The sequence below is a fragment of the Megalops cyprinoides genome, chromosome 19 (assembly GCF_013368585.1).
Source record: "Megalops cyprinoides isolate fMegCyp1 chromosome 19, fMegCyp1.pri, whole genome shotgun sequence".
In the NCBI taxonomy this organism is placed as follows: domain Eukaryota; kingdom Metazoa; phylum Chordata; class Actinopteri; order Elopiformes; family Megalopidae; genus Megalops; species Megalops cyprinoides.
In genome coordinates, this window is record NC_050601.1 from 16,695,694 (window position 1) to 16,817,084 (window position 121,391).

General features: G+C 40.0%; 1 protein-coding gene across 1 annotated transcript; it reads left to right on the forward strand.

The window, feature by feature from the left end:
• The first annotated feature begins 3,208 nt into the window (after positions 1-3,208).
• crhr1 (corticotropin releasing hormone receptor 1) lies at positions 3,209-98,746 on the forward strand. The gene is made up of 14 exons (XM_036552160.1): positions 3,209-4,653; positions 26,798-26,885; positions 37,543-37,593; positions 40,490-40,609; positions 53,987-54,072; positions 67,572-67,678; positions 79,353-79,473; positions 83,243-83,396; positions 84,032-84,092; positions 86,022-86,094; positions 86,625-86,710; positions 87,270-87,405; positions 89,052-89,093; positions 92,913-98,746. Exons 1-14 carry the CDS (start codon positions 4,630-4,632, stop codon positions 93,051-93,053), a joined length of 1,290 nt encoding a protein of 429 aa, XP_036408053.1. The 5' UTR covers positions 3,209-4,629; the 3' UTR covers positions 93,054-98,746.
• The last annotated feature ends 22,645 nt before the right edge of the window (positions 98,747-121,391 follow it).

The following is a 121,391-nucleotide window of genomic DNA, read 5'->3' on the forward strand; positions in this document are numbered from 1 at the left end:
GTGAATTGTTTGTAATATGTCTATTACTCTGTGTTTAAAGTTGCTCCACACATGCTGTGTTCATTGTCCTTATCAGACATTTATGCAAAATACGTCAGGATATGTAATACCATTTATCTTACATTTTGATTTATGTTTTTATTTAGATAAAGGGGACTGAAATAAGATAGCATATTAATATTTTAGTCATCCTTTGATACAACTCTTGTCATTGAATGTCAGTTTAATTGAACCTTGTACACAAAGTTACTGTACCCCTATACAAAAAATGAAGTGTTTCAAATGTTTAATTAAATAACTAAAATGTTCTGTAATCAGAAAGGAATATCATAAATAATATAATGTTTGTGTGTGGCTGGATGAAGAGATAGAGGTGCATTAGTAGGAACATATGTTATATGTTTATATGTGCTAGAGTATTTAACTCAATTTCTTATGAATTAAATTCAAAAGCAATCACCTGTATTCTCAGATATTGCTTCAGCTTCTCTTTTCTTCGGTATTACAAACCACTGCATGTTCTGCATATAGTCAGTTTTGTCAATAAATGTTATTTATGCTAATGAATTCTGTTGTTTAATTATTCTAACAAATTGAGCTCTACACATTTAAACAAACAAATCAAATTACATTTAGGATTGCCTCCAATTCATATTCATAATTAATGCTAATTAATTAACTGGTGCCTTTAATTAGAGAAACATCCGAATACCAAAATGCCCATACTACATCACTGAGATCACTATTCTATCTTTTAATTTTTTTCCACTGAATAATTCTTTTGGTTATCATTATAACCAATTACAATTGTTTCTTATAAATTCAGTCAACAGCAAACTGTCCAATATGCTTACTACTAGTACCCAGTAGCCATCTGACCATCTATTTTTTGTATTACAGTCATTACCACAAAAAGAAAGGATTCCATTTCAATAATAAGTATGTGACAACCAGGTGACATCTTATACAAAATGCCAGTAAGTGGCCTAAACCAGAGAACAAGTACTACATTTTGGTGATCACAAAGATATACCATTAGAGCAACATTTAGAGAAAGACTTCACGTGAATGTTTCTTTTGGTACTGACCATAAAACAACCCAAATTAAATCAAGGAAAAAAAAGTTTTCTTACAACTTCCCAGCTGTGCATCTGTGTCATTGCACCTAATGACAATATGGCAGGAGCAACTTGTCTTGGGATGAAGTGTAGTGCTACAGTATTGAAATATTAGAAAAGTTGACATTGTTTGATATTTTCACAGTCAGGTTTGTATGCTGTGAACAGGAAATAGCTAACTGGCTAAGGGCAATAGCAGGAAAATGAACATGCTTTGCTACACTCTCTCTGTGCCCTGCACTGTACTGTCACTATTAGCTTCCCTGGGGATAGCCAAGAAATGGCTGGATCTCAGGGTAAAACCCAGTTAGCCCCTATATGAAAATGCACAGTCAATGATATTGTGTGCACTGGCCTAAAACATGCATTCACTTTTCTTATATCATCACAGGTCAAATATGACTGGAATAAAAAGAATTTAATACTGCCACAAATGTTTGAAATAAGGCCAAAAACTAAAAGAAAAAACGATTACAGACAGTTTCACATGTTTGTAAAACTGATTTAGAATACTTGCTCAAAGGTTTGATGACATGGCCTCTGACCTTTCATCAGAAGATAGGATAGCATAGCATCTTACTGTAAGAGCGATTGAGACGCTTCATTTTCTGAAATTTACAACAAAGCAGGTTTTTTTCTTCCTCGATTGGCACATCCTCACATTTGTGTGTCTTCCCAGAGCACAAAAGTTCTAAAAAATGTCAGCCGCCTATCATCCGTCAAGTCCTAAATATTCTGTTTTATGCAATGCAAGACACTGAATATCGACCACTTCCTTAGCTCACACCCAAACAAAGCATGTGAAACATTGGGATCAGGTGGGGGCATGAAGTAGGTGAAAATCTCCCATAGATGCTCCATACTGAAGATATTATACACCTATTTCAGCGTTAATTTGTGTAAGAAAGCCCATGCAACTTATAAAACTTCACAAAAAAATCAGTAATAAGGCTGTGTGTTCAACTGCAAGCATAGGCACAATGTCTCTGTAAAATATAGCTTTGCTATATTCTTTGGTTAAGAATATACGTTAAAGCGGGACTGTGCTGATTAAACTGATTTTGTAGACCAGTATTCCAGTTCCCCAATATTTCTGGCGATTAAGCAGAAAAATGACATGGTAACAATTGCATTGATTAGCGTTACCTCAGAGGTAAGTGGAAGACTAAGAGTGTAAACCTCATTTCTAATTAGGTGTTTCTTATTAGAATAAGGCTTGTCCTCTTCACATCTGAAGCACCGCCTGTGTTTAACATGAGAGTTAAACATTAAGCTGTGCAGAAAACTAAACGTAAATGCATTATTATTATCATCATCATCACGGAAGTATTGTGCTAAATGGAAGCGACATCCAAATCCTAAACTATGTATAGAGGTATTAGTCACATCAAGGAGGTCTACAGTCCTGGCTGGAAGTTTAACGCTCAACATTAATGCTCAAAGCCTTCAGTTTTCAACCGTTATGTCCCCGACCCCGACCATCACAATACGTTATTTTGAAGCTCTGACACTACTACGTTTAAGACCCAAAACGTTTTGATAATAATTAGACAGGTCAGATCGTTGAAGACTATTCAAGGTACAGATACTTAATCTTACCTCGAAATGTACATTTCTCGTTAAAATCATGTGTATATTTGTGTATACCATTTATTCATGCAGACAGAAAATGACCATTTAAATGCATTATAAAAACTCATTTACATTTTCCACCCTTTGGAATAAATAAATAGATATTTCAAAGAAACAAATGCGATTCTGAATTCAATTAAGTGATCACCTAGACTAAATGCATTATGCGCCACTCGTGCGATATGCTTGATAACGTGTTATTGATGTGGAGGAGCATTTGCAACCTCGATGTAATCCTCTGCAGTCCCGACTAGCGTTTGGCTCTGAAGTATTTAGTAACACTGTCGGTAGCCCAGATTTTGTTTAAAATGTGCTGTGCAAAGTTACGGCAGAGTCATGGATTCACACCCAAGGCTTTGCGTAACTGCAGATAAATCAGCCGAAGAAGCATTGGCATGAGGCTGAACTAATCGACACGGGGGCGGAGACAGCAAACATGAAGTGGGAGGCTACTGTATAGCGAGGAGGGAAGTTAACGCTGCCAACAACGCCAGGACACGGCTTTTCTCCAAACCAAATAAACTAGTGAAGGCGAGGGTAAGAATACATGCCGCTGCGAATCACGAAATATATCTTTCTTTGAGCGGAAGTGTCTGGAATTGGACTAAGTAAGAAGACTACAGTGGACTGTAAGAACAACAAGCTGCGGTGACACTCGCCCGAGCGACCGCATTTGAAAAGACGCACAGGCAACCACAACGAGACTCTGAATTTGTGCGGAAAGGTGCACCCGGTGAAAAAAGACCTCACTTTGGCGCGTTGGCATCTGAATTGCAAGTTCTCTAATGCCATGTAGAAGCCGTGTCAGTGGAAAGCCGGGGTTTTTGGGTCAAGAGATGAGCAAAAAGATATAAGCATACAGTATCAGTCTGAGTCCACAGTTAGTGGTGAGTTACGGAGGCATTTTAATTACTCATCGCTGGACTCTTATTAATCTGAGTTTAGAAGTTTTATTGAAGGCAAAGACGGGCAGCTCATAGTTACGCTACTCAGAATTTCTTGTTTTCCGTGGATGTATGCATGTGAATCTTATGTGGGATGCTGTCTTGAGCAGATCAGAGGGCAGGGACAAAACAGAATGCCACCAGAGCTATAAACGGCACAGTGAAGAACCGACACATCGTGCTAGACCAGAAGTGTGAAGAAAAGAAAATTGGTGTCAGCAGAGGAAAGCTGAATTGCTTTAGGTTTATAAGCATAATTCGAAGTCCAGAGTGAGGAGGAACTGCGGTTCAAAGTCCCTCGTTGATTTTATTCCGTGTTCCATTAATTTCCGAAAGCATCCTGGGATCAGCGTCTCTTGACTGTATGCGCCTTGCATGCGCTCAGACAATCAGCGACTGAAAAACTGTTCTCTCAACATATGTGTATATGCATATACAATAACAAAACATTGAAAACTGGACTGCACCGGCATTTTTCTCATGTCTCCGAGGCTGGAAAACAAAGATCATTAGTGTCGCGCATCGGAGTGGCTTAGCATTACGCAGTGGAGTTTTCCATCGCGTTAAAAATGAACCAACCTCAATGAAGTTCTCAGGATGTAGTGATTTAAATATAGGTTTTGACGAGCACACATTTGGAACATTATTTTATTTCGGTGGGTTAGTAGGAAAATTGTTTCGGTCAAATTAGTGCGCATCATGTGAAAAGAAAACACTAGAATGACTTTTCAAAGCTGAAAACACGCGACAACGCCGAACAAGGGTTTATATCTTTTTGGAATCGATGTGTTAATCAACATTTACACCAGAAGTCTGATATCGCATCCTGTTGGGGCGAGGGCGGAGCATCTAATCATTCTGCCTTTTGGCTGGACTGCAACCACAGGGACTGGTCGAGGTTTTGACAGAGATCTGCAAGTAAAAGTTACCGGAAAATGTATTGCATCCGTCACCTGCAGGTGAGTTATTTGTAAGTCTAAGGAGGACTGCCTTTGCAGTATTACTTGACGCCTCAGAGGAAACTGATGACAGTCAGTGTTTTTTCCCCTGTTTATTTATTTATTTATTTTTAATCTTTTGAGGATTCCTCACAAATTGCAGACTTTTATTTAAAAAAATTAAGTACAATATGTCGAAAAGTGAAATACAACGTTGCAGGGGTTGTGTTAAGAACGGAACAAAATGCCGTAGGAAGTTGAGAAAATTATTTTATTTTTATTATTTTATTTTCATATATCAAAATGTATGAGTTTTCGCACTCGCAGAAGCTCACGGAAAATGCTCAAAGACGGCTCCCCCTGTCAGGCAGGCAGGTGCAGCCCATACTGTGATTGGCCAAATTTTAACCTTTTGGGACTGGGTCATTTCCGAGAAGAGACAGTAGTCTTACAACTTCAGAAAATGGTACTTCATTTAAGAAGTATGCATTGCATCAAATCCGAGAGTTTTAATATTTAATCATAACTGTTCACATGGAGAGCAATCACACCCCCCCCCCCCCCCCCCCAACTACAGTAAAATGAAAAGTGTTACAAGTAAAATAAATATGGTCAACCTATAGTAGTAGGATAGCTAGCATCTGCTCTGAAAATGACAGTGACCTTCCTGCACAAGTGTCACAGAGATACCTATATATAATGTGAAGTTGTTTGAATGCTTCCTGGAGTGAAACACATTTATCTGGCATGGAATAAATGTGAGGTGTTTAGTTCACCTCTCTAGTAGGTCATGATGAACTAGATCAACATCACTGCATAGTGTCTGGTGGCTCCTTATTCCTGATAGATAAAATAAGCCATATGCAATGCTGTGAATGTCACAACAATTCCCCCTTTGTCCAACTTTGTGACCATAGCATACATCCACACTTGTTTAAAAGAACTTGACTTGATGGCGTAATTGGAAGTTTCATCATTATGCCACAGTTATTAAACTGGGACCCATCTCATGGCTTATGTGATAGTCTGAGATGAATTCCCAAAGTTATATGTATACTAATTATTCAACTGACGTGCCTAGTCATAACTGTCTGTTACATACCATTTATGCTGTTTTGAAGCCAATAATCTTAATTAGCCATGTGCAGCACATTTTATTGACTGATTATTATGATGTGATTTTGCATCTGTTTTCCTCAGTTCTGTCATCCTTCCAAACCTGTTTGCCTCAAACCCATCACAATATGTACCAGCCATATCCAGTATAAATTCATACTTACTTTGAGTGTGTCACTTTTGAGTGTGTCATAATTTCTCAGCCTGAAGGTTGACAAAAACTACATATATATATATATATATATATATATATATATATATATATATATATATATATATATATATATCATACAAAGTAATAAATAAGTAATTAAACAATTATTACAACTAATACAATAAATAAAGGAATAAATAATTAGTCCCACCTGTCATATTTACCTAATGTCTAACTATAAATACCTGGCTTACTTAAAATGGTTTCAAATCTCAATAATAATCATACAACATAAATCACAATTGACATCACAGTCCTGTGTGATGCTGTTGTTTGCTCAAACTCCACCACTTCTGAAATCCCAGCATAACCCCAGAATGTATATATGAATGGAGTTTTGATTTTGACTGATGTATTAGTCATTAGTCAAAGGAAATAGTGTGCCACCATCCCCAGCATGTCATAATTGATTTTGTTAGACATATTGATACTGTATGTCATTATGTGTGGAGGAATTTACTATGCCCACTGACTTTTGCATCACGAAGGTAGAGTTCCTTCATTAATTTTTGCAATGGTTGTATTTATGTCTTGTGTGTCTCACTACCTACGCAGTTGTATTTCTGAATAGTGACATTATGTGGAACAAAAGGCAGATATGATTTAAAGACAAATACATCAGTGCAAGAGAACATTGCTGACACATCGGAAGACATCAACTTGAGGGAACAGTGCAACTAATCACTGTATGAAGGTTGTTTTGGGAATGAAATCCCAAAAAGGTTATTACTCAGCAATTATGATGAGAAATGAAAAGCTACAGATGTTCTATTTTTTATTCACAAGAGATGATTGATTTAGTTTATCTCTCCTCTAAAGTCAAAAGTTCTTTTTCACCTTGTTCAACAGCAAACTAAAGATTATTACACAAACTAACCCTAACCCTCATTTAAACTCTACAGTGATAAACAAGCACATGTCTATCCTATACCTTCTCTTGCTAGATGATCCACATCACTGGCACTCAGAGTGTGACAAGTCAAACAAACCAACACAGCATCCTGAAACAAACACAAGTGCAAGTAATGTAAATAATGTGAAGTACAATGAAATATTTGTGGTCAAAGAAGTCGGGGTTGTGTGTCACAGTGCACATAACTGAAAGTAAATGGCAATCGCATCATGTGACGCATACACTTAAAAGCCTGTCAACCAACATACCATCTGAGGCGAAGTCCGTAACAACAAAGAGAGGCACGTTGCCAGGAGATGTATTTCTGATAAGTGGACAACCAGTAGAACTGGAAAACAGACTAATTAAAAGCACAGCAAAAACCGCTGCCTAACATTAGCTATCCAAGTTCAGCTAGTTCCTTACAGTACAGCGCTGAGAACTTATAGCAGAAAAGCAAAATAATTGGCCATCAGTAGCCTCTCTGAAAAATTAATTGTACAGAAGTTGATTCAAGATTGTGAATGTAAAATGTGGGCTTATGTAGCTGGCTTGCCAGATTTATGTTATGTAAGCCATTGAGATATTATAAGTTACAACAAGCCAATTCAGGCACATTCTACTGGTTTATAGTATATCGCCATGTGGGTTTATTTTTTATTGTATTGGTATTCATCAGTTTATCAACACCTGCTATCCTCTGATTCTGTAAGAGCAAAAGGTTTTGGGTTCTAAGGCTGAAATGTTGAAAGGTATATTTTTGGTGTTATACATTTAACAAGACAACATTATTTAGATGTTCATTCACTATTCATTTAAATTCATTATTTAGATGTTACAGTCAACTACAACATGGAGCAGGTTGTTAGTGGAGACCACCATCATTCTGATCATTAAAAAATCTATTTTGAACTAAGGTAGGCTGATAGCAGGAGTTAAATTACTTGGAAGCTTGGAAAGTAGTTTTCCACTTAACCGCAAATCTCAGTTTATTTTTCTAAATATAATTGCACAGTAATTAAAGTTCATGTCCTGTTGCAAGCTGTGCACGGACCAAATTAATTGTCCCAGGCAATCAGGTGGAAAGGGCCATTCCGTGGTGCAGACCTCTAGAACATTTTGTGCAATTTATTACAACTTTGCATCGCTAACAGATGGGCAGTTTAGGACCATTTAGAAGATACTGTACTGCTCTCAAAGTTGGGCCAGTATACTGCTGGCAACATTTGCTCCTAAATATTTCACTGATTATGAATATATAATTAAACACATTTGTTTTCTCACTCTAAGTCCTCCGTTAGCTGCTTAGGTACCAGCACTGAAATTACAAAAATCAAACTTTTATGAGCGCTACGGAGCGTCAGCATATGTTGTTAAAACATCATAACATAAATGAAACCATGACAGCACAACATATGTGGCTACAAGGAACTTGGGAAACAAGACTGTATAATGAAAAACAATTATCCCTTGCTGTTAGGTCAGCATTATAGGTTTACATATGTCAAACCTTAAACGTGTCACCATAGATTGCATAGGATTGTTTGGTATAGCCTGGTATGGTTTATTAATTTACTGCTGTTGGTGCTACATATAGAAGTATGTGCACTAAGTGTGATACAGTTTGAGATTCTTGCATGGAAAGTACTCTATAAATGTATTATTCCATTCTTAAAAATCTGTAAGAAATTTGCTCTAGCACACTCCACTTATAAGAACGACTAATATAAGAATATGGCAGGAAAGAGAAAGATACTTTCTACAGATAAAAACTTCTTTCTTGAGTCTCACGATAATCTTAAAACCAATGAAAGAAATGCAGCTCAGATATTGGGCATTCCACAGCCTACACTGTGTAAGATTCTATGAAGCAGTAAGGAGGTGTCACATCAAAATGAATGGGAACCACTAAGGCACTGCAGCACCAAGTATAATGGAGACAGTGAAAAATAATGGATGTGAGTCAGATAATTTATGTTTTAATTTAGTTAGTTTACTGCTTTGGCACTTAAGCATAGGATGACATTGAAATATTTAATGTGAGTGATGTGAGTTTTCTTCTTTTTTTAATGAAGATAATGTAAAAATATTGAAAACCTAAAACATATTTTGAACAGCTTAGCTAAGGACATTGTTTAAAACTGAAACATCCATTTTACACCTTCATTTGGAACTCTTCTTTTAAGGATTGACCACTCATAACTTTCCTGTAGTCCTGGACAGATGTGATTCTCATAAGGGGAGTCCACTGCATTATAATATTCCAGCAATAGACCAGTGTCCTATCCAGTTTGTACAAGTTGCTTTACACCACAGAAATGGGCAGTCAGTTCACCCTTGTGGACCATTCTGGCTCAGACACAGTCTCAGTGTCAGATAAACACTTTAATAGGATCTTTGACTTGTACGCATATGGATTCAAAAGATATGGATGCAGCCACAGTCCCTTTAATAATCTCTTAAATTGTATCTTGACATATGGTAATTATATGATGTCATGCAATCCTCGTGGAGGGATTCTTACTAGTACATTATGTTTACGTTTTCATGAGATAAGCTTCGGGACCATGGGAGAGCAGGACTGCTTTCAAGACAGTCTTAATTAATAATAGTTATAATGATAAAAGAAAAAGAATCTCATCTCTCACTGACATACTAAAATGGTGAGTTCCATAATCTTTATCCATTCGCAACTCTTAATTTAGGAGCGTCATTGTGATTTGACATTGTAATAGTTGATTTGACATTATAAATGTAATGTAGAGTAATGTAATGTAATGCTCGCTGCATGTGTTCTGATGCCTGTTTCTTGCAAGTGTTTGCCATGCATGGCTATAACTTGGCCCTTCGTCTGAAACTTCAAGAACGGGCCCTATGGTCCAACCTGTTGTAACCGGCATTTGGTGTTTCTTCTCTTACTGGCTTATTACGTATGGAGTCATGCCATTTCCATCATCATCATTGCCATGTTCTGATTGGTCTGTCCTGTTTGAACACAGCTGTGGAAAGGCTTACTCTCATAGTGTCATCGTGTGATGGGTGATGACCTCTGAGTTCACTGACCTTTGCACTCAAGACTAAACATTCCTAAAACAAATATATACTGAATTTACATGGACAGTGGAGTGCTTATTTTTGCTTCATATGTCAATTTGACCACAGGGTTAGGAGAGGCCTCTCTCTTTTTTATGGAATAATTTGTTTTTACTAGTAGACTTCTTTGAAGACATGTGTAGTGCAGACATAAAGAATTTTTTGCTAAAAGCCAGCTAGATTTACAGGATACTGCTAAGATAGCACCAGTCACAACCTGGCTGACCTGCTTCTCACATGAGATAACACCCAATGCTTGGAACATGGGCAGCTGTAACCCGGATAAAACAGGTTGTCAGCTATTAGTTGTATAATTTTTTTTTAACTTGCTCATGCGGTTCTCTGTGAACTGTGCAACTGAGAACCCACGTGTATAATGGCTGTTCATCATTTCGTAAGCTTCAGTTACATGCATGCCATATAAATGCCTCTTGATACTTGAAATTGTCCCAGAGTTACATATTGTGAAGAAAATGTTTGCAATTTAGGCTGAGCTGTAACCACTCAGTAACATAATACATTGTGAAAATAAGAATGTGCGAGAGAAAGATACAGATAATGCATAATAAATACAGATAACTATCCATGCTGTCTGACATAAGTGACCTGAAATACATGTGTATTTCAAATTAAGACGAAGGGCTGTCAGGTCTGTCATATTCTGGGCAGAGCGGCAGGAATATGTGCTGAGAAAACTCATGCTGGCCTTTGCAAGCTCTGTTTGTGTAGCTGAAAGTGGGATGCAGTGGGTGGCGTATTTTGTGGATTCCATTGTAGATGTTTGTCACAGCTGATCTGCTATTGTAATTACTCCATTAATTGAATTACACAGTCTGCTGTTATTCAAGAGTAGGTGGTATCAAACAGCTCAGGCACAACAAACGGAACGCGACAAGAACTGACTGTGCTGAATATTAAGAAGTAATGATTTTTTTCTGCTGCTAGGGTGTTATTTACAGGGGGGGGGGGGGGGGGGGGGTGATGGGGTTAAAAAGATAACTCTTCAAACGGTCTGTTCAAAGTTCCCACAAGGATGGGAGTTTTTGTATTGTTTGATCAGATGACTAACTGTAGTTTGGTAAAAATTAGAGATGTTTGTTTTTGTTGCAGGATTTCTGTGAGGCAAAAAATTCAAAGCATATTTTAAATGAGCTCATTAGTGAAAGCAAATGAACTTTTTCTCAAGGATATCAAACAAGTCAACACTGAGTAATGGCTGTTTCATTTAACAATTTTTTTTGTGCACAATGGGCTTAGTGGATCACGTTTCTTCTTGATTTAGCCATTTGGAATCCAGCTGACCTTGTTATTTGTTATATGTCTTCAGCATCAGATTTGTAGTGTTTTTGATCACAAATGAATGTCTCATGAAACAAATAAGTAGAAAGTAAATAAGTAAGACCGTGTGAACATTGTGAGAAGGAAGCCCTGAATTTCCTATGCATTACACAGTGTGGAACAGACAGTTCTATTTTTATCTCTGTCTACCATATCCTATTGCACGTGGACTCTTTGTCTTTATGTGATCCTTCATTGTCCATGGAAACCCCCAAGGGGAGATTCAGAAGCCATTTTAGGTGATAGCATTTTATCTGAAAGCTACCTATGTAAGCTTGTGATGGTTGCTCCGACCATGCTCAGCAAGGATGCAGTCAGTTCCACTTATGATGTAATGAAATGGTGACTAGCAACAGCCTCCCTGCTTTCAAGCATTTGTTTTTTTTTTCTTCAACAAACTGGACATGTACTCATTCCTGCATTCCTATCAGTCTCTTTCAGTGAGATTGGAGGAATGCAATCAATAAGGAAGCATTTCACTCATTTAGTGAAATGCTTCCTTATAGGACCGGGACCATGTATGCCTTTTTAGTTATTGTAGCATCAAATTATATGACAAATATTTGGGCCATTTTGCATGTTTGTATAACTGGTCAGAAGTGCGCCAATTAATTAGCAAATTACCAGATTTTATCAGCTGATGGTTTACAGATTCTGCACACATTCTCAGTTTTCTCATTTGCAGCCCTGTATTTGATATATGGTGGAAAGCCATGGTCAGGAAGTCTGAAAGCCCTAAAACCTGGCTATCTCCAAGGCACTGGAATGTTTCCAGTCTCACTCATGCTTGTCTCATTTGTTGGCTGTGTGTCTGTATTTTGTCCTCATATTGAAGACAATTGGGAGTCCTTAAAACCCATTATGTAACATTTTCATTTGATTCTTGGACTGTGTGCCAGTCCTTCAGATGAATTCACCCGGTCGCTGAGTCATTGCTACTACTCAGTTTGCTTGATAAAGTTAATTGGGCCCCTGTCCATCTCCTAAAATAATTATGATTTGAAATGAGGAAATTTTTAAAGAATCAGTTGTAGTAGTGTGCTAAGCATTTACTGTATTTAGCTATTTAGCACATAATAAAACAGTGATACTTGTGAAGGCAGAGGTTGGAATGTTCAAGCCAGTCTTGTACCTGGAATGTTGCAGTTTTTAATCTTGGATTGCATTTAGCTGTTTTACAAGGCACTTATCCTGAGCTGTTAAACTGAATATGAGTGAAAATATGGGCTGTTAAAGTTTGTCATATTAGATGCATCTGTTAGCCACAATACAGTATATAAGTAATGGATTGAGGTGCTAAACTTGTAACCTGAAGGTTACATGTTGAATTTCCAGTTAGGGAACTGCCATTGCACCCTTGACCAAAGCGCTTAACCTAAATTGCATCACTGTATATTCATGCATAAATAGATGCAATGTAAAAAAATATATATAAGCTTTGCAAGTCACCCTGAAAAAGGGTGTCTGCTGAGCAAATAGAATTGTTATGAGACTTAAATGAAGTCCCACTGGGAGAGGAACAGAGACCCAGTGAAACCCCTGTGCTATTTATTCCTTTAAGTAGCACAGTCTCAGAGGAAATCATGGTCTTTTTGCCCAAGTTTTCCCAGAGGTTACCTACACATACACATACAGTACACACACCAAAAAGGACTCATGAAGGTTACATTAGAGTAATGGAGTGGAAGGTGAAATCAAAAGAGCTGCATTGCACCTCATTACTGCTGTTTCAATATAACAAGCTTCAGCATCCTGGATTAATTACCCACACAGACAGGAGGGATCTGCAAGTGCAGGCATAAAGAATATTGACTTCCGCGCAAACACCGGGCCTGTGGCACGTTTATTTGTCATAATTAACACCCTGCAGCAAAGCCACCAGGATCATCATTGCTGAAGGTCAGGAGCAAAGTCAGAGGTACACTTTAACGGAGAGAGCAAAAAGGAATGCAGCCATGCATAGCTGTTAGCTGCAGTGTGGTGTAGCGCTAACCAGCAGGGATCATAATGCATTGGTTGCCGGTTTGATCCCCAGATGGGCTGATGTGGTTGTACCCTTGGGTAGGGTGGTCTACCTGAATAGCCTCAATAAATTTTCGGCACTAAAAATAGGTACACTGTAAAAATGGTAAGCTGTGGAAGTCATTATGCGCAAGAGAGTCTGCTGAGCAAATATAGTGTGAGCTGTGGATAGATGTAGTGGTGCTGAACTTGAGCAATGTGTTTTTTCAGCCTTTCTAGTTCCTCTAGGAGTCAGTGCTACATGCTTCCTGATTACAGTTTGTGGTTTTGGTCATTCGCTACTTATGTAGTCAATGGGGAGACATCGGGGAAGTTGTTTCTAGAATATGACATATCACTTAAAGCAAGTCACATGCTTTAAAGTATTTTTTTGTGGGCATTGGGGGAGTTAATATGCAGTTCATATGAGTTTCATACATATAAGTTTCATAAATATAACTATACCAAGGCTCTGCTCCTGTCAAGTACATGAGTAGAGACACTCCCACAGACCCCATGCATGCAAATTTACATAAGAAAAATTCTGCCTGAGATTCTGTCTGTGTAGTTCGTAGATGCCAGCATTGTATCTAGAGAACATGGGGCATGCCAGCTGAAGATAAATGAGGTGGCGAAGGTGGGGCGTGCCGTTAGTACCTCATCAATCTCCCTCACGAAGCTCCACCCAATCAATGGCACCCACGCCATCTACATTTATTATTTACTGTTGCCATGGTATCCCAACCCCTCTCCACTCCTCACTTCAGAAAGGGCTGTGTAGATAAAAAATGTTGCTGGGTGCCCTGATTTGGTCCGACGGATTCCCTTGTCTCCTCTAGAAAGCTGATCCTGGGAGTTTTTTGCAGTATCTCATCTCCAAGTCATTTGATCCCCTGCGTCTGTGGCAGTACACAGATACACCGCATCATTTAAACCGTGGCAGTGTAAAAGAATAAAAACACCCGCCAGCGATGCTCCGCACTCATTTAGATTGATTTGAGGCCTGCGTTTGCATTGCAGCTGCTTATAGGTTTATGCCTGCTTGAAAAGACTGGGAAGGCCTCGGATCTGTCAGGTACCAATGCCGCAGAGAGGGCAGCATGGTATGAGGTGCTGGAATTCCTTTCTGGATGGCAATAGCCAGCTCAAACATACAGGAACAACTTATTTCTGGAAGTCTATGGGGGTTGTAAAACAGGCATCCGGATTTTTGTCCACATGGGCCTGTGGAACAAAATCACTAAAAGGCATTTTCCCAGTGTGGGAGACTATTTTTTCCTTTGTGTGCAAGCAAGGCATACATTGAAATTTTCAGTCATAAATATGTGGAGGGCTGGATATATAAAATAACCTAGGAGCAGACAGACTTGCCATTTGTCACTGTCAGATTTTAAAGCATTTAAAGATACAATTCTTATTTCCAGTAAGCTTCACATATATTACTTTCCTCCAGTGAAGCATAGAAAGAAGCTAAACAAATTTAGAGTCTCATCCCTCATGCTAAAAACTCAGTGTAAATAGTCTTGCATTGTGTTTTTCTGTTCCATGTATGTCTTGCCATTTTTCTTCATTTCAGCCATATTTTTTCTATTTATTCACAATTTATATATTGTCAGGCTTACTGTGTGAGGCAACATGAAATGTGCCCTACTTTTTTTCTGCAAACAATTACAGAAGTGCCAGAATTACTTCAGTCTCCAGAAAACAACACCTGAGAGTGCTGGAACAAGTAGATTGATGTTCTTGGCTGTTTGGCTCACTTCCCTGACAATGGATTTGTCTTCGGTTTGTTATCTTAAAGTTTGAATCCTTGCACGCTACTTATGCAACTTTGTGTATATTCAGTTCTGTCAGATGTGGGTGATTTATATGTTAAACCATGCTGTGCATGCTGCTGCTGCTATAACAAGGCTGTAGATAATTTGGCAATACTAGGTCACGTGAATGTTGAGGTTCCATCTCGCAAACTGTGACAGAGGCTGTTTGATGGTGATACTATTTTTTCGCATTGTGGAGATGCTAGTATAAGAGTGGCAAGTTCCAGGTATTTAATCAATGAGCTCTGCTCAATTTCTTGGGTCAGAAAAAAGACTATCCTCAGTTTTTAACAGTCATCTCACTAAGGCAATGTTTTAGATGAAATTAACTGGGGTGATAAGTTCCTATCCTGCTGGAAGGTCACTGCCAGACATTTCTTTCCAGGATGCTGGAAAACATCCAGTCAAAGCTAGACCTCTGATCTGAGCCGTGACCTTCTGGAAACATAGGATTTGTTATGAGCATGTCAAAAGCTCTAGCGTAGTGAATTTTTGTGGTAACAGCTGTTGTGTGTTGAATGACCTCTTTTTTCATGCAGGAGTTTGTATTTCCATTCCTAGTATATGAAAACATGACATGCTGTCTGTGAACAAGATAATTGCCTCTTCAAAAGTGTGAGCGCTGCAGCTTCTCAGAAGCAAATGGGTACCAGGGGAACACATTTATGTATATAATAAGTATCAACAAAAACATATCCTTTGATTTAAGTATGTACGTTTTATAGAAAATAAAATACTGTGTATTGATTTTGAATGTTGAGTAAATGTTTTTTAGAGTCAGTTGAATAAATTGATCAGTCATGGCTGAGTGTGACGGAGTGACTAAGTCAGCCTGCTGTAGCTCACCATCTGGGGTGTTCATAGCTAGCGATTTCTACCCTGGCAGAACTGTACAGCCAAAAACAGCCCATCAATGTTAGGCTATACAAGGTCGCAGCAGCCCACGCATCAGCAGTCCAGTGCTCATAGATGTTTGTCCATGCCACAGCATGAGATGGTGTTAGCGACAACTCAGGCGGGCTCCCCAACAATGCAGCCCAGTCGTCAATAGTGGCTATTCAAAATTTTGGGGAAACCTCCCTGAAGCGCATGAGTGTGAGTGTGGACAGGGCACAGACATGTAGCATTATACGCTAATTGCTGTGTGTTAGCAGACCAAGTGTCACGGTGTGGGTAGTGTTTCATTCAACAGGGGTTGATGAGAACTTGACTGTACGGCACTGCACCGACGGAGTGCCAGAGCCTCAATTGTTACCCTTCCTATGGACTCATACTGGAGTGACAAATTTCCAACAAAATAATGCACCACCTCATGCTATTGGTATAAACAGTGGCTCCCCTGCAAGATGATAATGTAACAGTAGTGTCCTGGATGTGCCAGGGATGAGCTGGGATGACATATGGCACTCTGAGGCCAGCGAACTGGTACATGCCTCTGCAGACTACATAAGAGTAGTGGCACAGAATGCCACGGGATCGAGCGTCTGCAACATGGTGCAAATCATCCATCGCACATGTACAGCTGGCACTGCTTCCAGCGGGGACTGCACAGCCCGTTCTGTGGCTTATGCTATACACCCCCTGTAGACGAAGCCTGCTGATGTCCAATGCTTATCTGCGTAATGACATTACCTATTTCCTGTCAATTTAATGAAATCTCCTGCTACAGGAGATTTTGTAATATTTTCTAGATAATAATTTTGCAAATTTGCTGTGAATATAATTTAAGTTGTTGGCTTTGAACAGATGATGGTGATGATGACATTGCACAAACTTTAACAAAGTCCAAATTCTATTCCGTGTGTACTTCTTCTTATGTTACATTACATTATTGGCATTTAGCAGGCAAGCTTATCCAGAGCAACTTACATCAGTTACAGCTTTTTTTTACAATGTTATCTATTTATACAGCTGGATATTTACTGAGGTAATGGTAGGTTAAGAACCATGTATCCAAAAGTACAGCGGCAGTGCCCCAGCAGGGAAACAAACCAGCAACCATTCAATTAGGAGCCCTGCTCCTTGACCATTATGCTACACTGCTGCCCTGTATATTAGTTCCTTTCTGTTTTATTTTCTTGATTTTAACAGTTTAAATCTTATCACCTGTGCCTGTGACGAAGTTATGTCATGCTTAATCACAAGCCTAAATTGCTTCATGGTGTCACACTCATTCAATAGTAAAATGATTTCTGAAGCTATGTGCAAAATATATTTGTAGTGACAATACTGTATGTTTTGAAATATACTCAATACTAGCTGAGTGACTTTTTCTTAAAGGAATCTTTCACCTGTTATCACCCAGTTAATGGCCATGCTGACATCCCCTTTAAAAGAGCAAACAACACAGTAACCACTTCATTCTCCACAGACTCAGGCTGAGCTGATTTGGGTTCACCACTCAGCCACAAGCAGATCAAAAACACAGAAATGTGACACCAGCGTGAACTGGAAACGTGTGGCAGAGGATGTTTTACCAATTTACCGCTCTCAGTTCACTCAGCTCCTGTCGATGTAGCTCGGCACGTCTTTCTCAGTGTCTCCATTGCAAAGCAGAGGCTTCAGGCAGCCACCACTTAACACGCCCTTTGTATCTGGTGCTATGGCATCAAGTGCATGTTTAATTAAATGTGATTTCATGATTCAGTGCCATTTAAACTCTGTGACACTGAGGGCTTTTTTTTTGTTTCTTTGTTTGTTTTTGGTCATTTTAACGCCAAAGTTAAGAAATGCCAGCAGTGCAGAGATTGCATTTTTTTGTCCCAATAGCTCTCCTGCTTTTGCAGGGTGGTAGATTGATGGGAAGTTGTACAATTGTTGTTGTACAATTTAGGGTGTGGTTGTGAATATTTGGGGCAATGCGGTATTTTGGCTATATCACAGTAGGAATTTTTGCACTTACTTTTACTTCAATACTCAATACTCCCTTGTGGCACTTTTGTAACTGGGCAAACATTTGGAATGCATTACCATGTCTAGCTTTTCCAGCTAGAGCTTAAATTGTTAGTGCTGTTCTTATTCTTGTTAACAGGTAAAAAGATAATGCAGAAAAATACTTAAAACACTAACTAAATACTAGATAAAATAATGAAATTGTCAACATTGTAAATGGATTGTTTTTTTCTCTTTTTCTTGGTAAATAATTAATGTAATGCACCATAAAAAAAGAAAAGAAAATCCATAACTGGGGGAAAAGTCCTTTTGTTTTATTTTTACACTGTTCCAAGATTGACTTTGCATGAAGGTGCTTTAGCAGCTTGGCTCCTGTACCAGAAAAGCAACTACTTTATAGTAAAAGTGGAAATAATACTGACCCACTGACACAGCAGCGGTCCACCATGATTGCCAGTCTGGGTTCAGCATTATAGCCAGAAACCTATCTTTGCAAATTCAACAGTGGAACATGTGCTCTACTGTAACAAAATATGTGCTATGGTGCTTCTAAGGTACTGTGTTTAAGATATGATAAAAACAGTGTCTCGCTGGTTATCACACAGTAATCATTAATCAGATTGATCTATCTAATGTTTGTGAAGATGTGAAGAAGATAGTCAAACACTGGGTAATAAATCAATATTCTCTGACATCTCCCATAATTCTGTCCTACATAATGTTTCATGGCCATGAATTATATGTATAAACAAAGGAAGAGCTCAACCATTTGTCTTCCTCAGTAACCTTTGCATAGCAGAAAGGAATGCTAATTATCTCCACAACATTTATGCAATAGCATACATATTATCACATGATACTAAAAACTATATTAGCTAAATGAAAATAAATTTGGACCACTTTTTCATTGACAAAGTTTCAACGTAGTGCCAGTGTGATTCAGGACAAGTTGTAGTTGACACAATAAATGCAAATCCTCCTATGAAGTTAATTTCTCCATACAAAGTACTATAATCTTAAAATCACCATTCAAGCTAGCATGTTGTATATCACATCAAGCCATATCAGATGTGATACATCCTCCGACCTGAGCTTAATAATACAAATACAGGTCAGCTTTCAGTGAACCTAATGCAAATTATTTGGACAGTTTACAGCTACTTTGAAATAAGACAAATTTTTGTTCACAGCGTGACATACAAAGTCAGATCTGTTTGCTTAAGGAAAGTGACATAATCCGTACTGAACAATATGTATCTTGTGCTCTCATTTATATGTATCTCACAACCAGGCCAAACTGTATTTGAAAAATGTATGTACTGTTGAGAACTTGAAATAAACTGAAGCTGAGGAATGCTATCCATCTTTTATACCTCTGCATAAAACTGTTACAATCCCCCCTGGATCAAGCTTAATGTGTTGGAAGTAATTTATGCCTCCGTTGCTTTGAGTCATATACCATATTAATTAATGTCAATTCAATTAAAAGGAGTTTTTCTACACCCTCTTAACATTGGTCGACAGCTGTGAAGCTGCTTCGGGAATTTGAGCCTGGTGGCGTAACTGCATAGCAAGTGGCCATCTTAGAAAGATTATATGAATGCCTGTCAATAATGACTTGATTCAGACACATTTTACTATTATGTATCTAAAGCAATTCTGTCATTGTCTATATAGTCGCAGGAATAACTCAGTGATCAAAAACATAAACTGATGACGAGTAGGACATCTTGAGTGACAGATGTAATGGCACAATGTTAGAGTCAGTCGTGAAACACATTGTCCACCTACTTTCTTCTTAATTTCAGTCTTGGCAGTCAACCAGCAGAATTAATTTTCGGTATACTAATAGTGTGTTGCATGAAGCCCGTGGAGGCAGTCATCAAGTACTGCAGCTGAGTCCCCTGGCTAATTAATTCATTGTGTGAGAAAGGTGCAGAGTGTCTGGTTTTGGACTGGACCATGTAGTTGAAATTCATCATTTTCCCAACAACAAAAAAAAAACCACCACAAAGCATTAGTAAGTACAGACCAAATTCAGCTTTTTAAGTTGTAGTACTATTACCAATGACTCACCAATGCTTGTTTAAGAAGAGCTTTGAAAATGATCTTGCACAATTCAGACTGTAACCTCTCATTTTTGCTCTGAGGCCTGAGATAAAGAGAAGAAGGCCAGTCCTGAAAGGCTTAGTTTAGCGGGAAAATAGATACGGGTCACCAGATGCATAGTCAATAGACTTTCACCAAGGACTTCTTTTTAATATAATATAAACTTAAACTTTCTAATATAATATAAACTTAGCCTGATGTCAAATAAAAATAAAAGATGAATGGATGAAAAGCAAGGCTTTTAAACATATTTGCTACAAGCAATAAACAGTTTTTTTTTTTTTAATTTAATTTGCGTGATCCGGTACTTAAGTGTCACATTTTATTCTGCTGGTTTTGGACCAAGATGAGCCAATAGATAAAGGCATGCCTATACGAATATTTCTGCATCATCCACTAAGAGATTCTAACTACGACGAGGAGATCTACAGTATCCATGCAAAATACATGGGTATGTCTCTCAGTTCTAAAACAAGCATATGGTACAACCTGATATTTGGGTTTTTTTTATTAGAAATCACAGATTCCTACTGTATCGTTTCCTACCGTATTCTGTTACTGGATGTTGTCTTAAACAGACAAGCTCCTGTGAGCTCGAAGCATTTGCCTTATTAACATGTAACACCATCAGCACAAAGGACATTGTTATGCTTCATTAGGAGAGAACAAGCTTTTTTGCTTTGGAAGTTACAGAGAGTTTACCTCGAGTCAACTGTAGAGATGTATCATTGAGACACTCCAAGCGCCCGAGCTTTGGATCAGTACCGGGTACTCATGGGCCTATTTTATCCAAGTGATTTGTGACATGGGCCACAGTTAAACTGTAATTACTCACCCACGGACAAGAGCTGCCAAATACCCAGCAGAATCCACTGGCTCTGAAATGACTCTCCTATTACTCTTCATTCAGTTCTGTCAGTTTAGAGCTCTGGAATTAAGAACCAAAATTTGAAAGCAGCGTGTGTGTGTGTGTGTGTGTGTGTGTGTGTGTGTGTGTGTGTGTGTGTGTGTGTTTTCCATATTATTGAGATTTGAGAAATGAGATTCACTCCTGTTTGTTTGAATATGGAACTTTTTTATAGAGAACGTTGGGAATGTTTGCATAGAAAGGGATACGTTCATATTTCGTATATCCTGATGTTAAAGACACAGATTCATTGAGGTGGTCTGCCCAATTGCAGCAGATGCTGGCATGGAACTGTTGGCATAGATGGCCTCTGGTCCATAACCAACACAGTCCATGGAGACTGACTGTCCAGTACAATATTCATCCTTTCTGTACAGACAGCCAAATGGATCAGGTTGACACACTGTACCATGAACACTGGGAGACCTATAATCCAAGGATTTGTGTCAGGTTATTGGGGGATTTTGCTAGCTGAGAACTAAACAACCGTATAAACAGCAGAAGGTCTTTGTTGTTATGCAGGACAGGATCATTACTGAGATATATACGTTCCAGATATAAATATATTATATACAGAGTGGTTCAAACTTGTCTGTGCCTATCCTATGTCAATGTGCTACCTCAGTAGTTTACTGTATCTATCATCTGAGGAACAGGAAAACATTTCAAGGAGACCTGAACCACTATCAGAAATAAAGGAACATTTCATGAATCATATGCATGAATATTACATGTAGTGTAAGGACCTGTTGTGAGATGTGGATTAGCAATTTTACTATTGACACAGCTGCAGCTGGTTCATGACATTTGGTAAATTCACCTCTTCCAAGGGGAATTTAGGAAATGTAACAGATACAAAAGGGATTGATGAAGAAACTGCTGTTTTGGGCTGTCTGGACATACCCCTGGTTGTAGCCACACACAGGCATAATACCTAGGCTTAAAGGTCTTGAGCAGCTGTCTGACAATATGGGTGGCATTAACCATGCAATTAACTGCACCCTTATTTTTACAGTAATTTTCACATTGCATCCCAGTGTCTCATTGGAATTTCTCAAAATAAAGAGGACCTGAAACCATGCTGTTCAAATAAATTTGACTAAAGACCAAGGTCAAGCCAATATGCTCTTGAGGTCCTGACTTTTTGCCCCAGCGATAGCCCGAGCAGCTTTCCGCTTTGATATGCTGCCCAGTCAGGCTTTGTAAAGCTTATGGTTCCCAGTGATTTTGTGCAGTCCATGGTGCCACACAATCTGCAGCTGTCTGCCTCGGTTTAAGAAATTGGAGGGAATTAGGCCAGGATACAAAGATGTGATTTTCTCAAGGGTGACCAAGGACTTAGCTTGTGAGGTGTGGCTGGCTATACGATATTATAATCTTTCATCACAGAGCATGTTTCCATTGTGCAATTCATATTTCATTTGCATCTTGAAAATAGCTGCAATGTGCTGTCCAGACTTTATGTCCTAGCTCATTGAACTGTAGGGCTCGCTGTTTCTCTCAATATTTTAATCATTTTAATCACACTTGTATAATTAAAGTTATAATTATACAAGGTTATAACTTTGAGGCAATAACTTGTGCAGTTCTGAAATTTGTGTCGAATGAATGTGGTCATGCCACAATGATAACTATAAAAATGACCTTGAATGATAAAGATGACTATCATTAGGATCACTTTCAAATTGATTTCCTACATGTGGCTCTAGCAATCAAATTCCATGAACCAATCACAGCTGTGTAAAAAATTGATGCACTTCCATTATTGTGATCAGTCAGTGAGGCATAAGGCATAAAATGAAAGATGAAATTCTGAAAAAAAGTGTAAGTTTAAAGTAACCCTATGATATATGGCAAAAATTAGACACTTTCTCAGGGATGCCTTGACGAAAGGGAAAGCCTGTGGAGCAATCAAGGGAATCAGGGAATTTCCTGGGAATAAGTAAGAGCTGGCTAAGTGAATAAACAGCTAATCGTTTTTGTTACATGACGGCATGTAGCACTCTACTTGCTTCTCTTTTTGAGCCAGATTGGGTAGACGGGCTGAAACATTCTTTGGTGTGACCACAAGGCAACAATATATAGTTACTGTTATTTTTATGCTAACCATTCTCATGACCAAGTCTTTACACATATCCATGTCAGAAAACTGGAAGAAGGGGGAAGTAGATATAGAAACCTGGGGTATGGCATGTGTTGCAAGTTCAGATTCTATAAATTCTATAAGGTTATTTTTCAGTCAGAGCCAAACCAGTATATTGAATAAATAGGAGAGATGGATAATGTTCAAGGAAAATCAAATTCTATGTAAAACAGGAGGGCGGAAGAATGTGTGAGAGATCCATTAAAGCAGGGGTAGGGTAAAGCTTTTAAATACATTGTGTGAAGCAAAAAAGAACAACAGTTAGGCTTCCATTAACATGTTGATCTCATTTTTTGCAAACTGATAACAATTTTAAGCCCTTTATCTTTTCTATATGGATTCTCTTTCATATGAGCCATGATTAGATACATCTATAATATGGGTGGAAGCTTCCTGTTTGTGATATTGCTCAATATAAGACCAGATAGGGGACAGGTTGTCCCATAAACCTTACATGGTCCTTGCCTTTCTCTGATCTTTGTTGAATCTTAATATGTATTCATCTCAAAGAGGAAATTGTATGAAAGTGGAATAAAAATGTGAAGAAACAGAAAAAGGTGTGACCTTATTGCAGAGAGATGAAATGTCAGATAGGCGTGCTTAGGGGGAATCCATGCATCATCCTTTTATCAATATCTTCTGCAATCTCCAAAAACTTTTTGTAGCTAATTTACATTACGTTCCTTTTTTTAAGGAAACCTGTATTACATACATAAGGGAGTGTCTCTTTGTGAATCTGGAACTGCAGAACTTAATTACACAACTAGAGACCCTTTGTATTTTTACATGATATGGCATTGTATTTACATCATACATTAAATGTCCCCTGTGTTTTTCATGAGCATCACAACTGGGTAAATACAGGCCAAACTGTATATAAAGAAAAATAGCTTGTGGGTCACTGTTGCTGTATTTAGAACCACTATACCAAGGACATAGCTGTGTAACATTCTGTTTCAACAGTTTTCCTTCCCTGAGCTCCAGTTAGATAGAAGGCTCTTATCCAATACCATAACATATGGAATGACTTAATAGGAGCAAAGGATGATAGGGACTTGTGCAAGTGTTAGACAAATCATACTGACAGAGACTGAAATGCTTCCATTGTTTTGGGTTATCTTAGAAAATACCATGGGAATAATAGTGATTAAGCTGATAAATTGAATTTATAGCTCTGTATGTAGCTTGTTTCATCTCTTGTCATGGATCTGAAAGTGCTTTATGCTGGATATGTGGTTAGCAATGTATACCTTGTAATAGAGTTAGTCATTGCAAAAGATGTTTTCACAGGTATCAGTGCAGGAGAAGAATTGCACAGATCCACTGATCTACTGATTTTTAATATCATCTGGATTTCCTTCTATTGGATATGGATGTTAAGACTAACGCACGGTCTCCATAAAAAGATTAGTGATTGATCTGTTCAAATGCCTTTGATATTTCGGTGTAAATGCTGAGCAGGTAACATTGACCAAAAGATACAGGCTAGAAAGTGCTGAAGTGATCGACTTTACGATGGTACTTTTTTTGGAATGGAACTTTTTTTATACCGCAATATCTCGTGATTTCATTACTGCAAGTGCTACAGATGAGCAAGTTGGGATTCCATTGTCACGCAACAAGGTGTGCATTCTCAGTCTCAGCGGATGTGGGGGGTAGTCTTCTAATTGCCTTTACTCTTCTGAGCTGTGGTACCCAAATCAGAACAAACTCCCACGCCGCCCCTCAGCGCGTTTGATGTTCTGGAAAGCGCCTTATACTTCAAAAGGAAAAAAGACACTACAGAGGGGGGCTTTTCTCAGAGCTAAGAGAACAGCGTTTGGTTTCTAGCCACCAAAACACAAGAGGCGCACAGGGAAACGATAAATCTGTTGATCACACAGGCTAAACTCCTGCTGGCCAGGGAGATATGGGAGATTAAATCTGATGAGTCATTAGCAAGCCTCTGAAAATACCACACCGACAATATGATTGGGTGGGGAGGGGTGGGGGGGCATTAGGGAGATTTGTTTCACCATTCGGCTGTGGTCCCCCTTGAGTAGATTACGATCCCTGCCGGCCGTAAATAAGAAAATGGCAGTTCTCCACTGCATTGTAAAGCTCTGGGATGAAACAGGGTAGCTGTCAGCTTGTACTCTCGAAGCCTGGCTACTCGACTGCTGTCTGCCAAGGGGCATGAGAGGAAAACATTGAGGGCAAATATAATGGCAACCTGCAGTGACATGATACTGTCATCTCCAAAGAACGTAAACGTCTAAACAGGCTAAAAAGAGAAAACCAGCCTCTCCACATGGGGCAGATACTTATTTTATCACGCTGGCATTTCAGCAGCAACATGCAATGTCAATCACAAACACATTATTCCAAATGTTATTTAAAAGGAACATCAGTGATAGTATATGGATGTTCTTGTGTAGGGAGAAATATTTGTACTTTGTACTGAAATATTCTTACTCATCAGCTGGTCAGTCAGACATAAGGTTGAGTACTATATGTGTGTATTTAAATGTTTCTTCACTGTAGAATGTTCTTTAGAGTCTCCCATTTACACAGCAGTTCAAGCTGTTCCTGTTTTTTATTGCTGTCTGTCTTAGTTCAGATGGCTGTTAAGGGGAGGAGCAGCATTTTGTAAAACCTGTCATGGATCAAACGACGAGGTTGCGGAACGTGTCAGTAAACATGTGAGAAATCTTTCTCACATTTCTATAATGTCCTGTGTTGGTTTTTGTCCCTCACAGTAACCTGTGTATGAATTACATGAGACTGAACCTATCTGGTTCATTCAGGTCCTTTCATTATTGTTCTCGCTGGGCTTACATTATATGACGTCCATCATCATAGTGAAACCCCTCGGCGCTTTACTGGATAAGCAGTCGTACCTAATTCTGTATCCTCTGAACTCTGAACAAATAAATCATTATGCACAAACCCTGACATATTTGTGTAGAGGAGACTAATTTCTACTGTAAGATGCTGGATATATCCCAAAAGATGGATGCTGACCATATACTGCTGTTGACAGAAAACAGCCATGGCACAGCAGTGGTGTCCGACTTTATGGGGGGAGAAAACAATGCTGTTACACCTTTCTGCCACACATAACATAAGGAAACGATTGTGACCATCTTCATCTTTAAACCAAGTGTGCCAAGTGGAATCAGAGGCTATATCAGTTCGTTAGATTTGTCTTCTGTTGTTGGTTTGTTTTCGTCTTTTTGTTGGTAAATTGTAGACACATCTTCCTATTTCTTTCCAGTTTCCGTACGTGGTGAATTATGGGGCATAAATCGATTTAGAATAACTTGTGAATGAACCGAAGGGGAATGGGGTAAGATCTGTGTGCCATTTTCTGTCAACGTGTGGTTAAATGTAAATCTTTCCCCTCCATAAATGTAGAGGAAATGTAAATCTGTGTGCCCTTGACAGTTTTGTTAGTGTCCTGCCAAGATTTAGTGACTTCCAACTGTAGCGCTAGCGTCCACGTCAAAATGCAGGGAATGCTTGTGTTGTGGACGTTAGCTGTATAGGCAGCACTGTTTTTTGTCATTAGTTGGGGAAATTCAGTGATGTCCATATCCATAATAGAGTTAGTTGTTCCAGGTCTTTAATGCGCTGGATATTTTCTTCCTTCCCTCATGTCCAGGTGCTGACACTCTGGATTATCTGCATCTCTGGGGCTGGTGCAGATCTGACCTGTGACGCTTTGCTCCTGCTGGCGGGAAACTTGACGTGTAAGTCAGATACTTTTCAGATACCTCCATGTCGAGCGTGCAGCTGGGTATTTGTGCTGTGCAGCAGGACTGTTCCGTACGGTAACCCTAACAAGCGGTAGGTTATAGGATAGGGGGAGACAGAGTTTGCGCTCTCTTCTGGAGAGCAAACTTCCTATTAGTTTTAGAGGTGCCTTTCAGTCTACTGTTGATGAATGCCTGGGATAACGGTCCGCGACTCAGATGAAGACCAGGAGTGGAACTAAAAGCATCATTCCAGCCCATAAAGTGTGCATTTAGGTTGGACTCTTTTCAGGGAGGATCAGTTTGCCAGCCTTTGATGAAAACATGCCAGAAATATCCTGAAGAATGCCTGGGCTGAGATGCCGTTTTACTACACTGTAATAGGAATGTGGGTAGTTGGTAAAAGGCTCTGATTTTATGACACAGTTACACAGTATATCAGCATGCCCCGGTGCATAGGGATGTGAGCAGAGCTGGCCGTGACCATACACTGTCACATAATTGCACTCAAAATGCCTTCAAAACTGTCTGTTCTTGAGGTTTCAAGGACTGCCGCTTTTGATTAACACAGCTTAATGACACATTACTTGCATGGAGTGGAGAGAAAGCAAACATTCACAGTATTCCCTGTCACCCATTTTCACATTGACAGGATTCTTGCCTTTTGTGAAACAAAAAAATGAACACGAGTATGAATAGCTCCACTCGGATTTCTGTGCAAGATGTTTTCACATTCTTTTCCTCTAGAGCGCACAGCTAAATGTGCTGTTGGTTTGTAATGATTGGATTACCTCTGTGTTTAAATATCAAATCTGAGACCTGAAGAGCTGGCCAAGCTCCTATTGGCCTCTTTCGCTACATGCTGTTAACACACCTTGGAAAAGAGCCCCATTGTAGGAAAGGCTTGAATTTCAAACTATAAATTAAATTCCCGGTCTCATGAGTTGCTAATGCGATCCTGGTCGACAGAGTCTTTCCCAGAAAATTCAAGGAGCTTAAATTCCAGGTGTTGAGCACAATTCAACAAGCCACTTCTATGCGGAAAGGTGTTTAATCTAATGATCAGGGGCAGAAGGTTTTTTAAGAAGTTGCACCCAGCTATTAGTTGTTGACTCTTTTTTTTTTTTTTTGAAAAAGAAAAATAGAATCCAATATTAGACATCAGGTGAGAGTCACCCCTGTGCTTATTGGACTTGTCGAGACGGGAAGCCTTGATGGCTTAGAGTGCCTGGATGTGTGCTGTGTAGAGTTACGGGGGTGTAGAGGGAGCGCACCTCGGCTGGCTGGACCTGCGGCGGGGATCACAGCGCTCCGCTCAGCTGCCGCCCTGTCCCACGCTTTGTCATGTCCTGCCAGCACAGCCACACTCCAGCTGCCCCTGCGCTGGGTCCCGCTGCCTCCGCTGCTGGGGGGCTTGGCCCTGCTAGACCGACGCTATTTGTTCTCCTGTCGCTAGGAGTGCGATGCCTCTCTTGGCAACCACCGCAGCTCTCTCTCGAAGCAGCTGCAGATCTGCAGGGAGCCCAGCGGTGTGCATACGCTGCATGGCTATTGTGCACTGCATGGTTAGCAAACAGATATGGTAATGAAAGGTAATAAAATGTCAGCAAACACTGAAAAAAACTACACAAGCATCTGTTCACTCTGTGCTTCTCAAATAACAGTTTACTGAAATGGGATTGCTTAGCTGTTTGTCAGTTTTGGCAGTTATTGTAAGTAAGCATGGAAATTAAAGAATGCATCTGAAAAAAAATGCATGTAAATATTAATGTAAATACAGAAAGCTAGATAGATGAACAGTATACTGTATAGATATAAACAGAATGCATACATATACTGAATATACAAAATACAGATAAATGTATAAAGGCTTATAGTAGTTTAACTGTATATTCCCCAGGTATTCTGTTATAGTCATGCTTTTGACATCTGACACATATATCCACCGCAAACAAATATGTATCATCATATATGACACAAAAATAATCAACCCCTTAAAAATTTCACAACTTTCTTCACACTTTTCCATGTGACTGCACGTTTGTGAGATGCTAACACAAAAAGGCTGTTTAATTAAAAGGTTATTTGCTTTTTTGGACATTTTCAGCTTATTGTCAGGTACTCAAATTGTGCACTACACTTTTTGCTTTCCCGTTTAAAGACTGCTTTGATGCATGCTTTATTTGTGTTGTTGAAGTGAATTTTATTCATATTACAGAGCGCTTGGTATAATATTTAGTTAACATGGGCAGTGCCCTAACACATTAAGCATTAACTCATTAATTTCAACCCACAGCATACAACTTATTTACATATAGGGGAATATGCAATTCAGCTATAAATACGTATTCCAATACAGTAAGTGTGTGTGTGTGTGTGTGTGTGTGTGTGTGTGTGTGTGTGTGTGTGCATACAGACAAATATGCACTCCTTTAGTGTTCTGTGTCACTTTTCACAAGGAGGAGCTGCAATATTCTTAGGTTTGGCCGAAAATGATTTCCAATGAACTTTCATGAAAGAAATGTTTTCAGTCCCTCTTTGAAACAAAGAAAAAATCTATCATTCATATTTCAAAAGCTCTCGAGGGAAATAGGCAATCAAAACCCTTTCAGATATGCAACCAAGCAAAGGAAACATTGTCTAATCCATATCACTAGTGATACACACTAAATTAAATCCTGTTTGTGTCTGTCCATTTTCAAACCAGTGTTCTTTCAAATGGGAAATAGTTCAAGAAAAAGTGCATCACTTGAGGCTTTACAAAAAGCACCAAAACCAGACACACAATGGCAGTTTACATGTTTCGAGAGCAGCTAATGCATGCTTTAAATAATCATGGATATTTTCTTTCATTTTACATTATGTTTACAGGCATCTTCTCATTGTTCACTGTCCCTGTTATTCACATCACAAAGGGCTCTCTGTGCATTAATGCATGTGCATTTGTTAGTATATACAGCCAATTGGGATCCAAGAGGCAGATTTTCATGGCATAAACACAGAAGCAAATGTCAGTGGCGTTCGTAAAATGAAAGCACGTGTATTTTACGACTCGCACACAAATCCAAGTAAGGAGTAAGGTACTGTCAAACACGGAAAGTGTGCAGCAAGCCGGGTCCCTTTTCTCTTCACGAACAATTAATGCTGAGTAAACCAGGTGTTGTAATGAAACAGACTGGGATCCAGATGCGGTTACAGGGTTTTAATGACAGAATTCAAGAACGTGGTCGGGGACAAAACAGGTCAGCAACAGGAATCAGAAGCGCACCAATCCAGAATCCAAAAAACACAAGCAAGGTCCAGTGAACAGGCAAGAGGTCAAAACACAGGAATCGCACAAACAAATGGCAGAGAGCAGGCTCAGTAAAGTCACACAAGAACAATACCTCACAATGAGGCAAACTGAACTGAGTCCTTAAATAGCCAGGGCTTGATGATGAATGGGTTACAGGTGTGCTTGAATGGGAGTGGTTGAGCCAGGCTGAGCTGGGCGTGGCTGAGCTGGCTGACGGGGAGCAGGTGTGACAGGTGTACAGCAGACAAGCTACACCTCCCTAAATAAAGTTTATCAATACTTTTGCTTTCATTATTTGCTTTCCAGATGTATTGTCAAAAAAAAATTCTAGCTATCATTAGAAATGTAGTTGGGCATTATTATCACCCCAGCAAATTCCTCAAATATTATTATTATTATTATGTTTGTTCTGTATATTTTACTTTTTGGAATAATACCAATATTTTACTTTTTGGGAATAATTCCAGTAACATCATGTTTGCTCCATGTTGTGGAAAGAATAAACAAATAAATGCAGTTTATTTAAATGTTCTCTATTAGACATCCAGTGCATATCTGAGACATATCTGTTCATTTGTTTCATGACTTTATGGTTGTTCATATAAAACACCAGTGTGATGTGTTTACATTAGTTAACACTGTTTGAGAATAAATGCCCTTTTTTGTGGCCAATTACATATACCGTTGTGCCATACTTAAACTGCCTTTTCTTCTGGCTAGTTTTTCAGGGCAATGAAACAATTTGTGTTGTGCGTTTAAAAATACCAGTTCAGCACATATTAATGACACCATACCTATGGTCCAGACCACCTTCTAGTCTTCAACAGATTTCTATGACATCATGCATTGTAAACTGTTGTCAAAAATATCAGAAACTCTGTTTGCATGTTAGACTGTACATTTGACACATTGGGCCCAGAGTGTGGGCAAAACCACTTTCGTTGTAGCACTTAAGAGGATTCCTGGGTGATGGCTGAAAATTAACTCCAGGGTGTCATTTACACATGCTTTAAGTGGTTCTTCTCTGAAGATTTTGATGAGCCTACATGTAATTATCTCCCTTTTCATCTTGCTGTAGTTCATCCTGTAATGGATCTATAACACAAGGGGTACAGCAATTTATTCTTGAGTGACTTTAAAAGGACTGCACAATAAAGCATCACCAAAGTTATTACTCAGATAAAGTCAAGTACTTCAAGTCAAGCAAGAATTATACCTATTTATTATTGTTATACTAAACGCTTATTTATAACTTCCTCGCCCCAGGAAGTGAGGACCCACAGCCGTCCCAGTGGGACTACAGGAAACAGGGTTAATAAAACTGAATGGGCATGGCAGAACATACCGTCTATACCGGAAGGGATATTAGCCATAGGATTTCCTGAGCTTCCTTAAATGTTCATGTAAGTTAAACTAGCTTACAGACAATAGAGCCTGGTGTCTCCAGGCAACCATTTAGTCCATGAACTAATATACCGTGACTGTTCTTTTGTTAAAAAAGTGATTTGATTTATCAGCCTCTTTGTTCTTGAACTGTAGGGCAGACCATTGTGGTGGATCCTGTAAAGTACAAAGACACACACGCGGTAACATGTGTGGTGTTCGCCCTGCCCGGTGGTACCCACTGTACTTGTACATTGTGGTCATCATTTGCTCTCTTTACTAAACTGCACTTAATTGGAACCTGTCTGTACTTGGAGAAATCTCACAAGTAGCACAGTGCAGAATGACATTATCTGCTTTGTTGAACAAAAGGGCCACCACGCTTTTAAGTGCACTGTCAAGAACAGATGCTTGAGAGTAATGCCAGCTTTGATAATAATTAATTGTGCACAAGAAGATGTAGAGAATGGCTGTTTTTGAGTTTTTGGTCATGTGTTGTACTGTTTCTTGTAGTATACTTGTATAATGTAAGACACATTTCCCATCTGTATCTTGGTAAATAAATGTGGGAAACCACAGCATCACAAATATGGCTATTTACAGTTCTGATTACAGTACTTACAGAGTTCTTTTATTTTTACTTGTAGTAGTCTGTGTACTTCTGTTGTCAGTTTTCAAATTGTATTAATCAAATTCCAAGTATATATGTTTATTCCAGTGTTTTATTGCCAGTGTGTTTAAAAAGGCAAATAAACACATGTAGCCAGCAGAGGGACCTGTGCTTTAATTCATGCCAGAGGGCAGTTGTGAAGAGAGGCGTACATGTCAGAAAATTTTATATAAATACTGCTACATTACCTTTAACAATTAGTCATAGAGACAGAGGGACTCCTTGGAGTACATGTAAGAGGAAAATAATTTAAAAAAGGAAGAACTCCTTAGAGTAGATGTAAAAGAAAATAAAATCTTTAGATGAGTGCTTATGTCCACAGGGGTTTCCTATAATTCCTCTTGAGCCTTAAACCAAAAAAAAGTAAGAGGATTTACAGATCTCTGCTGACGAGTAGACTTCTGCATGAAATCTGCTTCTTTTTAAAGGGCAATACTTCATTTTGAAAGCTTGCTGATACTACTGGAAGATTCATGCTACTGGTGGTTCATGCTTTACTACATTACAGTTACAGCTAAGCATTTTTTAATTACTAAAGAAATATTATATTTATAACAGAGTTGGGGTCAATTCCAGTCCAATTCAGTCAATTCAGGGATTTGAAAATCGCCTATCATTTTCTAGGAGGATTTTTCAATCGTCAATTTTTAAATGTCTTGAATTGACTGAATTGAAATGGAACTGACCCTGACACACACACACACGTATATATATACACACATATATATATATATATATATATACAAACATCACAGTATTATGTAGCTTGGTGATCAGGAAATTAATAATCTGTTTGTGTCAAGTTATTTTTGATATAACCTCAAAAAAGCAAATGGATCGGAATTTAAAAAACACAAAAAGAACACAATTTGGTGAGTAGTTTCAAATGTTTTGTCTTATTTAAGTGAAGGTTACTGTGAAAGAAACTGAATTTCAGCAGCATGTTAAATTCATTTGGCTTATTTTGCTGTTTATTTCTTTGTTTGTTAAAGTATAAATCATAATTAGGGGGAGTTTTCCTAAAGCTTCTCTCTGAGCCTTGTGCACCACTCACACCGCAGGCTGTGTCTGAAGCTGCCAAGCTCCACCGGTGGCTCTCAGTGCCCTTGTCCATCAGGTCAAGTCCTCTGTCTCGGGGCCTGCTGTTCAGGCTTCTTTGTCCTTTTCTTGGTACTCCCTTCGGACTTTGTGGCGCTCCAAGACAGACAGAAGCAGTGCGCCAGTCAAACCCAAGCCTTTTCCACCGCTCTCCATGGAGGAAACCACTGTCAAGTATAACATTTTAAGTTAGGGCATTTCACATCACATCACCAAAAATGTCACTGTGCATGCTACGAATACCCTTTCAAAGAACACTACTGATAAATAAAGACAAAATATTTTAAACAAACGCTGGCATTATCTGAAAGAACTATAAAACTGTTTAAAGCTTTTTTTCATACTCATACTATGTACAATATTCTACAATGCACAATGGGCTTTTTTTTAATTAGTTGTTTTCACCATATGACAAATCTGTCCCCACTAAATCCAACTCCCACATACAGTATAGCTTATATTAACTATATTATTATAGTTAAAAACGCAAATAATCAGCAGTTGAATATAAAAAAAATCTGTTTTGCAATTGCATTATTTTGTTTGCTGAGCCAACACCCTTGTCCAGGCTGATGTCCGTACTCTACATTTAGAAGACTATTCTTTGGATGTTCATTGAGGCAATTTGCTGAAGGGCACAACAGCCATGACACACCCTGGATTCAGACCTTCAACCTCCTTGTTAGAAGTAAGGCTTGATAATCGCTGTGCTATGCGGCTTCATTAGTGACTAGCCAAAACAAGGCCTCTCATATTGGCCTAGACCTTGCGAATCCTTAGATTATATTGCCATTTTTTAAAGGCCTTATTGATTGCACCTCTCAGCTTTCAGTTTCTAATGGAGCTACACATTACCCTGTTTAATGCCTTGCATCTATGCGGTGTGCATATTCATTCAACATAGATAGCTCTCTAATTTACACTTGAGGCAGCACTGCATTTGTTAAGTATAGTCCCTCTCTAGCAATGGGCTTTCCAAAATGTGTGCCCATTAATACTGCGATTAGGAAGTGCAAAGATCAAGCTGTGATTAACACCTCCTTTAATAGCGTGTAAATCAATGTCTGCGTCCTTACCATTGCAGCAGAACGTACAAATGAGGGAGCAAACACTGCCCAATCTCAGTTTTAAAATGGATGTTATGAAGCATTCCTTTTTCAAATGCAATTAGTGCATATGGAACTCTGGGGTTGGGCTGGGCAGCTACATTTTTAATTATTTTTTTTTCAAAACTCTGGTTTTGGGGGTGTTAACATTGTGCTCTATATTCATAATATATACTAATAAAATAATATATAAAATATATAATGTACATGTATTATTCCTTAAATTCATTTGTGTGTATGTGTGTCTCCAGGTATACTCTAGGAATACTAGCTAAAATCTTGAAGTGTATTTCTGAAAAAAAGTTAAGGCGCCCCATTAGGGCTCAGTGATCAGACACAAAAGGAGCAGGATGGACCGTACAGTAATGGGTTTTCAAAGGATATAGTCTGAACTTTGGGTACCAACAACAGAACACATTCCTATAACTAGCACGTAGCGTTCTGTGTGGAACCATGCAGCATCAGTGGGTCTACCCCTCCCTCTTGCCAGGGATTGTATTTAGGTCATATGCAATTCAAAGGAAGAATACATTTTAAGACATAAATAATAGATCACATATGTTAATTCCCAGAAAATAATGTAAGTAATACTGAGTAGTAATAAGCTATGTAATTAATAAGAATTCAAGAAAATATACAGTGCAGTTTAAAAACAAGGCATCGAATAAAATCTTCAAGAAGAAAATTAGCTATTACAAATATTCTTGATCAGTGTATCTTCTGGGGGGGGGGGGGGGGGGGTGAAAGTATTTAAATAAAGCATGAACAGGGCAGGAATTAAAGCTTGCACAAAAACTGGTACTAATTTTGGAAGCACTCTTTATCCACTGTGAAAAAAAAATCTACAGATCACCATATTTTTTAACATGGCATAGAAGATGGATAGCATATGATTATCTTACTGGTCACTGTTGTTAATAGCCGATGATGTGCTCTTGCAGGGGAGACTAATGCACTGAGTTATTGACCAAGGGCAAATCTAGTTTTGAGCTACTTGTCAATTAGCAACTGATTTACGCATTCTTAAGTGTAACTTAACCTGTGGTTAATGACTTTGCCGATTTGAGCAGACCAGCACGACCTAGAAGAGTGTTGGGGAAAAGCATAGCCATAAGAAATGCTCATTAATATGTGCTCATTAATTTGGGCGAGTGCAATGAAAGACATCTGTGTTTTTCATAACCTGTGTTAATTTCATTTTACTAATTTTGTTTGGTACAGTATACCATTTAGTAATGTACTTCCCATGCTGTTAGTTGATTAGACTGTGACACTTCATGATCTTTCTTTCAAGTGTGCATTTCCGCATATCATTATTGATTAATGTGGGGGGAAGATCAGACCAGGAGGGAATCGCAATGCAAGATTTCAACAGCCAGCTCAGGAGAGACTGTCACTGAATTGCTGAGGTTATTACCGGCGCAAAAAGGAGCATATTTGCTGTTGCGCCAGCTTCTCAGTGAGAGATTAGCTTGTGGCCATTTTTGTCTTTCTGAGGGTTCTGTTTGTCTAGGGCAACCAGGTTGTCTTAAAAGCAAACTGAAGCTGAAGGGATGGCTGGGGGTGGGGGAAGGTTGTGGTCAATACTTCGCCTTAAGATTACCGTTTTCATTATAATATCATTCAGACATACATACATGCATTGTACATACATTGTGAGTGCATGGAACGAAGCCCATAGAAAGTAACTAGATGCCGATTTATTTATTTATTTATTTACAGTTCTTCAAGGCTGATTTATGTTGGCTTGGTACATCCACCTACACGCTATTTTTTTTTTGTTTCACAGAGCCACCCTGGGGGCCTTTCTGTGGCATATAGAGGAAAGGGACAGTTAATTAGGTGATTCATTTTTTTCCCTCTCTGAACTATACCCACTTGCCTGCCTTCAGATCTGCTTAATGGTCTCTGTTGGCAGAGCCTATTAATCTATTAAAGGGTCCAGCACTGTCACACAAACCAAAAAATTTTGCTCATTTGGACCCCCTCCACCATACAAACACACTTTGTATCCCTGAGGGCATTGCCTCACATGTCTTCTGTGACTTCATCACTGCGGGGTTCTTTCAGTGAACTTCCTGTGACTCAGGATCTCAGAGATAGCAAGTGACACCAGGACTGTGGTTGCGACTGGTGTGCTGGATACAGCTCCGGATAGTCCGGTATATACAAAGGCTCAAAATGATTGCCTCCAGCAGTCTGACTGTTCACTACTGTTCAGTGCAGCACGGAGCTCCTGCCCCCCTACAAGACTCACACAGACCTCCCAGTCTCTGGATACTAGCTGTCTTGTCATTGAAGGTGGAGGAATTAGGGGACTGTCCATCATCAGAGTCAGCGCGGTGGATGCTGTTATCCGATTTAGCTGAGAAATTGAACACAAACGTGTTTCTCGGTGGTAATGAGCAGAATCAGGTTGCCTTTTGGGTTCAATGGCATCAGCATGAAAGGCAGGTCTGTTTATTCACGGAGGACTGCTGTTGACTTTGTTAAAAATAGCTATGCTGATCTATTTAAAAAAAAAACTGGATCTCATTTCCGTACACATGGATGTTGCCACATTGTTTGATCTCCATCTTAGAGAAGGAGTATACCACCGTGAAATTTAATTTTGAGCTGATTCATAGAAGGGTACCACAATGACAGTTCCCACACTGACTAGATACGGTCTATCACACATGAGCCCTGCTCAGCGGGAGTCTTGCCTATCTAAGGGGGCTCTTGAATAATTCAGGTATACATCAAAGCCCATAGGAATGAAAATAACTCCATAAAAGGGAGTCTGCCACACAGAACAACTGAAAAATTGCAATACATTGGAGAATTGAGTCATATATGCATTTTCTTTTTAAATTCACTGTTATTTTCATGGTGTATCTTTATGTTGATTTATTAATACTGTTTATTTTATAGCTTAGGAGTAGAGATTGAAACTGGCAACTATGTTTTCTGCTGAAATGGTACAACTGATAATGTATGCACTGGACAAGTGAACAAATTAAGCGTATATTTTCTAATTCAAATATCTGTGTGCATTTAAATGGAAGACTTTGAAAATAAGTGACAATGCAATTGATCTGTTTATTATATTTTAACTTTCAGTGCGCTCTTTGGCATCATGGAATCTGACCACAACTTCAAGCAATATCACAGGTAGGTACCAACATGCCTGTGGAGTCAAAAATGCCATTTGGAATCAAGTTTCTTATGCTTAAGACTTTAAAGGATTTGTTACTTTGTGCTTGTGTCTCCACACCGCTCCAATTTGGGGGCGTATGAATCAATGTGAAATTGATTTCCCAACTCTGCCAGGTACACTCTTCAGGTCTCAATGCCCAAAAGCAAGGATCTATCAATAACATCTAAAAAGCCAATTCTCAAAAGAGAGTTCAATGCAGAGTGGTGTCAACCCTTTGAAGATGTGCCCCAGATTGCGGTTACCTGTATGAACTGGAGACATTGAAACATGTTTAAAACCAGTTGTGAAGATAAAAAGAAAATGTCAAATTGTGGTCTTTTGGTGGAATGACCATTTTATTAATACAGAAAATCTACAAAAACAAATTTCAAGACAGATACGTAACCTTTGCAGCAAGTATTATTTCTTGAAAGATCCATTGTGTGGCCATTGATAGTGCGACGGAACAACACATAAGTCACATATTTTTATGTTTAATCACTTTTCATCCTTGTTTAATTAAGTCTCGTTTAATTTTTATCCCATACGAAAATGAAATATGTTGTAATATATTGTTCAGTCCAAAAATATATTGCAAATACATTTAAAATATATTAATTCAAAGCAGAAATATATTAAGGTATACCAAATGGCAATAATTTACGTATTTTCAATGTTATATATTTTCACTTCAATATTTCAGTATATTTTCAATTTATGTTGACTGAGGTAAAAATATATATTCTCCTAAAATATATTCTCAATATTAGTTTTTGTATGGGATCTCTGTAGATTTGTAAGTTGTCTCAGTACATGGACAGCACAACTTATTACGTGTCAGTTGTATGTAAATTGGCACACCTCTTATGGTTGTGATATTTGTCTACACACATTTAAAGTATATATATTTGTCACTGTCACTTTCTAGCTTGACCGCTCCACCATTGTTCAAATGGTATTCTTCAGCAATAATCACTGCTTTTTAATTCTTGACAGTCCACCCATTATTCTGCTGATCTTCGCACAAAAAAAAAGAAAAAGATAAAATTGTGCTCACAGATGCAAGAATAAATAGAAAACACGGAAAAGGCATAGAGGGAAAGGAATAAAAATAAACCTTGCTCTGTGAACCAATCTTGTTTATCTGTGGATTGAAACCCTTTTCCCCCGAGGCTGAGCTGTGCCTCTCGTTTGATGACGAGCCTGTGACCGTGGCAACTCACTTAACCCACCTGACAAAGCCTCGCTGTCTGTCATAGCATGTGTCCAGCGGCTTCACGGCTGCTGAACAGCGGCCAGAAAAGGTTCTACCCACTCAGCTGTGGTGGAGATGCCGGGGCTGCCAGCAGCTATGTTCTCTCGGCCAGCCAAATGGCTCACACGATTGCATGAGAGCAGCTCAGTCACCCTGTGCCCTGTTGATGTGCATTGATCAAATTCAGATTGTTTTTTTTTTTTTTTGATGGGTCCATTTCACATACAGTAGGACGCAATGCCAGTGGACACAGTCTGGTGGGTCTGTGATTTTTATGTAGCAACAACCTCATTCTGAACTGTTTGTCTTTCTCATGAAGCCTTTTTAATAGCAAAATGTCTGTTTTTGAGATTCTGCTCTCCTCCCCTGTTGACTCCCTAAGGGGACACTGGAACTGCTTCTGTATGGTTGCTCTGGGAGCATGCAGAAAGTGCACAGATGCACAGGGTATCCAAGGAAATAGGTTTATTGCCCCTATCACCACAACAGTTGACAAAATCCTGCTGTGTAAATGTGCAGCGTGTAGGTGTTTGTGTGGGTGTGTGTGTTCAGTTGAATGTATGCACACGGTTGATTGTCCAAACAGTTACCCCACAGCTTATGGCTACTGTGGTTGCAAAAAACTGAGATATAGAGTATGGCATGGGCCTTTATAGGACCCCATTCCTCACTTTACTCTTTGGGCAGACCATGATCACCTGAGTGACAGGTCAACCAGTCCAGTCTGGTTAAGGGTACTTTGGAAGGTGTGTGGTGGAATTTAGAGGGGCGCTAACTAATGGATTTCTGATGGCACAGTGACGGGACCTAGGCAGGTTCAGACATGTCCCTGTGACCTTTTCAATGGCATCACAGAAACCCAGAAAATCTCACAAGCACATGGAGAAAAATCTCTAATCAGAGGTATTTTTAATCAACACTACCGGTTTAATTTTCATTAGAAGAACTGCAGTCTCTGATCTTCCATCATCTCCTGACATACCTGTAAACAGTACGCCCACAATCCCTCTGCTGCATACAGTCTTCACCATTCAGCCTTCATTCAGTGCCTTCATTTTACTCTGCCCCTGTATCATTGTAATAACCATTGATTTTTTTTTTGTTTTGCAAACATCTCATGGATATTTTTATCAGCTTGCTTCAAACTTAAGATGTATTGAATTGGTGGCATATCAATTGCATTGATTTGTCCAATTTGGGTCTCACTGTTTTCAGTTCCAGTTTTCAGTTTCAATTCGGGCCATATCTAAAGGGGACTTTATAGATTTTGTTCTGATGATAACACAGAGCAAAGTCCTGTGCTATATGGAACCAGCCTTGCTTACAATCAGAATGTATTCTGGATGTCATCAGTGAAGCCTATTTTTGATCGTGTCATGCAAACATTTGCATATTTCTGATACATTTTATCCTTTTGACACTATCTGTGATGAATTCTGAAGTGGTTTCATTTGGCAAGACCTCATGAGCTGCTGCGTGGGTGAAGACATCATAGATATGAATGGCATCCTCACTCTCAAGCCTGAGTTTCTGTGCCGCCCCTCCTTGCAGTCATTAACAGACAGGCTGCACTAAATTAGCCCATGGTGGTGATGAGGGCCAATTCTGTTCCGCAGGTCTCTTCTGCAACATGTCGATAGACGGGATAGGAACCTGCTGGCCCCGGAGCCGCGCGGGAGAGGTGGTGACGCGTCCCTGTCCGGAGTTCTTCTACGGAGTGCGGTACAACACTACAAGTAAGTGGCAGGAACATTGGCCCTGGGCACAGCTGTCCGAGTGCGGGATGGGAGATGAGCCAGAGCCAGAACTCTGTTGTTTAAATCTGTAAATCAATAAAATCATTTATTTAGGGTAGAGTACTTTTACAGTTGTCACGAAGTACTGAATATAATGCACTTACAGAGGGTGGGAAATGGAAACCCTATAGCTAATTATGAAAACTGGAAAATTATTCTCTTACCCTTAGAGGCAACATAAAAGCTAATCAGCAGGGGGTGAGGCTTCAGGAGTTTCTTTTTTAGTCAGATGCCATGAGGGACAGAGAGAGAAAGGGAAAGAGGGAGCTAGGAAGAAGTTGTAGCAGTTGTTTTAATTATATAATACAGCTTTCCGGTACAACTGCACAGTGTCACCTGAAGGACTGAGGCTATCCCCGAGTACATGCATTTGAAAGCTCAGTGTTTGGAAACAAAGCTGTCCTGCATGCTGCTCTGACGTGAGCAGCTTTTACCTTGACTTTTATTACAAGCACAGAGTGAAGCTCAAATTGCATAGCATGTTGTGCCAAAAGCTGGGCGTGGCTCCTCCATCCCTCTCTTGCACATCCCCTTCAGTGTAGTTCCAGCCTCCTCCACTGGATGGAGCTGTCCAGTCCCTCACTGAGGCATGAGCACGAAACTTTACCTGAGTATCTCACAGCAGGGGGGTGATGCCTTATCTGGCCACTAACTACAGCTGCCCTGTGGCTTATCATTGAGCAGTCTTGTGCGCTTCTGCTCATGTACCGGATCAGTGACCGCTGGTGCAAATCAGCCTATCACAGCTTGATTCTTCAAAAGGTTTCTTTCAATGGAATGACAGTGCGGTGCTGTTCTTTGGGATGCAGGAGGGCACATTGTCTCTCTTTGTATTTCTGTCTTTGTTTCTCTGTCTGAACCTCTCCCTCTGTCAGTGGACATATTGGCAGAGAGAAGTGCAATTAAGGAGTGTGTGCGTGCGTGCGCGCATGAGTGCGTATGTGCGTGCTTGCTTGTGTGTGCATGCGTGCGTGCATGTGTTTGTATGTGTGTATGTGTGTGTGTGTTGAGTAGGAGTGAAACAGAATCACCACAGGGCCACTTCAGAGTTTCAGATAAATTCTCCCGCTGCTAGCAGTGAAGGTGGGTTTTGTAAATCAGAGCAGAAATTGTAATAGAACTTTTTTTTGTATATTCACATCCTCATTTTCTAAGCTGTCAGCAGACAAGTATGGCATATAGGTACCTACAGCAGTGATTTAGCTTAAATATAACATTTGGATTGGCATTGTATATTTTTTATTTGTTTTATCCTTATATGTAGAACCAGAGAGTATGAAGAAAATTTAACAATTCATCAATTTTTATGGGGAGGTCAGTTCTACTCAGACAAATTCAAAGGTCTGGAGAGTTTATTAATGACATTATGATTGATGCAAGGACATAGTGTCAAACTTACCATGTGAGCTGTGAATGATAATTATCAGTATATAATTCTGTACATGATTATTTGTCAATATGATTGAAACAATTTTTGCATCAATAAAAATGATCTGCTCTTAGGAACATCTGTGAAACATGATAAGTGGCAGAAGTGATCTAAGGACAGCTGAATGCATTAGCAGTTATGAAGGGTATAAAAACACAAAATTTATGACTGATGAATAAATGAAAACAAGTACAAATAATAATATATTAGCATCCCGTGGAAAAGCTTTAAGAGGCACCTAGGGTACTATGAATAAAATCAAGGGAAAGTGTTTTGGTGGTGATTTTTCACGGATAAATACATCAATCGTTTACCATGCAATTATCCCCCAATATGTGTGTCTACTTGGAGCTTGAAATTAAACTCAATAAATACTTAAACATCTACCTCAGTGAAAGTGCTTAGCTGGACACCGCAAGTAAATATCCCTTATTTGTGAATTATCTGTACAGCCAAACACTTTCCTTCATCCTTGATTTCCTCACAGAACCTGGAGGCCTTTAACCAAGTGCTTTTACACTAAGAAATAATTTAAACAAAGAGATTACACTGCTGGGAGGCTTTTGGCAGCAGCGATAAGTGATCCCATGAGTATACCAGCTCCATTCTGCTGTGGTCGATTTTATTGGTGAGCTCCTGTTTTCTGTGGCAGGTTTAATAGCAACCCAGGCAGTCCTTGGAAAATGAGGGGGAGTGGTTGACAGGATGTGCAGAGTGCTCTGACTCTGTTTTTTAGCGGAGAGCTGGGTCTCTGTGTTCTCTGAACACTGCCAGCAGGGCCAAACACACACCGCTCCTGTCCACATTCTGAGAACTGCTGGTGTCCACATTGGTTTGGCAGCTTCAATCCCTATAAGGGCAAAGACTGGACTGTGATGTTGAGCACATTGTGTGACTTGTCGGGATTGAGAAGTAAGATGGCCATAGTCCATTGCCAGGGGTCATATTGGAGAGGAAAGGGGGCAGAATACTGTTCCACCATCTTGATTTGATAAAAAAAGAAGAATAATGTTTTGGGAAAACCTACGAAAGAGGCTGAGTTTATGTGGTTGTAATAGTTTACAGAGTCCATTGTTCTTCTTTGGCAGCTTACCTCCTTGGCCATCTTGAGACTCTGGGTAATAGCTACTGGCGATTGGCCACTCTTCTGAAGATAAATGTACTGGTGTAGAATAGCCCTTAGTTGTAGGTATCACAAAGAGTGACAATGGATTGACAAAGGAAAGTATGTTGCAAGAAAATGTATTTCCCATGAAGATATGTTATTTGCAAACAACCCTTTCTCATCCCCATGTAAGTAACCTTTGTCTTGCATACAGTGCATTGAAGACCAGAAAGTGGATTATCTGATTATCTGAAGAGTTTGTTGCTTGACGGCGGACTAGTTTTCTGAAACTTTTGTTGTTTTTCCTCAAGCGCCCTTCAGTGGCCCAATCCAGACTTTTTGATAATGCTCAAAGATGAAAGGGATGCTATGTTTTTCCAGCTGTCCTTTCATTTTTCATGATTCTTCTGTGTATCTGAAGAAGTGGCCTCTTATCTCTTAAACAACGAATTCTGTATGCATTTTATTTTGAACTTAGTACAAATGTTGGCCTCTCTTTTCAACAGAACCCTGCTGAATTTTAGGTCATAAGATAAAAGGTCAAGTGCACAGCACCACCTGATATGCTTTGAATTTTCTGTTTGCAGCTTGGCCAGATCTTACATAGATCTTTATGTAACATTACACAAATGTTTCCCTCACCCCTCCCTGGAACGATTTTGATAAAATACTCCTCAACAACAAGATCACAGAGGCCCTTGATAAAAAATTTCACTGACAATTTTCATACTACTCCAGTATTTACAATTCTACTTAAGGCTACCTGTCTTTTCCCGTCAGTTATACATAGTTTTCTTTGTTTCCCTCCTACGTCAGATATTTATATAGTATTTTCTAAATGTGACAGTTTAACATTCATACCACTGTCCACCAAGGATAGCCTTTTATAGAACAGGCAATCATGATTCATAGTGAATCCTGTTGAATATGTATTTATGTGTTACCATTGATATCATATATATTTATTATCATTATATATAGGAAGCAGCAGGTTTTGGTTAATTTTTGCTGCAGAATGTGAACCTTACTATTTTACAGTACACTTGAGGGGCATTTTTCCCCCAAACCACTTGAAGGGAGCCTTGGATGTAAATCATAAAATCATATACCGTTCATACTAATATTTTCCATAAGTTTTATCATTTATTATCTTTTATATGAGTACCATAAGCATATGCAAAAGATAAAACTTTCTTGAACACAAATGCACCATACCTGCATTTCCCAAGAGGTCTTTGGTGTTTAGGGACTTTGCTGAAGATTAAAAAGATATTATATTATATTATAATATTTGTGTTTAATAATAGGAGAGGTAACAAGGAAACCTGCAAGGGCTCTCCTGTCTTTTGTAAAATCTGAACTCCTTGGGAGGAGATTCCTAAAACCTGTGTACAGTATTATTCCCGAGACCCCGAGAGGGAAGTGCGCCAGTGAAACAGGGGCAACTCAGACACAGTATCACCTGCATGTCAGTAGTAGCAGCCCTGCTTTATCATTCAGTGTATTGTATCTGCTGCATTTTAGCAATGTGACAGTGTCTATCAAAACGTGTCAGGGCTCCCGCCCCCTAGCTGCTGTGTTTTTGTTTTTCCCTGTCCATGTGCTTTTGTTTTCCTTGTGTTCTAGCCCTGCCCCGCTCTCCACCCTGTCTCCCCCCACCTGATTGTCTCCACCTGCCTGCCTGCACACCTGCTTCCCATCACCTCATCAGCCCAGCCCTATATCTACCCTGCTTGTCTCTGTCTTGTTTGCCAGTTTGTTTTAGTGTTTCGACCTGTTTCATCCCTGCCGTTGTTTTGTTCCCCTGTTCGCTGTTTTCGCCTTTCCTGCCCGTATCCTGACTACGATTCTGCCTGCCACCTGGACTCGATTGCCTGATTTCTCGCCTGCCTGGTTCCCGACCCTGTCTGCCCCAATTCCCCGACTTTGGCTTTGCCCCCGGACTGCTGCTCTGTGTTTTGAACCCTGCCTGTCTCTGACCGTCCTTCTGCCTGCCGTTTTAATAAACGCCCTGAACCTGAAGATCGCTTGGTCCGCGTTTGTGTCCTGGTCACTCCCGTGACAAAACGTACCTGCTACCTTTTGAAAAGGGAGCGAACTGGTTAAAGGAATTACGTTTGATTCGAAGCTTATACGGAAATATTGCTCTAAATTTTATTTCATGTTTCCATGGGACAACACAAGGAAAATGCTGATCTGTTTCACAGAAGGCTGCCCATGGAAACTCATCTGTTGTTGTGGCTAGCAGCCTGATAGTCTAAATGACCATATGACCATGATGGATATGACCATAATTCTCTTCACTGTGAACTTGATGCTTCCTCAAGGAATTGACTAGCAGCTGCGGAGTATTAGTCAGCTTCTGACTGGACTTCTGCAGTGTCCAGAGCACAGCCAGGAGATTTCCCTGACTCAAAGCAGCAGAGCAGAGGTATCATTTGCGTTTCATCAACATCAATACCTGTCCTTTTAGCCTCTCAATCATGTTACACGGGGAGTATTTTTTTTGCATGCCATCAGTCTTGCCATAAATCAGCTTGCATGAAAGATGGAGGGAAAGTGGTGATGGTCCGTGTCCTGGACTCTCTCCCATACCCCTCCTCTCCAGCTGCACCCAGATCTGCCACGATCAGCTGAAATGAATTCAGTGTTTTCCACTGTAATGACTCAGCATTCGTTTCACTGCTGCTCCTGCCTCTACTTTCTATCCAAGATAATACGGGCCACAAAACGCAGAGAGTCGGCAGTCTCAGGATTAGCAGCGTCTGTATTCTTCCTCTGCCTCCAATGCAGATTGATCTCTGGGAACGGAGGGCCACCGAAATGGAGGCATCCCAGGCAAATGCAAAAGCCATCACCATCCTTGTCAAATGAGACTAGGAGCTGAGACGGGGGAAAAAGAGTTGGCATCATATGATAGAGAATTATACGGTAGCCTATCATTACATCTCTCAATCCTTATCTCTCCACTGTTTACTTCCCCTAATTACAATTGCTTCAAATACTAGATGAAAGAGGATGAAGGGGGTAAAATGCCTGCTATTGACTGATTTGCTTTTGCACTCCAAGCACACAGCTGTCCTGAAAGGCCCTGGCTAACTGGAGATCATTCTGCTTGCAAGGACTGCAGAAGCATTTCCACATTAAAGGTCCTCGTTAATGCATACATATTTATGTAATTACTTCATTTGAGAGGAGCCTGTGCTGGTTCTATGAGAGAGTAGAACCTAGGGGAAGTGTTCCCTTGGATGCATGATGCTTTTCACAATCAGTCATGTAAGGGTCTATATCTTATCCATGGATTCAGTTAACAAGCCATGAGGGTAAGGGTGTTGTCTTACCCCTCCTCAAATCTTAACGTCATAAGTGGAGGAAGAAGGTAGAAAGGAGATGGAGCAAGGATGCCATGAACAGCTGACATGGAAAGAAAGTTGTAAGAGGGATTTTTGTATGAGCAGATAGAACCAAGTTTTCTTGGTTTAGGTAATTGCATAGGGATTGTCTGAATATCCCCCAATCTTTGTTTGAAATTTTAATTAAATCTGACTCACAATTAAATGTGAGTGTTGCCCTTTATCTTCCAAAATACTGCTTTGTGAGTTCAGTAATATTAATTTAAACATTCCGCTTGCTTTGAAGAAAAGTCACACTTACAGCTAATTGTGAGTCAAGAGTTCATGACAAAAGTTATTCCAGTCCAGGGCTGATGCACTTGTTATGTCCTAAACATATTTCAGGGGGTACATTTTGAAGTTTTGAAGTGCCAGTTTCCTACAGGAAACTTGTACAAAACGCTCCAGTTACATATACTGAACTGAGACATTGATGTACATAATTCTGCTGTCAGTTTTTTTTTTTTTTAATTAAACGAGATTAGAGTAACATAACATTTTCACTCCCCAACAACAGCCCATGCCAGTTAACCCAATAAAACAGATCATCATCTATGACTTCTTTCACCTTGATGGTAATAGTAATGGCAATAATGCGGTTAACATTTCTGAACACAAGTGAAGTGTCTCCAAATGAAGGCCAAGTACAGGTACATTGTGTAGAAGTACATAAAAAGTATCTATTTAGTTGAGTAGAGTTAATAGTAATCAAAACACTCCATTTTGTAGATTTCAGTCAGAACTCAGTGCTGACTGACCTTGCCTCAGTTGGCAAGGTCAATGTAACCAACCACTTTGACTGAAAAGATATAAATTCTCTTTAAAGGGAAAACATTGCAGAATATCTGTTTTTCACTGAAGAGGAAAACAGAGAAAAATAATAACATTCTTAATGGGTTGATTTTGTGCCATTGAACTTGAAACTGTATTTTTATAGACCATTGCTGCCCTGAGTATTTGTGAAGATGGTAGAACCATTGGCAGAGATGTAGAGGTATGCACAGGGGGTGTCACCACAAGAATGTTAGGTTACCATCTGGCAGGTGCCTGTCCTCATGTTATGCTATGTCCAGGACAAGGTGCCTGCATGGTGGCATAACTTACAGTACCCGAGGATGAGGTTATCAGAACAATGCTGCTAAACTTTTCAGACAAGATCTAGCTATATTTTAACAGGACAATATTCAGCGAGTGGGGTAACAAAGAGAGAATTCGTCCGATGATCAGCGATCTGCCAAGAAATGGCATTTGGGCCTAAACACACAGCTGTAGGTTCAGCTGCCATAGAGAAAGGAGAACCAGTGTTCCTCAGTCCCAGTGCACACAGATCAAAAAATCAACTCTGCAAAACGTTACAGAAATAGTTCCCAAAAAAATTCCATAAAAAAATTCAGTCACAGCTGCAGATTGTACCAAGCCAGCACAAAAGTGCATCAGAAAAATTGAAATTTACCATTTTCTCGGGAGGGAAATCAAGTGGACATTCGATGCTGAAATTAAAGTCCAGACAAAACTAATGCCCTTAAAACGAGTGCCTCAGGGTCAGGTACAAAGTGATCCATGGAAAAATGAACAAATTTGTATGGGATTGATGACAAAAAACCTTACAGTGCATTTACCAAGCCCTGTGACCGATAAAGGTCACCTATAAAATATTCTAAAAGAAGACGTTCATTGATTTTTCAAATGCTGAAGTTCCATTGTTTATTGATTTCAGTTTTTATTAGGTTTTATTAGGATTTTTGTTTTTTTGTCTCATTCTCATTATTCACTAGGTCTTGTGCTAGCTTTTTTAGACCACAAATCATATTTGATATTCATGGAGTATTTCCGAGAGTGTCATGTTTCACAGTTTTTTAATTGGCATTGCTTGAGAATAGGCTGAGGGGAACTGGCATCCCCAGTCCCTGAAAACACAATTTCTCACAGTCTGGAGACTTGGCAGTGTATTTGTTTAAGTAAAGATCTGCTGTTTCCATTCTCACTTTTCCATCTCAGCCCAGGAACAGGGGTGGACCATCCATGTGGATGAGGCACAGAACCACTGCAAACACAAAAAGTATCTTGATCCATTCAAAAATATTGAGTACACAAAGGTCAGTGGTCAGAGTTTATTATAAATGAGGGAGAGAGGCTCATGAAGAGACTGTCTGTGTTTCAGGCTCCAATGCCACGGCAGTGTTAGCCATTGATTCGAGACTAGAGAGAGCTAAGCAGCATGATCATTATTTTCATGTTTTATGCCAAATAGCCAATCTTGAAAATCCATAACACACGATCAGTGGCACATGAATCATATGTTTTTGCAGCACATAAAAAATTGCACTCCTTTCATTAAATTTTAATTTGTAATAATGTGGTGCTAAAAATGGAAAATTTAGCACAGCGCATTATACAGCACTCACATGCATCTGTGTGCATTCACTGTTGGCACAACCTGTCATATAGTTACACACAGGTAAAAGTATAACATGATTAAAATGATTTTCTGATAAATTATAGAAATCCATATAAATTATGCAAATAATTTGTTGCAAACATAATGTATATGGCACTAGCTGGGGATGGGAAGTGGAAAACTTCATTTGGTTCTGAACTTTGAAATAAACTATAAATTCATTAGAATTAATCTTTAATGACATGCAAATTAAGAAATGAGGCCTGCTGGTTGGTGTAGCCATCTATGACGTTCTTTGGTTGGAAAAGAATACTCTTTTATGCGTTGTAAAATAATGGTATTCGTATTTACTTCATTTTTAGCATTGGCATATATTCCAGAATTTTCACCTTCACCTTTAGGAACAACCAACAGCACAGTGAAAACGTCAGTTTTAAAGGTTAATTTGGATATATCACATAGAAGCAAGACACATGGCTGTGAAGTCATCAAGACGCATAGCGACGAGTAGCTCCGTTGTCAACCATCTAGAAAACAGTTAACATTTCACAAAATCTTGAGGTCCAAAGCAAACATGCAGAAGGAGAAGTCATAAAACAGAGTCTCAAAAAGCACTGTCATTCCTAAATATGTGTGAAAGTCCAGATTTTGGTGTTTGAAAGAACAAAAGAAGAAAAGTCACCTGTTGATCCACATTTTTACTTGAGTGGCACTGCTGCCCAGGACACTCCATGAGATGCACAATGAATGTGAATGATGAATCTTTCTCATTATGCAGTTTACAGCCCACTTGTAGTAATGGAAAAATTGTTTTGGACAGTGTTAGATCTTGACATACTCCAAAAGACAAAAGTTGTTGCTTCTCATGGTGGGGCTTATGTGGCTATTTGGCCAGTCTAACTCCCACAAGACTCCCAAGACTTTTGATCCACAGGAATACCATACAACATAAAACACATTATTTCGACTACTGCAGTTTTTAACAAATCATACATAACATACGGCTGCCACTGTTAACCCAGTTGAAAGAAATGTTGCTATTTATGACTACAATGATATATCACAATGGTAATTCCAAAAATGCTATTGTAACATGAATAATAAGAATAGGAAAATGTAATTATGCTGAATGGAGCTGAGGTTAAGGTACAGAGTGGTCTTCTGAAAAGCATCATTTTAGTGTGATCTTCCCAAAAGGCCAATGAGTCAAAGTCAGCTACAGGAGAACTCAAAAAGGCACCTATGCCTTTAAAAAAGGAAAGGAAATCAATGAAAAAAATAATAACCCTTTTTTACTGGAATGTTTTTTTGTACTCACAAAACAAAACTAGAGCAAGCCAAAGAACCTAAATAGGACAACTCACTCTTCACTGGTTGCTCTCTTGGTATGCTGGGAATATTGGTTTTTTCTTTCTTGATTTTTGACAAGGCTTAACATACAGCAGGTTAAATCACCTCTAAATTCCATGAGCTCATCACCTGTGGCCTATGAGATGATGCAGAGGTCTGAGGATAAGGTGGGTCAGGTGGGTAGGGAATGTTGATTAGGCAATGAGGACCACCAGTGGAGCAGGGCTCATTACCCAGAGCTTGGGTGTTTACATTAGATTAGATCACATTACATGCATTTAGCAGACCCTCTTATCCAGAGCAACTTCCATCACAATTGAGCATAACTGCATCCATTCAATATAAACAAGCAACTGATAAGCAACTCCTAGATGAGCAACTGCAGCCATATCCCTGGGCAACATACTGAACCCAAATTGCTTCAGTAACTTTCCAGCTGTATGCATAAACTGTTAAAAAAAACTCTAAAGTCATTTTAAAAAGTTAAAAGTTATCTACTTTAATATATGGAAGAGTTTACATCCTATACATTCAATATTCTAATTTACTCTAATTGCAGGTTTGTATCCCACACATGATACTTTCAAGCAAGATAAACAAAGAAATTACCCACCTCCAGATGCCTGAGATTATCGAGTGAGAGCGTGAAGCAGAAATCCCGATGCGTGGGCAGCGCGTTTATTGAATTGCTGTCTTATTGCACCGGTTCGTTGTGCTCCCACATCACTATATTGCTGAAGCCCAGAGCTCTGGGGTTGGCCAGGCCCGCTTCTTTACCTCTGTGAGTGTGCTGTGTTCATCAGTGTCAACCTGGCCTGATTCCCAGCAGGGATTGTGTTTATTATAGGAAGGGGTTAGAAATCGATGCGGGCCTTGGCGAGCAAAACCCAGCGCGCAGCGCCGACGAGATGAGAGCAGGGCGTGTTCAAGGTCAGTCTCGATGCATCGCCTCTGAGTGCACGGATGCCAAGCCATTTTACCCCTGGGTCTGTGTCGTAGAGAGAGTGCCCCGTCACGACATTCTCCTGCAATGTAAGCCTTTTTACGAGACCTAAAATGCCACAGACTACCTGCCTGGAAAGTTCTAGAAAAATCACACATCTGATGAGATGGTTTACTGCTTTGCAGCTCTCTAAAGTGAAGTTTATACTTTGTGTAAATGGGTCAGCTATGGCCGTCTGAATGACTTAACCATCTAATTATAGTTATGATAGCGGACAGGTATTGATCTGGGCCTCATCCACACGCTCTACAACAGAATTAAGTGATTGAGCGGGCGATATGATTAATATCCATGAAGTAGCCAGTCACATGTTAATGGGCTTCTCATTGACGATGAATTGAGAGTGGCATCAGCTTTTATTCATGTTGATCTGTATGAATGTCAGCCTCTTGTTGCTGTGAGTGCCAGCACCAGAGATAGATACTGGAGTTAGATAGGTTCACAAAAGGATTGTGTGTCAGTTATGACCCAAACAGGGTGAGAAAAAGCTGTAAAAACCGCACTAGGCCTGATTAGTTGCAATAAGCCTTTAAAGTTAAGAATTGTATTATGGGAATAATGGCAGCTTTCTATAACATAGCCACAACCGTAGCTAGAAGGAAACACATGCACATAAAAGACTATATGGAGAAAGGTCATGATCATGGCAGCTTTGTTTTCTGAACAGGTCTACTGGGTGATTAGCGGCATGGCTTGTTAGAGAATGCCAGCTAAAAGATTGGCACATAATGGAAACACATCAACTTCCAAAAACAGTACAAGTCCAGATCCACCATCCCCTTTCTTTCAAACCCACTTCTCTTTGCCCAAATTCAAGACTTCATGAATTGTGCGTACACAAAGCAAAATTGACTCGGAATATTTCAAAAATGGCACCTCATTATTTGTCCTTTTTGTTTTTTTGGATTGTGAGACACTTGCGGGCTTAGTTCAAAGTCGTTACAGTATTTATAGCTTTTTGTGTTCGCTAATTGTGACCAGCGGCAATCCTTTTGGTTGGCTGCATAATCACCTGCTGTGCATAACTCTGTTTCATGAATGTGTCGTAAATTTTCTGCTAATAGCCACTGAGTTTGACTCGCTGAAGGCCAAGTGATTAGTGGCTGGCAGTTGTTCTTTGTGGACCTACCCTGGAGCCTGCTTAAGGTCTGAAGGCAACACCTTTGGACTTACAGAGTTCATGCCACTTTACAGACAGTCACAATTTAGTCGCTTCACATGGTAACGATGTCTGCAAGTAAATCAGATTCCCTGAAAAGCATTTGGTTTGATTTGATTTGTGCTTTCAATATGCTAGACCAGCACTTTGGTTTAGCTATTTGGGGGCCTGACTCTTGCAGAATTACAGATGAATAATAGATTAATAGATAATTAATAGATGAATGTTCAGTGAATAAAATGATTCATTGCTGGACTGTTCAGCGATACTTAAGAGGTGGGCTAGGCTGCACTAGACTCAGATGAGATCAGCGCCATGCAGAGTAAATTCATTGTCCCTTCAAGAGATACACTGAGCAATTTTGTATTACTGGAACCACTTTACATAGCTGGGAAGGCAAAGAGGAGCCAAATGAAAAAATATGTAACTGATTTTTCTACTTCTAATATGATTCTGTGGATATAACTAGAACTGTAATTAGAGCTGCCTTTGTGTTTTCAGGGGGCATCTTTGCCTTGGTCTCCCAGAGTATGTTAGAAACATATGTCCTTTGTTAGGAAATCAGATACAGGCATGCTGTGGTTTGCATTCAGTTGCCTAGTTTCTGGTTTTGTTTTGCCATATTTTGCTTGTTCCTGCTTTAGCACACCTCAGACCTCACAAAGCTCTACGTGGATGGGCTTTTTCACCATAAATGCTTTAAAATGCTTCAAACCTTCACTTTTTTTTCTCTGCAGCATAAAGGATCTGAGATCCTTCTCTGCAATCTCATGTAGAGTAATCTACTGGGAAGTTCATTCACCTGAAATGATGATTGTCTTTTCAATGAGAGACTCAATGTAAGCAAGGCAAAAAAAAAATCCATTAAACTGCTAATTGTCCTGTGTCTGATTTTGATTGTTTTGCTTGATTATCAAAATGTCCCACATGAGATGCAATTGGGTGAAAGGGGAATTAGCTACAGATGGGTGATTATTGTCTAAAGTGACACACTGGCTACTCATGCAAAACAATCAAAAACAATTCGGAACAATTGCCAGTTTAAAGGTATGCTTTTTGCCCTCCCCTAATCCAAGCTCAGAAGCCTCCACTACTAACTGCAGGCAAAATTGTTTGAGCAGTGGGTGGGTTGGTCACTTCCTCTCAGGGGTGCACTCATGCGAGGAATGCTCGGTGCTTTTCCAATTTACCCTCCTCACTCTTCACTACAGAGCTGCTGCCGGTGAGATACATGAATATAACATTCGATGAACTGTTTGATAGACGGCGCAGAATGTAGCAACAGGAAATATGGGGCTCAGCTGATATACTACAGATGTTTCTTGAAGATATGGCAAACCGAGGGGAGGGCTGAAGATAACAAAGAAGTTAAAGAGAGGGAAGTAAGGCTACGATTGCAGGTGGCCTTCAGCTGTCCCTCTCCCAGAGTGAGGGTGCTTATGGTGGCCAGCTGTCAAACTAATCTCTCCTTTTTTTTGCAGACAACGTGTACAGGGAATGCCTCTCAAATGGGACCTGGGCGATGAAGGGCAACTACTCGCAGTGCCAGGCCATACTGAATGAAGAGGTATGGTAGCTATGCAGCAACAAGCACCTGACTCTACTGTGTGACCTCGAGACCTTGTGGAACGCTCAAGTGCTTTCACTTTGGTCATGCAGTGCTGTTTGGCTGCTTTTCTGTAGTCATGTAGTGTATGTAGTGTATATGTTTTTGTTGTGCTAGGTTTTTTTTTTTTTAATGCAGGCAGAAGAACTATACCTACCTTTAATACAGCCTGTGATCTTATTCCTGCCATGTCTGGAACCTGGGTTCCAGAACTGAAGCACAGTGCAAATCACATTTTCAGGGGCTCCCTGAGACAGACCTTTTACAGACCCCCTGGAACCCTCAAATACTGTAACATGGATAGGCTGAGAGCAGGCACAGAGCATGATGATTCTGCGCATACTGTATCTAAGAACTTAACAACCTTTTAACATCCACATGGTTGTAGTGTAGCACAGCAGGTAAGGAGCAGAACTCGTAGCCGAAAGGTTGCCGGTTCAGTTCCCCGCTAGGGCACTTCTGCTGTACCCTTGGGCAAGATATTTGATCCACAATTGCCTTGGTAAATATCCAGCTGTGTAAATGAATAACATTGTAAAAAACCTGACTGTAACTGATGTGACTTGCTCTGGGTAAGAGTGTCTGCTAAATGCTGGTAATGAAATGTAACAACTTGTGAGGTTTTTTTTTGTAGAGTTGGCCTCTACATCACTAAAATCTCACTTCAAAACTGTTGTCTGCTACTACAAAGCTGCCTTTGTGAAAGCGTTGTCATCTCACCTTAAAAGAGACACATTTTCCCTTGTTCACTCTTCCATCTGTAACTGTTCAATATGGAGATTTTTTTGTCCATTGTCATCGGGTGCAACAAGCCTCTGGAATTGCACATGTGCCGCCTGCTAATCAGATCTGTGGTCGAGGAGGTAATAGCACTAATGCTGAAGGCTCCTGGGCTTGTTTTTCCCTTCCCCTGCCCTACATTAATAAAAGCCTGTCAACATCCAGTGTGAGGACTGATGAGAGGCTGCTGCTGCTGCTGCTGCTTGTAACAGGCAGGCAGATGCACCCACAATGCACAGCTCATACTGGGTTACTTCTGCTGAAAGAAATGCCATTTGCCACATGAAGGGGTTCAGTTTTGTATGTGAGGACCCCATGCTGGATGGCTGTTTACAACAATTTTGAAGCAGAATTGGATGTAGCTGCTAGATTAAGTAGTTTCAGTGCAATACTGGTGGGAGGTGTAGCATTTAATTCTAGTTGCTCATTGTTGTAACTATAGAAGATTTTCCTTTAATTGGATTAAAAAAAACATTTTTGTGCATTGTCTCCACATTGCTCAAAATCATTCATAACAGCGCCAAGGCCTCCCAAGAAGAAATTATGCTTGCCAGCTGCTTTTATCTTCAGTTTCCCCCTGAAAGCCTCTGCCATTCCAAAGCTGTGATCGCTTGGTTTGCTCCGTAGCTTGACCTAAGCTTTGCTCAGGGCGGCCGTGGAGACATTTTGGCCTCAGTTCAAATATTCTGGTGAGAACCCGACTCAGGCATAGGCAGAGCATGACAGGTCAGCGCTGTGCCGTCTGTCAGAAAACACTCTGCTTATGAGATAACACAGGGCGACAGTTAAGGAACACTTTCTGTTATGTCAACATGTGCTGTGGTTGTTGTAAGGCTGGAGTCTGGAACTGAGAGTCACGCGTGAGGGTTTTGTTGTTCGTGATTTAAAATTGTTGGCTGGGCACTACTTTGCCCTTGACAAATGGTCTCTACAAGAACAACATCTATAATAATAGTAATGATAGTCTTTTTCAATCACTTATCATTGAACAATGCTTAAAAAACCTGGTTTTAAAATATGGTGATGGGTCATTAAGACATTTACAAAAAAAGTTGTGATATGTCTATATATGTATAGTGTCCCTGTGTGTATAAATTCTTATTGTGCTAGTGTATTCAGTGTGCACCCCAACTCAAGTTCTGGCTCACTGCCCTGATGACACCACTGAATCATTAGCATGCTGCACGTTTCAGGAAGTCAATTGTTCTTTCTGTCTGCAATTTGAACAACTTGTTCTTTCTCCGTTTTAAGATGTCAGTTGGCCTAAATACACAAAGAACATCGCAGTGATATATCACATCATCCTAAACAGAGCTAAGTTTCTGCATTTATGATTGAACATTTTTAATGCACAGCTTTAAAATGACAAAATACCTGTTTCATTTACATTGAGGAATTGTTAACCCTCCTCTGTCCACCTCACTATCACAAAGGATGCTGGACAATTTGTAGATTTGTTATGGCACCAATTGCATTTTCATATTTCATTTTTTCATTTTCATATAAACAGGGCAGTACTCTTGTATGCAAAGCACCTGATTGCATCTTTAATTGATGGTCTTTTTTAATGTATTTGATGTGGAATCATTGTGCACAAATGTTTTGATTATGAATGCATTGAAGTGTTTTTTAGCAAGGACCAATTGATTCTTTATCATTACACTGATTTTGTTCATCTTACAGAAGGAACATTATAATAATGTGTGTTGCTTTGAAGTATTGTAAAACCAAATGAAAGGTACAGCTCTACAGTGCAGACGGTTATAGCAATGTATTTTATGGCTGTGGGAAAAGGAGATTATTCTTGCATTATTCTTCACGCAAGCCTTATGTTGATAGAATCAGTGACACTTAAATTTTTGGTCAGGTACAGATGATTAGGTACTGTTCTTATATGATTACTCGAACAGAACTGAAGTCACCATCAAACTCTCTATTGACTTCCTTGATTGTAGCAGGTATATATAGTTAGATGACAACCAGACATATTCATCTAAGAGCAGGCAGTTTTCTTCCTAATTGTTTTTAAAAACAATATTTTTGTTAAGTTGAGCAATAGTCACATGACATGAAAATAATTACATTCCCACAAGGAGAATATGACTCCAGAATTACAAAGAACAACTATAAAAGCCCAGCAGTCCCAACACCTGGAAGTTTATATGTCCTGATTGGGATGTTATCAAATGTGACATCTTTTTAGGAGATGTATTCTTTGAGCTTCCTATGACTCTAAACAGACCTTGCGGTACAACTGAGTGCAGTCACCTGATCTGAAGCTTTGACTGCAATACAATTCATGGTGTATATCAATTTACATGCCCATTTGATTGCGTTTATATATTTTGAACTAAAGGAAATGGAACATGAAAATGTTGCCTATGTTACCCTATAGCAAAACATTTTAAAATGATTCACAGTAGTAAACAGTACCTTTTAAATGTACAGATATTGTGATAGTGACCAGAAATGTTCAAGGTGGGATAGTCTTTAAGACAAATTCTAGTGAAAATCATGCACGCTGTGTTTGGAGTAGTTTGGGTGTATTCAGCTAAATACGCCATCGGACTAGTACTTCTTTATTTTTTTAAAAAAGTAAAAACGTCATCAAAAAGTTAGATTTCAGATGACAGATAAAAAAGGTATTTATGGTGTTCATAAGGCGAGGGATAAAACGCTGGAGATGTGGGCACTGCCATTGATTCTGTTGGATTCAAATCGGGCAACATAACAACATCTGCGCTCGCTGCAAGACTGCAAGTCCCTTCCCAGCCAGAAGTGCATTGTCCTTGGTCGCTTCACCGGACACCGCACTGCATTTTGTCATGGAGTCATGGAGTGATACACTGTCATTCCATAACGGTCTGTTTTCTGTGTTTAAATAAAGGAGGTACATTCATCTCTAAATCTTCTTATAACACATGCGGTTTGTCAAGCTAAATGGCAAAAATGCAAATAACAAAATTAGTAGAACTTTGGGACTACTATCTGGCAGATTCTAAAAGTAATGTTGGAAGTAATACCATTTGCAGTAGGAAAATGGCACCAGCACATAGCAGAGGGGTATTTGGCATGTCTGACGTGTGTGTGGAGATGGTGAAAAAAAAAAAAAAAGAAATTTCATTTTCAGTTTAAGAAAACATTTTCCTGGAAGTGTTATGAAGTTCAAACAAGAACACATGTTCTGTGTTTCTGATTTTAACCTTACTGGTTATGTTTTGATACACTGTAGTTGTGCTATATTTTTAAATACGACAGTATCTTTAAAACATTTTCTGAAATTAAAATATTTTCTTAATTAGCATTATTTTACTCTGCAACTTGGATTCATGTTTTTTGTCATTCGTCTTCAGGGATGTATGGTGATCCTTGTCATTAACTGTGTTAGAAACAGTCACTCTCAGTTGGTATGACTTCCTTGGTAACATGGTCACCTGAATTAGCACATGCCTGTATAGCCACAATTACTAATGGATAGTTGAATAATTGACAAACGGCTTGATTTGCAACATCAGTTTCCATCTGGGAACAGGCGAGATTCGTGTTCTTCTGGTTCTAGTTGGTTATTTTAAATAATTTAAGTGGGTTTTGCCAGTGCAATAAATGCATGTTAAATGGATGATTCCTTCAAGAAGAGAGCCTTGGATTTTCTCCTGGAGATGTAGCCCAATTTGTTTTTTCAAAGCTAAGGTTTGCTAGGGAGCAGTTGTATTTTATATCTTTAAAATGGCTAATTTGGAGTTGTTCTACTTTGTGTACCCATCTTACCCAGGCAGCTGGTAGGATGTACAGCATGCTTGTGCATGTTTTGGGTAGCTTCACAGTCTTCACTGCTTTCATCCTAGTCTGCTAACATAGTGCTTATATACATGTATTCTTTATGGTTTGAAAAATTAGTCATACCTGTTTATAAATTGTGTCAGTTGTGAAAGAGCATAGTCATCTCTGTTACAAATTCTAACTCGCGATGTTTATGGAATATCCTTGTTTCATTTCAAGGCAATAAACCTGCAACAAAACCTCACTTTAAAATGTTAATGTAAAACCCGTCATAATTTCTTGAATGTGTTGATAGTTCAGGGCCTGAGACTAAACCCCACTGCTTTCTATTTCAGTAACAAAACAGTCTACCACTAAAATAAATTCACCAGCAACGCGTGAAGTGATATCATCATCAGCACCCCCAGTGGAGATGGGTTGCATGACACTGTAACTCCAGCCCCTCTGAAGTATTTACAGTGAGACTTGAGGAACTGGGTCTAGACCTAAATAAGTAATGCAAGGAGGTCATTTAGGAAATGCTGAAAAGTAGACCAGACCAACCACACCTTTTATATTTCATGTGCTAGCCAACCGAAATTGTGTGGTGAGAAGACGACAGACAGTTCCTATCGATTTAGGAACAGTGTGACACAAAATAACTTTTCTCGTAACAGACTTCATTTTTCATTAAAGCAGTTGTGAAGTCTGCTGGTGGGGAAAATGAAGCATTGAACCATTTGAACTAGCAGTCTCTGAATAGATTCGCTAACATTCACAAACATTAACAATGCAGGTTTCCCTGCCACAGTGACATCTTCTGGAATGTGGAAGTCAGGGTATCGAACTCTCCAGTTTTGGTTACAATCAATCAATCAATATTCGCCCAATTATATATTTTCTACTTTCAAGGCTAACATAACAGATTAAGGTATTATTTCACACATGACACATGTGATGTGTGTCATTTGTCATTTTACATCAAAGCTCTGTAGTTACCTTATTGTGACTTATCGATGAGTTATGGTAAGTTCTCTTAGCTATCTGTAACAGAATATTAATAACACATCTCATGAGTTTAAGGATTAGTTTTAACGTGTGACCCTCCAGCATCAATGGCACAACCAATGTCTCAGTGAACACAACATGTTGGTTTGTAAAGACGACTCCTTTGTGAAGTTGAGTCGGAACCTAATGAAAGTTACCTATACCTATGTTAGAATCGTATTTTCAATGTAGTAGCCAGCCACCTAGCATCTTATTGGTATGGGTGCTAGCTAACTTTCATTAAGTCTGAGTTCAAATAGCATCAGCTGCTTGGCGATTTTACTGTGTGCAATCTTATTATGCATGGATGTACTGCAATGATCATTCATACTAATCGATGTCAGTTTAATTGTACCTGTGGCAGCATTATTCATAATATTCATAATAATTCAAGTCCATAATGTTCCAGCCAGAAAGTTGAAAACAGTAAACATGCAAAATTACTTTCCTAGCTTTTCTAAAGGCTTTTCTAAAACTTGCTCCAGAGCACAATTTTTTAGCTCATGCTCAGAATAATTAAGGGGTAGAACACTACACTGATTGGCTTTGAATGAAAAGCTTTGCTGTTTGAATGTGAGGCTTGATCGAAAGCAGAGACCATCTGTGAGTGTTCGGACTCCTACCATTTACCCTACCATGATTATTGATTTTCTTAATGTCAATATTATTGTCATTTTTTATTTCTTTCTGTACACCTAGATGTGCTTTTAGATATGTGTTAGATATTCAGAATGCAAAGCTGCTTTCTAGCTCGAAGTTCCCCTTCCAATAACTTTTCCCTCAGCACCCTTAGAACCACAAATGCCCCCCTGAAGGCACGTAATAAATTAAAAAGCTTTCAGGTCATGTTCACTCTTTTTGGGTCAAGTTGCTTCTCACTTGTAGTTTCTATGAATGGCAGACAGATCTAAGTTTTATTAGATACAGTGCAGGCTTTCCATGCTGTACTTGGTCAAGACCATTAAACCTGTCCTCTAAAAAATAATCAGCACATTTCTGTTGCTCTTTGAGCTTTATGAATAATTAACATTAATAAAAAAATAAAGGCTTGCAGGCAAGGGGGGCTGTTTGAAATAGCAACGGTGCTAGTCTTATGAAACCTGCACAAGTTGGGTTTGATGCAAGAGTGACGTTAGCTGGCACCGAATGCACGGAAGCCATGTGACCCCCCCTCCATGAATCCTCCGTGGTTGCCCGAGGCCCCTTCGGGGAGGAGAGGCGGCTGCAGACTGCCCACTCTCGCTGCCATCTGCTCCTCACAAGAAAAATGAGATGCAAATTAATCTCCATTCATGCAGCAGGGAGTGCGGACCACATGGCACCGATTGTTCGGCCAACACGGGATGTAAGAATGTGGGATGCCATTCATTCGCAGATCGAACGCATGGAGAGAAAACGTCATAAACGGCTGCCAAGAAGCGGCAAGGGTCACAGCTATAACTCAGGGGGCATTTATGGCATCAGACGCTGGCTTCAGCAGTAATGAAGGGGAGAGAACTGATCTCACTTGCCTGGAGCTTAATATCAAGCCTGTAAACGCATCAATCAGGGACAGAACAGCAGCACATCCAACAAAGATAACGGCCATTTCACCACTGTGTCATACAATAATTCACTGCATATTTGACTTCCGATACATCCAATATGTATTGACTGATAACAGAAAACTCAGAGAAAGGTACATCCGCTGTCCTGTCTCTACATTGACATTCATTACCCATCATTACTTGTAAAATCCATTACAGGGAGGGACCTGACATCTGTTGTAGGGAGAACTCCTCAGTACAAACAGGTCTATAAACATTCCATCTTGGGATACTGTGCTTGAATACAGTAGACTCCATGTTTTAAGAGGTATGGACTAGTCCAATATAACAGCCAGTCATTTTTACTGCTCTCCCCTTTCGGTGCAATACACTTTTGGAGTGAAATTGATTTTATCTTACTTATCAATTATTTGGTTACCATAGTGTGTATAACAGCCCATTAAACACAACATTGAAACTAGTGGATCTGTCTAGCAGCAGCCAAGGGCAGGCAGCATCTTGCTGCCAGTCTCCCGTTTACACAGGGTCAGAAATACTGGTGTCACAAGGGGATATCAGTGAAGACACACCACAACCAGTAAGGCAGCAGAGAGTAAACCATCAAGGTTGCTTTATATATGCTTTTCCACACATTTATTGGTTAGGTAATGGGTGATATTTCCACTGTAAATCAAAGTAACATGCTCCCCTTAAACTTTTTCATCATGCTAGTGTTTGCTGAAACCCACACTTCTAAAAGAATGCCCTGTGTTAAATTACAGTACATGATTTACTATTAGGATTCACAGTTGGTATTGTAATGCAATGAGTAACACAACCTTTCATGATTTTTTTTTAAAGTGAATGGTATGAGGCCTTGTATTTAATTCTTCAAAATTGTTTTCAGATTTTCAGATTGTTGTATTTTTTGTGCAGTCATAGCTCCTTAATCCTTTTCCCTTCAGATGAGATAATGTCTTTCGATGCAACAATAGGACAGCTTTGCTTTGATGTCAAGGGCTCTCCTGGTATACCTGGAGGCTCTGGGGCTGATATGAGAACAGTATGAAATAAAAAAAAATTTCAAAAGATGAGAAAAAGGTGCCCATGCATTTCACTATCAACTTGATGAACAGAATAATCTTCATTGGGTGGTACAATGTACACATTTTGAACCTACTTATAATATGGGCAGCTTTTTTCTGTTCTACTCTACCATATTTTACTACATAATCCATATAAGATTAGAAAATAAATAATAAATAGGGAATTTAGGGGTAGTTGAGGATTTGGCTGTGGTGGGGAGACCCAACTCTTGCACCATACTTATAAATATTTTCATTACGATTTATAATTTTTTCTGTACACAAATGAGTCATCACTTTCTTGAGTGCAGTGGAGTTAAATTCAACAAATTAGATGATTGATTCACACATTTCATTAATAAGCAGCCCAGTGGGGAAGAAAATCAGACACCTTCTTATTCTCAAGTGTGCCACAATTACTTCAGGAGGAACTCCTTTATATGAGACACCTTTTATGGCAAGGGTTTGTATAAGCAGCCCCACCCCCTTTTGATTGACACTAAAGTTAAAGCTAAGAGTAAAGCTGCCAGCATGGGAGCTAGTCAGTGCTATACATTGAGCTGAGTGCTTTGATCTGGCACTATTTGTCAAAAAAGGAGTCTGAGCTCCTGAAAGCCACACTCCCTCGGGCAGTAGCATTTATCTTTGCATGGCCATGAGGGGCGATGCAATGGCAGGACTGAACATGCTCCGCACATTGCCCATCATGTCTGCACTCTCAGACATGGAAAATTACTTTGAGCTTATCAGCAGACATCTTCCAAGAAAGGAGGAAGTACAACGTTTGGATCAAAGGTGTCGCTACAACACGTGTGGCAGAGTCCACACAAAGCCTGTGCATTATGCGGTTCTGTTAGAGGGTGGCTTTCATCAAAGCTACAGAAGATGTTCTACCTTTGTACGAACAGCAAATCCAAGGAAATTCGCTGCTCAAGAGGATTCATGACATACATCTGGGGTCAGAAGGAGAAGAAATCAAATGAGAAGAAAAGGAAAAAAAATCTGTACTAGCAAGCACACAAGATATGGCACAGACTACCATTACAGCTCTAGTGAAGTGGTTGTTAGCTTATTGAATAGTTTTATATGTAATTAAATATAAAATGTGTACTTTAGTATGTGGTTGTGAATGAAAAGGCTCAGTCCTTGAGGAAGGCAAGTCAAGGCAGCGGGGAAAAAGAGAAATATTGACTACACTGGTCACCCAGCCTCAGGTAAAATATGTTTCACTGCCTTCAATGTCATGGGGCCGTTTTGCGAGCAGCCTCCAGCCTGTGTTGAAATCGAAAAATTGGCGGAACGGAGGGGTGGAAATGGACAGCGCTGGCTGCGGCCGTTTATCTGTGAGGAAAGCAGGCTGGGATTTCGACCAGGAAGGACAGTCTTTTAGATCCTTCCGTTCCTGTGCAGGATGAATCCCTCGCCCCCCTGATTCGGGCCAGCCCCCTTTTCTCAGAGGTTCGCTTTGAGGCGTGCGAATCTCTGTTGGGCACGGCTGTCACAGGCTGTCTTTGTCCATCCTTTCTCTCTCTGTAGCACCATGACAGGCGGCCCGGCGTGCGGGGGAGCCGAGGGAGAGGGAGCGGTGTAAATGACGCCAATCCCCGTGACTTCTCTTCCTTTGCCACTTATTTTGGTGCCCTTCAAGTCTGTGTCCCAATCTGTCCGCCTCTCCACCTCTTTCTCTCTCCCTCTCCCTCTCTCACCTCGCTTTTCACCTTTCCACCTCCATAGTTTCTTAATCCCACTTGATCATTCTAGATTTCTGACTCACTGCCACTGCGGTTTATGATTTCCATTTAGTTGGAGTGGACACTTTTTTTTTTTTTTGTAGGAATGAATTTATGGCTTCTTACTAATTGAAGTCTAACTTTATTATTCACATTTTTTGCACATGACCAGCTCAACATCAAAGAAAGGCATGCATACTAATCTGTGCATTGCTAGGCACAAAAAAGCATATATGAGAAAATAAAACCCAGGGAACCTGTTCAGTTGCATGTAACAAGCATTTGTAAATCTTCCTTGTAAGGGCCACTGATTTGTATTTTGTACATCCAACAAAACCTGCCCTGGGATTTTCAAAATTTCATTGACTTTTTGCCAACAATATCTCAGACCTTTTGCATTTAGATGTGCATGTAAAATGGCAACCATAAAATCAGTTATTAGAAGTTTCTAAAGAAATATTCCTCCCCTTGAATTTCTATGAAATGGAGGTAACATAGTAGGACCCTTTTCACATGCACAGATCACTCACAGTTCCCATTTGGTATCTTGTATTAAACTGTCAGCAATAAAAAAGAGTAAAATATGTGCAAGATGCTCTTTACCTATTCCACAATTTATAATATATCCAGACATAATGTTTTTGTCTTGATGGCAGTATTATGACAACTGGGATGAATTATATCTGTAAAATTAAGTATTACATATTTTGCATATGAACAAGTTACTGCTATTGTACTTATGTAATGTATTTATTCATTTTTACATTATTCACAGATGCCCATGTCTGGGATGACTTACACAGGTTACATTTTTTATCATTTGTTTATACATCTTGTTATTAACTGAGGTAAATTGGGCAGAGTACTTTGCTCAAGGGTACAACAGCAGCACCTGGACTTTGAACTTTTGACTTTCCAGTAACAATCCAGGTTGTTTCTTTCACTACACCTCCACACTGCTGCCCTTTTTATTTATGTAAATATGATCCCACTTGTTTCTTGCATATTTCACAGCCCTTTTTAATAGCTTGTACAAGCCACAGTGATGTACATGTTTATTTTATGCTGGTCTGTGGGGCCCAGGACTGGGGCCTTACAACACAGGAAGACCGAAGTCCAGTAGTGCTGTGGCTAATTTGCAGACATTGCACAGTGAAGATTTGTGGGTGAATTTTTAATTTACAGTCATACTACACTGCTGTACTTCACCAGCTCAGTTCTCCTTCATTAGCACATTAGTCAGTACTTTCACTGGCATCTTGTATTTTGACCGATTTCAAAGCTGGTTCATAGCTAGTCTCTGTATGAGGGGTATGATTGCTGGCCCCTTGTTAATAAGAACACTGTGTAGCAGTTGTGCACTTCATGCAGGGCAGTGTTACTCAACAAACAGATGCTTCCGTGAACAGAAGCTGATCAGGCGAGGGTCATTGCACAAGGCTACAACTCAGTGATTTATAAACATATTCGCTCTGACAAATGCACAGCCCACACAAACACACACACACTGACACACATTTTCACCTTCTCTCTTTCTCTCTCTCTCACACACACACACATACACACACACACACAGACACACACACACACTCACCAGCACGCGTGGGCAGAAAGAAAACAAGTATCAGTTACACGGCCGCGTGTTGTAGCCCTCCGATCCATTCCAACTGCTTAATTAAACAGAAAGGGCCATAAAGGACGGCCATCAAAACAATGCATGTTCTGGACATCTGCTTCCATTACCCCAATCAAAATATTAATATTGCTGAGAAACTCTGGTTAGCTGCTCATTTACATTTGTGTCACTGTCAGGAGGCCTATGTAAAATGATATTTCAGGCACTTTGTTTTTCCCCCGGCTTGGCATGTATGCGCCTACCATGGTAATCCTGAAATGTGGCAGATCACTCTGGAGGAGCGGGTCAATCCGGTTAAAGCCGGACACTTAGTCAATGGCAATTCGGCCTCCCAGCTGAATCCTTTCTGCACACATCCGTGCTTCTCCTTCCCTTTCAGTGAGAACAGTGGAGAGGATGCGAGCTTGAATGAGCACAGGGGTGATGGAGGTGAGGAACAAGGAGGTGTAAATCAGAGGAAATAGATGTAGGAGAATCTAGCTATCTAAAGCAGCATGTTCTGAAAATATGTCATGTTTAATCACCTCTACAAAAAGCTGTACAATAAACTAACAGGACTTTGAACATGTTAGAGGGGTCTAAGGAGGTTCTAAGGAGGAGCTCATGTGCTTATATATCTCTGTCACACTGCCTGTCACACTGTCAGTAGGTGAAGTAAGTATTTATGTAGCTGTCAATGATCTAAGTATAGCACTTAATTATATAAGTGCAATAAAGTACTTTTTCACTGTAATTTCACAATATGTTGTTGCATATCATCTAATAATATAATAGGGTTGGGGCTGTGTGTGAACTCAGAGTAATGCCAGGTTTAGTGTTATTTGGAAAAAAATGTGCCTCTGGATGAATGGTATAAGAATGCAAAATAACAGTGTAAATACATTCATGAATTGCAGTCTCAATAGAAAATGTCACATATGAAATGTCACCCATTTTCCATTTTGTGTACTATGTGGTAGAATATATTTTGATATTTACATGGTCAAAGCTGAGGAAAGCTGGGGTCTCAAGTGGCAAGGTCGACAAGGCATTCATTTTGAGTACAGGCTGAGGTTCAAAACCGGTCATGTCATCACCAGAAATGACTAGGAGCCCACTGTAATGGAACAAACTGGCTTCATTTCGCCAGGGGTTAGGGGTGGATAGGTCAGCCAGGGCTCCCGTGTCATACCACTCCCGGTACCCTGCAGCTCATTGGGCACCTATGACTTGCTTGGATGATGTCAGTGTAGTGTCCTCCAGTGAGCACCCATTTTCATTTTAGTGCACTGGGGAACTTGCGTAGCATGCAAGACAGCCTTTGGCTTCATGTGAGTATATCTGAGGGTTGCATTTATCTTGTTTCCGCACTCCTGCGTGAAGAAGGTGTCATGGTGGGACAAGCTTAATGTCCAATTAGCGATTACAAAAAGGGTTGCATAACAGGGAAAAAGGCAAAAAATGAAAAATTAATGAAACAAAACAGAGGGCAAACCTCACATTTCCCCAGAAGCTGTTTTTTTTTTTTCGTTGAGCAGCTACTTCCTCTAAATATCATGAAATACCATCAGACCAGATTCAGGTACAGTTCCCCTAGGCTTCTCAAAGACATCAAATTCCTTGTCTCTGCAATAGGCTATCATAAGGACTGGTAAATGGAAAGTTAGTAATGCATCCAAGCTGACCCAAAACTACAGGTAATAATTTCCCAAAATATGTAAAATATTTGAATATTATATGTGCAGGGTCCTGAGACTCACCAGTCTAATTCCATTTTTTAGTGGATGCCTTTTGAAATACACTCTAACACCCATGCATCATTACTGCCATTTAATCAAAATGCACTGGAATAGTCATTTTAATTTATTTTGCGGACGGGCTCCCATCAATTTTGCCTGATGTTCTCAATGTTTTCCAGAAAAAGAGCAAGCTGCACTACCACATAGCAGTGATCATAAACTACCTGGGCCACTGCATCTCCCTCGGTGCCCTCCTGGTGGCCTTCATCCTCTTCATGCGCTTGAGGTAAGGCCAGTTTTCCTCTCCTGTGATCCTTCTCCCTACTCTATTCCCATGTTTACCCTCCGTCCCCCTAAAACAACAGCCCCGAGCCCATAGAAACAGTGTATACACTGAGCAGTGAGGGGTCATGACACACTCTGAAAGAATGGGTTCCAGACGTTTTATGCTGCTTTCACATATTGATGTTTTTTTATTATTATTATTTAATCTTATAACGTTCTCCAGCTGTTTTAATTTAAAATGTAGGCACATCACTTTTGGCAAACTAACATAAAGTCAGTCTACTTTACAGTCAAATCAGTGAAATCAGTTATAAAAATCCAATAGATGCATTGTAGTACTGTTCTGTCTGTATGCTTTATTTTCTATGCAGTTCAGTTCACAACCAACGGAACCTCTGAATTTTGTATTGGTCAGTTCAGATATAATTTCAGTCACCCACTCAGATTACTGTGGTTAATTCTGAAAAGAGCGTAAACACTGTATCTGAAACCCTGTAGATTGAACCTGTGTTATCATGCCTTGAATTGCTTACCTGTACTTTAGAGCTATTATATGTATAGATGTGTCACTCAATGTCTTAACCTGTAACCACAAAAAACTGATTTCCCAACTGATGACCAGGAACATGCACTCAGTGGATAACTGAATGCAGACTTTAATTATAAATACTTGACACAGCACTAAAGGATCAGCTCCCTTCAAGATCTGCATGCTCCAGGTGGCAAGGACACCTTGGTGCATTTTGGTGCAGGTATCAACTGTCCAGTTCTGGGTGTTTGTAGTAATATGGATTGTCGAAGTTTAGGTTGTATCCATGTGAGACAATCTGGATTTGGACTAGTTGCCTACTAAAATGGAAATGGATCTAATATGCATTGTACATAGATTCTGGAAAGATCTTTTGCACATAATGCAGTCATTACTCACAGAAATAGATTTTATGCCCCTGGCTTTTTTTCCATTGTCTTGCTATATTACATTATTCTTTTTTAGTAGGATTTCTTTTTGTCATTGTTGTTACTTTTGATATTCTGTCAATAAGTCAGTTGCAGCTGATGTTTAATTTCTTGCAATAAACTCTCTCTGTTGGTCTCTGTAAATGCTCTGTGATGAGTGCGTTATGAGGGGCAGTACACTAAATAAGTGTGGACTGATCGATTGATCTTCGTACGTGATGTACGGCCCCTCACAGAGACAAATTCATTTGTACTCTGAGGTGGAAGCAGTGTCCATATGTGGGTCCATATGGCAGTGTGTCATGCCTTAGGTTTTTGCCTCTACAGTCTCCTCTACAGACTAGTGTGGAGGTTGTCTGTCAAACGCCAGGCTACAGAGCCCTTGCCATCACTCCCTCTGTGTTGGCAGAACTACAGAATGGATAGCGTGCAAACCACACAGCTTTGCATGCAGTTGATATTAAGTCAAACTAAAGTATAATGTACATTTGTAGGGATAATCAAAAAAGATTATCGGGGGATTAATCTTACATGACAAATTTACCTGTCAAGACATATCATTACTCTCTAGCCAGAGATCAAGCATGTCTCGTTAATAACAGCGTGGGTTTTTTCTAATTAAGGTTTGTAGGTGTTAATGCCTAATATTGGCTAAATTGTGTGTTTCTCACATCAAAGTGGTGCTCTATAAAGGGAACAAATGTTTGGATTATCCAATGTGGTTGCTAAAAAATTTGATTTGCTTGGTACAGTGTAACTTGCTTAATATCACCTCTATTCTGTAGAACTAATGGGTGATATTGTGTGGGGTGTGAATTTAACAGGGTTCAGCCGTTATCCAATGGTGTCAAAATGATGGTGATGAAATAAAGGTGTTAAAACATGCATTGTACAGTTACATAGAATAAAATGAATGAAATTGAATTTTTACATCATTAGTTGCCGTTACTGTCATTAACTCCAATGTCAACACTGATTTTTAACATATAGGAGTGATATCTACTATACAGCATTTCTCAAAACTATGTTAACTTTTTCAGTCTATCAAGATAGAGGAACAAATAATCAAACAACATATGCAACATTATTGTATACTCATTGCAAAGGCAGCTACCTAATAATAAATAGACAACCAGCCCTGAAACCAAAGATAACAGGTAGCCAGCCTAATGCGTTTCAGGTTTCTAGCTGGTCTAAATACTTATTTGTTGTAAAGACAAATGTGCATTCAACACTCTAAACACTTTGACTTCTGTCAGAGACTTGAATTTATAAAGCTGAAACTCTTGGCGTTAAATGCAAAGGACACCTGTTTTTGTAGAGACTGTCACACTGTTTTTCCACATGTCCCGGACTCGACTCCAGGACTCCGCTGAAACATGGCCAGTGATGCAGATAGCAGAACGGTACTTGCTGTAGCATTTACCTGCAGCATTGCTAGCTGGTGGTAGATTAGACAGCTGATCCTTCCTGAGATATCTTGACAGGGCTCAAAATCGAAAGTGAACACTGCCTCAGATTTGTTCAAAAAAGCATGCATTGTTGACTTTTTTGAGCTGAGAGGGCATACAGACATTTTCAATGCAGTTATGGCAAGCATGCTAACCATTGGTTGTTTAGCTGTTTGTGTTTGTTATGATTCTTCCCTCTCCCACTGACTCCCACAGGTTGTGCACAGTTTCTACTACCTAGTATGGTATTTAATCATATTAAGGTTAGATTCATTATTTTAAAACTGTACATCAAATAGTAAAAAAAGCTCCAACTGGCTGCCCTGGAGGAGACAATAAACAGGTTTCCTGGTGACATTAATAGACACCATTTATCATTGAAACCAATGGTATGTGGGAAGTGGCTTTGAAAAAAATGATGTCAAGGGGGGTTGTGATATTAATCAAAAAGATATTGACCTGGTTTTTATACACAATTTTTGCAGCCTTCATTCATATATTAAATCTGACCTGATATTCCTGTACTGATACACATCCTCAAGATGTCATTGCCACCTGGAGAAAAAGTCAGTGGCACATCCGCTGGTCCTTATATTATCTGGATGGGCTGAAAGCTGGTACAGAACATTAAATGAATCATCCACATGCCAAAGATCTGTGAATCTGAGCTGCCTTTTCTCCAGGTGTGAAAGACAGGTGTGAAGTCTATTATTCTGAAATCCTGGCTTCTATTCAAGCCAATAAAAAGGTAGGAATACAAAAACCAACTGTGTTAAAAAGGAAGGAACAACATATCAAACTGGAAGTTTTCAGCAAACTTCTTCTCTAAATTCTATCCGTCTGCTCCATTCTTCTCTACAATAATTCATTTTTGATCCTGGTATCTTTTTTCTTTTTACCGTATCTCTTTTCTGACCTTGTCTCATCCCAGCCATCTCAAAGAGCAATAACAGTCCCAAGTGAAATAACTTTCAGCTCCAAATTGAATGAAAAGTCACAAGCAGGTTTTCATAGCCTGTAATGGCCTTTTGTGGCTCTTCCCAAACTCCTTCAATTTTCTCAAAGGAAGGCTGCAAGAGAGGCAAACAGCCACACCTCCTGCACAATTAATCACAGAGAAACAGCTAGTGCACATACTTATACCATATGTTGCCTTTTTGCATTCTTTGATGTGATCTTATAACTCTTATAATATCTTTTGTCCATGATGACAGAGTGCTTTTTAAATATTAAAAGCTTACAAGAAAGAAGTAGCTTTTTGGAATTCTCTTTTTCAAAGCTCGTTAGTGACAAAAATGACATTACCACAGGGATTATTGGCATAGCAAATTATGTAAATACAGCCGCGAATCTGCACCTCATGAATATATATTATGAGGGGATACATAATACTGAATCTATGTATTAGTTTGGATTACAAAATACTTTTCCGTGTTATTTTGCTGTGCGAGGTGATGAACTGTGCTTCTTTTTTCTTAGAAACTTGAACACTTGAATGAAATAGTAATTCAAGGAACGTAATAAGAGACACCCGAAGCTTCACTTATCTGTGCAGTGTGGGGCGCCCTGCTGGTTCAATGCAGACAGCTCCGAAGCCACTGATTTGATTGGCAGGTGTTTGCCAGATAGTTCAGCAATGAGGCATACGTAGACAGAAATGTATTAAATACAGCACTTTTCCAACCCACTCAGTCTTCAATCTGTCAACACCACATGTTCTGTCACAGCACCAGGAGCTGCATTTTGATTCATGAAGATGATGACAGTTATCTCCTGTTTGTGTTCCTATCAGAAGCTTCTGCACGGAGACATGCTGCTTCCATTTAAATCTCAAATAGTTCCTTGGTGTGTGTGTGTGTGTGTGTGTGTGTGTGTGTGTGTGTGTGTGTGTAAAAAGTTTCAACAGCAGTCTTATGCATCACATTTAAAGATTATAGAAAATAATTTTTTGTGCTTTCATAGCAATTCAACCTTTGCTACAGTTTGGCATGATGGTACTGGGCTTGCAACCTCAAAGTGGCAGGATTCAAAGAAGGGGTATTGTACCCTTGAGGAAGGTGCTTAACCTGACTTGCTTCAGTAAATAGCCACCGACATTAGTACATAGTACATAAAATGTAAGCTCTGTAAGTCACCCTGGAGGAGGGTGTCTGCTCAGCAGATAAGTAGTTGTAGTAAACTGTGTTCTGGCTCCCAACTCTCACAAACAATGCTTGCATGTCTTATTTTGCACTGTTTCACCGCTTCACTTTCACTGAAGACTGGCCTGGGAGAATCTCTCCGTTTCTATTTTGATCCTCCTTGACGTTGCAGCGGGCCAGAGAAGCAACAGACCCTGTGGCACATGGACTCAATGTGACGCTGTGGTCACTGGCCAACTCTGCCCCTGCCCCACCGGAGGGTTGACGCTCACACGAGCATGAGCACACAGGTGGCCAATTATGGCCTAGCAGCGCGCCGCGCTCCCAGGGAACAGAAACAGGATGTGCTCGAGATGCGGCGTGTCGGTAGGGGGCCGGGCTGTCCGAGGGTCTCGTCGGTACGCTCCCTGCTGCGGTGGGGAAAACGGCTGGGGTGTTCTCGTGTTTCCAGAGCTCAGCTCCAGTTTTAAATCATGCTCATATTCTGTGTCTTCGATGTGCAATGAGACGTGGCTTGCCCCTAAGGCCCCAGGGCTCAGCAGGGGGGATCTCAGGCGTTCGCTGTCAAGGAAACATTTTCCACTGACGCTTAAATTCTACCAATAACCCCACATTTACAGAGAAACGAAGGCAGAGTGGAACACAGCAGTGAATAAACATCAGGGAGGGAGGGAGGGGGGCATGCATTTTAATTAAGAGAGGAAGGGAATTATAATGCCATAGGCAAAGTGTGCAGTCAGCACCAAATGCCCACAGAGAGCATTTAGCTGGGGAAAGCGTGAAAAAATGCAACAAACTGTTCCACCCAGCGTTAGCAGCAGCCATTGGGCAGTCACTATAGGGCTGGGCAGACCTAAGAACAATCAGCATTTTCTGGTTCCCATTTCAGGGACGCCAGGGAGATGTGGTTTGGCAGTGATGTTGTGTAACTCATCTTTAGGGCACTATGGACTGCCCTCTGGAAAATAACCTGCAACATCCAATATACAACATGAATATCTAGTCTGAGTAAGAAAATTATGGGAAATTTACTTAAGACAGTGCATGTTTTTAGTCAGACAAGCAAGGACCACAGCAAGGAATCCAAGTTTTTACAAGTACATGGTATGTCCAGCCAAACATTTTCCCTGGGTGTTATTCTCTTGGAGAGGCCATTCTGTAGGCTTGCAGAACAACCGTAGCTGCCTGCAGTCCCTAAATGGGAGTACTGATACACCAACACTAATTTCTGAGTACGTCCGTGTCCATTTCCAGACCCTTTGCTCATTGACTTCACTGAAGTGCTTTCACTGCAAGCACGCGCTTTGTTGTGGAGAGCTCTTTGGAGAGCACAAGGCCCTTTTGGAATGGCCAGTAGAAAAAAAAAACACATTATTAGCCAGAGCAGGCGGGACGACATGAGTTTGGCGATGATTCTGCAATGTCTGCGTGTCTGTGGTTTTATGTCTTCCACATACGCACTGATGTGTATTTACAGACGTGACACAAGGTGCAGCAGATTTTGATCCTGATTCGATGCTGAGCCCCTTCATTTCATGACTGCTTAAAAAAAGATTTTCAACACAGAAAAACCACAGGTTTACAGGGCCCAGCTGTAAACAGATCAGAGAGGTAAAGGCAGTTGTGTGTTCACCAACACAGGACAGGATTCCAGGGGGAAAGGAAGGCAATGCAGCAAGGAAACAATCTGTAACTGCAATGTAATCAGGGGTCAGTGTCAGACCCTGTCCACCTAACTGTCAGCCCCAGCGGAGCTCTGTCTTCCCCAAACCAAACAACCACATTTGTCCCCCTCACAAGCTGTGCCTCTGACACCTGAAGGCCTACTCCCTTCGCTTCCCAGCAGCACTAATTCAAATCAGATGCGGTAGCCAAAGAAAGCACAGCCTTCCTTACGGATGTCTCTGGTTTTTATCAGGTGCATTTAATCGGCGAGACATTAATCTTGCCACTGGGAGTGGGGGACTGGGGGGGGCATTATTATGACAAGACATGTTGTCAGCGCGGGCTCCATGCTATCGTCTGTACCAGTTAAGGGCCCATTAGGTGCCTTTCCTGTCAGGCTGCCGGCGTGCCGTTAGCACGGCCATCAAGCACAGCTCCCGCAGCGCGGAATCGGACCCACAGTGCTGCCGTCCTCCTTCACCTCTACTGTTTCTTCCCTGCACTCTGGATCAGATTACCATTAGCGAAGCAGTATCACAATTACACTTTAAAATGCAACAAAAGTTGATATAAGGGGGGCGAAAGGGAAAACGAGGATCTGTTTTGTCAGAAGCAAAACCTAGGTGTGTGGCGCTAAATGATGATTGCACTGTCTGCTCTGTTCTCTAGGTTTTTCACACCTCATGTCATGCTAGACTCCACGAAATAGTAATTTTCCATAAGTATATTACTGAAAGCAGGTGATGGAGTTTATTTTTAAGGTGCAAATCTGAATCTATGATTTTAATTTATGGAATACTGAGAGGTATGTGGGAAATATATTTGCCGTATGGGCGGTGACAATTTGATATAATTTGGATCCAGGAGCAGTAGTGACCCTCACCGTGTTATCAGACCACTGTGACAGCACCCACCAGATAACCCTGTACCCCAGCAAACTGAATGTTCTCACACCCTGCTTGAGTGCTCACAGACCCAAGCTCCCTACGGCTGATGACATACAAAGGAACAATCCTAAAACAGGCGTACTTGTAAATGTGTGGACAATATGCCTTATTCCATCTTTTTTACATAAAATCTATCACCAAGAAACATGAAAAAATACAGTATCACAGTTTGGTTTGCTGGGAATGCACCTGGAATCCCTGGTAGAAGTAGACTGAACTTTTGCAATAGTTCCTTGCTAACCACAGTGGTTATATTCCTGAATTAGCACACGGTTGTCGAAACCGTGCTTGATGGGTCTGTGCTTGATGAGAGATTGAGCCTATGGGAAATTTATGGGTTAGAGGATCCTTGAGAGGCAGGTTTTAAATAAAACCATGCTATAACGTTTTTACTTCCATTTTATATAAGTACAGACAAAACATTTATAAACAAGTATAGACTTGTACAGACTTGTACAGATGGAGGGCAATTGCAATGTTAATATTGTCAACAAAACCTAATTAGCAGTGATAATAAAATAACTCCAGGTGCTTGTGAAGCGTAGCGATGCAACAAACGCTGACTCTACCTTCAACCCTAGAGATGAACACTTAACAATAGAGGCCTGCTGACGTGCATTTTTACTTGCGACAGATTTTTATTTCCACACATCAATACGTAGAAGCAGACAGTGGAGAGAAGATGGATGCATGCTAGTGACTGGAAAATTAGTATCCAGATTTGGACTGATTAAACGCATGTCAAACCGTGGATAATCGAGGCAGAAAACGGCTGTTGGTGAAACTGCGTACAACAGAGCTGTCTCGTAAATATTGAAACCGTGCTTGACAAACTATGACAAATTGTATTTATTATTTTTTTTTTCATGTGAGCGATGAGGGGGAGGGGGGCAAGATTCAAGGCCCGTTTTGACCTTTGCGGTCTCGCATTAGGCCACCTGTTCTTGCCTGCGCGTCCCCTCCTGGCTCGGCTCGAGCTGGCCATCTCCTCGAGAGAAAGCCGCCATGCCGTCCTTTGGCTCGGTCGAGATCTGAGGACACACGGCGCTCCAGCTGTCAGAGGTGGGCGCCAGGTCAGTGCCTGCGCCAGCACAGCCCTCACCACGGCAACGGCTGCAGCGCCATGCCAAGGCGGACAGAACACACGATGGAAAATGTCATTGAGCTAGAGAATTACAGCCCTGTCCCCACCTCGCAAAGGGAAGTGACCGGGGAAGATTAACCCAGGCAAGGAAACATTCTGAGTGACAAGGTGACATGAACAAAAAAAAAAAAAAAACCTGCAAACATTGAGGTGATGCGATGCAAGGTGCGACATTATTTGGGAAAGGAGAGGGGTGTGATTTTTAAATTGTTTTTTTCCCTCCAAACACTGCTGAATGTAGAAACTATGGAAATGAGAGGTCACCACAGAAGAGTAAAAATGTTGACAGGAGAATGAAAGAATCAGAGATCAGGAAAACCATTCAGTCTGTAATCGGGGAAGGTTCATTTAATCTCTAATTCTATTTACAGTGGCCATGGTTTATTTTGAGATGCCCAGTGAGAGCACCTGGTGTTTGCTGGGCTTGTACTGTTGCACCTGACCTGAGGTCCACCCTAAGAGTGAGGGAAACTACTTTTCTTGTGACTTGGACTGCGGGTAGGGGAAAAGGGGAGGTGGCTAGTGCTAAATGGGAGTAACCCTGACATCTTGAGAGATGTCCCAATAGGACTCGAGTCTCCTGTCACACTCTGAAATTCGACTCTGCCTCATAACTTCAGTGGTGGAGCGACTGGCGATCCACCTGGGCAAACAGTAATTAGAGTTAGAGCATATGTGTTTAATCTGTCACTGCTGGGAGGCCTCGGTACGTATAATGAAACCCTCGGCCAGAGTGAAGATGAAAGAACAAATTTGCAAGCCCTTCATGCTGATAGAGCCATTTTACAAGGTCAGGAAGGCTGGTATTATTTAGCGCTGTTGTACATTTGACTCAAATTTCAGGGGTTACAGCACTCAACAATGAATTATACCTCTATTTTGCGCACACAAGGGTAGCAGGAATACTGGATGCTTGCTGGTTACTTTAGAAATATACATATCCCCCTCAGCAGAGGTTATCGTCTTTCGTTGACTCTGTTCAGCGAGCAGTCGCCTCAGTTGATAAGTGGAGCTATCAATCAATGGAAAGCATGTCTCTTAGGAGAAGGGTGGAATTCAGATGGGTAAGCCTATACCGATGGGACTGCGACACAATGCAAGGCAAAGGCTTTCTTTTCCAAAATGGGATCCATTTGATTTCTAGCAGTAAATCATGCTGAAACCAGCACCCCTCCCAGATGACACCTGCCCTGAAAACCCCCTGGCAGATCTTTACTGTGATTGATCTTCTGGAGAACGGAGACTGATGACAGAGTGGCATCTCTTTACCAGATGACCCTCAAACCTATAAACGCGTGGAAACCATTTTTTCCCCCCCTCGGAGTCGAGATGGATCGTCTGGCAGCTGCAATCAATGTGGATCAATCCTTTTTGGTCCTAGTCAATGTCATCCTTCTTTCTGAGCCCATGCTATTTTTCCCATCAGGCACCTCCCACTCCTTCTCACACCAAGGACTGCAGTGGCTTTTGAACCACTCTCTGTATTTTATTCTTGGTTGATGGGATTCAGGTTCCTTAATACTTATGAGAAAGAGAAGTGCTGCATAATAAAAATGTTCAGGTAGTCCTTTGCTCACAAAAAGAGAAGTTGCCATGGCTTTTCATGCCTTTCAGAGGCTATTTTATTCTGTCATTCTCCCATGTCCTGAATGCAGAAGAATAGATATTGAGAATCGCTTTGATGCTCTAATATCATTATTTGTCTTCCTGCAGCTCAGAATTCAGAATGGATGCATTTGTATGGTCGATACAATCCCCCATCTATGCAATTTCATGCAAAACTGTGACAAATAGCCTTTTAGACACACAGTTGTTGGTCTTCACGTGTGCTTAGGTAGTAGGCCTTTTCTGAAGTGGTGTAGAGGCAGAGTGCATGTATTTGAAAAAGAGAAGTGGATTTAAAACCTACATATCTACTTAATGATTTAAGAAAAACCATGCCTTTAAGGGTAAATGTCCTTTGAGACATTCACTGAGTATCTTTGCCTCACTCCTTTTTATATGTTCCGTGTGTATCTTTTCATGCCTTTAAATTGCAATGAGTCTGTTTAATTTAAAGGGATTAGATGGACCTACCTCCTGACTCTTCAAATATGTATTTAACATGTTCAGAGATGCATGGTAGTACAAGTCATATTTGCCCACCAGCCAGAAATAATGAGTCTGCAATCCTTCGTGCCACAGAAAATATCCTAACAATCTCACATTCTAAATTATTTATTTGCTTGGGAAAGGCCATTACTGGGGTGACTTACATAAGTTACATCTTACATACAAAGATAAAGATACATGTTATTTGGAGAGGAGTCTTTTCAAGGACCTTGTTCTGTCTGTTCTGATTTGTCATTGCATCTCCCTCACAGAACTGAAGTAAAGGCACACTATGACCCTAAGCCTTCAAAATACGTCCTAATTTTAAAAGAATTTGAAATACTTAAGGTTATGTCCAGGAGAACCAAAACCACTCCTTTTGTCCCATATTTCCAATTAAAAGTATGGCGCCATAGATAGCTAGCTGGTCTAATTGGGGGGATGGGGAGGAGAGGGGCCCTGGCATTCATGTGAAAGAAGAGGGAGGGGGAGGGAGAGAGAGAGCAGAGGCCACATTTTGACTGGCACAGATGAGATACAATTAAAGTATTACCATTGATGGCCTTGAAGATATGTGGACCACAATTTGCCTGCATGACTATGAAAGCAGTTCTCGAGGTAAAAGGTCATTCGGCGATGGGCACATTCTCTGATGCTTCCACATGAGTGGAGAGGTAAAGGGGAAAAAAAGAATGATGAAACATTGATGGAGTGCTGTGTTAAAAAAAGGTTTTAAAAATGGCACCCCAAAGCTTTTAAAACAACACGGTCCTAAAGTAGGCAAGATATAATGCTGGCTGTTGACATTCCCAAAGCGTTTGTGAGGGCTGAGTGATGCAAGACCTGTTTCATTCTTCTGAGGCACATAAAGCATGCGTCTCCCTTGCCAGTTGGCTGGATCATTTTAGGAGTCAACCTTTACCTGACCTTGAGTGTTCTGCGGCAGTGCGCATCATACCGCAACAGTGACTTGTCATTTTATGCATCACCTTGAGGTACTTGTCTTATAACTGATCAGATATAAAGTCGGCAATATGAAAAAAACGACATCATGTTAAGTGCTGACAAAGCTGCCTTTACCAGTGCTTTTGCTTCTGTCGGTATGCAGACAGCATGTATAAAATTCTCCAAAATCCCCATACAGTATGTGCAGGAAATTGAAATAGTTCTTCAGAAAATGCAGAGAGCTCTGCCAATGCAGCCTTATCCCTGTGCGGGTGGAGTCTGGTGAATGTTGTCACTCATTTGCTCCGCCCCTGCCCCCCACCCCCTTTGACAGGAGCATCCGATGCCTGCGGAACATCATTCACTGGAACCTGATCACCGCCTTCATCCTGCGCAACGCCACCTGGTTCGTCGTTCAGCTGACCATGAACCCCAAGGTCCACGAGAGCAACGTGGTGAGTCTAGACGTCCGGCAGCGCAACAGCCCAGCAGTCCTGAACAAACACAGTCGGAGCTGTTCCATTAGCACCCTTACACATTACGGTAACACCATTAGCATTCCCGAAATGTGTAAGGGTTTCTCGTGGAAGGGGCCTAGGGAACTTCATTTTCGGGTTTCCCCTCCATTCCAGCTTACCTGGGTGAAGAGCAAGAGCAGCAGAACCAGCAGGTTGGAAAGTAAATTGACCAACCCATTTCTTATACCACATTAACATTGCCCAATGGGAGCTGAGCCAGCTCTCCCTAATGCAGGGGAGGCTGCTGACTCTACTTAACCATGAACTCTGCAATGAGCCCTCAAGGGCATTAAAAAGACCATGTTGTTGATCTACGTCTCCACTGCTTCAGTGATAAGATAATTAGAAAAGGTCGTGCCACCTAATCGAGAGTAACAAACCAAGGTATCAGCTATAGTGGCCATTTGGAAATGTTTGCAGAACTAATAATGACAGAAGGCAATTAAGGGGGGACTGTCAGATCTGTTCATACACGGCGGCTTTTTAGGAATGTGCACATCTGAATACCCAAGCAAGTCGATGCGCAGAGGAGCGTGGGTGTTAAACACAGCTCACAGCAACAGGCTCATTAAAACCGAGGCCATGGGGCCGATCCTAACGGACTGCTTGCAACCAAGCGTCAAAGTTTCAGAGAATAGAAACAGACAAAGGAAGTGTTTCTTTTTTATTGATATGGAGCTTTGCATTCTTAATATTCCTCTGGACCGTGGTCAACCTCTCTGACAATAGTCCAGAGCCTCAGATTTAATGAACTGCGATGCTGGCAGTGCATCGTCATTCTTTGCATTCTGTAACTGCTGAGTTAAGGATTTGCACAGAAGGACCTCTGGGACATGGAATGGCTCAGGCCAGTTGTTCCCATTTACAGACTCTTTCAGTCAGCTCTTTGATATGTTGTTGAGTTTGGTCTATCAGCTCACCCAAAGGTATATTTTTATGTGACAAATTACTGTGGTGTATTTGCTGTGTGGTACATGCTGGTTTGCATGTCCCTGTGAAAGAGTGCAGGCTTCTGCATAACAGTGCAGATTGGTGACTGGGGAGTTGGACTTAACCATAGTGCTGCAGGTTCCAATCCTGGGTGAGTGACTGCTCTTATACCTTGTTAAAAAAGATTCTTAGTCTTAGGGCTTCGGTAAATTTTCAGCCCCATCACTTGATTATATGTAATATATGATGTCACCTTTATGTTATTGTCATTTAGCAGATGCTTTTATACCAAGTGACCTACATGGATTACAATTTTATCCATTTATACAGCTGGATATTTTACTGAGGCAATTGTGGGTGACGTACCTTCCCCAAGAGTACAGCAGTAGTGCCCCAGCAGGGAACTGAACCGGCAACTTTTCAGTTATGAGCCCTGCTCCTTACCACTATGCTGCACTGCTGCCACCTTGAAAACAAATAGATGTATGGTAGTAGATCAGAAGGTATAGTTGTATCCCTGAAATTATTAAGTTATTGCTTACTATGTATAGTAATACTGCATGTGATATATATATTTATTTAACGTTGTCTTCAGTAGTGCAGTGCCCCCTTGCACATCTGTTTTCTTCCAAGTAATGGAACCCAGTGCAAGAAATGGAACAGTAGTCCTGAACCATTCCTTTAAACTCCGGTCAAGGGGTCAGACATGCTCTGAAATCGTTGGGTTAAGTCATCCATTAAACTCACCTGCATTTTTATATGTGTTCTCCTCGCTTCACCAAACCGGCACTTTCCACAAGGGAATTTGCGGGGTAGGATATGCCTTGACAATAGATCCTCAGAGCCTGCTTTGGCCTGACCATCAGTTTCTTGCCTCAAGGCAGCTGACAGTGACAAAATCAATGAAGCCAATTTTGATTCTGTCTTAACAGAGGCATCCGAATGGCTTTCCGCCGCTGGAGCTGGCTTTGAGAAGTGAATGAGACTAAGTCCCAGTAATAGCGTGTTCATTTTAAATAATTGATCCACCAGAGTTCCTCTGCCTATCTATTACTGTAAAAACTGTAGCATTGGAGATTATAATTGCTGAAGTGAGCGTGGCTCTGTTTTAATGAAAGAGTTTAGTGAAGAGTTGTCAGTTGTGGTGATGTGACAAAGTCAAGTAACTTTATCATTCCTGCAAGAGCAAACATCTACAGTACAGTTTCCTCATATTCCTTGCTCAGGCTGTAGTATAGTGTGGGAATGTAGTTTAGAGACTATTGCTGAATAACTGAGCTTATATATCCATGTTATTGCTTGATGGGCAGGAATGAAAATAATATGACAGTTGACTGTTTTTTAGCCTGTGGCTTTTGTTTCCAAAAGAAATGAAAACATTACTTAAGCATCAAAGACAGACTCACTCTCCTGTTGTGTGGTTTGGTTTGAATCTGTCTCTCTTTCTCACCCCCCCCCCCCTCCCTTCCCCTCTTTCTCTCATGCTGAGTTGTACTGTTGGTTTTCATCTCCATTTATCAGATTATCAGGGCAGTGACAAGTTGTACATCACTTATCTCCAGGGAGGCGTTTCCTTGTGCCCCTCCCATGCATGCACACACAAACACACACACACATGCATGTACACGCGAGCACACACTCAAACACCCATGCATATATACTTGCACACTCACATATGCATAGAGAAAGAGACAGAGAGAGAAAGAGAGAGAGAGAGAGAGAGAGAGAGAGAGAGCACAGCTCCAAATTTAAACAGCCTTGTTGAGGGATGTCTTCCTCCTGAGAAGATTTAGATTCACTCCCAGGGCCACAGCTCTCCTCTTATTTCTGCAAGATAAATTATGCCACAACAGCCGCCGGGTGTTATCTGATGTTCCGTTTAACAGCGCGAGAATCGTTTCGCCAGCGAGAAACGTCTCTGTCTCGTATCCAGCCTCGGCCCAAACAAATCACCCCGCTCCTCCTGTCCCCTTGCTGAACAGGGCTCAGAGAGCTTAACCGGAGCTGACTTCAGCCCCTCCAAAAACCATGGAGAGGAGAGAGGGTTTATTCTCTCACGGCTGACGAGGGGACTTTGGGAGGTGGCGGCGGCGCCGCGGGCGGCAAGTCGGGAAGCTGCATGGAGCCGTGGAGTGGCATTTACGGCTACTCAGCAGCGAGCGTGTGCGTCACAGTGGTGTCTGCTGCCAGGCCTCTTCTGCATGAGGGCCGCGCCGAGATTGCGGATGACATTTACAGCAGCCCAAATCTTGCTCTTAACTCCATGCTAAGCATGCGCCTCACACCGAGCCAGGGTTAGCCTGGGCTCCCAGCTCAGACGCAGTCAGCGGTCTGCATTGAGGCAGTAAATTGATGTGAGTGAATTGCAGAAACCTTGCAGATTCCGGGCCCAGCGTTGGACAAGCACTGTGATGCGCGAATGCCGGACGTGGGAGTGCCGCGCGTGGCAGGAGTGCTTGGCGGTTAAACTTCTCCTGATTGATGCAGCAGGGCAGCAGCTTGACTCCAGGCACTCCTCACCCAATAAAGTCCTTCATAGACTTCTCCCGCAGCTCACGGTTGTTGTCCATTCCTGGCCTAATTGCAAACAGCAGCCCTCCACAGAGGCCGCGTGTCATGACTCCTTGATGTCTTTATGTTTCCCTGTAAGGGGCCATATCAAAAGAGCGGCCCTGCCGGAGAGGCCGACGGGGGGCGTAGAGCCTTGTCAGAGGGGGTGTCACCTTTTTTTAAGGCCTTCTGGTTTACTACCCTTCTCCTCCCTCTCTCCCCTTAGATCTGGTGCCGGCTGGTCACAGCTGCTTACAATTACTTCCACGTGACCAACTTTTTCTGGATGTTTGGCGAGGGCTGCTACCTCCACACGGCCATTGTCCTCACATACTCCACAGACAAACTGCGCAAGTGGATGTTCATCTGCATCGGCTGGTGTGAGTACCTCGACAGCCGCCAGTCTGCCAACTGTCCCAAATGCTCGTAGGCTAATATGGTGGGCCAGTGTAAGAGACATTGCAACAATGTTTCACATGTTCAGCAGAGCCACTTGACTGGACTCAAGCCGCAGTCTATATTCTTTATGTCACTCAAATGTGTTTCAAAAACAAAAATGCTGAGCAGCGGCCAACCTTAAGATAAGTGTCTTTAGGAGCATGTTGTATAAAGCATGCTACATAAAGCCAATACAAGCTGTAATATGTTGATAAAATCAAGGAGTGCTGGAAGGTTATTACTGAAATCACTACAGTATATTTAGAAACATACAAATCATATGCTCAGTGGGTTGGTCTGTATACTTGTTCCACTTTTGTTCTCTGCAGAGACAGGTCTCAGCTGGGCATGCAGACAATTCAGCCATTGTATCGACGGATTTGGCCGGTGGGAGCAAAACCATATTTGCCTTCGTTCTTCATTATTATTGTTCCCTTCATATCCCTCAAGAAGTATATAATTAATTCTGACTTTCATCAGTGGAATTACAGGATGTTATTTACCGGGAACCGAAAGGAGGGAGGAAGAGTGGGGGTAGGGCTGATGTTGATTACTTGTTTTTTTTCTTCATGCACAGGCATTCCTTTTCCAATCATTGTCGCGTGGGCCATCGGCAAGCTGTACTATGACAACGAGAAGTAAGTGTTTTCCGTTCTTCCCCAAGCTGTGGCGCATTCCTCCCCCTTTAAGTGCTGCTGCAGCAGCTGTGTCTTCCCTCATCTCTCTCTCCTTCTCCCTATCCCTCTCTATCTCCCACTCCCTCTCCCCTTCCCTCTCTCTCTCCTTCTCCCTATCCCTCTCTATCTCCCACTCCCTCTCCCCCTCCCTCTCTCTCTACCTCTCTCCCTCTCCCTATCCCTCTCTATCTCCCACTCCCTCTCCCCTTCCCCCTCTCCCTCTCTCTCTCCCCCTCCCTATCCCTCTCTCTCTTTCCCTCCCCCCTCACTCCCCCTCTCCCTCTCTCTCTCCCTATCCCTCTCCCTATCCCCCTCTCTCTCTTTCCCTCCCCCTCTCTCTCCCTCTCCCTCTCTCTCTCTCTCTCTCTCTTGTGCCCCCCCCCCCCCCCCCCCACCGTCTCTCACCCCTGGCAGCGGATGGATGGATATCGTTCATCACTCTCAGTTATCTGCATAATGGCGTCCTCCTCCAGGTCATTAAACACTCCATTTGAAAGAGGCCCCAGAGCGATACAGTTTAGCTGGTGTCTGGCAGTGCCTGTTGCATCATCAATCGTCAAAGTAACCCAGTGAATCTGAAATGTGTGTAGCTGTTGATTGGAGCCAATAATAGCATTTAAATGAGAAAATGAGTCAGTGGACATGAATCTTGCAGGATCAAAATCCATCTGTTAATGTAGTGCTGATGGTTTGAACAGGAAGGTGAATGGATATGTCGGGATGGGATCTGAACTGATGAAAGCTGAAAAAAATTAATAATTGAATCTGCATTTATATCTCAAATAAAAAGGAACTTTGCTCTGATTAATAAACAGTGTAGAGTTGATCTGCTCAGAGAGCCATGCCTGGATTCTTCAGTACATGTGTATGTAGACTAGACTGGCGAGGCATGTCTTAGCATTGAAAAAGCATTTTTATAAAGAAAAAAAGGAAAAAGTTTCAAAAAGACTATTTAAGAACAGAATCAGCAACAGCTCATTATCTCTTTGGTTGATTCTTAGTTCATTGATTGAAGTTCCAAATGAGGATTCAGGAGGGGAATTTTCAATCAGTCTCCAATGCAATTATCCAAACCTAGAAAAATGGGTCCCATTAGTCCCTATGAAAAGCATACGTACCACTTCCTTATCCTGTAAGCTATTTACAGCATCCTTCCTCTACCCTGCTACTCCCCCTTTTTTTTCCACAACCTTTCAACCTTTCGGAATCCAATCCAAGTATAAATTCCACTTCCAGCCTGCTTTGAATGTATGGAAATAATATTTTGAGTCATTCCACATAAAACACTTCATTGTATTTTACTTTTTTAAAATACATTTGAAAATTACCCTGAGAAAAAGTATTTAGTCAGATGTACCACATACACACTAAGTCAATAGCCCCCCACAAAGTTGATTACGAAAGGCTTGGTATGTCCAACTTTCCCTGGGTTTTATTTTCACCCAGACCCACCCTAGAGGTGTTTAACGATAGCTCCTTTTGGAAAGCGAGGAAGACAGGCAAGAAGGCCTGTCTGCTCCATGTTCTGCCGAAGATCTTGTTTAGTCAGGGTGTCTGTGGTGCAGATGAACCTGAGAGCTCATTTGGGATCAACACAATTACGGTCGAACAAACTCAGCAGCTCAACAAAACCCTGTTAAACGTCACCCAGCGCAAGGTACTGGGTGTGTTAATTATTTAGACCACAGAGACTGCAGGATTAAGGGAACTGGAGCGTTCTCGCCCACAGAATAAATTTCTTCTTCCGTAACACAGAAAGTGACTAATTTATTTCAGTCCCTCTTCATACTTTTTTTTTAGTATTTTGTGTACAGCATTTTCCCTAGTGGAGACCTGTTAGCATTAGCAGCGAATGTGTTTTTCCAACCCTCTCTTCTCTGAAATCTCCAGATGCTGGTTTGGGAAGCGAGCAGGTGTTTACACAGACTACATCTACCAGGGCCCAATGATCCTAGTTCTGTTGGTGAGAAAGTTTTCCTTTATTTTTTTCTGTGTTTTGCCAGTGACTTTGGCCCACTGGTTATATGGTCCCTGCCTCTCAGTGCTGTCTTTTATTTGCATAGTGTCCATATACTATGCCATTTATTGTATTTAGCTCATATACTTTGACAGAAAGACATTTTCCTCAAATACAAAGCCTTTATTTTTATCATGTGGTAAATTCTTCATAATACATACATAGCATGAGCTTACACAGAGGCTGAAGTTATGTTTTGAGTGTATGATGTTTACATGTTCAGTTCCATTTATCCACCCAAATGATTATATCAGTCCATACTTGGAAAATGTTCCACCTAAAAATGTCCATTGAGCATTGCTGGCAGCTCATGACAGAAGTCGATTTCTAATTCAATGCGCGACATTCCTCTTAACGTCAGACAGAAATTACTTATGCGTTTGGTCCAAACAAAATCCCATCTCCAGATGCTCAATGCTAAAAAGGATGCATCATTTTTTATAGATCACCCATCTTTAATTCATCTTTCCCCTCAGATCAATTTCATTTTCCTCTTCAACATCGTCAGAATTCTCATGACGAAGCTCAGAGCCTCAACCACATCGGAGACGATACAGTACAGGTAAATCACGCGTGCCCAGAGGGAAGTGTTCAGAGGGGTAGGGAGCGTGGGGGTGCTCTACCCTAGAGACTCTGAAAATCCAGTCACGCTACATGTTCATTGTTGTGCTTTGTTATAAGATGTTATGATTCACAACACATACACAGAACACATACATACAGAAAACACACATATTTTTCCGCCTTTTAAGTGATCTTATCTTGCTATCTTAGTGATCTGTTTGCTATTAAAAAAAGCTCCCAGATGTGAACAGTGCTCAGGATGTGGGGAGTGTTCCTGTTCCCTCCAGGCAAAACCGGTTTATTGCAAAATGTCTTTGCATTCTAATTTAACCCGATACAACTCTGCTCTGCTTATGGGAAGCACAAACATGAGGTCAACAAGGACAACCTTTTAGTTATTTTTATGCACCACGTTGGTATAGCATATGGTTTTCATAGTATGACATAAAGGCATTCTCATTTCATTTTCACTACACCTTCTCTTTTGTTTGGGCTTGTGTTCAGACAAGCTCAGTTGTCGGCGCCTTTGACGTTGTTTCCTTCTGCTTTCTCTCCAGGAAAGCTGTGAAGGCCACTCTAGTCCTGCTGCCTCTTCTGGGCATCACCTACATGTTGTTCTTTGTCAACCCCGGAGAAGATGAAATCTCACAGATTGTATTCATATATTTCAACTCATTTCTGGAGTCATTTCAGGTATATTGCACGCTGCTCCGACACTGACATCACATTGTGGTGAAATAGAAAGGCCTGTTTAGACGTCCTGATCGCACACTCAACAACTGAAGCAATGTCAGAGGGGTCGTGTCATTTGTAAAGAACAGCTGGACAGTAAATGTTTTTTATTGAAGCTGGTTGAGGTTTAATTTACTGCTTTGAATAAAATCTCCAGTAACAATGCATGCCAGTAATCCCCTCTGTTTTGTTTCACATGTCTTTACCAATTTTAGCATTAGAAATTGTGCATTAGACAATGAATGAGGAAATAATCGTTGCTATATGGAAAAGCTCCAAAATATCAGATGCCAATACCCCATGATCAGATTCCTCCTAATTAATTTCCAGATTCCAAAAGAGAAACTTTAAATTCAGTGTTGCTTATAAAGGCTTTATGAAGCATATGTAAAGCTGTCATAAACATGACATAATGCCTTCATAAACCATACACAAGCAAATGTCATATTTCATAAAGGGAGACTTAACACATACTTATGCAACATGGTATACAAATGTGACATAACCAAGAATGTTATAACATTTAGCCTTTAGCCAGGTGACATTCTTGGTTATGTCACATTTGGTATACCGTGTTGCATAAGAAAGTATTATGTCTCCCTTTATGAAGCATGACATTTGCTTGTGTATGGTTTATGAAGGCATTATGTTGTGTTTATGAAGGCTTTACGTATGCTTCATAAAACCTTTATAAGCAACACTTCATTTAAAGTGTGACCAGAAAAATTGAAAAAAAAGTCCACTAGCTTATCAGCTTTCACACTGAAACAATAACCTTGATGTTTTTTTTTTACCTCTTAATTAATGTTAATGGCAGTGATATTATTTACACATTCAATTGTAATAAGTGTTGACTTGGAAACGTATTTGGCAAATGAGTCCAATCATACAGCCTGACCTGATGGCTAGTTTAACTGAAGGCTAGTGTATATTGGAGTTTGGAACCTGAGAGGCTCACAGACGTCAGGTGTCAGAGCAATATGGGTAAACTCATGTTAAGTTGTTATTGTTATTCATAAATGCAACCATGCAAACGTGACCATGAGGTATTGACATCCAATGTATGTGACTTGGGGTGATAGAGAATGTTGTTGATTTCCCAGTTCCCAGCCTCTGTATTTATTTCTTAAGAATATGATTTGCATCAGAGGGGAAGTGTTTTATGAAGTAAAGGCCGAGGGAAATATCCAAACGTGTTAACGCTGGAAGCTGGATGAAAGGCGGGACAGTAACACTTCAAAGGAGATGATCACTTAATGAAGCAGAAGCAAGCCCATGCGGCTTTCTGAAATGTCATTTCCTGCACCTTGAGACTGATTGGATTGGTGAAGCTCCCGCTTTGCGTGTTTCATGCCTGAGATAAAGTGGCGTGAGGTCAGCTTCGGGGACCAAAGGAGAGGGCTGCCAACAATGATGAAAACAGACACACTCTATCCCCACTGTGTAGCCACTGAGACAGAACGTGTATCAAAAGGACTTAACAGATGAAACAACCGTGATAAGTCTGGCCAGGGAGAAGCGCTGCGCTTTTAATTTTAATCTGTGAATTCCTCCTTTAATGTTGATTTGATCTCTCTTTCTGCCCCCGCCAACCCCCTTCCCTGCAGGGCTTCTTCGTGTCTGTGTTTTACTGTTTCCTGAACAGTGAGGTAAGCAGATACATATTTTCATATAGGTCTTCCTCACATTCGCGTTATTGGTCATAACTCAGTTCAAAGCAGTAGCCACTCGAGGTAGGAAAAATCAATCGAGTTAAAAAAAAAATCAATCAAGTTAACACTTAGCGACACCCCACGCTAACCATCCGTTTGGTGTTAATAGCGACAAAAATGACTCCTGATAAAAAATTCATGGGACCAGAGCCAATCTGGCATGCAGCAGCTGGCTTTTTGCAGAGGATTGCATTCCATAAGAATAAAGCCTTTGGGAATTAATTTTAACGCTGGGAAAGGGCTCCGGGGGTGAACCCTACAGAATATTCCTCAAAAGTGACAGGCAGAACTCACAATGTCATCAGGATTGATGCATGCATTTATTTCTTCTGAACCACGGTACAAAGGCAATCAGCATGAATACATGAATAGCTATCCCAGCACCTTTTCGCTTTGGCGTTACATATGAAAGCTAATTTCCTTTATTCAGGGTAATCAGCAAAGGAAAATGTGGGGAAAAAAAAACGGTTCCTGAGGGAGGCTCACTGGTGCTAATGCTCCACAGTTGCGATAGTCTTCTTCTGCGGAGTATATAGTTCTTGATAATCAGACGAAGTCGTAAAAAAGAAGGCTAATTATAAAGTTCTGGGCAATACTGGCCAGGCCACATCAATCAGTTGCCTAGGGGAAACAGAGAAAGGGAAGGACACTTTCTGTTTGTCCTGGACATTGTTTCCACTAATAATGCAGGGAGAGCAAGTGAAATTGCAATTTCGGTCAGGAAAGTTTGCTTCTTTTGACTGCTTGGCATTCACCTGAATTGCTTTTCTCAGCTTCATATCTCATAATAAGCTGCTCAGTTCAGTTGTTTTTCTTTCCATAAATGTCTGTAAAGTAAAATAATTATCCAGACCCATGAGGGCGAAGCTTGCTCTCTGCTCATAAAATGAAATGTCAGTGGAATTTGAAGCAACATTCACACAGTCCCCACTGAATTTGAATTCCTTAGACAAGTGTTTAAAAGTGGTGCAAAAAGTCCTCTATAATATGCCAAACGAAGGTCTTTGGGTGTACTTAAGTTCACTCTTTCTACTTGCACAGTTTAATGGTTGTGCCTCCATATTGACACAGCAGGAAAGCAATACACCCAAAGGATGGCTTGAAAAATATATTTGCTAAGTAACTTTTGAAAGAGTAATTATTTGCAGTCTGATTCATTTTATGCTTTTAAAATGAATATTTCCATTTGTTTTGCCATCATGGAATGACAGGTAGTTTAAGTGCCTTAGACTAAATACACTTCATACGGCCAAATAGTACAGAATAAAATTAATAATACTTATATTTCTGATCATACCCTATTGATTCCTGGTCATTTTGAAACAACAAATATTCATGAAAAATACTCCTGACACTGTTCATCTTTGCAGGAAATGAAAAGACATGATGATAATTTGATACTGATGTTGCAGAACTGTTTACAATGACTAAAAAGAACAATTTCACTGCAGAGCATGAAACTTCAATTACAGTCTCACCGTTTTCTTGTTCAGAAAAGACCTACTCCACCTTTGAGGCTGCATATGGCTGGTTTTTGAGTCTCCTTTCTTAAGAAGTTTACCTTACAATTACCATTTACAAAATAAATACGTCTAAATGGAAGCATGAACTTTGTCTTGTTTACCATCCCCTTTTCACTAAGATCATTCAAACAGGTTTTGTCTGAATTTTTTTGTTCTGAAAATCTTCTGTTATGATTGAAATAAAGATGGGTATTTACCGCTCAGTAGCAAAACGCTGTGTCAGGCAGTTGTTTCCGTACAGACCCATGTGTTTCTGAAAAACACTTTCCACTCCACATAATCACAATGGCCTTTGCATTGTTGCGTTGGCTTTGCTATCAATTCATTTCTGGCAATTGTAAGTTTATAACTTGGCTGCAGACACAAATTTAAATGTAATATTATTATATTACACATGTTGTTAATAAATCCCCACATTGATCATAGCCTGAAATAGTATCCTGTTGCATGAGACGTTTGGCTTATTCTTGTCTAAAATATATGTTTTGAATTATGTGAAATGTATTTCATTTGGTTTTGGTTTAGTGTAGTTTCTCATACACTACTCTTCCTTGAACAATATTTGACCAAACATCAAGGGCACTAAATGCAAAAAAACTGAATCTATAGTTGTAACATCAGACATCTTGTCAGAATGAGTTTTTACAAGCAGTTGTCCTTGGTTAGTTAGACACATGCCAATTACATTTTCCTCACTCTTTATTTACCTGTTAATGGAAAGCATACGATCTGCTGTTGAAATGTGTTGTTGGTATGAGCATAAATACATTCTGAGGGCTGGTATTCAATGGAGATGCATGCCCATTCCTTTGGTTTGGTTTTTGAAGACCTTGACCAATGACGCACCAGCACCAAAAGCAGCTTCTTTGCATTTTCCCATTCATTATCTATTCTGCCTTGCCAGTGTCATGAATGAAACTCCATAATGCATGCTGACGAGAGAGGAGAAAAAAAAAGATGCCGTTGCTAGGCTCTGTTGGAAACCACAAGATACCAGGGACCTAGAAACTGTGGAACACGGTGTCTTGTTTCTTGAAATACTGTCTCTACAGACACCTCTGCTGCTGTTTGCCTGACATGCTTAACCACAGGCTAAATTTAAGACCATTTAAGTCTTCAGCAGGGGTGTCACTGTGTAAAATACTACCCCAGCAGTAGAAAGAACTTCAGTTGTACAGCATTATCTCCCAGCATTCTCCTCTCAGGATCTCAGCAGACGCTTGCAGTTCATTTGTGCCCCAAATTGGACATTTGCCATTCATATACGTGCATGAATATTGTATATATACACTTGTAGTCATCAAACTGAAACTGCTGTAAAACCAAAGGGTCAGAAATGTCATAACACACGCGTGCGTGCGCTTCAAGAACATCTTTTAATAGAGCGTCAGGAAAGCAGAACCAGGATTCCAGTGTGTTCTTCCAGCAGCTCCTACACTCACACACCCACGCTCCCTCAATTAGCCCCAGATAAATGTTTCTTTTAGATTAAACTGTATCACATGCTGGATGGCCTTTGTTTATTTTCCCTGTGTACTGTCTTTGATTATGTGAATATCCCAGTTGTCCAGATGGTTCCCAGGATGATCCGAGACAGACTGATGCCACTGAAATTTGACACAGGGTTCCCATTACAAAGTCTTATTTGAGAGAATCTTGTTACAGTCATTGGTTCTTATTTTAAAGAGCAAGGAAAAACCAAACTGACAGAAACCTTCCCTGTTTCTAAATTCAGTTCACTGTGAATATTCACTGTGATTTCTTTTCTTTGTTTCTTTATTTTGGATCAAAGAGATGTCTCAGAAATAAATTGTAAACATCTTCACAGACATAAAGAGATAAAGGTGGTTAGTGAAGGCTCAAGGCAGTAGATTTTGTTAGGGCTTTTTGAAATTTAAATTTAAACAGAAGGACGCATCAGTTCAGATAATCCTGTATTTAATTCTAGCAACAACAGTAACTATCATGGGGGTTTTAGGAGCAAGTCCTGATGGTTTAAGTCCTTTGCAAAGGCAGTGCGGCTTACAAAGCCTGTGCATAGAAAGGATAGGAAAGCTTAAAGGAAATCGAAGGACAAGGACTTCAACCTGTCACTCAGTTAAACTGAAAAACAAGTCACACATCACAAGTGCTGGGGTCAAAGCTGTTTTTGTCATGCCATGTGTGGATTTGTGATAGTGCCACCAAGTCTCCAGGATCTCAGAGCCTCCCTCTCCTCCGTCTGTCCCGGCAGGTGCGGTCGGCGGTGCGCAAAAGGTGGCACCGCTGGCAGGACAAGCACTCCATCCGGGCGAGGGTGGCCCGGGCCATGTCCATCCCCACCTCACCCACCCGGGTCAGCTTTCACAGCATCAAGCAGTCCTCCGCCTTGTGAGGGCCACAGATGGTATGCCGCCCGCCAGCCAGGGAGAAAACAGGGTACATTCTCGTAACGTCTGTAGTAACGTGGAGACGCAGAAGATTAAAAGAAGAGAGAGGAAAAGAGAACTGCAGAGACGAAAGGACAGGTGAATGTTGGGGCCTCTCTTTTTCTGAGCACGCTGGCGGGTCCGCATCACCGAAGCAAGACAGATCACAAGTCAGGGAAAAAAAGACAATTCCAAAATGCTCTGATCATGGTAGTTTTATTGAAAGGATTATTTTTTTTTGCCTGTTGTTTTATGGCCATCTGATCTATTGGATTTACTCAGTTTTTGTCTCCCCCTTTGGGCAGTATTGCATTCTGACATGGATGATCCCCTTCAAGCTACACCCCTAAACAACTTGACTGTGGCTATATACTAAGAGACTGAGACCATAGTGCAAGGGAAGTTTTACAGACAAAAGTGATAACAGCTTCTGTCCATAAACCAATGTTTTTTTTATTTTTAATTATATACTTCCCATCATTAATAAGGAATCATTTATAAGTTGAACCCACATTAGCATTGAACAGTGAAAACAACATTTTAAGAACATAGTGGAGAGCCAGCTGTTAATGGTAAAAGTGAAGTAATTCCCACTATTTATTCACCAGTTGTAAAGTAGACATCATAATATATCACATTAAAATGCTATACATTCAGTATTAACATGCTATATACCATAGACTACAGGATGTTGCACAAATGTCAGACTGTAATGCTATAAGTCAGAATGTGGTGTTGGTACAGAAGGACACAGGTCCACCTCTTTGAGTGAGAGGTTACAAGAGGTGACCATATTGACCCCTCACTGCTTGGCAGATTGGCACAGACAGCACAGCAACTGGACGAGGTACAGCAGGGAAAACAAATGCAATCATGACTGCATTGTTCAGGGACAGTCTTCTGACCCATGGTCAAATGAACTGTGAAATCATATGTATATGTGCACAAGGCCTTCTCTTGCCGTTTAGTTTCTGCAAAGGAAAGCACTTCCTTTTTCCTGCCCTGGGTCAGTTCAGACCTCTCACTTCATTCGCCTCGCTTTACCCCGGGATTTGATCGTCATGCTCAGAGAAAGATGCTGTGACCGGAGGGAGAGGAGAAAGAGCTGTGGTCTTACCATCCGTAATGAATTTCATGCCTGCTTAATGTTAGGTTTGGAGGCACGTACAGTATCATATGCATCAAAACAGATACTTTTGCACAACACCATAACCTTCTCAAGTGAATTTCTGTAACCAAGTGAATGTCATTTAACACACACATGTGCATACATATCTACACACACACACACACACACACACACACGCATGCACACACGTTGTTGCATTTTAGAATTTAACATTTCAGCTGGGTAGCACTGAGTGATGGCTCCGTATGAATCAGAGGTTTAATGACATAAAGAAAGGCATTAATTCACATTAAGCAGATAAAGCAAAGATTTGGCACAACCTCCTTCATTATGATGCAATTAGAACATTTTCAGAACTTCTCCTCAGGTCCTTGCAAGACATACTCAATTTCATCTTGATGCCTGCATGTCAGCTGCTGAGCAATTTATATGCTAACTTTATTTGTAGAAGGTGAGCTCATGCACTTTGTCAGTACACTTTCCAGATTGAAAAAGTCCCCTATATACAATACATCCAATGGATAAACTGAGTACACCTGAGAACCTGCAGGCAAGTAAAAGTGTTTCATGCAGTCGCAATTTTCCTGACAGTCAATCCTCAGCCTCTGGCCCACAAACTGTTGTACCTCAGCAACAGGTTACCACTATGTATATGCGAACCTGGGTGGCTTGTCTTTGGCAAAATGTAAAATGCGTTGATTGCTAGATAGGTAAACCCAAAGCATTGACCCTTTCTCAATTAGCGGTTGCTCTCTGTCTCTCTCCTTCCCTTTTTGAGGAATGGCTCGAGTTGAAAGGTATGTCAGTGTCGTTCGGTGGTCCAGATCTCTGAGGTGGTTTTTTAATTGGTCACTGTGAGCACCAGTTCGACAGATTCATTTGCACTCTGCACACCAGATCCTCCAACACAGCTGAAACTGGAAACTGCAATTAGCTCACATACATCCAAGTAAATGAGGTTCCTGATTAAGAAAGACAGACGTGGAGCTATTTTAAACACTGCATTTACCACAGAGGCAAGTCATGCAAAGTTTTGCAATGGTAGCTTTACTTCAGTGTTATACATGACAACTGCTGTATTTTCTGTACATTTCCAGCATTAGTACATACCCATTACCCCATCTTCTTTTAATTTTTGTGGCTGTCCCTTTTCTTATATAAATGTTTTAACTGGCATGTTTTTGTGCCTGAATAACTTACAAAACATGTCATTGCCTCCAGTTAATGCTTCTTTAGAGGCATATTTGCATGTCAATGAATAAATTCATTTAAAATAAATAAGATAAATTAAATGGTTGATGCAAGTTCCATATAAAAATCCTACAAAGTGCATTTCTGCTGTAATGTCACAGTTGCCTTATCTGTGAGCCTCTCAGATATTGTACTAATGAAATCCTCCCACATGTTAAAATTTTGCATTAACCAAGTGACAGCTACAAAAAATGCAAACAAGAATAATAATGTACAATTATAATGAAGATATTACAGAACACATAAAATAAAATGATAACAATTATATTTTTTTTTCTTTCAGTTGTATAAAGATGACTCATCTTCAATGCCTAAACTCTAAATTCACATTTTCCGCAGAAGTCTAGTTTATTAGATGTATTGGGTTAGTTTGATTAATTAGCTGGTGTCCGCTGGGAGCTGACAGCAAGGCAAAGGTGTACTGCATCATAGAAATGCATTTCCCACCATCTGTAAATCTTATGTCCATCATTCCCCCTCTGACAGACAGATTGTCAGACAGCTAAGGGGGTCAGCCCCAGGTGGCACTCCCTTCAGAGGAGACAGGGGAAGAATAAACTGATTAATTACTGACAAATTAATTAGTTTATTCTCAATTAAACAGATTCATGTGAGATAATGACAGGGTTTGCCCATAATTCTGAATGGCATAAATGCATCACTGCATTTTCGTGTTTTCTGATGAACACTGTTATTAATATAGGACATGAGTTGTGGAGAAGGAGGAACAGCTTGTGTGATACCCCTGGTGGACATACTGATATGCCTTAATATAGGATGCTTGATTTAAAAACACCACTGATGTCTCAGCTGAGGTGTACAGCATGTGACTAATTAAATGGGATTGTTGGGAAGAATTCTTGGCTATTTTGCCTCCACATCAGAGAGAATGTGTGACCATAGGGGGAAGCCGAGGGTGGAATGGGACCTCACAACCTCTCGAGAACATGCCATATACATATTTATGAAAGTGTTCATGAATAAATAGAAAGATAAATCGTAAACAATTAGAAGTATATATTCATGGTAGTCTTGCTTGTTCCCCCAGGCGCTAGCATGCCTCTTTGAAAGCCTGAAAGAAAACAACAAACTCCTTCATTATTGTTAATATGACACATCACGCTTTTTCTTTAGGAAGCAACCATTTTCAGACTGCTTTGCCACTTGTGATAGATACAAAATGATTTTCACTCTGTTTGGTGTCAGGAAAGATGCTTGGAAAGATGAAGTGAATCCTGACAAGTGACCACTTCTTCCACTTCCACTTCTTCAAAAAGAATTGTAAAATAGGTTTCCATGTAACAGCCCGAGACTATTTCACAAATGGAAAGCACACCGTAAGGAACGCTACTGCATTCAATAATCCTAAACAAAGACATGCCATGCAATTATTGTACCTCATAGAGGTAAAGACAAATCCATCTTGCTGTTTGGAATTGGATGCCAATCCAAGTGATTTGTCCTGAAACATTTATGTTGACATTCCTTGATCCTTTTTTGGAGAGAAAAATAATCTCTTCTCTTTTCAGAGCATGTAACTTCTTGTCAACTGTAGCCCCATCGCTCAAATGAAAGAGGATTACAAGACATTCAGTTGTAGACTGCTGATGGTGAAAGTAAAAAGAATTATCCCTGTCAGCTCTAGGGTAAGAAAGGAAGGTATTGTGTGCAGGGAAGACTTGATGGATACTTGCCTCATTATTGAACAGCACAGAATTATGGGTAGAACTGTGAATGGGGATGACAAGAGAGAAGATGTAGGCCCGATTGTTGCTGTGTCAAAATAGACTGTCCTCCTATTCTGTCAGCTGCCAGACTTAAAGACCATCATGCACTGCAGGGCTGTACCACAGAAGCTGCATCAAAAGGCTAACTGTAAACTGCAAAACACCTTACCCGTTGGTAATGTCCTCACCCGCCAGGGATTCAAAAGCAAACTTTTTGTAAAACAATCTAATAAGTGGCTGCTATGTATTTCTGTGCATTTACTAGCAACAGAAGCACAGCTTGGAGCTAAGTATGTTCAGAGTCCCAGAGTAAACCACATATATCACTCATCAAATCTTTGTGGAGTGTTTTGACTGGATTCCAAACCATAGATTGTTCTTGTCATATAAACATTGTCAAGGTCATTATTTAGATGCAGCAGTATTGATTTGGGTGGGTTTATATTAAATTTAATCATGTTTATAGGCTATTATGTACATCACTTACACAGATGCTCATTAAGCATATGATTCAGTATTCATTCACGGTCTTGTGATAAAAGCTAATCAATGTGAATAGAAAGAGATTTTTATCATTGATAAAAATGCAGTCATTGTTCTGCGAAGGCAAAATGTTAAAATCCAAGTCCTGGCTCAAGTGCAACCTTAGTTCTGGACTGCAGTACCATTTTGGGAAATGACAAATACTGGTATTTCCAGAGTGTTTACGGATAAGGATATGTAACTCTCCTCAAAGCTGATGAAGGTGGAGAGAGAAGCACCTCAGCACTAAATTTCCCAGGGGAGGCTGAGGTAAAATAAAATTTGTTTGTTTTACGTCAGCCTCCCCCTCTGTCTCATTCCATTGCCAGAGGAATGAAGCATTAATTTGTTGATGTCATGACTTTATTCAGACCTACCTGCATGTGTATCTTCTCTGTTACTTTTGGCAACACTGATACCCTTCACCGTGAAATATCCAGCATTTTAATGAGTCTGTGCTGTTACATATACATATATACAGTAAGACCTCTGAACAACTCTTCTTCTGCAATTCTCTCTTTTTTAGAGAGAGAATTCAAATTTTCAGGAACATAATGGAAAAAGTAATGAACTATCCTTTGAAGGGGGTGTACCATAACCACAGCAGATGTGTTGTGAATTCTGGTCATGTGACCAAAATAGGTTTCTGTCAGATGTATTGTAATTGTATTTGTCACTATGCAGTTTGTTTGACAGTGACACACGCAAACTGAGTGTTAATTATCTTGTTTCTTATTCCGTGTTCCATTCGTGTTCCATCGCAGATATGTCATTGTGGTTGTCAAGACAACACTCCTTCTGTATGAGCAGTGCCGCTTATGATGGGTATTGCATTATTGTGTGGCACTCCATTACAGTGAGATATAGCACCACTGTCATTTTCCCTGCGCACTCCTTCATGAGGCTTCAAACATGTACAAGGCTATATCCATATCTCCCTGTGTAGCTACATTAATAAAACAATGTCAATTAGTGTTGCCTTTTCAGGCATTTCTACTGCTATTATCTGTTGTGCTTGTGTAAAACTAAAACATGTTTGTATTTATTTATCACACAGAAATTTATATTTGTCACTTATTTAATTCATTAAAATACACAGGGGACATATTGTGTATTATATACATTTATGAATAAACCAAATTTTCTCTAGAAAACATCTCCTCAAAAGAATATTGTGTAGTTTCAGATAGATATAATAAATGTTTAGAATATGGACCGATTGTAACCATGATAGCAGTGGTTTAAACCTGGAGGTTTAGATCATGAGACCACTGAATGCTATGTGATCTGAAATGGCTATTCCTAGTCTCATTTAAGAGCACCAGTGAAATTGAACTGAGTGGTTTAAACCCATGCTAACATTGTTTCTATTGGCCCTATGTGTTTTTGTTTGTTTTGTAATGTTTTGTGGAATGATTAATATATTTATTAATTGTTAGTTTGTGTTTTTTTCTTTTTATAAATGTTAGTTATTATGGAAAAAATGGAATTGTACATATTTATTGTAATTAAAATACATACAAAAGCAAAAGCATATATTTAAATGCTTTGAGATATGTATGAAATAGTGCTTATTACATTGTGCATTAAAATGTGTTTTTCTAAAGATTTATTCTGTGGTTGATACACATACACACACACACACACACACACACACACACACACACATCGTAAACATACATTTTTACGGGAGTAGGCTGCTCAAATCCATTTCAGTGCCTATCAGAACGTGCTGAAGAAGCTGATTTATAGCAGATATAGTCAATATACCATCTAAATGGAGTAGAAATTCAGCAGCAAATCTTAGAGAAATGTATGCGCAGCAAAAGTTCCATCAGGTACTGTCTGATGTCTTGGTATATGTGATGTTTGCACCAAACATCACATATAGCAACTCATTATGCAATCAGTGATAGAGCATGTGCATTTAACTGCTGACAATGCCCTTCTCCCTGCTGCATCAGGGAATGGTGATTGTTTCCAAACACACACACACACACACACCACTTCCTCTTCCAGCTGATCGAGGAGAGCATGCTTACATGACCTCCACCTCATCCCTCTGTCTTCATTTGATGCTCCTTTATTTGTTCATGTGTCGCATTTTTTTTTTACCTTGTGTGTGCATATAGAAGTCACTATACTTAAAAGGCAGGGAGGAAAACTAATAAGCGTTGTAAATCCTTTACAACCATTTTCAGTAGAAAGACTTTGAATTTACCATGTAAGGGCATTTTATGAATGTTCTACGCAAATATGAGACTTTCATTACACACAGAGTTAAGAAGCTCAGTATTTTACAGAATTTTTGAAAGACCACTGTTAGTGTACTTAACACTCTTCATACCTCGCTTAAACATGGTATGTACTTGTCACTCATATTGATAGTGTATATATATGAATGCACTGAAACATGTAGCATGTTGTTGGATTGCTCAGGCTTGCATCAGTACCTGTCTGAAACCTCCTCCTTGGATGCCTTCCCTCAATTCTAAAATTAATCTTTTCCAAAATGTCACCCCACATCTCCCCCTGATCCTGCATCACCTTCTGCTGACGGAAGTTTCTTTCTTTCCTTCTCTGGTTCTGTTACAACTATTGTTGCCTCACTTTTTGTAAAAATATATGAACTTATGCAGAGCAACTTGCACAGCTTGCATGACATCCATTTATACAGCTGGATATTTACTGAAGCAATTTTGGAAAAGTACCTTGCTCAAGCGTACAATAACAGGCATATATATTTTTGGTATAGTTTATATTTTGAACACCTTATCCATTCACACAGCAAGATTTTTACAGGAGCAATCTGGGTAAATGACTTTTCTCAAGGGTACAGCAACACTTGTGTATGTGTGGTACATATTTTGTATAGTTTATATTTTGTACACCTTATCTATTCACACAGCTAGATATTTACGGGGGCAATCTGGGTAAAGGACCTTGCTCAAGGGTACAGTCATAGCGCTGCCACTGTATCGCATTCCGCAGCTCCCTGAAGCTCCTCGGTTGTTCACTTCACTCCTCTGGCTCTGCATTGCTGCTCAGATTGGCTTGAGAAGCCTTGTTCTTGCTAACTCCTGTGTTAATCGTCCTGCCACCTTTCGTCATCAGATATGATTTCCTCTACAGGAATCCCAGGAAAGCACTGGGACTGCACAGTCTTTTGTACCCTTTCTTTAATGCTCTAGTACACATCCCTCTATATTTCTCCTACTCTTGCATTGTCTCTGTTCTTTATGTAATGGGATACTTTCGATTTTTGCAACTTCATATTTTTCATACATTTTTTAAAAGATGTAAATAAACTTGATTTAATCTGTATTTTATGAAATATCAAGAATATTCTCCCAAATCTATTTTGTGTTACATGTCCTTGATGCATTAAGTTTAATTGTAGACATTTTGATTCAGCAGACAAAAGTAAAACCCTCAAGTTATTTCAGTGAATGTGTTTATGTATGTGCTGATCATTCATGCAAATTTGTTATGTAAGTGCATTGATTGTGTTTTTTTCATGTTTGTGAGGATTGAGTAAATGCATTTAATTATACATAAAAAGCATCTTATCAAAATGCAGCAAATAATGGGGCAGAGTATATTGAGCGAGACACCATCAAACAATTACGAATGAAATGATTAACATAATAACGAGCTGCCTTGCAAACCACAAGGGTGTAAATTATACCAGAGGTCTGTACTGTAAGGCAGGTCAATAAATGTTCTGTCCCTTGGGAAAAGCAGGTCTTGGAAGTGAGAAAACCAAACTTCAATTAGATGAGATCTCAAAACTTCATTTTTGCCCCATTGCTGTTGACAGCAGTTCAGATGAATGTACCTTTTACAGTGAAGGACACCCCTGCACAGGAATGCTTTGTGTCAAGTTGAGGACATTTTGATGAGCTCACCTTCTGTCTCATTGGTGTTCACAGTGAAGCAGGTCTCTGCCTGGTGAGCAAAAAATAATAAACACAATATGAAATACAAAACTACCTTCTAAGACATGTCTTGGTTTTTTTTTTTTTAGCACAGAGAGATATGTTAAACAAAACATGAAAGGAAATTAATACATTGACACTCATTTACACTCAATACCAGCTGTTGACCTATGGTTTCCCATACACAATAGCATGTAAATGCTGTTTGAATGTGCATGCTTTCAAACAGAGTGTGCAGGGAGTGTTTACTACATGTGCAGGGGTGTGTTAGTAGGTATAACAGACACAATACAGGATTAATCTCATAAATCTACAAAGCCCTCCGGGGCCATGACTAAGAAGGCATGCTTTTGGTTTCTGGTGCTAGCTCAATAAACATGAGATGCAGTGAAGGTTCAAAGCAAAATAAGTTAAGTATATATCCAGCTGTGCAAATGGATAAAACATAAACACAGTAAGATATGTAGATTGTTCCAGATAAGAATGTCCACTGAATAACTGTAACGCAATGCAAACTTTCAAAATGAATTCAAGCAGCAACACGGAGCACATGAAGTTAACTGACTAGCTCTCATACTGAAAGGCCATGATAGGCTGAACAAAGCTGCACCTATTAATTGGGCTTCAGGGTATCATCCTTTCCAAAGGTTTGATACCAGTTTTTTGTATATTGCAATGAAAGTTCCTGCTTTAAGAGATTGTGGTTGTAAGCGTAACAGTGAGAGAGAGATTTGGAAGTACATCTCCTGAAACTCATACTGGCTGCTTTAGCCTTTCGCCAGTTTCCTTGGGGTATAAGCTGTAGTAATTAAGCTGTAGCATGAGCTATATATCTTGAGTACATTAATTGAGTCAGTTGTGTTTAACATTGTTCAATCTCTTGAATGCTGAAGTTTGAGCTTCTTTCTCTTGTGACAGGGGCTTTGTTCATTGCTGTCTCATTCCTCTTCTGTTATATCTTTAATTTTCTGAATTGTATTTCTCCTAGTTTCGTGTTTTATTCTATTTTGGCATGATTTATTTTGCACGTGTGCAGCCTTCACCAGAGCTGTATATGCTCATCCTATGCATTCTGCTTCTGTGAGTTTCACTAATGAGCCACAGCTCCCAATCAACCACTCTGCATTAACATTGTATTACATCCACCTACATTACTAGGTCACAACAGCTTCTTAACAATCACCATTAGAGCAGTGGATTAACTATAGTATGTACAGTATTCAATGTGAAGAGACCATAAAGAGATTTTTCATAACTGTTTAAAGTGTTATATAGAGCAACATTCATGGCCAATTTGAGAATGAATATGGGAAAAGCACTTCATAAAAATACTTGCAGTATATTTAATCAAAGTAAAACGAAACAGAAAAAAAAATTGCCTTTGCTCTGGTGTAGTTTTATTCTCCAGTGTAACACTGATCAGATGGTTAATTCTGCTGCTCACTTAACATAATAACAGTCATAATTTTCAACAGCCAACTCACTGGTGCAACCTAATTCAAATGCAAGACATTAATGTCACATAATTTGCTTAAATAACTTAATGCTCTCATTAAATGCATCATTTTAGGATTAATCACAAAGGCCCCAAAGATGCATTAGACACAAATAAATGCTCCCGTTGACATGATCAAAGCATTAATGGCTACGGATTAAAGATCTGCTTTGAATGAGTTCTGGACATAAACTGACAGAATGATGCAGTCACAATGAAACCACACAATGTGAAAAAGGAAAGGAGGTACATTAAATATTTTTGGACAAATCTTGTAAGCAGAATATTCTCAGTTTCTGTGAGGCACGGGTCCACTGTAATGTTTATTCTGTGATACTAACTGAACATGACTATTAAGAGAGTGCCCCGAGCAATACAGACTGGCAATATTTTGTTTTTTAATATGCTACTATACTACAGACCAAATCACTCCAAAACCAAAATTAGCCAGAACCATAAATACAACCAGCACAATATTTGGATAGATGTTTGCTGGTGTGGTTAAATAACCAAACATCCTTGAAATGTAAAGGCTCCAAATTTATTGTAGCTTTCACAACATTTACATGTTCACAGGTTTGCTCAGAAGCTGTCTGGCAGGGGCCCCTCGTCTCTTGGAAATTTAGGCTCCATCCACTGCAGAAGTCATTCTCCCGTCGCCATTCCAGTAGTTTTATGTCAGAATTTTACTGTTAGGTTGTTTTCTCAGATGGGACCCAGAGGCACACTTTTAAAATAAACACACGACTGAGAAACACATGAAAGGAGAAGAGAAGGCTAGACTGGCAGCTTTATGTAGAGGAGCTAAGATTATGGACTTGGAAATGATGTAAGGTAAGCTCTCACCCAGAGCATGCCCAGTCCCTCCTCTGAGCACTAGCACTGTGGAGATTATTGGATATAACCAAATGAAAGATTTCTCCTGACTGAATAGAACTTGGCCAGATCTACCACAGTAATCACCAGAAATGCTCTGTTTTCTGTTGTTGGACACATGCCAGACAGAAGACAGCGCTTCACTTGGCTCAAACCGTAACAACAGTACGTGAAAACGATAGTTTGCGAGGAATTACCGAAAGAATCTGTGAAGGGGTTCAGAAAAGATGGCATGAAGTTCAGAGGTGCACAAATGGAAAGTATGTTTTAACATGACACATTAAGACGGGCAGAAGAACACCTGAAGAAATAGACCATTAAGGTGTTATAGCCAAATGCTGTTTGTTCTCAAAAAGGTATAATTTTAGAGACTGTGAGTTACAACCAGGGTCTAAAACATTCAGTTTCTCATAATGGTATGATAACTCTTTCGCAATATGCACTAACCCTGCTTTGGCCTGTGCTGCTGCTGCTGTTTGGGGCTTTTCTGCTGGTCTTTGCAGATTCAGCAACCTCCACTCTGCTGGTAAGCCTACTCTAGGCTTACCAGCAGTATTGGTGATCAAAATTAGGTAGTCAGTAACCAGTGTTTACAGGGGCTGTCTAGAACTATTTTGAAATTATACCACTTGCTAAATAAAATCAATCAACTCACTGCCCCCATTCTCTCTAGCTCCAGGTTTCTCACCTCTCGAGCTGAGCTACAGGCCTACATATATTATAACAACCTATTCTGGGGGTACTTTTTTCCCCAATACATATATTTTTATAAGCATATTGTTTTTTTTTTCACCTTGTTTCTGATTGGCTGAAAAAATGTATTAGAATAAATGGGTTGCAAAATGTGGAAGATAGATGGGATTTTCATTGTTAGTTAAGCTACCGGTCTAAATGAAAAGTTTACTTAATTGCTTTACCAACCTAATGTAGCTACAGTTAAACCCTGATCACAACAAATCGTCAAGATAATACTTCATCTATATTGACATGTTTTTTTGATTGTTTTCCAGTAATGCCACTACATTAGATACTGTATGTCAGGCCACAATAACGTATTTCCAAGCACTCTGCCTACCTCATGGTAACCCAACTTAGCTCATTTTAGTTAGTATTACATTTTTCTTTTCATGTATATGTATTACATGATTTATTTAGATAATTTAGTTGTTCAGAGCACAGGCAGCATTCAGTCTGGGCCTCTCTGTAAACTAAATAGGCTTTTCCCTGTTGATATTCTCATTTGGCAAAAAATAATGTATTGCTTTGCCACGTTCCGTGGACATTGACATAGCAGATAATGATTGCACAGTAATACTTTTAAATGCTCTTCATTTTTTTCCTGCACAGTATGTTATTGTCTTCAAGCACAGCATTTAGCTACAGTGATGGAAAAAATGTTCCACTAATTAACAAAATGTCATTTCTGAGTGCCACACACTATTACAGTATTACAAGCCATTTTAGCTTTTAAACACAAACTTGATTGAGTCAAATTATGCGCCATGCTTCCCAGAAATCAGTTTAATAGCTGAATCAAATGAAGGACTCTGGGGTTACAGTGCATGTTTGAAGTGCGTTCATATTTCTTTACTTGCTGGCGGAGAGTTTACTGCTCTCTGAATCAGCCGTGACAGCAACTTTGCCAGAATAACAATGACTTAGCTCCCAGGCGCAGCCCTTCTCTGCCTCTTCCTGTGTAATTCACTGTGCCCCATCCAATCAATGTGCTAACCTCGAGGGGAGGGGTGACAGGATTTCAGGGCAGTAGTGTAATCAGTGCCTGCTACTGTGGAGCCACTGCAAAAAAGAACGATATGCTGGGGGAGGAGATGTGTCCCTCTCTGCACAAAGGAGATGGTGGGCCATTTTCCCACGTGTGTTCAAACATTTCCTTTGTGCCATTTACAAGCTCCTTTCTCCACAGCAACTCGGTACCTGACATGCAATGGGACCCTCAGAACACCCTAAGGGTGTAGGCAATTGCCTTACCTGGCCTAACTTGTGGACTGGTTATGGGTGACCAGTCAGAACCTCCCATGTGATTATTCAGTCTCCATGGCTGGATGGCTTATTATCAGCCACTGTATAATATCTTAGCATTTACATTTAGACTGGTTTTTAATTTGAGCCCAAGGAAATGGTGACACCATTTGAAACTTTCCTACACTTTACAGCTGGTCGGTGATGTATGAACTCCTCTTATATGATGTCATGGTGCTCTCAGATGTCTGTGTTTAGCTTATGTGTACATTAGTATGATAAATGTATGTTTGCCTATGTACGGTGGAATGAATTTGTGCAAACAACAATTACTGTTGTATACCTTTATACTGTATCTCTTCCACACCTGTTACCACTGAGGACAAGAATAGAAGCAGCCTCCTCCCCAAAAACTACCCCTCTCTGCTTCTGATTCATGCCTGAGGGAGTATTTGCTTCTCCACCATGTCAAGCAGGAGAACCCCCGATGAAGAAGAGGCACTAAGTCGCGGTTCATTGCTCTCTCTTACATGAGGCTAAGCCTGCATCTGACCTAAGGGAAGGAAGGAGAGTTTGCTTGTACTTCGTGTGTTCCATCAAGTTGAGAAAAGCCCCATATCGTATTTTAGAAAAGAGGCAAGATGGCTTGAGAGGTTTCTGTGCCTACTGCGCAATGTATCAGTTCAGCTGCCCTAATTGAATGGAATCTCCTGGGACTTCCTGACAAGCAGCTCTCGCATTTTCTCCGAACCATGCAGGATATTGAGGTCGCACAAAGCACAGACACATTATGACATTATTTCACAGTACAGGCTCTGTCAGATTGTACTGGCCAAAAATAAGCGACTGAGAAAATCAGTTTGTACTCTGGGGTCAGAACATTTGCAGGTGATTTGTCATTATGGTGATGTAGCGCAGTCCACTAAACATTGTACCTGTTTATCCTGATAGTCTGGGCTGCTTTGGGAGGACATGCTGTTTCACAGAGGAATTGTCCTCTCTGAACCTTGTTGACTTTGCAGGCATATGTATGGTACAAGCTGTGCAAGTCAGTATGGTGGTGTATCTTGTATAGAATTCAAACTCTCAACACTCTGCAAATGCCATAAATGTTCATCATCCATAACTCCAATTATCAAATTGCCCATCATAGTTTACCTGCAATATTCAATTTTCCCACATACCCTTGTTTCTTTCCCTTGCCATATCACATTCCTCTTAGCTAGTGACATCCTGTCCCCTTGCTATACTTCCTTTATTTCCTACTTACCCTTCTCTTTTGTATGGGTTTATGATAACTTTGCACCATGAACACATTGCTGATCGTTAAGATGGTTTTATGCGATAGACATTTTATGTATTTTTTCTTACAATTTGACATATGATTGGTTTTATATGCATTTGTTTTTACATATGCAGTTTCGTATTCAATATTTTATCTGCAACGGTTCATCCATCTGACTGTGGTAACCAGCTGGAGGGCACATTACCCTCATTATTGTAACTGTAGCTAAAGCTCCTGCTTATGCCGTACTTAGGATTCTCGTCTTAAAGCTGTAGAAAGTATAAAAGATATAATATCTGGAGGGTTCCATTGTTGTCCATACTATGTGTGTGATGTACTTTATATGTATTTTTACTGTCAAGAATATGGGGAAAATAAGAGAATAATGAGACAGTATTTACATGCACAGTTCATCTGGTTCAAACAATTACATGGCATACTTCTTATACCTTCATAAATTTCAGACTTCATTTTTCTTATTCTATTTGTTTAATAGCTGGATGAAGGTTAGTAAAAAGAAGTCACAGCAAAGACTGAAACTATGCAAAAACAAACTGAAACAAACTGAAATTATGTAAATGAAGTCTTAAAGCAGTCAAAATAAACTCAAGACTGCATCTGCGAAGTGGGTGAAAGACAAGATGAATGAAAGAAAGAATAAGGAAAGAATCATTTGCCTGTTTTATATTTGCAAAATTTAGTGCTATTTAAAAAGATGATACAGATATGCAGCCATGGCAGTCGGATAAAAAAAAAAAAACTGTTCCCTCATCGACTCTACCAAAAAAATGTCAACAGCCCCCTTGTGGTTTCTTGAGAAAGTAAAGACCTGTATTTGTCATCCATTCGGCTTGGCATGAAGCTCAACCAGATGGCCAGTAAGACTTCAGAAGACCAGAAGTGTTAACGTAATTGCCACCCACTACACTTTGGAGAGGGTCCAGAAAGCAACGCCTGCACTAAATACTCAGCACTTCATTACCGCTGAACTTCTCCTGTTGAAGTTAAATTATTTCAGGTCACTGCTGATAAAGTTTTGAACACCTCTGGCTACTGTGTAAAAGGTTCGTGTTGTCTCTGTTACTTTCCACACAGAGTTATTTTGATCATCTTTTCTCTAACCATTTGACGTCAGAAGCAAAATTTAAATGTGGCTTTTACAGTACCAAAAGCCTCGTTGAGCGGTCTAAGTCTGTACCCCAGACCGACGAAGAGCAAATAACAAGCGGAGAGTGATTATTTATATCACACATAAATAATTCACACACTATTCTCCATCAGTCCCTGCCGTTCTCTCTGAAATTCCATTGTGAGGACACAGTTGTGTTTATTTAATGGAGACCAGCTCAGCAACTTCCAGCAGAATGAAAATAATGTGTCCTCATTCTTGCAGAGATAATGTCTGTAACATTGCAAAGCACACAACCCTATAACACAAATTCACCCTCTGGTTCATTAAATGTTAGATTTCCACAGGTTGGAGGATTTGACCATTCAGTGGCACAGCAGTGATTAATTCCAGAATACCATGCTTTCATCTGCATTGGCTATGGCCTAAACTGTACTGCAGGTCTCTTAAAGAAATATGAATATGTGTGTCTGAGTGGAAAAACACCTGGGCACCATTAAAAATGGTTATGCCACTTGACCTGAATGGCATGTGGTGCATATGCGGGACCACAGGAATATCACAATGCGTGCTATGAAGATGTATGTTGTGGACTTGCTTTCGCTCTATTGTGAGTTGGATACCATTGCTGATTAAGACTCAGTTAGCCTGCCCTAATGCTCTACCTGACTCACCTCCTCACAAATGGCAGCACAGGCAAAGGCTTTAAAAAAAGCTTTTCCAATTACCAATAAATAAATAATGAGTAGTATAGCTTTGTTGATTATTACTCAGCAAGTATGGCTTTACTTATTCCAATAAGGAGTTGTTGATTCTTCAGGGCTCCCTCTCCACTCTCTGATCACATGCTTGGATTTCCCCATTAAGTGTCTTTTTCTCCCCTTTCTGTTTCTCTGCTTTGATATATGCTGTCAATCAAGAAGTATTGAACAAAACTTTGGCTTTTTTCCTAAATAAACAAGGCACGGAAGTTTTCAGCCATTACAATTTCTCACCGTGTCTTCTGCGAGAGCTTCAATCCTGCATGTAAAATTAATTTTTCTTAATTAAAAGTCAATGTCAATTTTCCACGTGCGCTATCTTCAGTAGCGGAAGACTCTCGCACGGACTCATCTGCATTTGTTTACTTTGCATTGTAAAAGGGGATCATGAATGAATCACCGGCTCTGAGGAACAGAAGACCAGAGGAGGAAAGAGGAGGGGAGAGAGGCATGGATTTCACAGATACTGCCTCAGCATAATGAAAAACAGATTTGTCACGTTTCTCATCCTTGCTTTACGTTTTAGAAATGCCAACCTCACACGTGATAAGGCTGACTTTGTTTACTGTGGAAAAATGTTCACCACAGTTATTATAATAACAATTTGGGGCCTGTCAAGTTTCATTGACTGAAGTCACCACAGAATGATGCAGCCCCTGTCTCTGATGTATAGTTGTCGGTATCAATTAATATCCACCCGGCAGAAAGTCTTCCCATGGTTCTCTCTGGTGTGCATCTCTCACCCAGGAATGTAAGGCACAGCGTCCAGTTGGTCATTTTTGAGGTGAAGGGTTCCTGTTAGGTTGTGTTTGTGTCAGCTTGTGGGTTCCAGACTGAGTGAGGGGGCATGGTCAGTCTCTCTAGTGCCATGTGCCCATCACTGCTTCCATGGGACATTTAATAATGACTTATTATTAATTCCTAAATACATAAATATGATCCTAAATACAGTCCTAAAAATATAATTAAAAATTAATCATGTATTTAGGACATTTTGTACCAGAGTTTTCCATGCAATGTGCCACATAATAAAAGATAATAATGATAAAATAAAGATAACCAGAGACAAACTAGAACCAGAGACAAAATTATTGTTGTTGTTCCAAGATAAAAGCAAGATTTAACAAGGTGTGTGTTTAGGTTTTAATGTGTCAACTTTCTGAGCCGCCCTCAGATCCTTAGGTAGGCTGTTCCAAAGCCTAGGGCCTTAAGAGCTAAAAGCTGCCTCGACATATGTTTTTGACCTGGTTTTAGGAACAATTAATCGATTGGAGCCAGAGGATCTGAGAGGTCTACTAGGACCCAGAATAGAGCTTGAGCAAAATTGAACATTCACCAGAAATGCTAGAAAGAATTTTTCCTATTAAAGGGGGGGTTCTTAATTTTTCCATGAAAAAACTAGTTTGTGCACTGTTCATTGTCAAAGTGGGACTTCATGAATTTGAGCTTGGTCATTTCCTGCAATTTTACGTTTTATGGAAAAGTTTCGAAAGTATTTGAATTTGTTGTTTTAAGACTTTAAGAAAAAACCATAAAAATGTACCTTAAACGGCTGATTTATAGGCTCCATCGGCATCAAAGCAGGTTTTCCTGCACTCATACAGTCACCCTAGTTGCCATTCTCTCAGCTGGGTGTTCATCTGTTCCACTCTAAACCTCTGAGAACAAGCTCCTCGCATATTCTCAAGCATGCAGAAGTGATTCATGGCGTTTTTGTTTGTGGGAGAAGCAATGCATCTTCTTCCAGACTGTATGACACAAGTGCAGAGAACAGACCGTCTCCTTTGTTAGTACGAGTACATACTTCTGAGTAAATTTTTTTCCTTTTTTGACTATCTCTGGTTCTACGTTGCACTACAGTAAGCTGGCAAAGTGCACTGTTGCTGAGAATGTGCACTCTTATCAATGCAAAAGTTCCAGTAAAAAGATGTGCCAAGTTCAAACTCAAAGTGCTATCTCATCCACAGCAAAACTACTCCTTTTATATTCTGTTGTGAGATTCCTTTGCATGTTTCAACTGCATCACCTACTTTTTTATTTTCTCTTCCTTAACCCAGCAAACAAACACAGAACTGCTCAGAGTGTAGCTCTGCTGTTGAGTACAAATGTCTTATGCACTGGATTGTCTTGGGCTGCTCCTGGGGCAAAGCTTTGTGCTGAGAGCTGATCCATCTCTTGACAGGAAGGGTATCCGGCAGATGCTGTCCCCTCCGTCACCCCATATTCACCCCTCATGGCCACCCAGTCCCTCCCCTTCATCGTCCTAGCTGTAATCCATTCAGACACCACAGACAGGTTTCTCCCCTGGGAGCATGGTCACCCCTCTCCTCCCCAAAACATACACACACATATACGCACACAAAGACGCATATTCCCTACAAATGTATTATTGTGAAAAACATCATAAGTATTGAGAAAATTAGTTCCAACACAACATAGTTTAGCGTCCTGCTAAATAATATGTGCCATGCATCCTTTGCTGATCAGTACTAAATGGCTATGTTCAAGTGTACGAACACTTCGCCTTAGCTCTGCTCACTCATCCAATGAATAAGGAGAGTCTGTTGCTACAAGATCACCAAAGTACTTGTTCCATATTATATATACAATATTGGAAACTGAACAGTAGAGAAGTATGAAAGCTATATATGTGGGCTAGCTAGATAACTAAACAGCAATCCAGCCACAGAAGCTATGCAGATCAGGACACAGCCATATCAACTTTTCCGACTGAACGTTTAGCTACTTAGTAAGTTAAGACAAACATTGTCAGCATTACCATGCAATGTGGCTATCTTGCTAAAAAACTTGCTAAATGACTATACTGAAACTATTTACTCACATATATATGAAGATATGAAATACATGTCAGAAAATTTTATTCTCAATTTTTAAAAGGGACTCTACTTATAACTTTGCTGCGTAATGGATAGTCTATGTCAGCAGTCAATCTGTAGTCTAACAGTATACAGGACATTTTATTGTAATGATAGCATTTAACAGATATACATTTTTAAAGTGTGGATAAGTACTTATTGTAACACAATTTAATGTAGAAAAAGATAACAATGTTAACTCTTTTGCTATCAACGTAGACTAACCATGATGTGTAATGTTAGCTACCTCAGCTAGCTAGGTTAGTTATCTTATATAGTGGAGGTTAAATAATAAAATATTAACACTACTTATATTTTGCTCCAAATGAAAAATTAAATGTGTCAAGGTTTCCTGCTCAGCTTTATTCATCTTCATCATAAACTTGTGCTCTGAGCGTAAATTGCTGAATGTTTCATCCATGGTGCATCTGTCTGTCAGAACTGATGCTAAAAACCTGAAAAAAAGTTAATGCTGTAGCAGTGGTATCATCATTCATTGCATTAACAGAGACTGGCTGGTCATTGGATAAGTGAGCAAAGCTGGATGGAGCTTCTCTATGCTCTAGCATGGTCATCTACTAACAACCTCATTTGTCACACAGTGTCAGCAGCAGACCTGAATAAGGTTCCCACAGGGATGAATGCCTGGGGAGAAATTAACCACAGGATAACCTTAAGCACACAGTGCCTTGTGTAACAGATACAGACAATTGGATGTGTAATGATTTCCTTTGGAAGCTGACAGCTGTTGTTGAGTATCTTCAGTAAATTAAGTTTCTTTTATATGCAGCAGAGATTCCTTCACCTAGCTCCCTGGTCTGTATGTGTATTTTGCATGTGTATGTGTGTACATGCACACATATTGTGTATGTGTGTGTGTGCGCATGTGTGTGTGTGTGTGTGTGTGTGTGTGTTGGTGTCTGCATGTACAGAACTGTTCCTGATTTTGGCTCATCCTCCAAAACTAGGGCATTATTTGCATTGCAATAATTAGGCTACACTTTGGAAGCTGGAACAGAGGGCAAAATTACCCTTTCAAACTGAAAATGTAATCACAAATTAGAGACACTAGCCATTTGCAAGATGCTGGAGGCCTCATTGTAGAGAAAAGACAATGCAGGCCTCTAGGTACCTTTTAGCATTAGAATGTTTTTTCTAACAAAGAAGAATATGCCAGTAGGGTTACACATTGACATGCAACATGCATATGCATACACATACCGCATAAACATGTCATATTCAGTAGGATGCGAACATCTGATCAGAAAAACCATGTGCGCTATTGCTACCTTACCTTTGAGTAAGGCATTGAATTTCTTCAAATAACCAACTGAATGAATGTCAACGTATGTCAAGTATAAACTATTCAAGCTGTGCTGGACAGTGGCACTTACTGACTAACTAGATAGTGTTATGTAACAGTGCTCTTTACAGTCCTGACCACTTGTGTAATTCTAATGAAATCACTGCTATGGTGAAAGAGAGACATAAGCTGCATTCTTTTCTTCCAGTGATGAGAGGTGCTTGCTGACATAACATACATAATCATTGCTCCAAAACCCCTTCAGGGATATTACTGATCATGGGATTCATGTACAGTGTATGTATGTGTAGGACAGACCTGATTAGCTGTTTTACTGAAAACAATCCAGCACAGACAACTAAATGCCACCATAAGGCCATCTAATTGACTTCAGCACACATGAGAGCTGTTCTTTTTAATTGCCAGGGCAAGTTCAGCTAATCACATTACCAAGGGAATAAAATATCCCATTTAAAATGTTGATCCCTGTCGTTTACTTGCCTGGCTTCACTTCCTTAGGTGTGCAACGGGCTAATACTAAACAGTATTGTCTGATTTCAGTTGCCAGTCCCATTTTTAGTGTGAGATTTCTTTTTCTTGAAGATGTGTTTTCTAGAGGAGGACCAATCATTGTCATTGCCCGTCCACATATGGCATTCTATCAAGTCTCTAGTCGATGCAATAATCTACCTGACAATAGAACCCTATTCAAGCACAGTAATTATGGTAACAAAATGTTTCAATAATTAGGTTTAATGTTGGGAAAGAAACATAGAGAGATTCGCAACATTAGCAAGTTTACTTTAATGACTGGTGTGGTTTTTAATCATTGAATGTTTGACTGTTTTATTGATTGTATTTGATATGAAATGGACCAGTAAAGTACCCTGAAATAATTACAAATTAACATAATAGTTTTTGTCTCAGTAATGCATGTATTCAGATGCTCATTGTTCTTTTTGTTTAGTCAGACAAATCATGAACAGGCTGGTGTTCCATTAAAATGAGTCTACATAAAGAGGCCCCATAAACTAATGATGAAATGTTAATTTCCATACACAAACACCTCTGTAAATGTAATATTGAATGATTTGGTCGAAACACATTGGAGGTGTAATAGCCAGTTACGCTTCGAATCTGATGCAGTGAAGAATACGCATGAAACGTGCCGAAGAATTTTTAATAGGCCTACTAAAAATGTAACATTCTGCAAGGTACTTGTTATTCTCTGTTACCGCACTCCCATTGTGTGTCGCAGTGATTCATCTGGGTCATTGACAGAAATGTTCAGGCCGAGCGTTTTGCTCAAGGACACAGGAGCCAATAACCGTCAGTTCTTTTTACCTTTTGTTACCGTCACAAATGAAAAGAGACTGCTACTACAAGTATAACCTACCAGACACTTTTAAAACAGATGAATTGAAGATGCTTTTGAACATTTGGCAGCAGCAGTTGGATTAAAACAGAAATTACTTACTTGTATGTTTCTGCCTACCCATCTGGAGGGTTTTATGAAGAGCTGTATAATCCCATTAAATTCTGCTGTCTCATTTCGTTCTTGAAGTTGTAAAAGAAATGTTCACTGCTAAATTAGATTTCTTCCTCCTTGTTATCATCAGTTATCATCTAATTGCTCGTTAGATACTGCCTTTGCAGAAAATATATCAAAACTAAGACCATAATATTAATTAAGTGTTGCAGCATGGTGTGGTTTCAAAGTCATGATGCGATGGTGTTTGCTGATAACAAAGTTACTGATATGTTGCAAGGAGCTGATAGATTCCCTTAGGTCCCTCAGAAGACCTTAAGAGTAAATGAAATAAAGTGAAATAAAGTAGCATTTTTAATAATTATTTTACATTTTTCATCTTTTTGCACTGGCACTGAGAGTAGGCTGTGTGACAGCATCTTAGTCTCTACAATTGTTTTCCTCAGTTCTTATTAGCTACTGTAGCACTCAACAGGATATTGGTAAGCAGTTTCTTTCACGTGGCAGAGACTGTTCAGACTCTCACAGTTATGCACTTATAAAGTTCTGAAGCCTTGGATGCCACTAATGACCCTACACCCATAAATGTGTTACAATGGTAAGCCTCATGACCCTTCATACAGGATAACTTACAACCTCCTGTTTTTCTCCATATTTACCACTGTTTATTTAGGTATTTATACATCCTCAAAATCTAGCTCATAAATTGTGTAGTATGAGAAAGTCTTAGTCAGTCATAAACCCGGGAGCAGATTTGGAAATAAGTAGAATCAGGCAAAGTGTCTTTAATCAAATCTGAAAATAGACCTCTAGAGGTTTGAACAAGTGATGACTCTTAACAAATCTAAGACTTTTCCAGATCTGTTTGGGGACTTTGCAAAGTGAATTAATTAAAATGTTACAGAAATGTTTCACCCACACCATATCTTCTGGAACCAAATCCCATCCCCTGCCCCAACTGCATTAGACAGAAGATTGACGTGTGCAGGCATAGCATTGCGTATACGTGATTATATAACTGTGTAAAACTTTGTGATGTTTGTAAACTGACGTCATGGTGGATGCTTCACTGTGTAAATCTGGTGCTTTCTACAGCTAAATCAAGGTCCTTCTAGCAAGGTGCGGTGAGACAAAGTTGGCCATACTGATCTGCACAAGGGAATTAAAAAGTCCATTTTAAAACTTTTAAATTCCATTTCAAAGTCAAACAACTGCCAGCAAGTCAAAAATGACAGAATTCTGAAAGAATGGAAGTATGGAATGCAATGGATAATGGAAGAAATTTTATCCCATCCTGTTCCATTACCATGTGCCTTATCTGTTCTTACCTGTAACCCAACCTTTGAAGACACTGGTACAATAAAAACAGTCTGTGGGATAAATTTCATCAGCGACCACAGATGAGAAGAACTGACCAGAGACCCTGAGTGCCAAGTCATGGAATGTTCATATGTAAAAGAAAATCAAATATTTTGTGAACTAAAGAAATTTTAAATAAAAATAATCATCATACCAAGAATTTCTAAATCATAGGATCATTGGTTGCTTTGTACCAGCTAAAACATATACCCTGGGTTCCTTTTCACAAAGTATTGATTTCAGTATTGAATCTTCAGTAAAAATGAACTTACTGGACAAGAAAGCAATGAATTCAGCCTTCATGTTCAAATACAATGCAAAGAATGGGTTCCAACTAAAAACCATGAACCAGAAAACAAATTAGTCATTGAGTAACCCTGCTGGAGAGATAATTCGAAAACTTTGATAAATCTTCCAGAATAATACTCAGAACTTTTTGAAATGTACTTACTTTTTGGTCAAAAGTTCAGGTTTCAAGGAATTCATGCTCAAGGCAGGGTTGTGTAGCTTGACTTATGGTCATAAAGGGAGTCTTTAGGGAACTATGTCTGTTTTGTTCCATTCTCTGTTTGGTTGCAGTATATCAAAGCAGTCATGAATGCAGCTCCACTTCTTCTGGTCATAGTTTGTTTATGTACTGTATGCATTGGCAATGTGGGCTAAATTCTACTGGTTATGACAGATATTTCAAAAATCTTAGCACCGTGTACTCCATTTATAAGAGTTAACAATGTAAGAATCAACTGCATATAGTGATGAAATACATTAAGAAATTCTTTAAAATCCTATAGTAACACTGTTTAATGACCCCACTTGTAAGCATCAAGCAACCTGCTTGGACAAGTATTTTTGGGCTCACTGACAACGTGTAATAATATGTTAAATCATTCCCAATGGTACACTATAACTGAAAAAAGACATTTTTAATTTCAATACAGCTATACTCTTGTGTCTCACTTTTAGTACTGAAACGCAAATACAAAAATATCACCAGAATAAAGAAGCTGTGCAGTTTGGTTGGGGTCGGGGTGCTATGGCAGGACAAAGGAAGATGCTTTCTACAGACGGATATCAGAGCTTCATGAAGAATGATGGAGAAATCAAAGCTGACCCTGCAAAGCACCAATGATTAAGGCTGCATTGTGTAACCTACACAGCAGCTGATTTCACTGAGACCCACAGTGATAATTAATATGGGTCAAATTCTTATTTTATTTTTTAGTTCAGCTTAGGGCATTCATTATGCAAAGACAGTGTACCCTGTGCAATGGTGGTCACTTGTACAGTAACTTTTAAATCATTAAAGTGACCCATATTTTTAAGTAATAACATAGGATTGTAAAATGAAGGATACAATACTGTGTCTACTATTTTGTCCCATGGCTTTAGTATTAAGCTTCTCATTTAGAGAAAAAATGTTGTCTTCCATTTTATTCATTCATCATTCTGCTTTTAAGAATCAACTGCTCATAAAATTAAATCAAACAGGACATGCATTATCTTTATAATCAGAGGACACTGAAATAATTTCTCACTAATGTTAATTTACGACTTTTAGGGAGCAGTCAAAAAGCAGCCACTTTCGGCTTTCGGTCCTGGATTTTTATCAGTATAATAATCTTGTTCTTTCATTTAAAAGCTTAAAGTCGAAAATTTACCAAAGCACTGCTAAATCTCTGTTCTGCTTAAATGCAGCACTTGCTAAGTTCTTAAAACCGTACTTTAATGCCATGTTTCCATTGATTCTCCCAGAAAATTAATCTTTAAAACCTTTTAAAGCCCAAACATTAGTGCTTACGCATGAAGGTTGTAATCTTGAAAAAGATAATCTCATCTAAGATACCGCAAGCATACCCCAGTAGAAATCCAATGGAATTGTTCACTGACTATACAAATTATATATAAATGACTCTTTTAATCGGGGGATGTTCTTCATTACTGCATGTGGAGAGATTCCATTGCAGAGAAAAAAATCTGATAAATTTAGAAAGCTTTGATCTGAGCGACTAACAGTCCTGAAAAATGTTTTCATAGCCTTGTGGCATGGATACTGTTTTAAAGTTCACTGTAAAAACACTACCAATATGAGATGGAAGTAAGAAAAATGCCCATGATAATAATAAAATGGCTTCGTGTGTTTCCTGTGCTTTTACTTTTTAAAATTGTAGCCAATTACCTCAGCTTTGCAATGCCACTCATTTCAAACATTGCGCAGCATTTTAGCTGGTCAATGAGGAATGTTAAAAGACTGAATTATGTGTACTGTTCTAAATCTGTTAGTTCGGGAAATATTATTCAAAAGGCCTGTGTTGGTCAAAAAATACAGAAAGTACACAGTCAACTGCCGCAACATTTTTCAAACCTAGTGCAGACATGCATGAACTCAGATGTAACATGCTATTGTCAAATGAACAGTACAAACAGAATTGGACGAATAGGGAGGAAAACAGACAAGCATCTTTTGCGAGGGAAGGTTTCAACACTCCAGCTTGCACTACAGACCATGACCTTGATATGTACACTAAAACATGCAGACAAAGCCCTGAAATCAGTCACATACATTTTTGTTGCAAAAAGAAATGCATTCAATTTGTGGGGTTTCCATTGGAAATTATTTGATTGTGTGAGCCAAACTGTGCATCATGGCACATCTAAATAAATCTTTTAATAGTAATTCAAACAAGAGATCATGTGAAGATATCATTAGCTTGAATCAAAAGCGTGTTTGCTTGCAAAGGAGCAGATCTGTGGAATGGGCCTGGCTTAGTTCTACAGTTCCTTGAATTTGAAAGCCTTTTTGAACTAAATCACTAGTTGAAAAGACAGCTTGTACCCATTACTTCCCATTCACAGCCTTGTGGCTACATCCCGCCTGAGAATGGCCATTAGTTATTAATTCAACTTATTTCATATACAGCAGCACAATGACTTATCTGCCTTTTTGTGCAGCGGACAGTGATTTTGGATGTCTATTAACCCTGGAGGAGAACATTACTGTACAACTGACATCTGCTCACAGGGTCATTAAGTCTTGACACACTGTGGTGATAAATTCAAATAGCGGCAGCTCTTAAAATGTCTTAAAATGCACTTTTAGAATTTTATGGACAAAACTGGCGGATTCATTGAGAACGTTGGGAGAGAACGTTGAGAACGTCTTTGCTGTACTCTAGAGGAGGACACAGTGTAGCATCTAATTTAATCCTCTCTAATATGACCAATGAGGCATACCTTAGTTAAACACCTTTCCAGGCCATTGAGTTGGTAATCATCGATTTTGAGATAATATGCTGCAACCAGATAGTGATTACCTTGCTCTATAAATAATCAGTAAAGCATTCCATTATGATTAAAGAAGATGCAAAGTGTGGTTGCATTACTGCCATTAAATGGAAAACAGAACTAAAGTTCCTTATTGCAATTACGTTTTATAAAATAATCAACTCTCAAGAAGTAGCATCATTAGATAAGGTTAGGAATGTTACTATAGCAACAGTATTATAACAAGCTAAGTAACTATTTCATTGGTGGAATGAAGTTTCATATAGTAAGTAAAACTTGTTAAATCCAGTCTCTGTTTTTATGTATCTAAGTAGGGAACCATAAGTTCAGTCAACTATGGATCCATTTTATAAAAGCAATATGACACTCAAACCCATGGTGTTTCATTACTTTCAACCTGTTCCTCTTTGTCCTCCTTGATTAACAATAAAACAAATAATTCACAGAATAATCAACACCAATCACGTAATTAGAATGAATGATTACGCTTGCGAAACAGTGTAGATTGTGTGTAGTTTGTGTGCTTGTGAAAGCTACAACGTGATTTAAAGGTAGTGTTCGGGCTTCCCCTGTTTCCAGCTCACCAGCCGCCACTGTAACCTTGTTATAAAACTTTTTTTTTGATTAGTTAAGCATTAAACATATCTTCATGTTTATATTATATAGATGTGTCATGTACAACAATCATGTCAGCTAAGGAGGGAGCATAATGTACCAAGATTTGTATATTTCCATAGAAAGAAAAAGAAGACTGAAGAAATCTTTGGAATGCACATCTACAGTAACAGATAAGGATAAATAATGATAGAAATTGTTTCACACTTAAATTCTTTTCTCAAATTAAAGTACAAAAGACCTTGTGTGGCGTCATAGAATCAAGGGCTTACTCACAAAGGGCTACTTAACACAGCTGATCTACCAAACACTACTGTCATTGATCAATGATGGCTATAGGCCATATGGTGAATCACCTGAAAGGTTTTGTTCCGCTCTAACCAGCAAAATCTAACCCAGGGCTTGCAATCAATTTGTTCCAGATTAATTGCAATGATGTGAAAGTGCTTTGATGCTATTGACAAAAATTTGCAGAGTGCATTCTTGGAACAACCAGGTAAGACTGTTGACAATGTACAGTGAAGTCACCCCTGAATCCACTTTTAAAATTAAAGACACTCAAGAAAATAAGGGAAAAAAAGTATTTGGCAGCATTTTTTTCTTTTTTTTTTTTTTAAACTGTTTTGCACATATTCTTTGGATAATCGGCCCGTCCCATTGTGCAGTTAGTAAGGCAGTCCTTCATTAAGATCAGCTGTGAGGAAAGAGCATGCAGTATTCTCACAGTAAGGAAGTAACTTTCTGAAATAAAGACCTCCACAGTGACAGTGCCCCGCTTTGTTTTTGTTTGCATGTGATGGCTGTTAGTGGAAGATAGAACTAGCATGTGAGTAACCTCCCCAGTTTCTTGGAACACAACCCCTCAACTCCAAGCATATTTAGCCAAGGCAAAGTCCCCAGAATATGACCTTCAAAATCAAACAGGAAAAATGTGAGATTGTTTTTTTTTTTCAGGGAAGGCCCTTTGTTATCTTTTCTCCTTTTTTAATAATGACAGCTACTTTGAAAAAGGCCATTTCCTCAAAGTGTCAGCGCTGGATGAAACCAGTAAATTATTTGCATTTGAAAGCTGGAGGATCTCTCTATCTCGCAGTCAAACGGACAGAAAAAATAGACATTGTATCCAATCATTCCACATACATTCATAATAGTTCCACTGCATCAGGGTTTTTACAGACTCTTCCTGAGTGATTGACATCCATAACAACTGGCCTGTTACCACATGGGTCTAAATGCGGAAGCCGTCATGTTGTTGCCTTAAACAAAATTGCTGTCACTCGGCTGACA

What these genes read in the sequence shown, in the direction of transcription:
- crhr1 (XM_036552160.1), top strand. Translation starts at nt 4,630, where the DNA reads ATGTATTGCATCCGTCACCTGCAG. An exon ending in TCGGAGACGATACAGTACAG is followed by an intron (nt 86,711 to 87,269) that starts GTAAATCACGCG and finishes CTTTCTCTCCAG; the next exon opens with GAAAGCTGTGAAGGCCACTC. An exon ending in CATTTCTGGAGTCATTTCAG is followed by an intron (nt 87,406 to 89,051) that starts GTATATTGCACG and finishes CCTTCCCTGCAG; the next exon opens with GGCTTCTTCGTGTCTGTGTT.